Source organism: Pyrus communis, chromosome 17 (genome assembly GCF_963583255.1).
Source record: "Pyrus communis chromosome 17, drPyrComm1.1, whole genome shotgun sequence".
NCBI classification, from domain to species: domain Eukaryota; kingdom Viridiplantae; phylum Streptophyta; class Magnoliopsida; order Rosales; family Rosaceae; genus Pyrus; species Pyrus communis.
The window spans coordinates 18,616,378-18,737,730 of NC_084819.1; the positions used below are offsets into that span (position 1 = coordinate 18,616,378).

The 121,353-nt window shown below is 37.5% G+C and overlaps 21 protein-coding genes, 4 non-coding genes and 1 pseudogene across 30 annotated transcripts; 9 read left to right on the top strand and 17 right to left on the bottom strand.

Moving 5' to 3' along the window:
• Positions 1-3,350: 3,350 nt before the first annotated feature.
• On the top strand, positions 3,351-8,890 carry LOC137723294 (kinesin-like protein KIN-14I). Its single transcript, XM_068462448.1, has 19 exons — positions 3,351-3,675; positions 3,825-3,991; positions 4,085-4,228; positions 4,348-4,569; positions 4,645-4,716; positions 4,866-4,934; positions 5,069-5,158; positions 5,299-5,418; positions 5,508-5,589; positions 5,719-5,814; positions 5,904-6,080; positions 6,162-6,268; positions 6,364-6,542; positions 6,639-6,800; positions 6,925-7,178; positions 7,265-7,428; positions 7,499-7,696; positions 7,792-8,330; positions 8,453-8,890. The coding sequence occupies exons 1-19, from the start codon at positions 3,558-3,560 to the stop codon at positions 8,577-8,579; spliced, it is 3,087 nt and encodes a 1,028-aa protein (XP_068318549.1). The 5' UTR covers positions 3,351-3,557; the 3' UTR covers positions 8,580-8,890.
• A 2,110-nt stretch (positions 8,891-11,000) lies between these two features.
• Positions 11,001-14,442, top strand: LOC137722775 (probable protein phosphatase 2C 5). The gene is made up of 8 exons (XM_068461862.1): positions 11,001-11,196; positions 11,988-12,241; positions 12,521-12,692; positions 12,785-13,002; positions 13,124-13,231; positions 13,320-13,445; positions 13,538-13,767; positions 13,867-14,442. The coding sequence occupies exons 2-8, from the start codon at positions 12,032-12,034 to the stop codon at positions 14,084-14,086; spliced, it is 1,284 nt and encodes a 427-aa protein (XP_068317963.1). The 5' UTR covers positions 11,001-11,196; positions 11,988-12,031; the 3' UTR covers positions 14,087-14,442.
• A 1,857-nt stretch (positions 14,443-16,299) lies between these two features.
• On the bottom strand, positions 16,300-16,989 carry LOC137722152 (wall-associated receptor kinase-like 20). Its single transcript, XM_068461126.1, has one exon. The coding sequence runs from the start codon at positions 16,987-16,989 to the stop codon at positions 16,339-16,341; it is 651 nt and encodes a 216-aa protein (XP_068317227.1). The 3' UTR covers positions 16,300-16,338.
• A 7,381-nt stretch (positions 16,990-24,370) lies between these two features.
• LOC137722345 (single-stranded DNA-binding protein, mitochondrial-like) lies at positions 24,371-26,982 on the bottom strand. Its single transcript, XM_068461325.1, has 6 exons — positions 26,783-26,982; positions 26,218-26,411; positions 25,707-25,915; positions 25,533-25,633; positions 24,957-25,016; positions 24,371-24,718 (listed from the first exon to the last, which is right to left on the bottom strand). Exons 1-6 carry the CDS (start codon positions 26,853-26,855, stop codon positions 24,702-24,704), a joined length of 654 nt encoding a protein of 217 aa, XP_068317426.1. The 5' UTR covers positions 26,856-26,982; the 3' UTR covers positions 24,371-24,701.
• A 389-nt stretch (positions 26,983-27,371) lies between these two features.
• On the bottom strand, positions 27,372-33,759 carry LOC137722344 (eukaryotic translation initiation factor 3 subunit A-like). Of its 2 annotated transcripts, none has more exons than XM_068461323.1 (14): positions 33,607-33,759; positions 33,082-33,171; positions 32,285-32,766; positions 31,448-31,663; positions 30,955-31,323; positions 30,848-30,877; positions 30,143-30,370; positions 29,893-30,054; positions 29,585-29,806; positions 29,297-29,497; positions 29,017-29,223; positions 28,671-28,751; positions 28,249-28,450; positions 27,372-28,069 (listed from the first exon to the last, which is right to left on the bottom strand). In XM_068461323.1, the coding sequence occupies exons 2-14, from the start codon at positions 33,125-33,127 to the stop codon at positions 27,648-27,650; spliced, it is 2,868 nt and encodes a 955-aa protein (XP_068317424.1). In that variant the 5' UTR covers positions 33,128-33,171; positions 33,607-33,759; the 3' UTR covers positions 27,372-27,647. The 2 variants fall into 2 exon arrangements, with proteins under 2 accessions (XP_068317424.1, XP_068317425.1); XM_068461324.1 differs by lacking the exon at positions 33,607-33,759 and adding an exon at positions 33,514-33,538.
• Positions 33,760-35,680: 1,921 nt separating this feature from the next.
• On the bottom strand, positions 35,681-39,005 carry LOC137721786 (pre-mRNA-splicing factor 38-like). Its single transcript, XM_068460803.1, has 5 exons — positions 38,507-39,005; positions 37,720-37,841; positions 37,495-37,585; positions 37,142-37,339; positions 35,681-36,271 (listed from the first exon to the last, which is right to left on the bottom strand). Exons 1-5 carry the CDS (start codon positions 38,794-38,796, stop codon positions 35,842-35,844), a joined length of 1,131 nt encoding a protein of 376 aa, XP_068316904.1. The 5' UTR covers positions 38,797-39,005; the 3' UTR covers positions 35,681-35,841.
• A 188-nt stretch (positions 39,006-39,193) lies between these two features.
• Positions 39,194-48,141, bottom strand: LOC137721785 (topless-related protein 3-like). Of its 2 annotated transcripts, none has more exons than XM_068460802.1 (25): positions 47,792-48,141; positions 46,504-46,683; positions 46,284-46,397; positions 45,713-45,871; positions 44,963-45,143; positions 44,727-44,856; positions 44,256-44,335; positions 44,013-44,148; positions 43,770-43,879; positions 43,521-43,590; positions 43,349-43,422; positions 43,165-43,260; positions 42,997-43,089; positions 42,587-42,714; positions 42,201-42,435; positions 41,941-42,111; positions 41,764-41,850; positions 41,522-41,674; positions 41,327-41,437; positions 41,060-41,239; positions 40,845-40,973; positions 40,644-40,739; positions 40,235-40,417; positions 39,978-40,153; positions 39,194-39,880 (listed from the first exon to the last, which is right to left on the bottom strand). In XM_068460802.1, the coding sequence occupies exons 1-25, from the start codon at positions 47,869-47,871 to the stop codon at positions 39,661-39,663; spliced, it is 3,372 nt and encodes a 1,123-aa protein (XP_068316903.1). In that variant the 5' UTR covers positions 47,872-48,141; the 3' UTR covers positions 39,194-39,660. The 2 variants fall into 2 exon arrangements, with proteins under 2 accessions (XP_068316903.1, XP_068316902.1); XM_068460801.1 differs by having other exon boundaries at positions 44,256-44,371.
• Positions 48,142-49,778: 1,637 nt separating this feature from the next.
• LOC137722362 (probable protein phosphatase 2C 34) lies at positions 49,779-53,551 on the bottom strand. Of its 2 annotated transcripts, none has more exons than XM_068461348.1 (6): positions 53,171-53,551; positions 51,393-51,612; positions 50,913-51,221; positions 50,642-50,759; positions 50,327-50,550; positions 49,779-50,146 (listed from the first exon to the last, which is right to left on the bottom strand). In XM_068461348.1, the coding sequence occupies exons 2-6, from the start codon at positions 51,531-51,533 to the stop codon at positions 49,919-49,921; spliced, it is 1,020 nt and encodes a 339-aa protein (XP_068317449.1). In that variant the 5' UTR covers positions 51,534-51,612; positions 53,171-53,551; the 3' UTR covers positions 49,779-49,918. The 2 variants fall into 2 exon arrangements, with proteins under 2 accessions (XP_068317449.1, XP_068317448.1); XM_068461347.1 differs by having other exon boundaries at positions 51,393-51,700.
• Positions 53,552-59,462: 5,911 nt separating this feature from the next.
• On the bottom strand, positions 59,463-61,554 carry LOC137723681 (CST complex subunit TEN1-like). The gene is made up of 4 exons (XM_068462877.1): positions 61,453-61,554; positions 60,816-60,960; positions 60,099-60,252; positions 59,463-59,976 (listed from the first exon to the last, which is right to left on the bottom strand). Exons 2-4 carry the CDS (start codon positions 60,917-60,919, stop codon positions 59,857-59,859), a joined length of 378 nt encoding a protein of 125 aa, XP_068318978.1. The 5' UTR covers positions 60,920-60,960; positions 61,453-61,554; the 3' UTR covers positions 59,463-59,856.
• A 1,637-nt stretch (positions 61,555-63,191) lies between these two features.
• On the top strand, positions 63,192-67,439 carry LOC137722153 (ABC transporter G family member 11-like; annotated as a pseudogene).
• Positions 67,440-68,142: 703 nt separating this feature from the next.
• On the bottom strand, positions 68,143-74,456 carry LOC137723014 (phospholipase D zeta 1-like). Its single transcript, XM_068462167.1, has 20 exons — positions 74,100-74,456; positions 73,488-73,589; positions 73,242-73,357; positions 72,995-73,136; positions 72,743-72,913; positions 72,440-72,613; positions 72,104-72,346; positions 71,906-72,022; positions 71,670-71,809; positions 71,419-71,568; positions 71,187-71,343; positions 70,637-71,101; positions 70,424-70,534; positions 70,128-70,274; positions 69,826-70,023; positions 69,643-69,744; positions 69,099-69,230; positions 68,931-68,996; positions 68,766-68,827; positions 68,143-68,532 (listed from the first exon to the last, which is right to left on the bottom strand). Exons 1-20 carry the CDS (start codon positions 74,289-74,291, stop codon positions 68,280-68,282), a joined length of 3,240 nt encoding a protein of 1,079 aa, XP_068318268.1. The 5' UTR covers positions 74,292-74,456; the 3' UTR covers positions 68,143-68,279.
• Positions 74,457-77,304: 2,848 nt separating this feature from the next.
• LOC137723594 (uncharacterized) lies at positions 77,305-80,749 on the bottom strand. Its single transcript, XM_068462792.1, has 8 exons — positions 80,175-80,749; positions 79,517-79,583; positions 79,394-79,433; positions 79,167-79,299; positions 78,954-79,025; positions 78,769-78,849; positions 78,367-78,428; positions 77,305-78,278 (listed from the first exon to the last, which is right to left on the bottom strand). The coding sequence occupies exons 1-8, from the start codon at positions 80,469-80,471 to the stop codon at positions 78,212-78,214; spliced, it is 819 nt and encodes a 272-aa protein (XP_068318893.1). The 5' UTR covers positions 80,472-80,749; the 3' UTR covers positions 77,305-78,211.
• On the top strand, positions 77,399-77,917 carry LOC137722154 (uncharacterized). The gene has a single exon (XM_068461127.1). The coding sequence runs from the start codon at positions 77,399-77,401 to the stop codon at positions 77,915-77,917; it is 519 nt and encodes a 172-aa protein (XP_068317228.1).
• A 707-nt stretch (positions 80,750-81,456) lies between the features above and the next one.
• On the top strand, positions 81,457-83,653 carry LOC137723765 (F-box protein PP2-B15-like). Its single transcript, XM_068462955.1, has 3 exons — positions 81,457-81,771; positions 82,369-82,487; positions 82,986-83,653. Exons 1-3 carry the CDS (start codon positions 81,517-81,519, stop codon positions 83,458-83,460), a joined length of 849 nt encoding a protein of 282 aa, XP_068319056.1. The 5' UTR covers positions 81,457-81,516; the 3' UTR covers positions 83,461-83,653.
• A 356-nt stretch (positions 83,654-84,009) lies between these two features.
• On the bottom strand, positions 84,010-84,105 carry LOC137724029 (small nucleolar RNA snoR69Y). Its single transcript, XR_011067151.1, has one exon. It is a non-coding gene; the product is annotated as a small nucleolar RNA snoR69Y (small nucleolar RNA).
• Positions 84,106-84,370: 265 nt separating this feature from the next.
• On the bottom strand, positions 84,371-84,461 carry LOC137724026 (small nucleolar RNA snoR69Y). Its single transcript, XR_011067149.1, has one exon. It is a non-coding gene; the product is annotated as a small nucleolar RNA snoR69Y (small nucleolar RNA).
• Positions 84,462-87,121: 2,660 nt separating this feature from the next.
• On the top strand, positions 87,122-91,374 carry LOC137722667 (glycine-rich domain-containing protein 1). The gene is made up of 8 exons (XM_068461720.1): positions 87,122-87,390; positions 87,476-87,593; positions 88,087-88,488; positions 88,928-89,200; positions 89,469-89,986; positions 90,119-90,243; positions 90,382-90,539; positions 90,606-91,374. Exons 1-8 carry the CDS (start codon positions 87,206-87,208, stop codon positions 91,152-91,154), a joined length of 2,328 nt encoding a protein of 775 aa, XP_068317821.1. The 5' UTR covers positions 87,122-87,205; the 3' UTR covers positions 91,155-91,374.
• Positions 91,375-91,448: 74 nt separating this feature from the next.
• Positions 91,449-93,649, top strand: LOC137722668 (putative pectinesterase/pectinesterase inhibitor 22). The gene is made up of 2 exons (XM_068461722.1): positions 91,449-92,682; positions 92,785-93,649. Exons 1-2 carry the CDS (start codon positions 91,746-91,748, stop codon positions 93,453-93,455), a joined length of 1,608 nt encoding a protein of 535 aa, XP_068317823.1. The 5' UTR covers positions 91,449-91,745; the 3' UTR covers positions 93,456-93,649.
• A 2,914-nt stretch (positions 93,650-96,563) lies between these two features.
• On the top strand, positions 96,564-98,704 carry LOC137722155 (putative pectinesterase/pectinesterase inhibitor 28). The gene is made up of 3 exons (XM_068461128.1): positions 96,564-97,335; positions 97,516-97,821; positions 97,956-98,704. The coding sequence occupies exons 1-3, from the start codon at positions 96,564-96,566 to the stop codon at positions 98,702-98,704; spliced, it is 1,827 nt and encodes a 608-aa protein (XP_068317229.1).
• Positions 98,705-99,188: 484 nt separating this feature from the next.
• On the bottom strand, positions 99,189-101,224 carry LOC137723352 (large ribosomal subunit protein eL18y-like). Its single transcript, XM_068462523.1, has 5 exons — positions 101,095-101,224; positions 100,916-101,005; positions 99,976-100,104; positions 99,672-99,854; positions 99,189-99,530 (listed from the first exon to the last, which is right to left on the bottom strand). Exons 1-5 carry the CDS (start codon positions 101,095-101,097, stop codon positions 99,372-99,374), a joined length of 564 nt encoding a protein of 187 aa, XP_068318624.1. The 5' UTR covers positions 101,098-101,224; the 3' UTR covers positions 99,189-99,371.
• LOC137724031 (small nucleolar RNA snoR53Y) lies at positions 100,271-100,346 on the bottom strand. The gene has a single exon (XR_011067153.1). It is a non-coding gene; the product is annotated as a small nucleolar RNA snoR53Y (small nucleolar RNA).
• Positions 100,615-100,707, bottom strand: LOC137724028 (small nucleolar RNA snoR69Y). Its single transcript, XR_011067150.1, has one exon. It is a non-coding gene; the product is annotated as a small nucleolar RNA snoR69Y (small nucleolar RNA).
• A 688-nt stretch (positions 101,225-101,912) lies between the features above and the next one.
• LOC137723351 (serine/threonine-protein phosphatase PP1) lies at positions 101,913-104,456 on the bottom strand. Of its 2 annotated transcripts, none has more exons than XM_068462522.1 (4): positions 104,121-104,456; positions 102,832-103,391; positions 102,352-102,546; positions 101,913-102,220 (listed from the first exon to the last, which is right to left on the bottom strand). In XM_068462522.1, exons 1-4 carry the CDS (start codon positions 104,314-104,316, stop codon positions 102,212-102,214), a joined length of 960 nt encoding a protein of 319 aa, XP_068318623.1. In that variant the 5' UTR covers positions 104,317-104,456; the 3' UTR covers positions 101,913-102,211. The 2 variants fall into 2 exon arrangements, with proteins under 2 accessions (XP_068318623.1, XP_068318622.1); XM_068462521.1 differs by having other exon boundaries at positions 101,913-102,259.
• Positions 104,457-105,414: 958 nt separating this feature from the next.
• LOC137722958 (uncharacterized) lies at positions 105,415-108,446 on the top strand. Its single transcript, XM_068462093.1, has 8 exons — positions 105,415-105,627; positions 106,053-106,134; positions 106,216-106,283; positions 106,386-106,483; positions 107,319-107,455; positions 107,602-107,669; positions 107,992-108,055; positions 108,145-108,446. The coding sequence occupies exons 1-8, from the start codon at positions 105,617-105,619 to the stop codon at positions 108,160-108,162; spliced, it is 546 nt and encodes a 181-aa protein (XP_068318194.1). The 5' UTR covers positions 105,415-105,616; the 3' UTR covers positions 108,163-108,446.
• Positions 108,447-109,304: 858 nt separating this feature from the next.
• LOC137723047 (folate-binding protein 1-like) lies at positions 109,305-111,721 on the bottom strand. The gene is made up of 4 exons (XM_068462198.1): positions 111,483-111,721; positions 110,261-110,619; positions 109,637-109,965; positions 109,305-109,521 (listed from the first exon to the last, which is right to left on the bottom strand). The coding sequence occupies exons 1-4, from the start codon at positions 111,541-111,543 to the stop codon at positions 109,407-109,409; spliced, it is 864 nt and encodes a 287-aa protein (XP_068318299.1). The 5' UTR covers positions 111,544-111,721; the 3' UTR covers positions 109,305-109,406.
• Positions 111,722-118,890: 7,169 nt separating this feature from the next.
• Positions 118,891-120,467, bottom strand: LOC137722818 (dormancy-associated protein homolog 3-like). 2 transcript variants are annotated; one of them, XM_068461914.1, is made up of 3 exons: positions 120,263-120,467; positions 119,810-120,004; positions 118,891-119,380 (listed from the first exon to the last, which is right to left on the bottom strand). In XM_068461914.1, exons 1-3 carry the CDS (start codon positions 120,375-120,377, stop codon positions 119,271-119,273), a joined length of 420 nt encoding a protein of 139 aa, XP_068318015.1. In that variant the 5' UTR covers positions 120,378-120,467; the 3' UTR covers positions 118,891-119,270. The 2 variants fall into 2 exon arrangements, with proteins under 2 accessions (XP_068318015.1, XP_068318014.1); XM_068461913.1 differs by having other exon boundaries at positions 118,891-119,387; positions 120,263-120,466.
• Positions 120,468-121,353: the final 886 nt, after the last annotated feature.

Below are 121,353 nucleotides of genomic sequence, written 5' to 3' on the forward strand. Positions count from 1 at the left end.
GGGTAGGTCTTTAACCGGGCCTGTGGGGCCCACTTGTGTGATTGTTGGGCTTGGGCCGGCAGCCGGATGTCTTTAACTAAATATTACAAAGCCGGCGTGGTGCTTTTGGGTCCTACCCGTGTGGACCTCTTAACTTTTGGGCCCCACAACGGCTTTTGTCAAATCTCCGACCAACGAACATTTAAAATTGGTGCCGAACCTGTCTAGGCTCGTAATCCGAACCGGGTAAGTTTGAATAATTCAACCGTTGGAGGGAACGGAGCCCCAATTGACACCATACCTTTTTTTTTTTTTTTTTTTTTTTAACAAATAATATGATATTTACAAATATACTCACTAATATAAATATAAAGCCCGTTTGGAAATGTTTTTAATATAACTGAAAGCTTTTTAAAAGTACTTACAAACGAGCTTGTATATCATCTTTGCAATTTATATGAACCAAACTTAAAACCTTCTTGAACAAGGTAAAAACTGAATACCGTTTGAACAACTGAAAATGTGTTTTCTTCTTTTCTTTATTTACCATGATGCTCATAATAATTATTTTGTAATTCATTTTTGGGGCCATTCCATTCAAATGGAGTTTGGATCATGAATTATAAGTTGCTTCCAATAGACCCTAAAGAAAAAGACTTTGAATATCATGTGCATATTCACCTTATCCCCACCCCACCACAATGACAAAACCTAGAAGGATCTAGGGTTATGCAACTTTACCAAAAAAACATTAAAAAATAAGTGAACCCAAAAGAAAGAAATATTATTAGCAAAGTTTAAAGTTGTTAGTTTATAAGCTTGTAATAGAAAAGAATTTTTTTTTATTGTGACTACAAATGGCCTAAATCATGAAGTGGTGCACATATCATGTGCTATTCAAATGAGTCATCTATAATCTTTTAGTGACAAGTGGAATGAGGGGCAAAGAGGATAGGGTGGTGCATGCAACTGGTGTTTTTTATCTTTCAATTTCATTTTCATTAGTTTAAAAAAAGAAAGAAAAGGGAACTAGCTGGTGGCTTTGTCATGACAGTCCACTTTTTTAGAGGCTGAGAAGACTCACTAAGATATTTTAGCCTTTCCTTGGCAACCATCGTGTGATTCACGAGCGCTAAGAATCAAACCCAAGGCATGCTGTGTAAAATACAGACTTAGAATTCGTCCTCAACCACTGAAATTTATATTTAAAATTTTTGTTTTTCATAATTGCGAATTTGTTTATATGGTGTTTAATTAAATTAAAGTGCTTTATGAAGAGTTTGATTAATTGCATGAGAACTAGCAGCTGAATAATATTAAGTTTAATTCAAGTAATAATATCTAAAAAGGCCAAGTTCTCAAATTTAGGTCAAGTACAATGGCCCTAATGATCATATCCTAAATTTTAAGATTTATCTATTTATTTATTTTGAATATGGTCACATGTTTAGGCTTTACACATAAGCAAAGTGAAAGCATAGACTAGGTCATTTCTATCAATTAACCAAATGTCAAGTAGATGACTAAGTCATTTGAGAAGATGTAGACTTTTCTAAGAAATGTGTGGAAGATTATATTTACTTTTTGAACATAAAAGGTTTTGACTACATTTTGACTCTTATCAAATGTTATGTTTCTTAATTTTCGTTGTGTTTATGTGGTGTAATAAATTCACTTACGTTATAATATGTATATTTTATTTGTTAGTATTATATATTGTGTATATATATTTTAATAATGTCATACAATGTATAATAACACATGAATTTGTAATAGCAAGACGATATTAAAAAATTTCTCATTAATCTACCTTACACAAAGCCACACGAGTATTTATCAAATATAACCAAAAATTAACTCTTAATTTTAAAAATGTCAATTTTGATAAAAACTTTCAAATATATCCAAAATTTCACTTGAATAGACACAAATACCCTCAAATTTAACAATTAAATAAATTAAAGGCTTTTTAGCTATTGTCGCCTCAAGATCCGGTCCAACTTCACCTTCACTTCTACACTCCACAACCACAACCCTATCCCTTTCGACCCCCTCATCACTGACATTGAGCTCTGCCGCGATTACCGCAAGTGGGAGCAACATAATTTCAATCATGCATTCAACACATTTTTTCTTACTAATATCATTTTTAGTTTTAAATATAAAAATAGTTTTTAAAGTTAATCCACATGTCATTATATGATTGTATTTGTGAGACCCACGTGGCGCCACATCATCACACTAACAGAGCAATTGACAGATTTTTCACGAAAAAACTAAAATGACCACGATGGACAAATTCAAATACATTCTAAAATGATTCACGAAAGACAAATTTAAGAACACTACTATTGATTATCATTAATTGTTAAGGACCATATTAAAGAGTTATGTCAATGTCACAAATCATTTTGGCTAAAAAACCTTTAATTTATTTGATTGTTAAATTTGAGAGTATTTGTGTCTATTTAGATGGAATTTTAGATATATTTGAAAGATTTTATAAAAAATGACATTTTTGAAATTAAAAGTTAATTTTTAGCTATATTTGATAAATACCCAAACCACACCTCCTTTTAACCAAAAAAAAAAATGAGAAACAAAGGCAAAAGTCAAGTTTCTTAGAGATATTTGATCCAACACCAATCCAATTAACCAAAGAGGAAGGCAAGGGTCAAACTAGGTTTCATGTTACCACAAAATTGAAGAAATACCACATTAACCCACTTCCAAGAAAGAAAAAAAACTCCTTCTCATGAGAATGACCTATATGGTATGGATACATTATCATGGTAGGGTCTCATGTCAATAAAATAAAGGCATGTGTAAGTTTTTGTTCACATATATATCCTTACTTCATTGATACGAAACGTCACATTGATGATGTACTCGTATCGTGTAAATTGTTCTCTTCTTTTGACAACCAAAAATGAAATAACAAAGTAACAAAGAAAATGTTAATATTAGAGACAAAAATGTTTGACTCAAGACCAATCCAATTCACCAAAGAGATTCTCTCCTCTTTTTATTATATTTCACACAATTTTTTTTTAATTGGTTAAATTTAAAAGATTTTGTGATCCGTTAAATACAAACAGTTAAAGGCTTAAAGCCAAGTTCCCCGCGAGAGGCTCGGAACCAGGTTCGGTGTAGCTTTTGTCCTTCAATATTAGACAAACCCAGAAACAGAGAAAGAGAAGGAAAACAGTGCTAAAGCCTAAAACGAGAGAGAGAGAGAGAGAGAGAGAGAGAGAGAGAGAGAGAATCAAGTCATCCGAACCCAAAAATCTTCTCTCTCTTTACTTTCCAAAACCTATTTTATATTTTTTGTATCTTCACATCCAAGTCTTCCCCTATTTCTAATTTGAATCTATACCTCATAGATTTCCATATTTTTTTTATAAACTTCACATTTTTTTTCAAACAAAAAGATTCAAACTTTTCGGTATTCCCATTGCAATTTCGGCTTCTGAATTGTGATTCGGGTAGTTTTAGCATGTTGGATTAATGGGTAGGAGTTGAATTTTAACGGTCAGATTTTTGGTGTTTTCCTGGGGTTTTTTTTTTTTTGGCGGTAAATGGCGACGGAGCAAGTGTTGCCGTTCTCCATAACTTCTGTGGTTGAATGCGTTCTTCAGGAGCATGGCAGTCGTCTGAGCGATATCGACTTGGCTTCCAGGAAGGCCGAGGAAGCATGTAATCATCTTTTCTTCATCTGTTTAATCTTTAATCTTGGATTAATTTTTGTTTTATTTATCTGTTTCATTGGTTCTTCCAAATTTATGACAATTCCATAGCAGAAGCAAATCTTCTGATCCTATGAATGTTGCCTTGTTGTTGAGCAGCCTTGAGAAGGTATGAAGCAGCGAGGTGGCTACGAAAGACGGTTGGCGTTGTGGGGGGTAAAGATTTGCCGGCTGAGCCTTCTGAAGAAGATTTCCGGCTTGGATTGCGGAGTGGAATAATCCTTTGCAATGTTCTTAACAAGGTTCAACCCGGAGCAGTGCCAAAGGTAATTGCTCAACTTGGTTTTCGCTTTGCATTTGTTCAAGCCCTTTTGTTTATTGACTGGTTTTGATAACGTTAACTGGAGATTTGTTTTTAGGTAGTTGAAGGCCCTTGTGACTCCGTTATTATTCCCGATGGGGCAGCTCTATCAGCGTATCAGTACTTCGAAAATGTTAGAAACTTCCGTGTGGCTGTGGAGGAAATGGGTCTTCCAACCTTTGAAGCTTCCGATTTGGAACAGGTTTGTGCTCAGAAAACAATTATCGTGTTGATGAATCCATATGATTTAGGCTGAAGTGCATGATTTCTGTGGTTATTTTGTCATTCGGGTGTGACATATTCCACATTCTGAGTTTACAGGGAGGGAAATCTGCGAGGATTGTGAACTGCGTTCTAGCATTGAAATCATATTATGAGTGGAAACAAGGAGGTGGAATTGGATCATGGAAATATGGTGGAGCTTTGAAACCACCTGCCTGCGGGAAATACTTCTTGCTGAAAAATTCAGAACCCTTTTCAAGGACCTTATCATGGGGCGAAAAGCCACACGAAAGTTTGTCCTGTGAAGATCTCTATGAAGCAGTAGGTGTTTCTCAATTTTTCATTGTACACTCGTAATATTGCAGGAAATTAATTGTTCTTCTTTCTGATCTGCAGAGTTCCTCTCATTCTTTACATGCGCTAGTATGTGAAGTGCTTTCGGACAAGAGGCAAGAAGACATACCAATCGTAAGGGTTCTTCTACCTTTTATGTTGATTATCTTAATAAATCACACTAATGCAGATGGCAGTCTCCACTCGTTTCACCCGAGCACGCTCCTGTTTATATATGCATATATGTCTAACTTAGAGAAACAATTTCTTGTTGCATTTGACAGATTGTGGAAAATTTGCTGAGTAAAGTCATGGAGGAGTTTGAGCATCGGTTAGCTAGCCAAGGCGAACTGGTAAGCAGCAGCATTTCTTCAGCATTGGCTTACCGTTTCATATGTGCATTGCTTTTTTCCCAAAGAAAGCTCATTGCCTCCTTTCGAGAAAAAATGTTATACGTGGGATGATAGAATTCTTTATAACATGACAGATGAAAACAACTTCCAAAGATATGATGTTGTCCGGCCCTGATAGACCTCTTTCTGACTGTGCCTCTGAATGTGCTTCTGGTGATATGAAGGTACAAGTTTTAGATTCACCGTAGAATTGGCAAATTTGTGTCATTATGATTTCGTTTTGTGCAAGTGTCTCGGTTTTGTTTGTATGTTTTATCAGTAGCACAATTGGGTGACATTTTGCTTCCATTGATGGATGATTAAGATTGAAGAGAACGCTGCCTCTGAAAACAAAGAGGAGGAAATATACAACCATGACGAGGGATCAAAAAGTCAGTCTCGAAAGCAGATAACATTGGTTGACCGACAACAGAAAGATATTCAGGTAAACTGCGGTTGTATCATATTAGCAGCTACAAAATTTTGTTTGCCCTAAGGTACTGGAAACTTATGTTAATAGTCTGTATTCTGTAGGAACTGAAACATACTCTATACGATACAAAAGCAGGAATGAAGCTTCTACAAATGAGGTACCGGCAGGAGTTCAACAACCTAGGTATGACTTGTGACGAAAAATGATTTGAAATGCTTTTAACAAGGCTCGCTTAGCTCACATTTTTTCGAATACTTTAAAGTTGTTTCAAGTTCTCAACGGAGGACCATGAGTAGTTTCCCATGCATGTAGGCAAGCACCTCCATGGTTTGGCTTCTGCAGCAACAGGATACCAGAAGGTTCTTGAAGAAAATCGCAAGTTATACAATCAAGTGCAGGATTTGAAAGGTACTATTTCCGGTCTTCTTTAAATTGTCTCGAGTTCTATAAGTTGTGTTTTGTATGAGATTAATTGGTCCATCTATTATTTTGGTTAGGTAATATAAGGGTATACTGTCGAGTGCGGCCCTTCTTGCCCGGGCAATCAAACCGGGCCAGTAGCTATGATCACATAGATGACAGAAGTCTTAAGATTATCACCCCTTCCAAATATGGCAAAGAGGGAAGGAAATCTTTCACTTTCAACAAAGTTTTTGGTCCTTTTTCAACCCAAGGTTAGCTACTTTCGATATGGATTCATTTCTAATCTTTCATATGTGTCAGCATTTTTCACTGCTACTTTTCTTTCTCTGCAGAGGAGGTATTTTCAGACACGCAGCCTCTGATTCGGTCTGTTCTCGATGGTTACAATGTCTGTATATTTGCTTATGGCCAAACCGGATCAGGGAAAACTTTTACAATGGTAAAATATGTGCATAGATGTTTCATCATATAATCTTTACTCTTTGACCAAACCACTCCTGACGAGTTATAAATTCATATTTTTCACCGATGTAGACTGGACCGAAGGATATTACAGAGGAAAGTCGAGGTGTAAATTACAGAGCACTCAGTGATTTGTTTTATCTCTCAGAACAGAGAAAGGACACCATTTGTTATGAAATTTCTGTTCAGATGCTTGAAATTTACAATGAGCAAGTCAAGGATCTCCTGGCGGTGGAGGGTTCTAGCAAACGATATCCTTCTTGAGTGCTGACAATAATAACTTCTCCTTACTATTGCTTTCTGTAGAATGCATATCATATTCATGTGTTTCCTTAACTCCAACATACATTAGAAATTCGCAACAGTTCTCAGAACGGAATTAATGTACCTGAGGCGAACCTTGTTCCTGTTTCATCGACATTTGATGTTATATATTTGATGAACCTTGGGCATAAGAATCGTTCAGTGAGTGCAACAGCCATGAATGACCGGAGTAGTAGATCGCACAGGTAAGATTAATGATGTCCTTTTAGACAGACGTTGAGTTGATCCCTTCTCGTTTCACATTACAAGTAAAACTCTGAAGTGATCATGAATCCGTCTAAACTAACTCCTATCACATTTCATAAACAGTTGCTTGACAGTTCATGTTCACGGAAGAGACCTGACATCGGGAAGCATTCTCCGGGGTTGTATGCATCTAGTTGACTTGGCAGGAAGTGAGAGAGTTGACAAATCTGAGGTGACGGGAGACAGATTAAAGGAGGCACAACATATTAACAAATCTCTCTCAGCTTTAGGAGACGTCATTGCCTCTCTTGCTCAAAAGAACGCACACGTTCCTTACAGAAACAGTAAACTCACACAGCTGCTCCAAGACTCACTCGGTAAGATTGTTTAATAAACTTGCAGACATTTTTCTCATTTTTGTTGGTCTCCGTTGTAATCATTTGATGCATCCTTATTCCATCAGGAGGGCAAGCGAAGACGCTCATGTTTGTTCATATCAGCCCTGAGCCTGACGCTCTCGGAGAGACACTTAGTACACTCAAGTTTGCAGAAAGGGTTTCTACAGTTGAACTTGGTGCCGCCCGAGTTAACAAAGACAATGCAGATGTAAAAGAGCTCAAAGAACAGGTAGTTAATTTATATCCAGTTATAACGTACAATAAAACCTCTTGTTTACCAGTTTTTCTGTCCATACAAGATTGCTACACTTAAGGCAGCCTTAGCAAGGAAGGAAAGCGAGGGAGCGCGAGCGCAACTTAAATATTCACAATCCATGAGTCCAGAAAGATCCAGAATCAAGTCTGCTGGGTCTTCCCCTTTGCATTCTAATTGGAAAAGCACCGGAGATTTGTCTGGGGCTTCCATGCAAGCAGCAGATGATTTTGGAAACACAGAGGTATTGGTTAAGTATTAAATTGATAAGCCGAAAATTTTGTTTTGTCCATGTTATTTGATGAATCTAACAATTGAGGTTCATCTTGATTGCAATAGGTTCGCAAATTTTCTGCATTGAAGCCAAAAAGGCGAAGTTTAGATCTTCAAGATATGATGACACAAGGGCGTTCGCCTCCCTGGCCACCCACTAATAATGAAGGACTAAATGTAAAGGAGGAAGCCGATAAGGATTCAGTACTCTCTGGAGATTGGGTTGATAAGGTCATGGTGAACAAACATGAAGGTGCAAATAGAGAAGAGAATCTATTAGGAAGTTGGGATATGGACAACAGACAGTTGCCGGAGATGTTTGGTCCAAGTAGCCTCCCTGACCCTCCGAAGTTATACATGGAACCACATTTTGGAAAGTTAACGGCGAGCAAAGAGGACAGCCCAGACAATGAAGCACAAAGGAGTCGGAATGAGATGGCCAACACCGATGACTCTGATGATCAACTTGATGCTGCAACTAGTGATTGTTCAGAGCCAGACATGCTTTGGCAACAAAACCTTCTGAAACCTACCTGCATTCCAAATGGATTGGGATCAAAAGCGAAGAAAACTAATTCAAGGCCAATAAGGAGCCCGGAAACTAGGTAAACTCCGATTGTTATAAGTTTACGTTGTTTTCTTTAAGCTGCATTATGAGCATATTGTTTCCTATGCAAAATCTCTTATATACCTATGTTCTAATAAGATGTTTCCGCCTTGTCACCAGGAGCATGATTCCATCATTGATTCCTTCGCCATCACGGAAACCACCCAATGGGGTGAGCCAACCTCTGCACAGGACCGCAAGTGGAAGGATCGGTGAAGGGAAGCGAAGACCTGGGAGTGCAAAGTAATATCGACGATGAGGTTGCTTTTTAATGGTGTGTTGAGGGAAGTTTGCTTTATGATTCCTCTTCTTTTCTTTTTTTGGGGTCATTTTTTGTGTGTTCATATATACCTAGAGAGAGAGAGAGAGAGAGAGAGAGAGAGAGAGAGAGAGAGGTTTTCTAAAAGTGGCAATATTTCCGGTTGCCTGAGTTTCTCCGGTGGTGCTCATAAAATGTATGTTGTCGATCGCACCCCGTTCCGTCTTTTTTTATGAGTGTTGATATTACAATCAAACAACGATGATATATATTTTTTATCTTTGATGTGTCCTTCAAAAGAAAAATGAGAGACAGTGTGGATTACTGTTTCAGATGTAGAGAAATCAAACGCAACATTCTGATGAACTACTATCCCCTCGGGACTGAAGTGAGTCTATATTTTTCTTTTCGATACAAACGATATTAGGAGCATATCTTGGATGCACGGTAACCGTTTTTAACAACTTGAGCTACAAGTCCTTCACGCATGATTGAAGTCATACTAGTTTGAAAAACCCTATGTAGTTCATGCAAGAGTATCCACATTATCAATTAACACAAACAAATCAATGTCGTAATGCAGTTCCTATTTGATTAATTAATTACTAAGTACAAATTTGGTCAAGCTTCCCGACTGGAGAAAGACTGGGAAACTATATCTTCCTCGTTAAGTTCTTGCCTCACTTAATCGAAAGTACGTGAGCATGCATGAAATGAACAACAGCTTGACAATGGTCGAGATACACATCGTCATCGGAAGGTACTTGAACTTTCCGGTACAAATGTTGAAGAAAATCACCGCTGATTCCTCCTAGCTGAAAAGTTCCTTTACGTGTTTTGTGAAGCAGCAACTCAAACCAATTGGCAATGGAAGGGAGGGGGAGTAGGGATTGTTGACACATTCCAGACAGGTGGCATAGTCATAAGATAAAATGATATGTAAAAAATACGAATAAATTAAAGATTGAAAGTAAAATAATAGTGGAATAAAGTAGACTGTGCAGTGAAAGTAATGAACCTTAAATAAATGTATGTACTCGGCAGCAAAGAGAAAGTGAAGCGAGCACAGGGGAAGAGAGTGATAATATTAACGGTTAAATCTTGCATATAGAAATTCGACGGTCGAAAATTGAGATAAATGTTGGGTGTGTGGATAGTATTATTATTAACTGAAACTTATATTATTGAGTGATATGTACCATTGTGGTAGACCCAATTAATTAATCTAAACTACAATTGAGATTTGCATCAAATGTAAATTTTTTTTTTGTCAAACGGTAAATTTTGTTAGATTATATCTAAGATACAAGATTCAAACTCACACCATCATGTAAGGCCATCTCCAACCAACCTGACCAAAGAGTCATAGGCCAAAATATAGCCCATTTTGACATGAAAATCGTCTCTAACCGAGGGCTAGGTCAAATGGCTTGTGGGTCCCATTGGGCCATACTTCATCCACCAGGCCAGCGGGCTGGCCAAAAGGAGCCAGCTAGCCAGCCCGTTTGCACCAGCCCAAACCCATGCTAGCAGACATCAGGTTACTGTTGGATTTGAATTTTTTTTTTTAAGACAAAATTTAAAGATAAGATAAGAAATACTTAAGCTATTTCTACACCATTTATCACCTCATTTTTACCATCCCATACTACTTTACCTTATTTTATTTCAAATTTTCACATCCTTTTTATTATATAGCGATAAGAAATCCGAAGGCTTATTCATTTAGCAACAAATGACACTCAAAATATGTCTGAAAAGTTGAAAACCTTACTTTTATATGATAGTTTAATTTAATTAAACTACCATCTTAATTCAATTAAAATAATAAATTATTGAGGGAGCTAAAATATAGCCCCCTTCGGTTAAAGATGAGTTTTTTGTCAAACGGACTATGTTTTTGGCCCATGGACCTTTGACTCACTCGGTTGGAGATGGTATAAAATATGATCTTACACTATTCATTAAAAACAATTTCTTGCAGGACTATATGGCTAAACATGGAGAAATTTTTCATTATAACCGGAATACGGGTGATACACCATGTGTTTTTATATAAGTGGTGAAATTTTTTCTTTTTTAAGTTATTAATTTTTAACACACATATCTTACAATTTATATAATAATACATGATGTATTATACTGTATATTGATCACATTAAAAAATCTCTCGTAAACATAATACTCTTTCGGCTAGAGATAGCCTACCGGCTCATCTGGCAGATACGAACAGTGAGGCTCCCCAGTCCCCTCCACCAGCCGATGAAAAGTGCGGGTAACCACATCCAGCTGTCAACCAAACGCCACTCCATCATCAAAGGTCACTTTCGTCATTTCCCCCACGAATTCGCAATTCTCCGCCGGAAATTTCGGACATAAACGTCATTTCAATAGAATCTTGCCCACCCTCTCTCTCTCTCTCTCTAAAGCTGTCTTCCAATCAAATCACAGAAAAAGTGCGAAGCTCTCTCTCTCTCCTGGGGTTTATTTCCGAGCAACCAGTGCGAGCTCAGTTCCAATGAAGGATTTTTAGATGGACTTCAATGTCAGATCCTCCGTGCTCGATCCGTCTCTGGATACCAGTGTTTTTGCTCTGCATTCAAAGGTACCCCAATATTTCCCTCTGATTTTTCCTTTTTTTTTTTTTTTTACTATTTCTGAATTTCCTCAATTTTTGAATATTTTTATAGTTCATTTAGTTCGTGGGTTAGCTCAATTTTACTTCCTGGGGATTCTGTAGACTTGCGTGTGAGTTAATTGTAATGGGTTCTGCAAGATTGCTTTAGATTTCGGGCTCTGAAGGAACTATCTTTGCATAGTTTGTGAAGTTTTTTATTTGAATTTGAATTTTGCTATTTAGGGAAGTTGAAAATTTTGATTGGTAGGTGGGGTTTTTTTTGTCAATTGCTTGTACTCTATATAATTTTCTCATGTTGATGGTGTAAAATGGCTTCTGATTGATTGTTTTGAGAAACTGGTACTAAATTTCAAAAATTATACTGGCAAGAACAACCTTTTCTTTTTGCCCTTTCGGTACGAATTCTGTTAGTTTTTCTTTTCCCTTTCAAAATTGTATGTAGTATGTTTCGCTTGTAGCTTACCGTTGTTTTGAACTATGTGCATAGAAGCACCAGGTCAGTTTCCGGTGACGGTTTTAGATTCAGTAGGCCTAGACCGATGGGCAAGATTCTAATTTATGCTTAACATTATTTTGTTTGCTTCATATTTGACTTAAAATTTAGTGTCATATGCTCCATTATCTAATTATAATTTTTAACTTTAATGTGTAAATCATTCAAGTCAGTTGGTGGACGTATGAGGTGATTTTAGTACATTTAGATGTACACGTTTGCAATGAAGTCCTGACAAGATTAGTTTAATCGTTTGGATGAATAGGGTTTTGGCAATTGGGTCCTGGAAATGTCACAACGGACACTAAAATGAGCCAGATTGAAGTATCGGCGATGAAATCTCCTCTCATCCCACTTGCGACTCTGATTGGTCAGGAGCTTAGGGGTGAAGAAGTTGAGAAACCTTATTTGAAGTATGGCCAGGCTGGTTTGGCGAAGAAAGGAGAAGATTACTTTCTTATAAAAACTGACTGCCAAAGAATTCATTCGGATCCGTCAACAACATTTTCTGTCTTTGCGGTACTTTCCTCCCTTTATTTTCTTTCTTTGTACCTATATAAAGAAAAGGAAAAGAATTTGAGAGTCATTAAAAGTGTAAAGATTACCTTGAGTGAATTTGATAGTTGCATTTGTGTCCGGTTAAGTGTAACTTTGTTTTTTCTCAGGTTTGAAACGGTGTGATAAAAGAGCAATCACTGTTTAGTAACTTTTCTTCTTTTCATACATTTGTCAGCACCGATAGAGCATCACTTCATTCCCTCACTCTTTCTGATACAAATTTGAAATTATTGTCTGCAGATTTTTGATGGGCATAACGGTATATCAGCTGCTATTTTTACAAAGGAGAATTTATTGGCTAATGTTTTGAGTGCCATTCCGCAAGGAATCAGTAGGCATGAATGGCTGCTTGCCCTTCCTCGGGCGCTGGTTGCAGGATTTGTCAAAACTGATATAGAATTTCAGCAGAAAGGTATACATCAAGCCGTTTGAATTTCCAATAATTATTTATTTCATTTGCTTGATTTTGCTTATCTTAGCATTCTGATTTAATATCAACCTCAGGGGAAACTTCTGGTACAACGGTGACTTTTGTTGTGATCGATGGTTGGACTGTGACTGCTGCATCTGTTGGGGATTCTCGATGCATATTGGACACCCAGGGAGGTGTTGTTTCACTCTTGACTGTTGATCACAGGCTGGAAGAAAATGAAGAAGAGAGGGAGCGAGTTACTGCCAGTGGGGGTGAAGTAGGAAGGCTAAATGTTTTTGGGGGCAATGAGGTATATCCTGGTTTATTCTGTTCTTCATCCTTCGACCTTGTAAACGGAAAGGCATTTCAATTTTCAATGGAACAACATTTGTTTGATGGTCGTAAATTTCTTATGTTTACGTGGTTCATAGGTTGGTCCCCTCCGCTGCTGGCCTGGTGGATTGTGCCTTTCTAGGTCAATTGGTGACACAGATGTGGGAGAATACATTGTCCCAATACCACATGTCAAGCAAGTGAAGGTAAATTCATCTTGTGCTATAACCAATGGTTCTATTTACTATTCTCTTACAATTTAATTCTCAACTTATTTTTTCCCTGGTTATGTAGCTTTCAAATGCTGGGGGAAGACTTATAATAGCTTCTGATGGCATCTGGGATGCTTTGTCTTCCGATATGGCGGCAAAGTCATGTCGAGGATTGCCTGCAGAGCTTGCTGCAAAGATGGTCGTTAAGGTGATGTGCCTATAATGCAAACATTACCTTAAGCCCAAGAGAACAAGTCTGATTTTACTGATCTAGTCCCGCTTTTCTTTGTTCTGTTTCAGGAGGCTCTGAGGTCAAGGGGACTGAAAGATGATACAACCTGCGTAGTTGTTGACATAATCCCTTCAGGTCATCCTGTCTTACCTCCAACACCGATGAAGAAACCAAACATGCTTGCTTCACTTATCTTTGGGAAGAAAAGTCAGAATTCTGTGAACAAAACAAATAAGCTTTCTGCTATCGGAGTTGTAGAAGAGTTGTTTGAAGAAGGTTCAGCAATGCTTGATGAAAGGTCAGTTCAGCATGGTTTATTATCTAATTGCTAATCATAAGATTGTATTTCTAGTTTGAGTAGAACCCTAATTTCTTTCCTTTCTCAATGGAAATACAGGTTGGGGAAGGATTCTCCTGTGGATGCAAATTCTGGGATTTTCCGATGCGCAGTCTGCCAAGTGGATCAGCCCCCAGTAGAAGGTTTATCGGTAAACTCTGGGTCTTTCTTCTCCCCAGCATCAAAGCCATGGGAAGGCCCCTTCCTCTGCGCAAAGTGTCAGACCAAGAAAGACGCCATGGAAGGGAAAAGACTAACCAGACCTACTGTGGTCTTGTAGTAATTTACCCGATTACGTATCCTAAATTGCATCTTTCTTATCTGGCAGTGTGAGCATATACTTGGTTTTCCTTTTTCAGGTGGTGACTATTTATAGATGTGTGTAAGAAATGAAGTTGAGATATGCAGAGTAAAGTAGGTGTTTTGCAGTTTGAGTTTGTGTCGATTCTGGTTTGTGCTCTCGGCTGTTTGACTGACTCACAGAGGGTTCAAGTGTTCTCATCGCTAACAGCGTTAATTTGTAAGTAAATCGAAGATTTGTGTAATCGTTGTGTTAGAACGAATCTAACTGTGTGTTGTTCTCCATACTCATTGTGTTAGCACAAATGAATATATAATCGATAGGCAAATTTTTTTTAGCAATTGTCTGCAAATGCTGCTTAGATTTTGCCTTGCCACTTTACTATGATTCTTTTTTGTAACGGGGTTGACAGAGTATTACATAATTCATTCTTTATTTATTTCTTATAAGATTAGAGCCGTCTTTAATTACCTGATTGTGTATTGCTCCAAATGTGCTTAATTGGAGAACAACTTGCATGAAACGAAATCATCATGTCTGTAGTGTCCCGGTTCATTTAAATCCCTCTCGTTTAATTGGTGTTTTGAAATACAAGAGTAAGATTTATAAGCACCACCTTATTCGTACTGGACATTGTTGCGATGTTAAAATTGACGAAACTCTGTTTAGGGACTCACTTGAATTTTTGTTATCGATTTTTTTTTGGGACTTAAAATTTAGATTAAAAACACTTATTGGACTCGATAAATGGTAACCCTGCTTCGAAATGGCTTGTAACAACTTCCTTACTGTGCAAGCTAAAGGTCTTGCAAAAACTCTACACATTAAGCTCCTTTACAATGTTATTGCGAAATGCTAAAAACAAAAAATTTAAATCCAATTTTTGTAGAATTTTCTCCACACCATAAGCTTCTTAAAATACTTTCAGGATGTTTTTAAGATGTTTTAACGTACAAAACTCCGTTCTGACGGAGAGTTCCTTCTCCCCTTGTGAGAGCTTGTTTTCAACTGCTTTCTCCCTCTTCCGTCGCCGGCCCTGGCTGTGTCCAGGGTCGGTGGCTGTCTCCTGTTTCTCTTTTTCTTCTTTTATTTTCTGCATGATCGTTGGCCTGCGTTGTCCCCGTTGTTTCGGCCCAATCTACCTGCACTCCTAGCTCTAATCCCCTCTTCTTCCAATCTCAGTTTCCCCTTCACATCCTTATTTCTCTTCCTTCACCATCCTATCCATCAAACCTTGCTTTGTCCTTCCTCTATCTCACTCAATTTGGGCTTTGCAGACCATTTTTCCTCACGCGACTTGTCACAACCTCTCGGAAGGTGCGTACAGCTCCGGCTTCGGTGGAAACACCACCACCTTCCATGTGCATGCCTTTATTGGCATCGTTACTGGTGGGATCTCCTTCCTTTGGTTTCCTTTAAAATGTTGCTCTAACCACAATATATGGCTTAGATCTATTTGGTGCTTGATGGAGGCAGGTTGGAGCTCTCTTTTCCACCACTTATGGGACATCGGTTGGCTGGATCTCTGGTATTTGCTGGGGATGGAGGTGCACGATGATGAATTCTGATCGATGCCGATCGTGGAGCAGGCTGCTTTGGCTTAATTAGTTAGTAGTCATATACTATATTTTACTCTAGGGTTAAGAGTCTACGACTCTTTTTTTCTTATTATACAGTGACATAATGAAACGGCACTATGAAATAGTGCTTAAATCATTCTTCAAATATTCCAGCCAGTTCTCCTTAGAATATTCCAGCTAGTCCTCCTTCAAATATGTCGGCTAATCCTCTTTCAAATATTCCGAGTAGTCCTACTTTGAATATTCCTGATATTCTTTCTTCAAGTATACCGGGTAGTTCCTAACAGAATGAGGTCACTGAGTTTACATAGAGAAAGATGTATTTATTTTTTATTGATAATGAGCATATTATGCGACGTTTTTATGATATGAAACCTCGCTGGCAACAATTGTAATTTGTTTGTATTGATAAATTATGAAAGATACTATATAAAAGGATTTGATTGTTGCCATTTTTTTGAACCTTACACTCTTAAGTTCGCCTCTCCCCTCGATAGTTCTTGGCTTCGCCACTACTCTTACATTTCCCTTACCAAAGCAACACATGACAAATTTAAACATGAAACCTTGCATGAAAGCAACTACGAACAAGAGAAACGTCTTTCTAGAAAACAACATCATTTGGGAGTAAATTAGAACATCACGATGGACTCAGTTAGGAGGCATCCACTGCAGCTCAATGCCATAGTTCCATTTATCAGCAGGATCTTGGGGTTGAATATCGACCACAGAAGTATAAGCAGTGCACCCTCCAACCCTAACCCTAATCATGTACGACGTCATGTGCGAGTCTTTCAAGTAATGGCAGCACAGCCTGCTTTTGCATGCATTATTCCTCCCCTCCAACATTTTACCCTCAAAAACCCTACAGAGACTGTTTGAGGAACAGTTGAGAGGCGATCGGAGAAGATTGTCCGAGCAGTTGAGCAGTATGACGGTGTTCCGGGTAGACACGTTGAAGGGCAAGTTTTCGTCAAGTCTCAGACCTTCTGAAGAGAAATCAGTAGTGCGACACATGTCGTCATCCTGTACGAGATCAGGTGGTTTTATGATGAGCTTCTGAGCAGCTAGGTCAATGCTTAGGACCTTGTAGCTGAAGCCTTCAGCTGACTGGAACTCAAGAACTCCATTGTTGTTGCAGTAGAGTTTATACCTTGAGTCCCCGCACGTGTCGTCTGTGCTAAAAGGGTATGGAACTTCCATGTTGCCACATTTAGGGCAAGCACCAAGAGTTGAAACATGGAATGTTTTGATGGTGATCACGAGGCTCACGACCATGAACACAAAAGATTTCAAAGCCATTGTAGAAGTGAGAGGATGCAAGAAATGCTGAGAACTGAATGTCTATTTATAGGGTTTAGCATCACAGGGACCAATTATTTGAGAAATTCCAAGGTACTCTCTCAAAAGTAGGACTCTCTGTAAACTCTCTGTTATCTCGTACTTTTGACACAATATTTATAATGTTGGCACGGAAATTAACCTTAAACTGTGAAATGGTAGAGAGTTCACTGGACTTGGCGCTTCTATAATTAGTTTATCAATATGGGATCTTAAAATATCCGCACCTATTTATGTGATTAGCACTAGTAGAATCTCGGCATATGTGAGTTACGCTAGTTGGCAAAAGTCATTTTTTCTGTTTCTTTGTATCCTAAATTCCTAATTCGACTTCCTTTTTCCTTTCTTTTTGTAAACAACGATATTAGTAGTGTGAAGAATTGCCTAATGCTAAACAACACAACAGGTCAATCATTATTAGGTATTGAACACGCCATTTATGGCAATCAAACTAAAACCGAAACCTCCCAATTAAAAGTCACGAGCAATACCACATAGGTAGTGCCATTGGCTTCCTTTCCTTAAATTCTAGTTAAACGTCACTTTGCCAAAAATAAAAAATACATTGTATCATCAATTATATGGGTGTGAAAGTAACGTCCTCATTGAAACTGAATAATGGTTAAGGTGGTGTGCCAACAGCTGTCAGTGTATTAGGAATTTGATGAAGAGATTAAGAAATGGGTTTGAATAATCAAATCCTAATTACCAAAAGCATTGATACTTTATAAGGCTTGGCACCCATGAAGGGTGAAGCTAATTAGCTGATTTCAACCATTGGTTTGTCATATATGATATTGGATCTAGAATTTTCCTCCACCATGCCCCTGCTTTCCCATTCTTTAAAATTTATAAACCAGAGGAAATAGCAAGTGGCAACTAATTTGGAAAGGAAACAAGAGAGAAAGCAAAGGTTAAGATCAATTAGGTTAATCGATCTTCAAAGATCAACTAAAACGTCCCCATTTTAAAATAGATTTCGAGTCTGAATTCACATTCTCGTCCCATTTGTGAGAGTACTTTCACATCTCTCTCTAGATATCTTTAGAGAGAGAGAGAGAGAGAGAGAGAGAGAGAGAGATCCCTTGCCCGACTGTGCATTATATGTGCTCTACAGGCCGCACTCCATCTTTTGTTCAAATTCGAATCCATCTTTCTACGATTTAAATTAATTTAATGTGGACTATCGTTTTGTCAATACGTTTGAAGGACGTTTGGGTTAAGATGATAGGCAGACTAATATTTAGATCATACTAGTGCTTAATACCCGCGGGTTTGAAGTTAAGATAAGATGTCAAAAATGAAAAAAATTCGGTTACAAAATAGGAACAAGGATAACAACAATGAATTTGGAAAAGCGTTAACTGGAAATGGTTAAATTTAGATAATATGACAAATTATAGTTATCCATTATATTGTAGCAGTTCTATGTATTTCTGGACCAGGAGGATTACATTCAGTTACAAAAAATAGAAATCTTGGTATAAAGATACAAAAAACATTATAATAACTAAATTTCTTCTAATAACCCCATCTAATATACTATGTTCCAGCTTTTGCATACAAAAAATGAGGAGATGCTGTTGTATGGGGATGCAAAAAATATTGTTGAGTTTTGGGCAAAAAAAGATATGTACAGGTTTTTACACGTGTTAAACATGATTTAATATAGATAAACAAAACACGGTAAACATTCTTGATCAGAGTAGTGAAAGGTGTCTTCAGCCCTTGTTGTCATTGATAAAGCAACCTGAACAACGAGGAATAGGGCATAACATATTTAGATAGGATTTAGTATCACATTTAAATGGTAATGGAAGAAAAGATAAAACAACTTGAAAGCATACTAACCAAATCATTATTTCTAGTGCTGATGTGTGGCTTTGCCTGAGTAGGAGGTGATTTTTTTTTTAATAACTTGATCGGAACCTCATCACATTCTCTTGGATCAACTTCTGAAATTTCTTCAGATTCACTGAGTTGAATGATTATGCAACATTAATATAGTTTTTCATAGAAAGAAGAAAATATGGTTCCTAGTTATAATTCATAGTATTGAAAATGTTTAATATGTAAATTTTAAGAAAGTTGAAGTGACCACATGGAAATTTTTTACAACATGATGTAAAAATATAAACATAATATTTGAGAATAGTATGAAATTAGATATCAAACCCTTGTTCGCCAGGAATGAAAAACGCTATTCTCACAGATTCTCTTTTTCGTTTATAAGATTGATCACTTGGTTCAGGTGTTGAGAACGATTCAAAAACAAAAGAAAATGACTGGCAAGAGCGGGAGAAGCAAACAAAGACAACGAAGAAAGCAAACAACTGCCAAAAGCGGGAGAAGCAAAGAAAAACAACAAAGAAAAATTGAAAAGAATATGGAAGAAAGAAGAACAAAAGTAGAGATACTACCTTGTGGTGATGACTGACACGTGGGCTGGTATCAATTTTTATTGTTTGTTATGCCACAAATCATGTGGCCCGGTTTTAATCACATTTTTTAAATATTTTTTTGTCTTCCCATCAGATAAACATGGGTTTAAAAAGTTAAGAAGGTATAAAAATTTTATTGTTTGTTATCACAGAAAAATTTAAAAAAATGTACAATGATAAATTATACATATACTAAAATTCAGTTCAGTAGCACAATAAAGAACAAAGAAAAAGGCACTTATTATAAATCACCTGCTTTGCTTATGTTTGAGCAGCTCTGGGAATCGATGGTTTTCATATCCTGCAAATTCAGACTCTTAACTTCGTGAGCTTTATATACGGCTGTAATTTATCGATAGGAGTTGGAGTTATATTTTTCATTTACCCTAGTCAAACAAAGCATAAATTTTTTAATTTCTCTTTCGTTCTTTATTTATTATTTCCTATTTTCTCTACTATAATTTAAACATCAAATTCATCCAAAAACAGAATTTTTTAATAATTATTTCCTATTTTCTGTGCTCTAAATTAAACACCAAATTTACCCAAGAACAGAAAATAAGCAAAAGTAAGTGGAAGAAAAAAAGAAAAAGAAAAGAAGAACAACATACCTGAAGTAGAACCAGCATGAAAATGACAGCATAACACTTGGGAAAAACGAAAAAAAGACGAAGCACCGTTTGCTAAAACGCGAAAGAAAGAAGCATAAAAAGCAAAGGAAAAATTAAGGAAAGAAAGAGATAAAAATGAAAGATAAAGAGAGAAGCCCTCTTAGCAGAAAATCCCCCGATGATCAACACGTGGAAGACAAAAAGCAGAGCAAAACCAAAAAATAAAATAACGAAAGGCAAGGTGGAAGACATCGGGGCTTCTCACAATTTTTAATATTTGGTTTCCATACAGTCAAAATTTTTTATAATTTTTTATTGTGTTATGTGCCACAAACCTGGATTAACTCATTTTTTAAAATATTTGTTGTCAGTTTTTTTATTATTATTTTATCTTTCTTTGTGCCTACACTCTGCATTCAAATGTTTTTATAATATTTTATTGTGTTCCGTGCCACCTATTGCAGGTGACTCGGCATGAAAGAAAAAAGCCGAGCAAAATCAAAAAATAAAATAATCAAAAGGCAAAGCAATGGGGACAGGTGGGTTTCTCACAATTTTTAATAATTATTTTGTCCACGCATTCAATGTTTTTATAATTTTTTATTGTGTTGTGCGCCACAAACCATGTGGTCTGATTTAAGTCATATTTTTTAAATAATTTTTTGTCAATTTTTTAATTAATTATTTTATCTTTCTTTGTACCACAATTCGACGATCATAGACACGCAATTTGGGAGGACAAAGGATGATGAACATGTGGCAATCATGGGCAATACATGTATTTTATTGTGTGAAGCAGGCAGCAAAATGGTAATGGACCGAAAAAATCAGGGGCATTTCCGCCCTTTTACTATTGTTGAACAGTGCTAAAACTCAACTAAGTTTTATTATATATAATTTGCAGAATATATGATTTTTTCACCAATAAAAAATAAGTATGTGTTGATTAATAACCTAATCATCAACCAGATCATATAGTTTACAAATTATTGTTTGAATTAATAATCTCTTTAGCATTAGAGAAATTTTGCAGTTGCCTGATACACTGGTTGTACACCACATGCCATTATATAATTGGAAGGAAGTTTTATTTTCAAGTGTCTCTCCACTTGTATAATGACACGTGATGTATCATCTCGTGTTACAAACACTTTGGCAAATCACCAATCAATCAAAGTCACACCAGTCCTAGTCCTACTTTCCAATTTCCAAGGAAGTTTTTTGGTTTTTTTTTTTTCGAGAAATGCTAATAAGACTTTCTCAAATATGAAACTATTTGTCACCTTATATTTGTAGCACAATTTTTATGCTAACATTATAAATTATTATGCCAATATAGTAAAGTGGCAGAGAGTTGAGAATCACTTAAGAAAGTCCTTTAGGCCATCTCTAACCGAAGAGTCCAGAGGGCCAGAGTGTCAAAAATAGCCCGAAAACCGTCTCCAACCGAGGGTTAGGCCAAAGGGCTTGTGGAATCTGAGAGGGCCCCACATAATCTGAAAAGGCTGGAGGGTTGGCCAAAAAACTGATTAATCCTGTCGGTTATAACCGACAAGAATTCTTAAAAAGAATTTTGAATCCAATGGCTAGTTGGTGCCAATTACCTTTGGATTCAATTTTTTTTTTTTTTTTGTTTTTTTGTTTTTTTAGGGAGAATTGTCAAACAAATGACGGTGTTTGGACTCGTGTGTCCAAAAAATACTTAGAGTTCTATGAAGCTACCACTCTAGTGAATATTCGAAACCACGAGAGTTGTTCTTCAAGATGGAAGAAACATCTTCAATTAAGTTTGAACAAATGGCATCAAGCATTGTTAGCAGCTGCAAGTAGGCATGAAAGGGGCGCTAATTATTACGACGAAGTAAGTGTTTTCACAATTTATTTAAAATATTTAATTATATTACATTTAATTTCATAAATTAATTTCCTTTAATGTTTTTCTAGGTACGCCAAGCGGAGGAATTGTATATGAATAGTAGCTCGAAACCCTTTTAGTTTCACAGTTGTTGGGAAATTTGTAAAGGGTGGGTGTTATTTGAAGATCCACCACAGAGAGCTTCTACGCCGGTGTTCGGAACTGCATCCTCAACTGCAGATATGGATGAAGATGGATCTCCAACCATTCAACAAACAAGGGTAGAAAATCCGTCTTTGGGTGAAGGTTCCATACCTAGGACTATGGAACGAAACAAGGTGCGAAGGTTGAAGGAAAAGAGCAAGACAAATGATGATTACGCCGCTCAACATGAAGTGGTGGCCTCATTGCAATTATTGGCGGAGCAAAATGCCCTTGAGGCGGAAGAAATGAAGTGTAGGCATGAAGAACGGGCTAAACAAATACAATACAAGAAGAGATGGATAGTAAGAATATGGAAAGGAATACTTTGAATTACACTTCAATGAGCAAAGTCTATTTTGATAGGGAAAAAAAAAAAGAAATTATGAGCCAACAACAATTGTTTACCTCTGACTATACTTCTACGCTGGCGGATGATGGAGATGATGTTGATTATGGATATTAAATTTAAGTTGTTGTAGTTTTTAAATTTAAATTAATGTTGTTTTCGAATTTAATTTGTAGTTTTTAAATTTAATTTGTCGTTTTTAATTTTAGTTGTAGTTTTTAAATATAAGTTGTAGTTTTTAAATTTAAGTTGTTGTAATTTTTAAATTTAAATAATAAATTATGTTTTGCCCTATGGCCCTTGGTTGGAGACGGTTTTTTGTGACATGGCTAAAACGAGCTCTCTGGCCCTTTGGCATCGATTGGAGGCGGAGGCAAATATGGCCCTATACTATTCATTAAAATATTAATATCCTGGAGGGCTAGATGGCTAAAACAAGCCCTCTGGCCAGCCCTCAGTTGGAGATGACCTTACAATTTCTCTTCTTATTCCTTTTGAGGGGCACTGAGGCACCCATTTCCTAAAATTTTGGCCCTCTACCCAGCCCTCGGTTGGAGATGATCTTACAATTTCTCTTCTTTTTCCTTTTAAGGGGTAGTGGGGCACCCATTTCCTAAAGTGGCCTCCAAAAAGCAACATACACTTTGGGATCAAGCAAAAGACAAACTTACAAACACATTGGAAAATCACCAATCAATCAAAAACACGTTTTGGTTTCTTTTTTGAGAAGTGCTAATGAAACTTTCTCAAATGTGAAACTCTCTATCATCTTATATTTTTAGCATAATTTTCATACTAACATTATAAATTATTGTGTTAAGATAGTGAAGTGACAGAGAGTCTAAAAATACACTTAAGAGAGTATCCTCAGCATTTCTCCTTTTATTTTTGGGAGTTTTAACGAAAAAATCCGCGGTACTGTTCACTTTAACAAAAAATCATATTTTTACACTAAAAAATCAAATCTGATACTATTCACTTTACCCTTTATTTTGTCGTTAAAACTCAAAGTTTTCAATCTTTTTTTATTAATTTTCCTCTTCTTTTTTTTTTTTTCCTTTGATGGGCAGTGGGTCACCCATTTCCTAAAGTGGCCTCCATAAAGCAACATACACTTTGGGATCAAGCAAAAGGACAAAGTTCCAATTGTACAATTTAAGAACTGTAAATTTAAAACATTAGGCCACGACTCCTTAGTACTCATATTTTTGAGTTAAATAAATAAATTAAAATTAAAATCAATATAGATAAACAAATTATGTGCAAAAGAAGAAAAGTAGTGCAATCATGTGTAAATACTAGATTGTTGACATGTGTAAAATCTACTGAAAATTGTATCTTATATTGTAAGGAATCAAACTAATAATAACTCGTTTTTTGAAAGAATAAGTGGTTTATACATGGACCCGATAAACCATCCACAAACAACTTTTGTTAATTAAATTTCTAATCTTTAAACTTGAAATTTTGAGTTTAATTCTTTCAGGTTCACTTGTATAAAACATATAATTTAAAGGTGTGTATAACTAGGTTATGACGAGAACAAGGATAGGCAAAGTATATGGAAACAAATGGTTTTTTTGTTTTCATTTTTTGAATCCATATAGTTAGACGGTAGGCCTGTTTAAAAGTGCTTTTAAATAACAAGCATGTCCATTTCATCAAAAATACTTCTCACAATATTTAGCTGACAAAGTTAAAAAGTCTTTTTGAGTTGCAAAGAACCCTTGAAGTGCGTTCTGAAAGAAACACATGCTCAAGAAGCACATAACAGGAAAAACTGAGTAGAAGTGCTTTTTTATTAAGAACACAGTTGTGCTTCTAATAGGCGCTTTTATGTAGAAGTGCTTTCTAGAGAAGCATTTCGAACCAGGCCCTAAAATAGTTCAAGGAACAATACATAACTTCATTAATGGGATTTAAGAACATTAAAAGTCTTTACAAGATCTCAATCGTTAAGAACGCTCCGTTCTGCGAACGAGAGGAAAGGATAAATGGCTTCACTCACTGGAGTAAGAAAGCAATGAAGAGCAGACTAATAAACTGAGTGATATATCAACACATCAGAAGAACGAAACCCCATCAATTTTTCTTTCCCGGGTTACAACCAGACTAGACACGCAAATATAACATGTGTTTCCTACAAAAGTGGCTTGAGCTAGGTTTCGTTTCCAAGTTGGAGTTTTCCCTAGTGTGCCAATCAATTTTTCCGTTAGCTAAAGCAAATCTTCTCCTGCAAGTAATCGATGAGCACGTTGATCAAAAATCAATGTCAAAAGATGGAATGGTGTAACTCAAATACCTACGGTGGTTGGTCTGAAAAACTTCAGCGGAAGCACATAAGTAACAATGATTACACGTAATTTAAGTATCCAACCAGAGTCTCAACTCGGGATAGCACAGGAGTACATTACTGTTTACTAGTTGGGCATGACATCGGTTTAGACGTTAAAATAAGTAAAGGAACTTACGCAGATCATCCAAGGATATACTGCTGATGCTTTCTCCGGTCTTTATAAGACGAAGCTTCCCTGTAAGATGTATATCACACTATTAAGAAATTTCACACTGCCAATATGGAAGGAGAACAAATGAATAATATAGCATCTACGGAATCAGCCTATATATCAGGCTACATGAATATGTTTTCGATTTCTACACTTGTTTATGAAAGATTGGAGGGATGGGGTAGACCTTTCAACTATCTATGGAATCAGCCTAAATATCGATGTTGATCCTTACGATCTTATTTGCCATATCAGCATTTTCTATTGATGCAGAACACGACCAAAAAATATGAATCCTCATGGCCATGTTTATTCATCTGTTAATGAAAGCTTAAACTCAATGAATTTCGGGCATCAACAATATCCCATCTAAGATTACTATATCCCTTCAAGTTATCGTCGCAACAAATGTTTGAATACATAGCAAAAGTATACATATGAAACGCAATTCAATCCAAAAGAACTGCAGAGCAAAGAAAACCGAACTAAAAAAATAACATTTAGTAAAATAAATGGAAAAGAAAATGTTGGTTTTTATACCATCGTGACGAATACATATCTCTGGAATATGTTTCACTTCACCATTGATGCTGTCATTGTAAACTCTAGTTTCAATGTCACCCTCGACATAAATTGATGCACTGCAGAAAACCTCCAATCATTAGAGACACAACATATAAGGACATTCATTCATATTAAAAAATGGACACATACTTCTTAACCAATTGTTTAACCGCATAAGCCCCAAGTGCATCATTATGCACAGCAATTCGATGCCATTGAGCAGGTCTTGGCAAGTCCTTTGCTCCCATTACCCTTTGGTCGAACATGCCTCCCGTCCCAACCGTGAAGATGGTTACAGTTCGACCATTCCTCAAGATCTTTTGCACAGGGGCTTGCCCAACTTTTCCACAGATAATTGCCTATATAAATTCAGCAGAGCCTAGCATAAACATATGAAGAACATATTCCTAAACTTTTTGATTGCTCATATAAAAACTAAAGCAAAACTACTATCTGAATCTTTATGCTGTTTCTGTTTCTTAGCATCCCCAATGACATATAATTTTTTTCCGTGAGACGTTAAAGATCTTTTACAAGTTATAACATAATGCACTCAAATTTGTAAACTTCTAAGTAAATCTATATGCAAACGACAGCTCGTTAACATGCACATGAGTAACAATTACGTTTTTGTTTTCTACTGAAACGACATATGAAATACCTTGTGCACACCACGAAATCCCCATCCCCTCCTGGGATCAACACCTTGGGGTTGCAAATTCACATCTTTCTTCGCACCAATAAAGTCATCAAAATCATCTTCTGCCACATTGTTCTTTGTGTCATCGTTGCCAATGTCAGAATCAGACGGGGTGCTCGAGAACCACAACTTTGAGCTTCTTTGCACACCCACTGCTGTAATAATGGTCAAAAACCAACATAAACACCAATTAATCCACCTAAAACAGTCATTCTTCACTATTCGAGAAAATTGTTCTTCGAAAAACATGTAATCATGCCGAATTTTATGCAACATGTTATTGAAAATGCTTTTCTGGACTAAACCCATCTCTGGAAACATAAGATAGAAAACAATACAGCAAATGAACCAACAAGATCATCAAATTTTGCAGAAACTTGCATTGGGGAAAATTATCTTCCATTTAGAAGGGGTTTGAACCCAACCCATTAACAAAAATAAAAACTTTAAGCAAATACCAAATAAGAAATCAGTAATGAGCAACAAAATAATAATATTTTGGGAGAGAGAGAGAGAGAGAGAGAACCAAGTGAGGATGTAGGCGAGGAAGGAACGGAGACCCTCAAAAACTTGACGAATCTGGCAGCGACTGAACTCATTTTCTCTGCTGAAAAACTCAGTCAGTGCAGGGAAATCGAATTGGGAAGGAGTGTGGACTGCGGCGGGTTCAAGGAGGGTTTAGGTGTCAGGAGGCGAGACCGAGCGGGGTAGACGCGAGCTAAACGAGCCTCCTTAATAATAAATAAAAATAAAAATAAATGTTCTTAATCCCAAATTTACTCCAATTTTATTTTTATCGTAAGTATAATTTAATGGCCCGAAAAATTAATAATTTCATCTAACATATAGAGATTTGATTAGTCTTTACAAACTATTAAATCTTTGCAGGAAATTCATACAACAAAGTGAAACATAGCATTGTCGCGGGACTTAATTTACACACAATTGTATCTTTTTTGGGTTTTGTAGCTAGAGTGGCTTAAGAGCACACCGTTTCTGTAAGTTGATAACTTGACATTCACAACATCGAAAAGTTGTTGAAAAGTTGGCGACGAAGAACAATGGGAAACCACCATCGAGAGAAGCAAGCTTTGTGAGAATCTAAATACGCATGGTGAGAACAAAATCAACTTCCAAGTCTGAATTTTCAAGATAACAACGAGCATTCGACCGAGAAGAGAGCATTCAAATTCGACGGAGAAGAGGCTCGTAAGTTGGCAACGAAACAGGCAAAAAGAGAATTTAACTTAACGCAAAGGTTATATCCACTCTAGTTTATCTAGTACTTCAATTTAAATGACCACTTCTTAGTCCAAACCCGGAGCACTCCCAGCTTAAACAAAATCAAAATGCCCCGGGATCAAGAAATGAGAGACCAAAACTCCGCATAATCAGCGGGTTGGACCCCTGGATGAAGACCACTTTGCGCCACTGCTACCAAGGGTGGGTCTGCGCTCATCGCTGCCGCTGCGCCAACTACCACTTGAAGGTGGTAGGCGGTCATCTGGCCTGCTTCCCCTTCGGTCAGGCTCTGGAGGAGCCTGCCCGGGTGCCTCAGCTCCCCTTTGTCGAAGGTGTCTGGGTACATATTTCCCAGGAGCAGGTGCAGCAGCAGCAGCAGCAGCAGGAGGAGCAATAGCGGGCTCCGCACGTGGCTCAACAGGCCTAGGAACCTCAGCTGGTTTCCCAAAAAGTGCTTCTTTCCTTAGCCTTTCTTTTTCTTCCAGTTCCCTCTCTCTTTGCCTCTGTTTTTCAGCTATGTCATCCAGTTTGGCCTTGCGCTCCGCCTCCTCCTTTCTTTTCCTCTCAGCTTCTGCATGGTTCAAAGCAGCAATGATGGATGCACATCAGAAGACAATACTAACAAGACATAACAACCGCAAGAGCCATCATAGAAAGTAAAGTTACTCAACAATGTTTCCCTAAATTGCCGAGAAACAGCCAGAGGAATCAGAAACAGTAAAGCAGTAAATAGTCAGGGAGGACAACTACCTTCACGTTTGCGCGCTTCCTCTTCTTCACGAAGCTTCCTCAGTCTCTCCTCTTCAGACCGCACGAAGAATATCTTCTTTCTCTTGGCATCCCTCTCTTGCTTCCTGGCCCAAATCAGTTGGCTAATCTGTTCCTCTCTCTCTGCCCTCCTCCTCTCGTATTCTTCATGCCTACGATGCAACACCCTTTCCTGGAAGATAGTCTGCCAAAAAGAAAAAATACTCACAATAATTTTGTTTATAGTAAAAGAAATTTTTGTGCATGCATACATTATCTCTCTCCCCGGGATTAGAGCATGCACATTTTTTAGGGCAGTATATATAATCTAGACATATCCATCTATGTTAAAAATGAAGATCAGAAGTGTAACTCCTTTTCTGAGCAATCCTCCATAGTTAAGCCACATAAAACTGCAAACTCACCTTATTGTCCATCATCCGTGACAGCCTATTCTTCTCCTTCAGATCTCCTTCATGGCGCTGTTGGCTCAGCTCAACTTCCAGCTGTTAAAGCAAAATATTGAATTACGGTTAGCATACAAGGCAGAAAGACAAAATAAAAACGAATTTTAAGAAAAAGAAATGATAATGCAGTCATTCAAATGGCCAAAATCAGCAGAAAACAAAAGGAAGAAACCGCAGGCCATGGCCAACATTGAGGAAAGTTGCAGTTTAAAGTGAAAACTGAACTTTAAGACAAGAGTACTATATAATGGATAGATTTAGTTGGTAAGCTAAATACAAACAAACACGCAACCATAATACATACCGTTTGTTCGCGCTCATGAAGCAACTGCTCTTCAACTAAACGTTGTTGATATGCAGCTTCAATTAGAGGAGCAGACTCTTCTCTTTTTGCTCTTTCCAAGTAGTCCATTGTTTTCCCAAGTTTTAGTAACTTCTTCTCCATTTCTTGCCTCTCCCTGAGCTGTTCGCTCAGGGCCAACTCCATTAAAGTTGCCTTGGTCACCTTTTCCTGTACACAAATAATATAGATAAAGATCGGGTCTTCCATCTAAACCATAATTCATGAGAAAACTTTCACTTACTCCATCCAAAATGTGTTTCTTTCCTTTCTTTTTACTGCGTACTTCGTGAAGGAGCTTCTGTGCTTCATCAATTTCTTTCTCCTCTATTTCCTTTAGGATCCTTTGATTCTTCCTTTGTTCTGCTTCTTCAGCAAGCCTCTTCTGTTCTGCTGCTTCAGTTATTTTCTGTAGTTTGAGCCTCTTAGACTCTTCCTCACGTTCCTGGGACATTGAAAGCTTAGTCTATGATTTGTCCATTCCCGTACTATTACTAATTGCAACTCAAGGTAGATGTAAACAGAGACTTACCATTTCCAGAAGCTGACGTTCTTGGTCTTCCTTCCTTTTCTCGATGATTGATTTCCTAGCAAGAAGCCTTTTGTGTTCCTTATCAACAGTATCAGCTAAAGAAGGCAGAATTTCAGCTAGTTTTGACACTCCCTTAACTGGAAGGTACATCATAGACCTAGCCTTATTTAGAGACTTGGCAAGATTAGTCAGGTGGTCTCTAAGCCCATCAGATTCCAGACCCTGAAAAAGTTAGCGAGAAAACAGTCAGTCAGTGACTTGTACAGCTTGGAAAAATGATGAAAATACTGTCTGCAAGCTCAACTTACCAAGTTACCAAACAACATAACACCCTTCATATGGTCAACTTTCATAGCTATGAAGTTATGTTTAACAGCATCCACATAAATCTTCTCAACAGCAGAAAAGTCGTAAAATGGGATCATCTGAGATAGACATTCAATCTTCATTATCTGATACACTTGGGAGACCTGAAAATTGTAGACGGAAGAATCAACAACTATGTTAAAATTTAAATGAACTCAGAGATACTACTACAAATCATTGAAGATAACACACCTGCTGGAGCAACCTCAGAGTACCAAGCTTTTCAAGGGCAGGAACATATTGAGACAGTTGCACTTCTGGAACAGAAGATGCTGAAGACAGCTTACCCCCAAGTTTTGAGATTTTGGTCAACAATGGTTGCATCTTTATAGCAAGATCTAGGGGTAGGAATTCATGCTCCACGAGATGGTAAAGATCTTTAACTTCCTGGGTTGCACAGCTCAACACACCCTTTGAGACCTGGAATGAAACCGAAATCAGATCATATTACTTGCAACTTAACAAAAGACAAAATATTCTATGATGGACAAAACATACACATTTCGAAAACATTTGAAACATGAAAAAAAAATTATTTCCTTTATGGTCTGCAAATAAATATTCCCAAATATCACTTTATGAGCAAATCTCAACAGCTATTAAAATTTGAAAAGAAAAAAAAAACACTACTGAGTACTGTGTACCAATAAGTAATACCACATAAGGAAATGATATCACAGCGAGGCATATATGACAAAATAAAAGCCAACTTTCATCCACGGTACCAAAAAGATAAAATCTCAACATGATACATAATTGTCATGGTCTGAAAATCATGCAACATTACGAAGAAGCATTGGCTTTATTACTAAGAAAAGTTTTTGCCAACGTTCCTCAGAAGAAGAAGGAACTCAAGCTCAATTGACCATGTAAATAACGATAACACGGCAAACTTACCAATTCTGAGAGAAGAGCTGATCTTGACAGCTGCACACAAAACAGATGGTCAGAAAGGAGAACTGAAAAAATGGAATCATAAGAAAAACACTGGAAAATGACAATACCACATCTCCTCTGTCAACTCTTGGTTCAAGATTAAACCCGATGAGATTAGCCATTCTCAAATTGCGTTCTTTCTCATTTTCAAGTTCCAAATGCGATGCAGCACGTGTTTGATCATAGGGTGGAACTGATAGTGCAGCCAAAACTACAGATGATGCTATCAGTTGCAAATCCTTCTGGCTAAGGTTCTTGTTAAAGTTCTTTTGCAGTGTAAAAAGCTTGAACCATGCATAAGCATGATTAAGATGGCTAGCTGAAATCCAAAAGATCTCTGTCAATTTGGCATAATAAACCACCATCAAGGACGCTTTAGGTGTTTTCTTGACCATGCACATCAAGCCATGAATATCTTCAACGGAACGAAACGCTTCCTGCAGACACATTCATGAAAAACCTATTGTGAGAAATAAACAGGACTTACAAGCAGATAGAAAAAAATTTCAATTTGTTCACAGAATCCACGCATAATAAAAACTTTAAAAACAATTTAGACACCTGCCACAGTTCAAGCTCGGTGGCCATCTTCAACTGCTCAAATCTCGTGTCCAAATACAGCTGCAAACTCTCAGGTGCAGACAGGTCAGGTCGGTCCCTTTGATCTCTATATTTGTTCAGATTCGCAAGATGGTTCCTGATGATTTCACATAACCTACGAAACTCTGTCGTTCTCTTATATTGTTTGCAGAACTGGAATGCTCGATGTGCCGTCATCTAAAGATTAAAGATTGCAATAAGACTCCATATTTTCTTTCATGTACAAGAAATATTAAGTATTACAATACTATTTAACACAAACAACAAAAGTAGATCATGATAAAAAAAAAATAAAAATACATAGCACCATTATGTGGAAAGATTGAAAAGAAATACCACTCATCTTTCTGTAACAAAACATAGCTAGAACAAAATCCAGGTATAATGCAAAACTATAAAGTGTATCCTTCCAACTCCACTGGTAATTGACATTAGTATTTTGAAAGAACTATGAAGTGTTAAACAAGTTTAAGTAAACATCAGCAGGATTTTACTACTGATTGATTGAATTCCCTTAGTTTCGTCCTTCGAAGCAAGAACAAGGTTTCTACAAAAATTTAGCTAAATCTCAACCAATTAACCTTGGAGAACACCCAATAATCCAGAAATTAATATTTGATTACTGAGTTGATTTCAGTACTAGAACCTTTGAGAAATTCAATATGCCACAACCGCATTTTCAGTAACCGAGTGGTTTTAACAGCTAGAATCCGTGCAACTTATGGGTGATATATTTTAAGGAGCAGAACAACCAAAATAATGGTATCAAAAGTTTGTTCTGGACAAGAAACAAATTACCGCGTAAAGAGCTTCCAACTTTGAGTTATTTCGCAAGATCTCCAGTACTGTCCTGTAAGTTTCCCACAGAAACTTGAACCAGGGAGTAACAACTTCACGATCAGACCTATCTTTTCCTTTCTCACCACTGACATAGCTCAGCATCAGATCTTCTGGCCTTTTATCAGCTTCAAGGTCGTCGACATCAAGTGCTTCTTCAAGGGCTTCGGCCTGAGTACGCGCCTGCTCGGCTTTCTCAGTAGATAGATGCATGAAATGCTTGATAACTTCTTCCAGAGAACTAACATTAACTTGCTGGCATATAATACGGTATTGGATGAGACCATCTTTGGCGAATCTACCCTTGCGCAATTCAACACAAAGCTCTACATATTTGAACATGATCTTTTCAAGTGGTTTTTGCCAAGCTCTGTATCTCTTTGAAGTGATAAGATCATGAAGCGACTGTAATGCATCTTGCTTCTGCCCAACATTGATCAACTCTGCATCCACACATTATAATTGTCAACTAAGATATACAGGGCATTGCTGAAGCCAGATAATTGATCCACAAAAAATTGATATCCCAATCACTATCATAAACCAACATACAGTAGCAAACCACTCGTGTGTTCTAAAGAAGCTCTGTCATTGACATCATGATTTAACCAAATTTATTCATTTACTAATTTACCATAATATAGTGAAACAGTAACATGCTGACAATAAATGGTTAGGACAATTCAGTAACAAAAATTATAAAACTAACGAATCAAACATTCATATTAGCTAATAGGCCATAATCAGCCATATCTCACCTTCCGCTCGCTTCAATGCATTCTCCGGTTTTGCAAAATTCGCCATGTTGAATTCAAAACTCCAGCCGCCTCACACAATGCAACAGTGACCTGAACCACAAAATTCCATCTTGTCAATATTGAACTTTACCCACAAATCATCGAAATCAAATCAGTCTGCGTAGAACACCAATCAATCACACAATTCAAAAACATATGCAGATACTGTGTTATTTTAGGGCACACTTCAACGTTTCATCCCAAAAAAAAAAAATGCAAAAATTGGCAAATCAGAATCGTTTCGGGGAATAAATTTTCTGACTTTTCCTGAATCCAAGATCCGAGAAATACATGGCGTCCGAGATTTCACGAAATCACATAAAAAAATCAAATCTTTCTGAGGGATTCATCGTGAAATTTATATATCGCGAAAAAAAGGGAGAATCTTCGTACAGATTCGGTTGCTACCAGCTGCAATTACGAACAGAAGAAGGTTTCCGATTGGAAACGAAGTTGGAGATAGAGAGATAGAGAGAGAGAGAGTACCTGAAGTGGCCGCAATTGTATGCACAGAGAGAGGAGCGAGAGAGGGGGAGAGGAGAGAGAGAGAAGGGGAGAGAGATAGTGTTAGGGTTTTAGGTTTGTCGCTGTCCAATTCGAGATTGGTTGTAGTCAGATTGGGCCATCTGTGGATATGGTGGGTTAAGTGAATGCTGGGTGGCTCATTATTATATTGAGCTGGGCTTTCGTATAGACATACACGCAATTCCTCTTGGAGTTTGGATTTTTATAGGAGCAACTTCCTTATTTAGAAGGGCTTTTATAACAAGGAAAACTAAATTATTCGCTTGACCTGTTTTATGTATTCCGTTTGACAACCTTTAAGTTAAGGCTTTATTTCTAATTACGTTGGAATTTGATTGTGAGTCCATTTTGTCATTTGAAATTCAAAAGTAGTCATTTTATTTTTGGAAACTCAAATTTTCACTCCATATTAGATGTCACGCTCCTATATCTTTCTAATCCTCCATCTCTCCCCATCTCCTTCTTCCCATAAACGAAATTCAAATCCCTCATCTACCATGGCCCGTTTGACACCTCTACTACGTCCACGAATTGTTCTAAAAGAATTTTAAAAAATCAAACTCAGGGATTGTTTATGTTATTTTTTCAATTAAAAATATAAGAAATAACGAAATTAATGGAACTAATGATAAGGTAGCTGAAGATTGAGGGAGAAGGAATAACAAAAACAAGTCAAAGTGGAAATGAGTATTGAGTTTGAAAGAGTAAAGTGGTGACTTTTAAGTTTTAAAAGGCAAAGTGGAATCGAAATCAAGTTCCAGGTAACGTAGCTAAAAAACTTATTCTGAAGCTGTATATTTTTTTAATCCACATCAGCATATTGACGGTTTTTTGACGCAAATAACATAAAACGCGGCAATGCAGAGCGAATTTTAAGTTTCAATAAGTAAAATGATGACTCTTGAATCTCAATAAATAAAGTGAAATCAAAATCGAGTTTCGAATAGCACGTTGAAATTAATCCCATTACTGGTGCAAGGAGCTAAACCGCGCCCGCTCACGTGTATGAAAGAAATCAAAAAAAGAAAATCACAACGTCTCCGCCCACGTCTCCCAACTGCTCTCCACTTTTCAAATAAACTTTCATTCGATTCAACTCAACCTATTTTCTCGGACGCCACGAAAAATGCTGCATAAAAATGGATATTTTGGCAATTAGCACAGACAAAGCATTCATTCGCCATTTTGATTTGCAGATGGAGAAAAACATGAACGAAATCACAAAAAACAGTAATTTCAGAGGTCTTGATATTTCTATGGACCGGAATAAAATTCCACAAAACCCCCCGTTATCGTACTTTATTACCATCTCCATCCCTCAGCCGAAAATAAGGATCAAGGTCCCCAAGTTGCTACTCAAAACCATGCAGAAACGGTTTCGCTATGGATCCAACGTTAACGACGCCGACGGAGGCAATGAGCACAGGCAGCATTGCGCAAAAACGAAGAAGGAAGTGAGGAAGAAGCCCGGAAAGGTTCTGACAACGAAGATCCGTTCGGTGTTTGTCAATGCGTTCGGCAGCATGAGGATCAAGTCACCAGATGGCGGAAGCTTAACGAAAAGCAAAACCAAGAGAAACAGAGTGGTTGGGGAACATGGAAGTTCTGGCAACTTGAATCGGGCTCCATCGAAACTAATGGTAACCGGTGGCCGGAAGTCAAGTACGGGAAGGTCCCTAGGGAGGATGTTAAGCAGGGAGTTTGATGAGGGAGATGATTCAAGGCAAGAAGAAAGAGAAGGGGAGGAGTTGTGCAAGAAGAGGATTCTCATGGGAGGCAAGTGCAAGCCACTGAGTTTATCTGGGACTCTTCAGTACGCCGAAAATGGCATTTTGGTAACTGAGTTCATCCCATGATTTCTGTTGGTGAATATTTTGATTTCAAATCCCTTGTATTTATGTTAAATGGAAGAATTTAGCATTATTTTCATAAGTTTTTCGACGGGCAAGAGACGTACATGCAACCGGGACAGGGAGACAGAATTCCACCTTGACGTCCGGTTGCATATCTACTGTAAACAGTAAGGCTCATAAAAGACACAAGCAAAGTATTTACAATCGTTAAATCATCTCTCTATACGAACTTGGGTGCCAATTAATGGATATACAGCAGATACTGAAAGGACTGGCAGTAGAAAGTCTAGATGTAATACGACAGTGCAGACACATTAACATGAACTAGTCGCCAAGATTATCGCTACTTCAGGGGTTTCAACCCAAGAGATGCTCGGAGTCTGTTTGCTTCAGCAATCTCTGGATCCGGATGGTCTGTGCCATCATCCTTCTTCTCCTTCTTCTTTTCTTTCTTCTTCTTCAGCTCCTCCCGATCAGGTCTTCTGGGACTAATGCTGCGGGCGTGTCTCTTGTGATCTCTATCCCCACCATCACGATCTCTACTGTGACTTCTGCTCCTTGAACGGCTCCTCCTCCTGCCACGATCCCTTTCTCGCCTGTCCCGATCCCTTTCCCGATCCCTATCCCTATCACGACCATAATCCTTTTCATCTCTTAGCCGATAATGGTCCCTATCCCTATCCCTGTCCCTGTCCCTATCTCTATCACGCCCACGTCCACGTTCCCTGTCATAGTCTCTATCTCTATCATGGTCTCTGTCATAATCTCGGTCCCTGTTTAAGGTAAGGAAAGAAACAGAAATGACAGTGTCAGCTTATAAATGACAGTTCCAATCCTTTAAGAAGGGAAAGGGTATGCAGCAGAATTCAACATCTACAAATGAAAGGACATCACTAAAGCATAGGTGACACAAATCACAACCGTGGCCTTCAATTAACTACGTCGTGGAATTAAATCCGAAAGAGCTTATGATTCTTTCATCGGGATCGATCACAGCCAATACATAGTAAATTATACTCTAACGCCAGACAAAAAAAGAAAAGCAAGCAAATGTATGATCCATCATACTTCTCACTGCACACTGTCAGTGCAGAGAAATCATGGATATCACTGTAGGAAGCCATTATATAACACCTATGGCCTAAAATGCTATGGTAGAAACCTCAATGACATATGAATGTACTAGTCTGATTTTGTATACACAGGCAACAGCTTCCACTACAAAAGTAATACAATCACAAGGTAAAACTTCAAACTCTAATGAATTTCTCACAATAAGAACAAGAATGATTCACCCAAAGAGAGACGAAACCGCAGAAAAGCAAGTCAGTTGAAGTTCACCCAGACTCTCATTTACGAAACAAGAATAAAATCAGTTTTAACTTGCTTATTTTCTTTTCTAAGAATTTTCTTACGCCTGTCATTCTGTTACTTTTTGTACTCTGTTTACAACAAAACTTTACTTACCCTAAAAATAAAAATAAATTCAGTTCATTCCAAAATCCTAAAATAATCTCCATTCACCACAAAGAATAAGAAGCTAAACAATATGACATTCTCAAAGCTACCAACCAATATGATATGCTCAAAGCTGTCAGCCAATCTAGCATCCACATAAACCACAAAAAGGAAAAAAAACAAACCTGTATCTGTGACTGTCTCGTCTTCTATCCCTTTCCCTTTCCCTGGCAGGGCTTCGGCCATGATAATAATCCCTATCATGGACATCTTCATCCATTCCATCAACTTGATCATTCTCCTCTTTCTCTTCCTCCTCCTCAAAGTCCTCCTCCAAAGCACTTTTCCTGAGTTCCAATGAACCAGTTGCTTCAAGAGTCCATCTGTACGTATATAGAAAAGAATCACATATACAAATCCAAAGTTCAAAATAAAGATTGGGGGGGCATGTAACTGTCTATAGCTAAAACAAAATAAAGGAACCAAAACAGACCACTATGATAAAATCAACTTTGAAAAAATTATTCCAAAAACAAACCTTTTTTTAATTCGTGGCATTGCAATGTCACATGAGTAATCCTTTGTGAGAAGTTCATCAATAACCTCATCCACATGCGTCAACGTAAAATCTGGAACAATTAGAGCAAGAGATTAGTCATACTTGTGTTAGCATGCTCATAAATATTCAATAGTAAGTATGGTAGCATAGACTAGTCATAAAAAGTAATCAAGGAAAATTTCAGATAAGGATCATATATCTTACTCCCATCGGGCAGTTTCCTCCTCAACTTCCGATAGTCATTATACAAAGGCTCTAGGTACTGATAGACATCAGTATCAGTTCCCGTAAGCCGCAAATAAAATGCACCGAGTATCCGGACGTATCTGAAACCCAAGTGAAAAAACGTTAGATCACATTTGAAAGAAGAACTCGAAAAACGCCCACATTGAAAATAAATAAATATTCAGAATTAAGACTCATAAAGGCTACTTCAAACCAAAAACAATCTCCACCATACTACACAAACTTGCACTACTATCTAAATCATTTCTGTTCAAACCTTCCTAAACCAAAATTCGCAAAGAAAAAACACCAATTTGTACTACTGTATGACATATTAACAAGAAGACCCGATTACTTGCCGCCTTCTTCCTTTACCTTCACCTAACACAGCAGAGAATATTAAATCACTCCTGCATTTTTACATAAAGAAACTAGGGTTATTCATTTCATACTCCAATGTACCCAAACCACCACAAATACCTGATTTCAACTCATGTTCTCTAATATTATACTAATCATACAAAAACCAGAAGAAAAAAAAAAATCAACCGTTGATATCCACATCCGAAAGAGATCAATGTTGAAAACACAATTTTAGGATTAGGGTTTCTCAGAAAAAGACCACAAATCCCAAATTCTCAGCCCCGTTTAACTCTATTACACTCCCAGCTACCAGAACATGCACATTGCCAATCATATACGCACATCCATAACAAATTAAAATAATTTATAACACGCAATTAATTAATGAGACAGTGAAACGCACTTGTAATCGTCATTTTTTATGAACTCGATAACGATCTCCTTCTCCGGCTGGATCTGAAGCATCTTCATGACGAGGCACATGAAAGGCGTGGGCTTCCGGTTACCGCCGAAGGTGCCGCCGATGTGGTCGAGCTCCATGGCTTTGTCGACTAGGGTTTCGGCCGTCAACCCGAAGCACTGCTCCTTCCAGTACGTGTTCTGGTATATCTTCGTCCGTACGATCTTCTCCACCAGGTTCTGCGGGTTCGTCCCCCTTATGCTCTTCGCCGACGGGTCCGTACGGTTCGCCATAGCTGGAAGACGGAGAAATTTAAGTGGACGAGACTGAGGATGCTTGGGGCAGAGAAGGACAGATAAACCCTAACCCTAAAATTAATGTGTGAGCGAGAAATATGGTTGCCGTTGGGGAGTCGTACGGTGCCTTTGGATATTAACAGGAATTGTCCCCGCCAGGTTTAAAAACGAAGTGTCGTACCTTTCCAAAAAAGAAAAAGAATTGTGAAAAGCGTGTACTTAAAAGCACCGCCACCAAAGATTTTTTAATGTGATAAAAACACGGCCGATATTTAAAATGTCATAATACTAATGATTGATTACATACTTAAAAAAATATTCAACCGTTTATATTATCACATTACATATTCAAAATTTTGTTTCTTACGAGTGTCCATGTCCGAAAATCAGAATATAAATGAACTCGAATTTTGGATTACACCGATCCGATCAAAATCTGATTTGTTTACTGTCTAATCAGAACCAAATGTAGGGCTTCTTTTGGAAAACAATCAAACACATAAACCCTTTACACGGGTACAAATACCAACAAAACCTTATCCCACCAAATGAGATCGGCTATATGAATCCTAGAACGTCATTACATCCCGTTTTACATCAGGTCTTCTGTTTGCTCAAAATACCTTGTCTTTTCTTAAAGTCTCGTGAAGTCCCTTTGAAGTAACATAACATCATCTTAATTACCAAAATAAGCAAACATGACATAAAAATTGTCACTTTCGAGCTGATTACTCGACTACAACTAAATGCTACACAAAATGTCCACAATACCTTTGATAAGGGACAAAAGAGCAACTTAACCTAAGTTCTGTAATCTGTACCCGTAAATTACAGCCAAAGACATGTGCCAAGAACTCGAAGCTACTCTCGTCTTTGCTTTTGATCAAGCGCGTGGTTGCTGGTGGTAGACGACGATGTTCTTCCATTAGGTATTCCGTTGTCAACAGGTGGAGACGAACCCCACTTCCCTTCTGATTCGTTGGGTTCAATAACTTTAACAGAACCATCGCCCAACCCAACAGCGAACTGGGTTGGTTCTTGTGGATGTACTGCAACGACCAGCGGGTACATGGCTTGGCTTCTACAGTGCAGTACGCCACACGATTAATTAATAATGACTGAATCAAGAACTAATAATAACAATCTTGAATGTTCGTGGTGAGTTTTTGACAGCTTACCCGTTCAAGACCACTTGTGGTAAGTATGCTGATGGAGCAATACGGCATCTGAGTCTTAGGCTATCGGCATCAAACACCCCAATGTTACCGTCACAAAAGGCGGCATATATTAGTTGGCTGTTGCAGGAGTATGCTGCATGAGATATTGGTGCAGGAAGTGGATCTTGTGGAAGCCACTGAAATGGAAGAACAAAGTCAGAGTAAGCTAATCTGTGATCAGCCCTTGTTTATGTCAAACATTCAAGAGAATTTACTACCTGTCGGATGCGATCCATCTTTGAGGCATCATATATTGCTAGTTGTGTCTCGTGAACCACCAGCAAGTGAATTTGATCGGAATGGAACTGCACTCGAGTCTCACCAACAGTTGCCTTTGCAGAAACCATATGAATTGCAACCGATTTCCGCTTCTCCCATGTATCAATGCTCCACACACACAGCTGCAGGATGCAGTTAAAAGTATACTTTAAATTTGGAAAGGGCAAAACCATCAAGCATGGGGTCAACATATGCACAAATATCATGCACTAGAATACTGTACTTTTTACACACGTACGCTTCACTATTTTTCATTTCAAATATGACATTTGTAACAGTTTGCATAACAAAAATTCTCCGTGGTTAAACGAGATAAACAAGATAAAAAAGAGCCCAAATTTCACTTACTTGAGCATCAGCACCGGACGAAATGAGTATATTAAGATTGGTTGAGAAAGCTAAACCAGTTATCCGCTTTTGGTGACTCTTCAATTTTGATTTCACCTAAAATCAACAGAAATCATGTAGGTCTTTAGCAATGCAACATAAGAATTAAAATCTTTGTGGTGAGAAAGAAAATAAGACTATGTAGAAAACAGAAGCAATTACCTCATCAACTCGAACATTGTAAATGTGGATGGTAGAATCTTCCATTCCGATGGCAAGGATGTTATTATCTTGAGGATGGAATGCTAGGAAAGTGGAAGCAGGAGGAGGCGCCATGAATGTTGTCATTACCTACAAAGCAAACAAAATCACGGGGAACCATAAAAAAAGAATCCCAATTTTTAAAAAATTAGCTAGACATGCATGTAAAAATTTACCTTGAATGTCATCATGTTGAATAACGAGACCTTTCCACCACAAGCTGACATTACATACGAGTCATTCTTTGAGAGCGCTATGCATGGAATTGCTTCTTCAAGGTTGACGCCTGCGACGTCGTTAGCCATAAGAAGACCACTGTTTGGTTGCCAATGCAGCGGAGCAACACTGGCAGTGGCCTTTAAACACACAAACTTAGAAGATTGCATTTACAAGAAAAGGAAAAAAAAAAAAGATGATTGAAACTTTTCTAGGTTAGGTGTTACCTTTCCACTTGGATTTTGTTCATTACGGACCCACTTCCACAGCTTCTGCACACCATGTGACCCAAGTGCCAAAATGCCAGCACCCGAGTTTGTATATAGGAGTCGAACGACCTAAATTGAAATGCATTGGTTTAAGAATCTCATGGCAGATAAACATTTCAATACAATATCAAGAGCGTGAAGTACATAACAAACCTTGCTAGAAGTATCAGTTGTGTCAGGCATGGTAACTAGCCGGCACTGTATAGGATCCTGAATTTCAGTCAACAGCCAGGGTTTAGGTTTATCCACTGCATCCTCTACGCTTCTCAGTTTGTCGAAACTTCTACTGAGGTGATCAACTCCAAGCTTGAAAGAGAGCCAAAGAAATCAAATCAACGCAACGCCACTTTAGGAAAAAGAAAAAGAAGATATTTACAAAAGATCGACTGACATACAATAATTGGAGTAGACCTAGCAGGAGAGCTCCTTTCCACTTTACAATTGACCGCATTTGCATTTGTAACAGAAGCCGAGCCGGATGCCTGAGACAAATAAAAAGGTTCTCAAAGATGTAAATGAAGAAAAAATTGGTAACAAATTCACAAAAAGCAGATTAAAGACATTATTGAAACCTTGATAGCAGTGGATTCAATGGGAGGCCTTAATCCCTCAAACGATGTGGTGGACTCGATAGCTTTCAAAGTTTTAACTCCAGCAGCATTTACAAGTATTTTGAATCCGTTGTCTGCAGTTGTGACAGCAAGAAGATTTCCTTCCTTGTTGAATCTCAAGCGAGGGAGGCTCTGAAGCATATAATATGATAACATCATGCTCTAGTTCGACAGCCAGGGGAGTTTTCACAATAAACGAGAAGTTATAACAATATACTCACCGGAAGTCCACCCTCAGCATCTATGGTAGTCATAACATTGTTATTGTCCATATCCCAAAACTTTATCTGGCTATCTTCACCGACAGCCAAAAAATGATTTTGTGTTGTGTCGAACTGCACAACACCTGCTGATTTCTTCCTGAGTCCAGAATATGTTCTCTTTATTGCTCCTTCACTTTCATTCCATTCAACTAGATACGAGTCTCCCTCTTTACTTGTTCCACAAGAGAACAATCTGAAGGATAATTGGAAATGATGGAACTCGCATAAGTTTTGATAAGACATTTCAACTATGATGTAAAAACTCTTACATTCAAATAACATGGAGTAAATTGTTTTACTAAATATTCAGTTTGTAAAGGTCCATCTTTAAAAATTTTACATACCGACTTCCATCTGCACTGTAAAGCATTGTGGTACACGACTGGCTAGGAGCATCATAGTCAACTCTTGAACCCAAGTTGTCGTACAGCCAGGCCTTTATTTTCCCATCAGTAGCAGTTGAAAATATGAACTGAAAATTCAACGAACACCAATTACTGCACATGGTAATGAACAGAAGACAACGAGGTTGCAGGGTAGTTGACCACACGTTCAAAAGAAGTTTCAAACAAATCGCCTCAACCAATAAATCTAAGTAATTAGTTGTTTCAGATAAGCAAAAGGCCAAATAAAACTTCAGTAAATCAGAACAATCATTTGAATTTAAGCGAACTTGCTCGAAAGATTTGCTTCCCAAAAAACTAGCAAGAAATTGATTAAGCGCACAAAAGCATTCCATGTTTCGCAAACATACCTGAATGTTCTCCTTGTAATGAGGACAGATCGAATAGACAGGAGCCTCATGACCTTCAAAGTTATATAGCTTTCGTCCGGTTAAATCCCATACCTGTTTCACTTCATTTAGATAAAGTGGAAACTTTGCATACAAAAACAAATATCATGATGAGAACTCTAATTCTACCTTTATTATCTTATCATCTCCACAGGTCACAACACACAGTTGTTTATTTGGATGAGCAAATGCTAAGTCGTTCACAGCACCGTTATGGGCATCAACCTGCGAAAAATAAGGGATGCAATTTGAACAGCTGTCACAAGTTTAGCCTTCTTGATCAATTTTAAAAATTATCGTCATATGACCTCACCTCCAAATGTTGGCGTAGATCATTAGGTCCAGTATAAACGTACAAGTGAATCAAATGTTTGGTAAATGCAACCCCTACAGCAGATAAAAGAAAAAAAAAAAAAGAAAAAAAAAACAATAAGATACACAAACAAAAATTCAAGAAATATTTGCAAACTTCGAATTGTACATACCCACAAAACTCCCATCTTGACTCCACGTCACACGGCTGACAGATCCTGGTGTGTCCTTGCCAACAGTGGCCTGCATAAAAACTAAATTGTTACTATAGCCGCATTTCAAATCCCCAAACACTATACAAACGTATAGGCAAAACCCAAAACTGCTTCCGTAAAATTGCTTTATTTAACACCAGACCATATAAACTTCATAGCAAGCAAAATTTTAACATGAAAAAAAAATGAACAGAACATAAACATGACCTGAAATTGCAGTGAACATTTTGTTATATCCCATATCTTGAACGGCTTTGAAACCAACCTCTCCCGCGACATAAGTTCCCAAAGAGTAATGTCGCCATTATTAGAACCAACTGCCAGACATGCAGTACAGAAGACTTAGAAGAGAATGCGGACAGCCCAGAGGCGAGGCAACATATTAAATAGGAGCTTATTTATAATACTACTCAAAGTTTAAAAGCCAAACAAGATGAGAAAAAGTCAAACCTAGCAACAACGTATGGAGAGCCGGGTGAAAATCCATGCTTGTGACAGTCGAACCTTGATGCAAGTTAAAAGCCACTGTTCTGGGTAGATCATCCAGTGACCAAGAAGTTTGTTGTCTAGACGTTGGATATGCAACCTATATGTAAGTCAGTGACAAGATTACTGCACACAGAAGGGAAAAAAAAAAAAAGGAACACCAGATATTCCAAAATTAGATATGAAACAGAATATTGCCTAGATTACCTCCTCAATAGATTGAACAGGTCGTAGTCGTTTCATAAGTTCATGATCAGCACTCTGATGATCAACCATACTTGGAGCAGCTGGAGGTGTTCTTGGACGTTTCAAGATTGCAATGCCTTAAATTCAAAAATAGAATGTTCCGACATAGATATGCTAGGAAATAAGTAAATTTGCAGAATGGAAACGATACTCAAAAAGATGAATTCCTTTGATCATGAAATCAATTGAATATTACTATAACCCGTACTGTAACATTAGACCTAGAATTGCTAAGAGTTTCCAATTTGGCTAGCCACGTAAAACTTGAAAGTTGTCGAAAGTTCATTCCACAATATGTGCACCACAGAACTCGAATAACATTGCAGGGAACATCAACATCACACATATATCCTTTTTCCTTATAGTTCTTTTCTTTCCCAACTGGAAACAAAAGAGATATTATATTAAAAAAAATCCAAGTGAAGTACTTACCTTGGTTCTGTGGAATGGGCATGGATGATGCATTAACAACGGCTGCTTGCACAGATGAAGAGACTGAGGAATTGACCATCCAACCTGCTAAAGCATTAGAATTCACAGCGGCTGCACCGACCGAAAAGGGCTATACAAAGAAGACAGTTATTAGTCCGCACTTTTATATCCCTAAATTATAATCAAGGTGGCAAAGAAAAAAAATATCAATGCTTATAAAATGTAAAATATCATACAGCATGAGGTCCGAGTGAAGGATAAGCAGTGGGTTTTGCAACTGCGGCAACTGGAGGAGTAACAGGTGTAGGAGTAGAAGTATGAGGGCCATTTGGAGCTGTACATGTATGATCAGTAAATAAAGTTTTGATGTCCGGATTTACTCTTGGATTTTTGCATAACTGGTGCTGCCAGTTCAAACTACATGAAAGTATCAGATATCAGACAAATATCAGCTTAGCACAATAACCCGAACAATAATGACAACTTTACAATACGAAAGTTTTAAAAGAACTTCATTAGCCCTCCAAACCCTTACCAGGGTCCCAGACTGCTATACAACCCAAAAGAAGCACAAAAGGCCTCTACTAGCGTATGATTTTCTTTCCCTTTGGAAAGAAGAAAGAAATCATGAAAAAACACAAATGTTATTGATTGCCGGTTGGGCACAATTTCAAAATAAAACCAGCTTCAGTCATTCAATCGTCGTTCATAAAGGTGACACAAGTGCTAGAAGCAACCTGTGCTTGAACGAAATGAATCAATTAGAATATAATCGATAAATAAGACTTTATTTGAAACGTTCAAACCAAAGAAAAAAACACTGAAAAGCTGAAGCACAAGCAAAGGAAGTCAAAGCTTAGCTAATTTACGGAGATAGGGGAGGGGCAGAAATCTCTATTTCAAAATGTATAAAAATGTTTAAAACACCTATGAGATGAAAGACAAGGGGGAATCCAGGTTTTTTCATCCAAGAATATCACTCTGACCTTTGATTGATTAGAGTCCGCAGTCTTGATGCCTTCAGAGCGGGAAACACAAGCTTATCACGAAAGAGGGGATTTGCTTCTATAAGTTTCTTAAGCTCTATCAACATAATGCTGCGAGCCGTTTTGGTGTCCCCATACTTGGAAAGCTGTTCATTTTCCCTGGTAGTTATTTCCAAAGAAAGAGGTTAGTTACATACATGTACCGTAAATTAGGAGTTCTAGAGTATCATAGAAAAACAAGCAATCCATATAGCCGTACATTTTCTCTTTCCTTTTTTTTTCTGCTAAATTTACGACATATGGCTGAGGAATTTGAACTTAGATCATTATAGAACAGGTCCAACAACCAATTGGCTACACTCTGGCCACCCTAATTCTAGATCTCAATTGTCAAGAATACGCATTGCATCTCCTTTAAAGTAAAATTTCAACTACAAGATGGCCCACTCAGTTGATGACAATACATCAAAGACGTAAAAGAACTCACTCCTCGATAAATTCTTGTCTTATATGCTAATTTGGCTTTGTCGTAATAAAAACCGACATTAAACAAATATATGCAAGAAACTACCTGAAATTTCCAAGAGTTAGAAGCTGTGTGATTTCTTTGAAAAGTTCTTCATTAAATGTGGAGAACACTCTCAAATCATTAACTAAGATTTCAACAGCCTTCGGCTTTTCTTGCCTACACAAACAGAAAAACAAAACATAAGATTACTCTTCCCCTTCCGGAAAATGATATTTCCAAAAAGCAAAGAAATACTAACAACAATAGTAGACTTAAGGATTACCGATCAAGTGCTTCCAGATATTTCTGCTTCCTTATTTCGAAAAATATCTTCATAGAGTATCTGTTGTCATCAACTTTTGTAAATCCTGATAAGTACTTCTCCACTTCGTCCCATTCTCCAGCCTGAATTTTCTCTTCAAAGTACTTCATGTTGAAAAAGAATCCTGATTCTTTCTCAAGCCTACAACGTAAAGGTGTCAGCTTTTATTTTTTTATGAAATTTACAAACAACAAAATAGAACAATTTGGGGAGCAAAAAAGAAAATAAATGTTGAAACGATATCTTTAGCTAAAAATCAATTACACACATGGAAATCATTTGAAATTTTTGTCAAACAAGTGACTTCTGAATCTTGCCTTAGTTTTCTCCTATCCTATTGTTTGTTTACGTTAGATCTCGTTATCATTATTTACCAAACTAAATCCCAATTAAAACAAGACGCTTGCTTGACCAAGCTTAATAAACCAACTTAGATGAATTTCTCTATCATTATTGTTTGTTGTATATTCCTATCTTCATCTTCCATCTCTTCTTTATTTTCTCAATTTCTCTCACACTACAACCTCATTTATTAGTCAATGAATTCAGATTTCAAATAGAGACAGAGGCCACGTTATTGACTCTAATTTTCACTAATCAACTAAGCTTAAATGCTACTATTTTGCTCAAACTAAGCAAAATGTACCTCTCTCTCTCCCCCGGGAAATGCTAAGGAGACTCTCAATGTCCTGTCTGCCACCTCATGTTTTTGGCACAATGTTTTATAGTGTTGGCACGGAAATTATCATTAAACTGAGAGGTGGCAGAGAGTCCGTGTAGAGTCTCCTTAGCATTTCTCCTCTCCCCCTCCCCCCACCCAACCCAATTTTCCGCGCAAGTCGCCACCAAAACAACGCAATTTAAAACCGACCACAAGGGACTTTACACATGTATATCCTTCCATCTCTCAAAATTCACACCAATAACGCGTGTAAAAACCTCAATTAAGCCAAAAACCGGCATTAATTGTCCATTTTTCACAACAAAACCGGCATAATCAAGGCCAAGCCAGCAAACACGACTCACTTTCGTAAAAAAATTCAAGATTAAAAACAACAAAATCGAATACGAAAAGACATAAACTCCATCAATCAAAACCACACAATCAGCACGTAAATCCAAAACCAAAACCGGCCTCAAAAGTAACGGGTTTCCGTACATGCATGTATTAAACCGTACACACACGTGCACACGTGTACAAATATTATATATGCAAGTACAAGAGGATTTGGGAAAGCTTTCAGCTCACCTGTGTACGGACTCCTTGAACTTCTCCTCTTCCAGAAATTGGAGTATCAGAAACACCAATTCTCTGCTCAAAGACGACATTTTTCGATCCTCAAACCCTCAGCCCCCAGAAATCCCTCTCTTCTTCCCGAACAAAAACCAGACCTCTCAACTTTCACTACACAAACAGACACAGATTAACGTCAAAATTAACACGCTCGAGCTCCGAATCCGAGCTCAGAGAAACCTCCAAATCCCAGAAACCATCGATATTTCTGAGGATGTTGTACCTCGCGCTTCGAGGACTTCTAGGGTTTTGAAGACCGCACAGATAGAGAGAGAGATGGGGGGAGAAAGAGAACGCGATGGATTTATAGAAGTCTCGCTGCGTTCGATGCAGGAGTCTTTCCCTTTCTACTGACCTATCACTGATAAGCATAACTACTTATCGATAAGCAGTCGCACTTATTTACGTACGTTTTTGAACTTATCGTGCGTGTGGGAAGGAGATGTCGCGGATTCGAAATCAAAATACAAAACCAAGTTGAATGTTCGGTACTCACGTCCATTCGAGCACCGTGCCTTTACTTTTCGTACTTTCGCCTTCGAGGGTGGGGGCATTAATTAGGGGAGTTTAATGAATGGAAGCGACTGTCTTTCTGTCACCGATATATCGGGAGATAATCGTGAGACGATATGAGCGAGGCTTTTGGATAAGAAGGCTGATTCTCTGTTCTCTTACTTTCTGCCATCTTCTGTTTTATGTAATCACAGTTAAGTCATATCAATATTTTTTATTATTTTTTATAGAGATAATAAAACAAAAATGAATAGTAATATAAAATGTTGACATGATTTAACTGTGATCACATAAACAGAAAAGCACAAAAGGCACAAGAAGTAAGAGAGCAAAGAATCCACCTCCTTTGGATAAGGTTTGTTTGTTGGGACTCAGCAGGCATGAATGGACGAGGTTGCTTACCTCGCGCGAGTTTTTATCGAACTCGTGGCTCGCCTCGATATCTTACAATTGCTGTCGTAAATTGTTATTGTCTGTGGTCCTGTCGGCGCGACTCGTCGCATCTAATTTCTTTGGGCCAGGCAACCCGAACCAGGCCTAATCAACAAATGGGTTGGGCTTATGTTGCTAGCCCAATAGCACGATAGCGTAGTTTCGTCCTTTGTAGGGGTTGTAGTTTTCAAGTCTTGTCCTTGAAGCTTTTAGAAAATTCGTCGAAATAGTTGTCTCGAGGCCTTTGTGGGAGCAGAGACTACCTACTAAACAGCAAACAATGCGACATTTGATAGTCGTTTTTTATAACGAAAAACTAATAAAAATTGTTTGAAAATTTTGAGTTTTAATCAAAATGACAAAAATATGTTATGAGTGAATAATATCAAGAGTGTCTTTTTGGAGGAAAAATATCATTTTTCATTAAAATAAACAGTACGGAAATATTTCGTTAAAACTCTTTTTTTTATAAATAACATCTTTTTGCGATAAAAAAATTATGGATGGGGTTGCAGCGCAATAAAAAGTGATTATGAAAAATACCTGTCAAAACAGTTGTCTCAAGTTAACATCTTTGGGACACTGCCCACTCGCTAGCAAACGATACGGCCTTTGATCGTCGTTTTTCTAAAAATAACAACGTTTATTCGCCATAAAAAAAGTGATTATGTATAATATTTGTACCGACGTAATGACGAACCTTACAATACGAAATCAACAAGAGATGCAAAGTTGATTAAGTTGGTAAGGATCATTCTCTTCGCTAAATCAAGATTTACGTTTGAGTCTGATTAACTCCCTCTTGGTGGTCGATAAACCAAAAAAATGTCTAAGGTCCCCTATGTAAGTTCTTAAAGAAACTTATGGTATGCCTTGATCCTGAAATAAGTAGTCTACCCTGGTCTTGAGATGTGTAGCCTCCCCTTCCCCTAAACTTTTTGTTTAAAGAACAAGTGTTTCATATGCTTGTATCTTACAAAATTTAGGAATTTAGGACTAAGTTGATGGAAACACCGATGACTGTTGGATTGAAACTTGAACCAAGATCTTTTGGTTGCGGAATTTCCTAAATAAAAGACCAATAAAAATTCAAAGGTACAAGATGAACAAGGAGAAGGAGCAAAGATTCTGCGTTTTTTATTTTGGGGTGGCAACACTAATAGGGTGCACTTGCTGGGATTCAGAGAGAGGGGAAGTAGAGTGAAAGAAGAGGCAAATGGCAGAAATGTCGTCCATCGCTATTCCCCTCCTCTTCCGCTTCCATGCTTGCGCAGCGCACTCCACCAGACGCCTTGCAGCCTTCGCCCTGTCTGCCGTGGAACCTACAATCTGCACGGCTTCTTGATTCGAAACAACATCCCAAACCTACAAGCAAAAATATCAAAAATGTCTTTAGAGTCCGCGAGAAATGGCTCTCTAGAAAATACTTATGTTCATAAGCGCTTTTCCTAGAAACACGTCAAAACTTCATTAAACGTTCAAGTGCTTCATGCAGAAAGTGCTTTTACGACATCAAATTACTTTTGAAAACAATGCAGTACATACCCCATCAGTTGCCAACACAACAAACTGATCTTTCCTTGTTATATTTCTATGTGACACTTCAGGCACAGAAATGAGACCAAAGTCCTTCAAACAGTAATCTCCAAAGGCTCTGGACATGGCTAGACCGGGTGTTTCCCCGTCCGGCTGCCATACCCTTTGCACTCCAGGCTCATCATCTAAACAAAAAACCTGCCCATTGCTTTGAATTATTCGCTCCGCCTCCTCTGCAAACAAAACCATTAAAAACATGTAAATATGTGTAACCATATGTTATCTTCTTCAGTTTTATGTGTTGGGAGAGGCATAGAGACTGACGAGGTAAACTAGGCTTGAAATCGACAGTAAGCTGAACCGGCATTAAGCTTCCATCGTCTAAAGTTGTAGCCAAAACAGCACGAGAGTCGCCAACATTGGCTATGAAAATAAGCTCACCCTAAACAAACAAAATTCGGAGATACTTTCGTGTCAATGCCGATGAAAACTGCATAAGGTCATTAGTTTATACTTGATTTTTTTGGTAAACATCCAGCTACAATTGCAAGCCTAACAACAATTTAAACTAGTTCAAGTGAAAATGAATCAATACCTGTCTGACAATACTCAGGGCAGTTGTTCCACTGTAAAAGGAATCGATCCTACGATGCTGTTCGAGCTCGTGATCAATGGCAGCACAAGTTTTGATATAGGAATCCTTCCATATGTTAAACCGGTGATGCTTTTTATCCGACTCCAAGTCGGAATCCGGGCCAATAGAAGTTTGACCTAGTGTCTCTTGCCAACTGCACAACAAAGAGGGTGGCATTGTTTCTCTTATCTGTTTCGCCACGAAATGTCCCCATGGACCGTGCCCGTCAAAAATCCCACAAAATATCATGTCTTCTTGGCACCCAAATTCCTAAAACCAAAACAAATGTCAATATTTCGGAGACGGACTGTGGAACTACTTGCTTATATATCGTATTCTATTTTATCAAGTTTTCGTCACGCGATGCGTATAAGTTTGTTTTGTATTTAATTTCCAATGAGTACTAATTTAAGGTAACAAAAATGCACAACATTTGCTTACCTCCCACACAATGCAGCAATCCTGGTTGACTCCTTTCTCGCCTCTCTTCGAAAAAACAGAAGCAAAGTTATTTGAACCATCGACATTGACAATCCCCGAAGAGCGTAGGATCATGTCATTCTTCTTCGCCTCCTTCGCCATCGCTTCTGCAGCTCCTCTTGCACCTGAATCCCCACCATTGTTCTTCCCTTTCTTGATCAATAGGGATCGCGCCAATCCGCTGAACATGGAGGATAAGTGCCCCATTAGCTATGTCTTTACTTAGCTATTCCAATTCCGGATTTTCCAGGTTGTAGATTCAACAAAATCTGAACAATATTGAACATTTATAAACAATTAAACATCATTTTAGGCAAGAAAATGCTTGACCTATTTGTTTTTTTTGAACTTTTTTAACATTCTTCTTAGAAAAATACAGAAGATTTAAGCAAGTTGAATTGAACAACTTGACCTGAGTGAGAGTACTGTCACTGACAAAAAGGCATTCTCTGACTCAGGCAATTCTTTCATTAAAAGAGCAAAAGTTCATAACATACGTGTATGGTAATTACAAGAAGGGAGACTTTGAATGAGGTCTTAGATATGAATATTTTTTTACTGAAATTTTGTTGGTTTTCAATTTTTTATCAAAGTTCTTAAAATGAATGTGACAATTTATTTCTATGTATGTTACTATATTTTTTACATTAAAATTTGAAATTTATAGTTTATATTAATGAGATTTTAAATAAAAATCATAATTTGTGGGATTAAAAATATTAAAATATAAATATACTATTGTGTGTGTGTAAACATGGGTACATTCATCAAAATTAACCAAAAAATTATTGTACCAAAACATGGGTACATTCTTCAAAATCACAACCAAAAAAAAAAAAAAAAAAAAAAAAAAGAGAAGCTTAAAAGTAAATTTCCTCAATTAAACTCGATATAGATACATTATCAAAGAAAAAAGAATGTACCAATATAAGTTTTAAAATGGATTAGAAAAAAAATTGAATAGATTTTATTTAAAGAAAAAGGGTACATTATACATATAACAAATTAGTATATTTAAGAATGAGTACATTTTAAGATTAAAATTTTGAAAAAAATTACATGAATGGGTACATATAAGATTAAAAAATTGAAAACAGTTTTTAAAAAAACTAATGGGTGCAAACTTATTCTAATTTATTTATTTATTTTGGAAATGTTTTGAATTGAAAATTAGTTAGGAGTTTAATAAAGGTGTGAGCATTAAAATTCTAAATCAATTATTAATTTTTATTTTAAAAAATTACATAACTGACATGTAAATTCATTATTACAACATTAATGTTAAGTACTTAGATCAAAATTTGAAATCTAATAAAGTTTCAGTCAGTGAAAATTAGTTAGGAGTTTAACTAGGGACGGATACTAATTTTTCCTTAGATCTATACTAAATGGGGAAATAAACAAGTAAATTATTCTCCTTTCCTTCACTTTCTTCGCTTCCATAAACTAAATGCTCTGCCGTTTGAACCCCCTAACCCTTGCCTACAAAAGTTACTGCAACCTAAAGAAACCCAGATGAGACTTGATTAAGAGAGGATTAAAATAAAAAAGTTGGGTTTTGAACTTTCACAGTTACCAAACAAAACCCAGAAAGGAACATTCATAAAGGAAGCAAAAAACAATTCAATTTGAGCTTCTAAGCTACCCCAAAAACAAAACTTTTCATTTTCTCAGCAACCAAACAAAAGGCTCCAGTAAGGGAAGAAAAAAACAACCGAAGTAGACAAAGAGATCAAAACCTTGATATCAACTCCAGCAAAATTTGACCAGAAAATTTCAGAAGCTAGAAAGCTGGAAACTTGACGAAGTTGCTGGAAAGCTGGTAATCCGACCGGATCCCGGCGTAATCCCTACGAACCCAGCTGAAAACTTGAGGAACTGAAATTGGAGACCGATGAGAATCCATAACACCCAGTCTCTCTCTCTTCCTCTTAGTTTTGTCTTCGTGTTTTTGTTTGGCAATGGTGGAAGTGAAGTGATATATATTTATCTGAGGAGGAGGAGAAGATAACAAAGCTTGCTGTGCATACAAACAACACACTATTTCTCAACGCAAACTCTACGAGACTACGTCATGAAACCAAAAGGGTTTTTGCTTTTTCAACTTACAAAGCTATTTTATTTTATTTTTCCTTCCACTTATATAGGCAACTTATGTTTAAGTTTCAGAGAGGACCGGCTTCCCTGCGCTCTCAGTTTCATACACTCTCATCCCCTCTTATCTCATCCCCTCTTATTTTATACGATGACGGTTAAGTTACGTTAACGTTTGATATTGATTTTTTTTATAAAAATAATAAAATAAAAAATAATAATGATATAAAATGTTGACAAATAAAAAATGATGAGAGTGTATGAGAAATGAAGGGGCAGAGAAGCCAGGTCATTCATAGAGACGGTCACAGTGCATCCATTTGATATAAGATACGATTTGTTTCGTGAGATGGTCGATGAGGTATTTTTTTATTTTTTCAACAACTTGTGTTGCAAATACAGAGAAATTATATGCTGTGTAAAAAATGCTTGAATGATCTTCATAGATATTTGGCCTTCTGTATATTACGTTGTACACATGTGATGTGCATGTAGACGGTCAACAATTTGTGGCTAAAATAGTGCTGAATTTTCTAGATATTTGTGGAAGGCCTAACAGTTCAATATTTTTTAGCAGCCAAAACAAAACCAAGAAGAACGAGAAAGATGTTTTATTTTCCAGTTAGGAAATTAGTACACCGAGTTAGGTTCTGTGTGTTGACTCATTTGCTTACCGTTTCTGAGTTGCTTCCCTCTTTCTGCGGATGAAAATATTTTGGGTGTGACGGTTATACTAGAATATGGTAGTATTAATTTACATTATGTGCCATAATTTGATGGTTGACTTAGTTAATACACCCCATGCGCCTTGGAGAGTGTATGCTTACTTGCACTCAAGTTTGAATTATTTTTTCGCATCATTCATATTAGATTAAAGTATCGTTCGAATAAAAATAATGTGACTAATAAATAAATGCACATGTTATATTTTAAGTCAATTTGTAATGTCACGTAGAACTATGGCGGGTCACAAAAAAATCACCTTATATATTGATACAATTTGAAAATTGTTATTAACCCTTTAAAAATTTAATTGTGCACTGTAAATTTTTAATATTTAGAAAGAAAAATAATCTCATAAGAAGATGTCAAATTAGATTTTCAGAATGTAAATAGTAATTCCCTTGTCTTTTTATATACAAATGATATTCAGAATAAAAATTTGAAACAAAACCTCATATGCAAATAATTACGAGCTCCTTGCATGTTAATTAAATATAATATAAAAACGACAATTATGTCTCATTCATAAACTATTATATGCTTGCTTTATATATAATATTATGTCTGGTACATGAAATAATTGAGAAGAAATGATAAGGGGACTATCTCAAAAGTAAAACGTTATATGAACTCTTTATTACCTCATGTTTATAGCACAATATTTTATAATGTTGATCTAAAAAAACGACATTAAATTGTGAGGTAACAGAAATTCAACTTTATGAAGAATTACTCTTTTGAGATAATCCCCCAACATTCCTCCTAATTAATAATTGTTTGTTGTATAAATAAAAATTAGATTTAAAATAAATTAATGGACTGTCCCAAACATGCCTGCCATTAAATAACCACACAAAAATTAAAACCAACGGTCGATGCTAATTTTATAGCATGTAATTTGTTGATCATCCCTATCAATCAAGAGTGGTCTACCGTATATATGACTGTCTCTTTGCCAGTTGCAGCCATGGACGAGTGCAATGTATTAAAATAAAAGTTTAGTAAACCATCATAATCATTTGGTTATTTATTAATTCTACAAAAATTAACATAGTTAGGTGTGCATCGAAAATAATAATTGTATTAGCTCAAGATATAAGAAATTAACTAATTAAGCTGATGAACACGTAATGTCCATTTTTAAGTTTATGTTTTGTAAGTTTAAAAGTGTTCAGTAAAATTATTCCACCGTGAGATCGTCAACTAAATTTTTTTAATTCCTTGAAAATCATTGACAATCACATAAATTAGAATTCTTAAATAATTCAGAGGCTGAATGTTACCTAAAATAAAGGAACTGATTGTTAAGTTTGCTATGATCATTTAGGGAGAATTGTATTGAGATTTATATGGCCGAGTTTTTTTTTTTTTTTTTTCCATGTGGTATACTTTTGTAGATTTCGTAGGTTTTTATTGATTATTAGAAACTTTATGAAATTGACAAACTTTTTAATGTAGATGTATACAATTTTTTTTATAGAGTTAATGATAGAATTTGTAGAATTCAAAAGGAATTTAACAGACTTTTGAAATAACTATATATATATATATATTTTTTTTTTTTTGTTATTGAGAAAACAATTAGGAGTAAAAAAGGCTACCCTTATGTAATGTGGTGTTGTGGTGATAAAGAACTGGGGGTTTAGGTGGTGATGGGCAAGACGGGTGTAAAGGTTGCGATCATGATGTTGGTAGTGTTAGTACGTAGTGGTCATGGGTGGGGTGGCGGCAATAGGAGGTTATGGTCACAATGACCGTTACAAGTTGGTGGTAATATAGGTAATGGTGGGAGTGGTGGTGGCGGGCAAGGTAATACGGTGGTACTATAGGTGGCGATTATGTTGGTCACGTCGATCGCAACATGAAAATTCATATACTCTCTTTTTTTCTTATATACATTCTGTTAACTTATGTTTTTTAATTTTTTTTAATTTATTAAATTTAACGATCAAAAATTAAAATGTGTGAAATTAAAAAGAAATATATAAATAATTTTTACAACAGAACCTCTATTTAAATTTATTCTCGAGCACCACCCTATTTTTTAAGTTAGGTAAAAACAAGCACAAACTTCCACAGAAAACAAACAGACTTACTAAAATGCGAAAGCAAAGCACTCAATCATAGGGCTTACCAAAAGGAAGAAAAAGTTGCACAAAAGTAAAGTAATAGCTCCACGTACTCATCCAAATCCACAAAATCTATGAGATGAAATCTATCAATGTCCCATAAAGTTAGAGAGTAAGAGACCCGTTTCAATGTAACAAGAACAACTGTCCTGTTGGGCCTCGAAGAAAGTTGAAGAAACGCCATTTCAGAGGGTCCTACTGACTTCCTCCCATAATATTATGCTCATTTGAACATGCATGTTAGTTTCTATCTGTCAATCATCTTCGCTTTCCTCTCAAATGGGGTATTAGGTTTGGAGGATGATTCTCTATCCTCGTAATCTTTTTATATTTCTATGTCCTCTTATTTGAACGATTACGGTTAAACAACGTCAACATCTTATATTAATTTTTTATAAAAATAATAAAATAAAAAGTAATATGTGAGAAGAAATGATGAAAGAGGATGAGAATAGAAGGGTAGCGAATCCTCCTGTATTAGGTTTTCCATAACATTGTCGGTCCATGGAGATTTATATGGTCGTGGATTAATCTCTATATTAAATAGTTGGCAAGGAAATTATTGGTGAACATATGGTGACAGCAACTTTTTACCGTATGAAGTTGGGTAAGTGGTTCAGATCTGCAATCTGTCACACCAGAGGACTGTAGGGAGACTCTTACCGGCACATCTCGACTCTTACAGGCACTAGATCTAGATGTGCATTTCATGTTTACTATTTCTCCCTTGCGTATGCGAGGAAATTCTTCAATGTTGTTATGGAGTGTTATATTTCATTACGTTATTACTTGACGTGATGAGATTCTTAAATGTAGTCATAGGATATTCTTCTAGTGATGTTTCTTTCATCACGTGACTTTCATCTCATATGACTACTGAGATAGTTCATATTATTAATGATGCAGCAGCAATAGTTTATTAATTGGCAGCCCATGCGTATTGGAAGTCTAAAGCTTAATTAAGTTTGAAATATTGTCACATAGGAAGTTGTCAAGTTATTTTCGGAGTTGTAAAGGTTTTATATAAACTTGAGGTTTATTAATTTGTAAACTCTTATAAATAATGTACTAGAAAGCTTTAAATAGCAAAAACTTGTTTAATTAAAAAAATTATATATTTGCTTGGAACAATTGAAGTGAGTGAGTGTTTCTTACTTTTAAAATCAACCGTTTAATTTAATTATATTGAGTGACTCCACGATTACGAGCGTCGGGCGAAATCCATTGCTGATAATTAAATGTTTTTCGGATGATAATCCCTCATCTTCGAGACTCGGTTCTCCAAGTGAGTTCCTCATCTTTGACCTTACGAGATCATGTATTAATTCTTGGTCCTTGCATGATATTGTTTAGTGCGCAGAATACTATATGCATGATGAGAAATAACATATATGCACCCCCAATTGTAGAATCAAATCACACGTAAGATGACTACTAGGGTCTAGGGGATGGGATGTTCTCAAGACTTTGTGGCATAATCCAACCTGTTCATGATGTTGTAGTGATTTGATCCTGCATATTTTTCAACTAATAATCGTATGTCTATGACACTTGAATGAGGATATTTTCTTAAGTCGACGCGGAAGCCAAATATCATTAAATCAACTAATCAGCAACTTCTAATTCTTCATTTTAAACAGTACTTTTTATTAAATAAAAATTCAAGAAGGTTTTGAAGCTTATCTAACTCTAAACGAAATCCGAACTTGAGCATATTCTTACCAAAATAATGAATTGAATTATAGAAATGCTAAATAAACTCTCTAAGAAATAAGAGTCTTATATAATCTTCGTCATCTCGCAGTTTAATATTAATTTCTGTGTCGATATTACAAAATATTATACTAAAAATATGAAATAACAAAGAATTTACAAAGAGCTTTACTTTTAAAAGAATCACCTTAGCATTTCTCGTTGAATTATTGGTTGAGGAAAAAAGAAGACAAACTCAAGAAGGTTTTGAAGCTTATCTAACTCTAAACGAAATCCGAACTTGAGCATATTCTTACCAAAATAATGAATTGAATTATAGAAATGCTAAATAAACTCTCTAAGAAATAAGAGTCTTATATAATCTTTGTCATCTCGCAGTTTAATATTAATTTCTGTGTCGATATTATAAAATATTATACTAAAAATATGAAATAACAAAGAATTAACAAAGAATTTACAAAGAGCTTTACTTTTAAAAGAATCACATTAGCATTTTTCGTTGAATTATTGGTTGAGGAAAAAAGAATTCGTTGAATTATTGGTTGAGGAAAAAAGAAGACAAACGAGTACTTATACCGGCAGGCATGCATGAGACACGAGTCTAACTCTGCTGCTTTTTCACACGTGATACCTTTGAACAAACTTATCCTGTGCTCCGCACCGCCATCACACATGAGGTCGGTGCAAAGGAGCAACGATTACGTAGGGTCCGGTACAGCGTGAATTCCGACAAGATGCCACGTAAGAGCCAACAATCGGGTGTGGGGCGGTGCACTGGATGGCAACATGCGATGGCAAAGTTTCCGGCGAAAACGTTAAAGTAGGTGAAGGACTTGGGCCATGCTAGGACCTACGAACAAAGTTCATTAGAATTTATGGGTCCAATTAACAATTTTTTGTTTTCCTTGAATTATGAAGTGATCATTGTCCCTATGCTTTTGCCCTTTTACCGTTCAGGATTTCAATTTTCACTGTTGAATTGGTTGGGTGTGGGAGGGTAATTTGGTCTTTCAATTAAATTTGCAAATAAAAAATAAAGAAATGATTTCCGCACCTTTATCTTTTCTGGAAACCACGGTTTATTTATGACATTTAGATTGGATGATCAAAAGACATAAGAGGTGCAGAAGAAGAAAAACGTGCACGACAATCATTTCCCTTAAAAAGAAGGAAAATGTGTATGAGACTTTATCAAAAGTGGGAATTTCCACGAACACTATGTCACCTCATATTTTTTGCACAATATTTTATAATGTCAACACTAAAATTAACGTTAAACTATAAGGTGTTACTGGAGTAGGATTCTCTCATTCCCTATCCCCATCCCCTTCCTCTCACACTTTACTTTTTGTCTTTTTGTCCCTATAAAAAATCAATATAAAATATTGACGTAACTTAATCGCAATTGTTCAAGTAGAAAAGGAGCGATGGGGAGAGAGATTAAGAAGGGAGAGAATCATCTTCCGGCAAAGAGTTCATATAGAGTTCCACTTTGAGAGAATCTCCTTAGCTCTCTCGAAAAAAAATGTTTACAAAGACGAGAGAAACTTACCCATACATAGGGTGCAAATGTGGAGTTGCTAAATACACTTTGTCAAGTATTTTAACTTTACAAAATGATAATGTATTATCAGCTTGAAATACTGCAACAATGACATATCAAGCGTAGGTAAGGTCTTTTCAACAAATGCGTAGGTAGGGAGTGCGACACGAAGGGGACCAGGATAAATTTCAACCACATGAGCCTTTCCAAAAGAATAATTGCATTAAGTTGCTGGCTTCTTCAAATGGTTGGCCTGAAATTGTCTTATCAGTTGCAGAGACTGATGATATAGATTGAGGTCAATGCCGTCGACATTCCTTCCCACACGTGCCTGCAACACTGCCTGAGAAAAAAGAGTACGAACACTTGACCTTTCTTGCTTTCACATTCATGCGTGCGTGACCCGTGAAAAACACCGGCACCAAAAAAATCATCAAGTGAATGTAAATGTAATTTACCACTTACCTCATTATCCGGTTGAATAAGCAGCTCGCCGATGAACTGGTAGATGGATCCAACTCGAAAGCTGAGCTCCCGGAGGTGCTGCGTGTTGATTTTTAACCTCTCACTTCCATGGGCGATTGTGGCAATGGCCGTCTCTACAGAGTAATCGTGTAACCTACGAACGAAACAAGGAATACTAATTCATAAGCTGTTTAATGAATTTGAATCTGTTTGATCTATTACCAACTGTTTTGGGTTGTATAAGTGACATTTTTCTAATTATTAAGCTCAGTCAGAGTCTAAAGTGTTTCTTAATGTCTACTTCGGGCACAACCAGAGATGCCAAATTTGCCCGAAGAAGATCATCTCGGACAGTTCTGCATCCACTCCAACACACTACCATCTTGATGATGATCTAAGTGAGTCAAAAGTAAACCACAATCGCTCCAACCAATATTGTCACAACACCGAAAATGCTGAAACTATCATATCTACATCGCCCTTACAATATACTCCAGCTATGATGCCACAGCCGTCCCCAAGGAGAAACTGCCCTGCAACGGGGTGCATATCCCAATTTTCCTTTAGCTTGTGTGACATGGTACGTGATGAGAGATAAGGAAACACGGCAATAAAGACCCTGGGATAGGAAAGTTTCCCTCGTCCTGAAGACCAACCGAGCCAGCCTTAGCTATAAACTACTTGTACCCTAAACATGTGGAAGGGAAGAAGTCTTACCTTCCGGTTACTCGTAACGATGCTCCTTGCTTGAAATATGGGGAAGATGGATGCAAATCTTGCAATGTAACCAACGCCCCCGATGTTATCTCAGATGATGCCATCGACTAAACTCTCTAGCTTCAGAAAAGCATCCAAATCTCTCCTGCAATTTTGAGTAGTGAATAAAATCAATTACCAAAAATTACTAATGCAAGCATTTGAACAATAAGTTGGAACTTTTAGCAATTTTAACAACCTATCGAAAGAAGTAAAATTTGGAAAATTAAGAAAAACAATGGGGTTAAAGGAGCAGAAGGCATATATTTGCACTTCAAAGTTCAAAGTTCAAACCCACCACCCAATTCAAAATATACCCAATGTCTCAAATAGGCTCTAATGTGTTTTTAGAGGAAAAATCATGAGGGCAAGAACAATTTAGCAGAAACCCCATCCCCCAGATTCACTATTCAAACTAAATGCAGATAAAAGATGACATCTTTCTCCTTCAATCCATTCACCCAATTCAAATCAGCATAAAACCCAGTTACAAAATGATACATATCAACAAATCAACCATACCCAGATACCCATATTAAAAAAAATAAAAAATAAAAAGATTCAAACTTTAAGAAAATAGCAAAAGGGGGAGGCTTACCTCGCTCGCTTTCTGTGTGAGGAGGAGAAGAAGGAATAGAGGGAAAGAGATGATCGTTCGAATACTGGTAGTCTGGAAGTATCAGCAAAGATTCAAACTTTAGCAGCAGCAGGCCTCCAGCCTACCTCATCTATTTTATCTGGGCTTTTACGAAATCGAATCAGTCGGTTTCATTGGTCCTTTCTCAAGGAAAGTTATGCTTTCATTTGGGCTGGAATAACATCATGCCCAAGTGGACCAAATTCAATTTTTTTTTTCCCAAAAGAATATAATCTCCGTATGAATATTTTTCACCCTCTCCACACGCTATTATCTCTTATGCACGAAAGTTGATTTTGTGAAATTTGTTATATTTATCGTGAAAATAATTTTGCTGATGATTTGACTCTTTAGATTTGTCATGCAGTTTGAGTCCAGTCTTTTTTTAGCAAGCTATTTCTTCATACAATTCGAATGAAGTGAGGATGAGTGACCACATAACCATGGTGACATAGGATTTGATGATAACACCACCTTTTATGTATATTTTGCCAAAATGGTACTTCATATCCTTAAAGCCAAATACTTGAGAATTGGTACGAAGAAAAGATATAAAATTTGCTACATTCCAAATGAACAGGTGTTGTTTAGTTAGAAAGTAAAAAATTGAAAAAGAAAAGTGTCTCGCATATAACTGTTGAAGAATAATTAATCTCGCCTAATTGTCTTTATAAAATAAAAAATTTAAATTAAAAAAAAAAAGTAGTTTGGAGAGGGGGTGGTGTCTAAATGCGCATGACTATTGGGGGAGGGGGAGCTTAACTTTCTCTTTATCTTCCCCTTGAGGTGGTTGACAGCTGAGGAATAAAGAAGAAGTTAAAGCATTTTGTGACTTGTGATGTAAACCAATCAATATCAAGGCACTAACCAATGCACGCCCATGCCCTAGTATGATATCACCACTTACTATTAATTCTTGAGTGACACTTCATCTCTTTTTCAATGCTATGCTCACGATAACGACATATTTTTTTAGTATAATCACCACACTACTAAAATGAAGATAAAATTTTCAATAAGACTGCTTGATTGTGCTAGTTCTCATACTGAATTGGACTAGCTACCTTGGTGTGGGGGTATGACCCTAACATTTTTATTCATATGACTTTATACGAGATTTTCTCTTACGACGACTCATCCACTTATGTTTGAAATATAGAATATGTATCCATTGTACTCTAGGTGTATGTGTTCGTCCAGACGTACTTCTATACAAGAGTAAACAATACCAAATACAATACGTGACCATCACATGAATTTACATTAATTGTCGTTAGATAAATTTACATCTTGAAATTTAATAGAAATAAAATAAATCACCCTCATACAATGACAATATTGTGGAGTGCCAAATGTTAATATTGAATAAAGTTATTCATATTATGTTTTTGTACCACATTTTCACATCACTTTAAGTAACATTTGATATGGACAGCCACATCATTTAAAAATCAAATTATTAAATTTAGTTTATTATGTAATAAACTAATAATTAAGAAAAAATAGTTAATTAAATGATGATTGTGGTATACGAAAAGTTTTCTCTTTCATTTTCTTATATTTTTCTCTTTCATTTTCTTATATTTTGCAAATTTTTCAAATGATTATGGTATAAAAACATGATATGAATAACATTCTTCAGGAACTAAAGTCAGGACAGACCCCTAATATTAATTAGTTTTTTGTATTAAATGCCCCTACCAAAAAGCCACCACCCATTAATTGCAGAACAAAAAGTATAGCTGTATAGATCATCCTCTTCTCCCCGCAACCATCTCTCAGAATTCGCAGATTCAAACTCTCCGTCAGAAATGGAAAACAACGCCAACATAAATTTAACTCCTTTTTAAGCAGTTTCTGATACCAAAAGATTCCAACTTTGAACACGCTCGTTCTGCATGGGAATTTCAAATTTCCATTCTTTGTAACCAACCTTCGGTCAAATTGACAGAGTCTTCGTTTCCACACTCACGTCTGTGGTTCCTCGTCGTCCTACATAAACACGAGTAGAAAGCTCTTCTGGGTCGTGTGCAATATCGGGGAGCTAGCGAGAAATTAAGTAACATGCCATACGAAACTGAAAAAACGAAGAGTTCAGCAGCGGCGGCGGCGGCAGGGCATGCTATGATCGAGATAGAAGTGGGAAAGCCGTCAGGAAACGGGGTTGTGGCCGGAGGGCTGAGCCCTCTGAGTGAGACTCTGTGGAGGGGGAGAAGACAAGTTTGGAGATTGTGGGAGATGTGTCTGCAAGGCTGACGTGGAAGGATCTGACGGTGACGGTGACTCTGAACAACGGCGAGACGCAGAAGGTGTTGGAGGTTTTGACTGGTTACGCTGAGCCTGGAACTTTCACGGCTCTCATGGGGCCTTCTGGTTCTGGGAAGTCTACTTTGCTTGATGCTCTGTCGAGTCGGTTGGCCGCCAATGCTTTTCTTTCTAGTACTATTCTGCTCAATGGCCGCAAACGGAAGCTCTCTTTTGGCACTGCTGTGAGTAGTAATCTCTTTCTCTCTTAATTTGAATGTTTTTTGTCTACTGAGTTGCTTTACGTTTGTTTGGGACTGTTTACGTAGGAAGCACTTCTGCTCATAAGCGCATTTGCTAAAAGTTCTCTTTTTAAAAAGTTAAAAACACCTTGAAATTAGTAGGTTATGTTTGATCAAGCTAGCTAGGAAGGCGTCTAGATGTGATGTATTCATGATGTTGTTTTTGTGGATGTTGGTGCAAATTTAAACAGGCCTATGTGACCCAAGATGACAATTTGATTGGAACTTTAACGGTGTGAGAGACGATTTCTTATTCGGCAAGACTAAGGCTGCCGGATAAGATGGCTTGGTTGGAAAAGCGGGCACTGGTTGAGAGTACAATCATAGAGATGGGACTGCAGGATTGCGCCGACACAGTTATTGGAAATTGGCATTTGCGTGGGATCAGTGGGGAGAGAAGAGAAGGGTCAGCATTGCTCTTGAAATCTTGAAGAGGCCTAGATTGCTGTTCCTAGATGAGCCAACAAGCGGACTTGATAGGTATATTTGTATGCCTTCATTTAACTGGTTTGAAGTGCTTTCAAATTATTGTGTTGTAGGGTTAAATCTTAATGATCAATTGGTTTTTTGTGGCAGTGCTTCGGCGTTTTTCGTGACTCAGACATTACGCGCCCTGGCACGAGACGGAAGGACTGTCATAGCCTCAATTCACCAGCCTAGTAGTGAAGTCTTTGAACTGTTTGATCAACTGTACTTGCTTTCTAGCGGCAAAACAGTCTATTTTGGTCAGGCGGCGGACGCATATGAGGCAAGAACCCTCAGTCTTTGCGTTATGAACATCTATTTGTTGATTTAATGTAAGTGTAACAGAGCTCTTACGAACGCATTGGTTGGTTTTTTCAGTTCTTTGCACAAGCCGGCTTTCCGTGCCCTGCTTTGAGGAACCCATCTGATCATTTTCTTAGATGCATAAACTCCGACTTCGACAAAGTAAAGGCCACACTGAAAGGGTCCATGAAACTCAGGGTACGCATAGTACTTTCTCTTTTCTACTTCTATGTTATGTAAGTTTAAATGTTCACAATTCGTAGCAATAGTTTCGGTCTTCTGATAAAATTCGAAATGTTTTGTTTGTTGTTATCAGTTCGAGGCAAGTGATGACCCGTTGGAGAAGATTACCACTGCTGAAGCTATAAGAGTTCTTATTGATTCCTATCGTTCTTCTCAATACTCGTACACAGCTAGAGAAAAAGTTGAGGAGATATCGAAAGTTGTAAGTGTTCATATAAACCGAGATTTTTAACCAGTTGATCATTAATCTGATTACTCTGACTGACGTTTCTTTTGCCATTTGCTGCAGAAAGGAACTGTGCTAGATTCTGGAGGAAGTCAGGCTAGTTTCTTTATGCAGGCCTTCCAATTGTCCAAGCGTTCGTTTATCAATATGTCGAGGGACTTTGGATACTATTGGCTCAGGCTCGTCATTTACATTGTCGTCACAGTTTGTATCGGAGCCATCTATTTGAATGTGGGAACAGGTTACAGTTCGATTCTGGTATGTATTATTTGCAAGGCGGAACCATCTATTTGGAGTCCCAAGTTCATTCATGCACTAATACTTTCCCCTCTTTCATTCTGTTGCAGGCACGGGGTTCATGTGCATCTTTCGTCTTTGGTTTTGTCACGTTCATGTCAATTGGCGGGTTTCCTTCTTTCGTAGAGGATATGAAGGTTTGTTCCCTACACCCTTCTACCGGTTCACCCCATGCGAAAAGACCCTAAATATTTACTTGGACAGCAATAGTCTAATTTTTCACCACCTAATTTCTCCAGGTTTTCCAAAGAGAGAGGCTGAACGGCCACTACGGCGTTACTGCATTTGTCATCAGCAACACGCTCTCTGCAATGCCATTCCTGATACTAATTACCTTTCTCGCTGGAACTGTTTGTCACTTCATGGTCCGGCTCCACCCGGGCTTTGAGCATTGTCTCTTCTTTGTGTTGTGCCTTTATGCAAGTGTCACTGTCGTTGAGAGCTTGATGATGGCGACAGCCAGCATCGTCCCCAACTTCCTCATGGGCATTATCATAGGGGCTGGAATTCAGGTTTGTAATAATTTCGAAGCGTACGACTTAGAAGCTTGTGGAAATCGGCACTTAGTAACACTTTTCCTCTTCTTGAACCATGTTTGATGAACTGTGTGGTTTTCTTCACATGTCAGGGTATCTTCATGTTAGTCTCCGGGTACTTCAGGCTCCCGAATGACATCCCAAAACCCATCTGGCGTTACCCTATGTCATACATCAGCTTCCACTTCTGGGCTTTACAGGTAAAAAATACAAAATTTGTTTGATTTTTGAGTCGACGGGCCAAGGGTGCCACTAACTTGATAATTACCACCTGCTCAATTGGTCAGATGTGGAGTTCTGTCACAAAAAGTCTTGGTATTAGTTGATAATTACCACCTGCTCAATCGATCAGATGTGGAGTTCTGTCACAGAAGTGGGATAGCCGACCTCTGAGTCAAATCCAACAAGAAAAAGCATAGGCAATGTGAAGGAGGCAACAAAATTTTTACTCGACAACATGACATCCGGAAAGCTTAACGGCAAGTCGACATCAAACACGAAGCTGTCAACGTCTCTGTAACTGAAACCATCGAACGGTGTTTGCTCGTCTTAACGGAGGACCGAAGTGGGCGACGACAGAGCCTCACTGGGCTGCGACTCTACCCTTGCCCACTTCAGTCCTCCCCAGTGTTTACGACAGAGCTGCCATCCTTCTCACGGGTCCTGACGTCGTCACCAACTTTTCTAACGTTGTTATAACGGAGGAGAAATTTGTTGCCGATGTGGTGGTCCCAGCTGCAGAGGAGGGATGCAGTTGTGTATTTCCGCCATCCAGCGAGGCTCTATCGTCACCCACTTTGGTCTTCCGTTACGACAAGCAAACACGTTTGATGGTTTCAGTTACAGAGCCGTTGACGCCTTCGTGTTTGATATTGACTTACCGTGGATATTATGTTGCCGAGTAACAACTTTGCGCGCGATGAGCTCGGCAAGTTTGACGTCGAAGATTTCTTAGCTGACGTCATATGTTGAATCCAACAGTATAACTGTATACTCCGAGTGTGCACGTGGATGTTAGAGGATTGTTTTGTAATTAGCTAGAGGGAATTGTGCTTCAAAAAACTGATGTCTATGAACATGTTTCACCTTCAGGGACAATACCAGAATGACCTGAGCGGCTTATTGTTCGACAACCGGACACCGGATCTTCCTAAGATCCCCGGCGAGTACATCCTGGAAAATGTGTTCCAGATTAACACAGCCAGATCGAAATGGATAGACCTGAGTGTGATCTTGAGCATGATTGTCGTGTACCGGATCATCTTCTTCATCATGATCAAGTTCAGCGAGGATGTGATGCCGTGGATTCGAGGTTACATGGACCTTCTTTGAGGAACTATGCAAGAAGGTAGACTGAAACCTCTGAATGCAATTCCACAAAATTAAAATACACTTGAGGGACTTTAAATTTAGAGATTGTACTGTATGTTCTGATGCTTGATTTCTAAATATTATGAGTTTTTAAGGATGAATGTAGGTTTCATCCTGGTGATCATTTACTTACCTTGACGGGCACGATCTTGCGTAAGTAAAAGATGTAAAAATACATTTAGGGTTGGTTTGGAAGTGATTTTGAAATGTCTAGAAGTGCTTTTAATGATGTCTTTAAAAAAAATTAAAAGTGATAAAGTATAAAATTATTTCGACTTCTGTTAAAATTTCCAATGTGCTTCAATGCGCTTATGAGAAAGCTCATGAACAGTGTCTTTTCATAAACATTTTAGAGGAGAAACTTCAAAAGGGTTACTGCAATAGGGCACCTCCCTCAAAAGGGTGGGATTAGTGGGGTCAGATGAGATCATCAAGCTTTGTTACGTGAGAACTGACAAATAGTACACGTGATCCGGCTGTCCTACACAAGTTTTTCTTGCAATCTAATTTCACTCATCCGATAATCGAAGTATAGTTTTTGTTCATCTAGTATTCTGATTAGGGTTAGTGGCATGAATTGGGTCATTATTCGTCTACGAAGCATGGACACGATGGTATCCCCTTGTATCCCTATGTCGTATCATGTCATATTCTCTTGTGGGCATACATCAACTCTTCTTGTTAATTTGACGTATCCCCGTAATATCACAATCGATTTTTATGAGGAACTATGTACAATTTCAAGTCAACAGATTGTTCCTGCTATTTACACATCAATTTCAGATCAATGGAAAATCATACCTAATGAAATACTTGAGGGGATGTATAAAATTCACTTTCATTGAAAACTGGCCTCAAATCTTCTTGCTGCATAAACTCTAAAGGGAAGGAAACAAGATGCCCCCTTACATGCTTCAGTCTTTCCATCGGATCTGTTTCTTTCGCCTCTCCCTCCTTGCCGGACTCCAACAGCTTCTCGGGGGCTATTCCCAAATCGATCGTTGTGTGGCCATGTTTGTCTTTCCATTGAGCCTTGCATTGTCTGAGAGCAGCTCTGCATTTTAATGGCAAAAGTAGAGATTTTAGAGTGCATAGAGCAAATAAGTAAAAGGACGACCCCAAGCCAACAAAGCTCCCCGCTTTGCAAGGGCCGGGGAAGGAACGTCTATTGTACGCAGTCTTGCAGTCAATATTGCACTGCTATTGTTAACAAAGAATCGAGATATCGACACTATTGATGGCATAATGCCGGTTCCATAGACAGGCTAAACCTGATCATTACTGTACCTTGAGTGAATAGAATCATTTGGGATGCAAGAAAAGACATCGTCGTAAATAATTGAATTTTCCTGGAAAACAGAAACATGAGAAAGTTACTGAAACTGAAAAACAATCGATCAAACCAAAAATAAACACTAAACATATCTTTTATTAGAGAATTGCAAGTTTTACCTTCGCAGTTTCTAACCACAGATTCTTGTATGTTGTGTCTAATACAGGATCACTGATTTGATTTATCTGAAAGATTTGAGATTCACCAAACAATGTTAATATTAACAGAGGAAAGTATACGTCAGTAATGAACTATAAATTAGTGAATGTTTCATCGATGTTTCCAACCTCCCCTGCCTGGAGACCAAGGTGCTCGGACCACAGCGAGCACCTAAGACTATATGCAAATTTTCCGGCCTTCCATGGTTGTCCATTCATAGATGATTCAAGAAACTCCTTGTCCTCAATTACTACACCAATCTGCAATGAATATCACATTGTTCATAGGTCATGTGTTTGAAGGATCTCTTTCTATGCAAATTTAAAAAAAACTAGACGATTATCCAAGTACAACTACGGAAAACAGAGAATCTGACTGCTATAGAAAACTATTGCTTCGTACTAGAGCTGTTGCGGAAGTATGAACAACTCATTTGAGCAAAAAATTCTTAGGGAAGCGGGAGTATTACACAAGTAAAGAAACACTATGTTTTCTTCACAAATATGTCTAGATGTCAGATAAAAATCAACTTCTATGCTCAATGGTCTGCACTGCAGCACACAATAGCGTTTCTGTTACTAGTGAACTTTAGTTGAGGTGAAATAAAAGAATGAATGAAATGCAATGAACGTGCCGCAACACTTATTTGCTTGACAAAAAAGAGAAATTTACCTCAGAGTCTCTTGATCCGAGCAGACTTCTGTCATTAATATTAGATGATCCAATCAAGGAAATACGATCATCTATTATCATCACTTTGCTGTGTACATAAACCTGATAAATTCATACAAAGAATGAAATCCAGCAATCAATTGACAAACGAAAGCACATATCATATGTACCGCAGAAAATTACCTGACTTGTTGCCACAGGGCCACCTTTGAAAAGTCTTCCATATGTCCTCAGACCATAGAAAGAAATGTAATCGTGTGTCTTAGGACCAAGCTTAACTTTAAGCTTATGCAGTATTGAGTGTTTTTCCCAGCTAATGGTACGGTACTGCCAATGCATTATGGCTCTAACGGTAGCTGCACCACCATCGTCCACACCACCCTATTACATGTACCATGAATTAAAACCAAGAGAAAACATTGTTACTGAAAATTCACAGCAAATAAATGGGCAATCAAATTAAGAAAATAAACCAAGAATTGTACCTGAAAGCCGGGTAATAGTGGTATGACAACAATAACCCTAAAACACTTTTGTTCTTTGTATGCTAGCACAATACGCCTGTACAACGTTTCCAGGACACGATTCTGTATAATCTCATCCCCCGAAAGACCTGATATGAAAAATTGATTCTGGAAACAAACATCAACCAACATAGCAAAATAATCAGCACATGAACTGAAAATCAAGACTTTAAACAGCATCTATTCATATTTAAATTACAAGTATTTGTTTGATTCAGATTAAAGAATGATTCATAAAGTGAGGACAGTGGTGCAACCTCAATATAAACAAAATGTTCTGCGTTCTCAATGAGAGAACAATAAGCGCTGTGTATGCTATCTTCAGTTTGGCTAGATCCAGCAGACCACTGGCTCACACTTCTCACAACCTACACATCACATATTCATTAGATAGAACTATATGCCTAGGCCTAGCCAAATCGTGAAGTCTTAAAAAACAAAATTCCAGGTATCCAAGAGGCCTCTCTAACCTGACAATGGCATGCAGTACGAGGACCTATTTGTCCGTAATCATCAGCAGCAACAGTATGATCACCTCCCTCTGAACTTTCTGACAATTCATCTGAAGTTGTCGAGCCAGATTGTGTCATGTTGTTTAAATTTGCTTCACTTTTGAGATCCTTAGAATGAAGGTCATCTGTGAAACCTTTCATCTGTGTATCAGGGTCTAGATCATCAGCATTCAAGTTCACGGCGCTTAACTTTTGGTTTTCAATAGGAGCATCCAAACCATCTTCTTGAGGCAAAAGCAATGGAATATTTTGCACCGGTGATAGCGAGGAAAAAGAGTTCTCTCTGCAGATTCCATTCTGGTTTTCTTCTTTGTTTTTCTTCTCAATGTCTATCTCGCTACTTCTTCCCAAGTAGTGGGGGAGAACCATGTGGTGCTGAGGCATAAGTAGCGGAATTGTTTGTTCATTTGGAGCTTTGTTTCTCTAGAAAAGGTTCGTCAAGTTAGCAAATTTACTTAATTAAAAAGAGAGAATGTCTCCGCAAGACCAGAACTAGCAGAAACTCAACCTTAGCATGATTCCAACGCTGAACAAAGTGCCGAGCAATGTCACGACAGGGCGGTCCCCAAAGAGCACAATGGACATCATGCCATGGCATACGCGGATACTTTTCACGGTCCAATTCATCTTGCATTGCGTCCTCCCAAGAATTTGGTTCGGATTCTCTACCCCCCATCGCAAAAAGGAAAATGAGTATGAGTTGTATATGATGATTTTTTTAGGAAGAAACCGAGAAATACCTTGGGTTATAATAATCCTTTCCCGGCCATATATGAGGAGGGCAGTCACCCACTTTGTGTTCAACCGTGTCATAGCGGCCAAAGCACAAGTCTAATCCTCCCATGAAGCAAATCTGGTAATCAACAATGACAAGTTTTTCATGATGTGACCTGTACGTTTACGTAAATAATTTATGGAGAACCATCATCAAGCCAAACAAAAAACAAGTTAATTAAAAAAATGTGGATAATTTTAATTCAATCTTGCATACCATAAATAAATGCCTGTGGGGAAACGATCAGGATAGCGCATTACTCTCACATTCTCATGAATGTTAGAAAGCAATCTCTTGCTGTAAGAACTGTTGATTTTTAAAGCAATAGAAACCTCCTTGTAGAGAAGAATGAAAATCTGCATATAAATCAACATTCGAACAAAAAACATGTCAAATCAACCCACCAAAACAGAATAAATGCCAACAATGAGAGAGAATAGTTGTGTTTGCACCTGAACTCCTTGCTTAGCCTTTTCTTCTAGTAATGCATCAAGCCGAGAAGATGAATTGCTATGAAACGGACGTCTAAGATACAATTCTGGGCAAAGCCACCAGCCAGTAATGAAAATCTGGAGGCAAGCATTTTACGGTTGAGACCTCTCACCACTAGAAATACACTTTAATTGGCGTAAACAAGGCAAGAAACAAACCTCGGATTTTGCACCTTCAATAGAAGTAGCAATAGCTTCAAATGCTGCTTCGCCATCTACAAACCATTGAGCTTGACTCCCGTCATCGGCCAAACCCCTTGGAGGAGCAAAGGAACCAAACTGATGAGGATGACACCAACCTTCATGAGGCCTTGAAACAGCATCATTTATTGCAGTAACCCATCCTTTAACTTTAGCATTGCTAGTGGTTCTTAACCTTAAGCTTTGATTTCCGCAAGCAACCTTTTGACATTTACAAATCATGTGTCGGTCATCAGAACTAAGCCAAAGATGCTCAAAGCACATATAAGTCATACATAAAATACAAGAACTCACCCTAAATGTATAGCGCAAAGGGTTACGTTCCTTTATTTGATTAGCCAAATATATTTGAGACTGCCCAATTTCATTGGAATCTGGCAGTACATTGAAAACAATAATGTCTAAAAGTTCGGTGTCAAAGGGATCCTCCAGTAAGGCCAGGAACCCAGGTTTTAAAACAGCCCACACCTGCAGTTAGATGAAAAACATCACGATAATCAAAATACGATTCTCTCGAAATAAATAGACATATTGTAGGAAGCATAGTTTGATTTTTCTGTAACAAACAACTAAAGGAAAAAAGTTCATTCAAAAAACCTTTTGCCAGTTGTTGCTGCAACAATCAAGACAAAAGTATGCACATGATTTCACATCAGAGTTAGCCCCGGTAATTTTTGGTAGATGCTTCACCATAACATAACCTTCTTTCAACTTTGGTCCATACTCCTGTAAAAAGGAGAGCTTTGACACCTCCAAAAATTTGCAGACCTACAATCCGAAATCACATCTTATAACAAGTGTGAAGAATGAGTACCACCAAATTACAGCAGCAATAGAAAAGGAGCACACCTCTCGAGAATTGACTAGATCCATGTTCCCCAAAAAATGGTTCAAATAGCCCTGCATTGCCACCTTTCCTCTGTCGGAAATGGACTGCTGGCCTCCTAATGCTGGACGGAGGATGGGAAGAGCAGCACGAGATGGAACATCTCTGCATCATAACCAAATTTAGGGAACCATAAGTACTATTAGCATAAAGGCTTAATTTGTGCCCAAGAATGAAAGAGAAAAGGGGATACGAAAGTCAGAAAATCACCTGTTTCTAACACTTTCGTCATGATGTAAAGGGACCGCCCCATCATCTGGTTCGTCATCATCTTGCACTACTGCTGTCTGATCAACTATTCCAATACTATGAAGCCATTCTTTAACCTTTCGTGTAAAGTTCCCATGAAAAGTACATTTTTGTGTTAGGCCAAATTCAAATGAGAAAAATCCAGTATACATAAATCTTATGAAAAATGAAAGAATGGCAGAGACATATCAAATAAAATTGGCAAACCTGTTCTTGTTTCTCATGAAACTCCTCAATTATCGCGCGTTTCTTCAAAGCAAAATGTAAATAGAGAACTTGTGATGCTTTCTTCAGCAACCGCCACTTGAACTGTTACAGCAGAATACAAAACAAATCGTTTAGTATGGAATAACAATACTTCCAAACCATCTGACAATCGAATAGTTTTGCGAATCGTTAGATGAGACAATCGTGAACAATGCACCCAAAAATTACTATAACATAGCATTGGTATTAGTTACGTGGAAATATTGGAAAATCAGACAAAGATATGGAATGGGGTGCCATATCGGGGAAACTCTTAATTAAATATCGACAAACTGACATATGACATTCCCCAAAGTTTTATTTTAAATTTCCATATTTTTGAGCAAATTTCCTTTATTTCCATAGATGGCAACCGATATCAATATCAATATCCATATATCCATGCATATTTAAACAAATTTGCATATCACCAATATTCAACTTCAATTGATTTACCAAAATAATAATAACAAATTACAAAATTTTAGTTTCTAAAAACTTAAGCTTTTGAAGAACGACCTTCCCAAACAGTTCATACAGATACAAATTACACAGAGAAAGAGAGAGCTTTGCCTGCTTGTACTGAAACTCAATGGTGTAAGACAAAAGCATGGGGCTAATATCTCCGGTTTCGGGCCGCGAAACCGACACGATGGTGGCAACCGGAAGCTCTTCGAAAATCGGGGTGAAGGAGAAAGACCCCACATTCATATTCACTGCATCGGACTGCACAAAACCGGTGGCAAGGAGCTTCTCCGACGACATCCGACAGTTCTTGCTTTCGGAGTCCCAATAAGCATATCCTTAAAAAACCAGACCAAAGATTGAGACTTTTGGGTTTTTTAAGAAAAACCCAAATGAAATAAACTAAGAAACAAGAGCTTGCTTGTGAAATGCAGCGGTTTTTACAGTTTGCAGAACTCCCGGGAAATTGAGGAAGGTGGGCTTTCGGGTTTTGGTGAACCCACGGGTTTTTCATGGTATTTGGTAAGTGAAACGACACGTGTCGTATTCAGGTTTTGAATCCGTCTGTTAATCCACGTGGCAGTAGATAAAGTCGGTAGTATGCAGTTTGAGTGAGCCCTATGGTCACAAAAAAGAGTTGGAATTAGAAGAACAATTAGCAAAACTAATTAGAGTTATTTAGTTGGTATACGCTATATATGGATCTGGCATTTGTCTTTCATGATGCGGCAATGGCTGCTTGCCAAATGTCCAAAATACCCTTTTAATTTTTTTTTGCTTTCATTGTAACTCTTTGAATTAAGAAGCCAAAATTCAGATTGTACTCTCTTCCATAGTTGATCGATCTGAATTCAATTAATATTTTTTTTTATCAAGAATTATTTTTAAGAGCGGGTACGGTTCAGATTGGATTGGTCAAGTTTAATTAATAATACGGTTACAAGCCAGAGATCAATAGTTTCAAAATTGTACTAAACTTCAAATTTAACATTTTGATCTAGTGATGTCAGCGATATATTAGACATGGATCTTAATTCTACCAAATTTCGGTTTAGGCCAATTTAAAAAGCTCAAAACTACAACCAAACCAACCTATTACCTTATGTTTTGGTCAGTGCGGCCAAATAGATGCGTGCCCCTAATTGTTTCCTATGAGATTCGAACTCAGAATATAATTTAAACATTAGTTAAAATGAACTCTCTCTATATAGAAGCCAATTTTCATGAAAATAACTTGAGGGCATTTTGGTAAATGCACATAGGATGTCGTTTGCGTTCATGTACTCACAGTGGCAGTTGCATACGGCATATCCCATTGGAGGATCAGAAGAGAAAGAATACTCAAATTTATGCGCTTGCCTCTGCGAATATGCCGAAAAGGGGTTAGTGGGTATCTTCCAAAACACTCACTCGTTAAGCATATGTAATTATGTTTGAGAAGGATTAATTATACTACATAATTAAGCATAAGTAAGCGTAATTACTAAAATAAGGCATGCACATTGTTGTTGGAGATTCCATTATGCCAACCACTAAAGCAACAAATTAGTACTTATTTAAGTTTTTTTAGCTAAAATAATTCATGAGAGTGACAAAATTCTTCATTTTGGTTCCTGAGATTTAAAATCGATAGAAGTGGTCTTTGAGATTGTCCACCATTAATCATTTTGGTCATTTCATAAAAAATTTCCATTTTAAATAAGAGTATTTTTATCAAATCAACCCCTCCACTTGACCTAGTGGTTTTTTTTTTGTTAATTTAATTGAGATTTTTCACAAAATGACCAAAATTATTGACTGTGGGCATTCTCTACCACTTCAATCAATTTTAAATCTTAGAAACTAAAGTGAGGTTATGACAATTGCAGAGAATTTTTTTGTTTAAACAATTTTTATTTCAAAATAGAGACAACTACTAACATGCCACAATTATCCACTTTTTCTGGACCTGGAGAGTTTATGGGGAATTTCACTATACCCATATCCACAATCAAGCAGACTCATCAACTCTAAGCATTGAACCCAAAATCTTTCACATTTTTTTTGTTTATTTAAGAGTCGCAATCTGCTCCTTTACCACCAAATCACTTGTTGTGATTTTGCTGAGACTATTTTAACAAAATAAAAAATAAAAATAAAAATAAAAAATAAAACCCCTTAATGTTAATTAATGTTTCCGACCACAACTTGTCGTGCACGGCTAGATTGTGCAGTTTATGTGACAAGTAACGAAAATAAAATTGCAATTTTTGGTTCAATAATTGCGTGGCACTGATGGTTGCATAATTTGACACCTGTTTAAATTTTATTTATTTTTGGTCGATGACGCACACCGGACAATAACCAAACTCAACAAGCAAGACGAAAACAGTCATAAACGTGATAATGAGGACTCTTGTGTTTCGTTAGAGGTAGCAAGTCTGATTTTATTGAGAAATATTTTAGTGGTTAAGAACATAGTTCGGTATACTAAATGCTATTAATAAGTGGTTGAAATTTTTTTTCAAGTATTCAATCACTTGTATTATGACACTTGATGTATTGAGCTGTGTTACCGCCATACTAAAAAAATCAAGAGATATAGTCGACCCTTGTGAAAACTCCTTAGAGCATCTCCAAAGGAGATGCCAAAATGTACACATCAGTTATAACAGTAAAAAAAGACCACACTAATATTCTCCAACCGAGGTGCCAAATCCTATGTGGCGATAACATAGATTGGCAGCAAAAGAGGTTGCTGTCAAATTTGACAGTAGCTTCAAATGTTTGTTTATTAATTATTAAATGCATTTGATTAATTTTTAATTATTTTAATTAGTTATTATAATTAATGTTGAGTTGACCGATGCAATTATCATACTTTTTTCTTCTTTTCGATCAAGGAAGGTGAATAAATTACTGATTAAACTTTAAATGTCCTTTATTAAATTTTAATTAGTTGAATAATTTATTTTATAAAATAATAATTTGATATGACATATCGGTTGGAGAACAAAACTTTAAAAAATGTCAAAGTGCTATATAAGCTGTCAAAATTTAAATTCTCTTTGTGTAGAGGCTCAAAAAAAAAAAAATCCAGTTGAAATATCAAATGATATATTTAAGTCCATATATCCTAAGCCCATTAGGAAGTAAGAATTCCTAAGCCCATTAGAAAGCAGGAAGGATTTCCTAAGCCCATTAAAAAGTAAGAATTCCCAAGCCCAGTAGGAAATAAGAATTCCAAAGACCAGTAGGAAGAAATCCGACGTCTTTAAATACCAAACCGGCAGCATCCCACCAACATATCTCATCAGTTTTACGCTTCTCACGAGCAAAGCTTGTACGAGAAACAGCACAGACACTCCAACTCAGTTGATCAGTTTTCTTTCCTTGTGTGAGGATCCATCTCCTCCGTCGACACCACGATGAAGAACCTCCGGCTCTCAGTTTTCAGACACGGCTTCAACTCTTCTGAAAGCAGAAAAACAGCGGAGAATGCCCTTGCTACTGCTACTGCTAGAATACGAATGCTGAAGCAAGAGAAAGCGTTGGAGGCGGAAACTAGTACTGACATTGCTCGTGACTGGGATGAACGTTTGATAAGGCTCAAAACTACAGAACAGCTTTTAGATTTGTATGTTTTGTTCGGGAGCTTCTGCAAATCGGTTCTGGACAACCTGTCGATCATGGAAGAACAAAAGAAGTGTCCGGCTGAAGTGAAAGAAGCCATCACTAGCTTGATATTTGCAGCTCCGACGTGCTCTAAAGATATTCCGGAACTGATGACACTCCAGAAGATTTTCGAGAAGAAATATGGGGAAAAATTTGTATCTGAGGAAACTAACCTGCAAAGTCCCGATTGCGCTGTGAATCTGGCGATGGTTATGAAGCTCAGATACTACTACAAGGAAGCGTCGCAAACTCAGGGAAAATGTTTAGATTGATCAGCTGTCATGAACCATGTAAAATGTGTTTCCTTTTTGTTCATGTAAAACTCTTTCAAGTTCGTCGCTCTAAGTAGTATGTAATATCCGATTGAATCGTTACTTTACTTATAGGTTCCTTAGACTTGTCTGTTCTTATGCTGAAAATCATCCCTTTTTGAAGTAAAATCATCGAAACAATTACACAAAGAACAAGTAATTTCTTCTAGGAAAAGCACACATCCATATTAAGATTGTCGCTGCACACGATAAACCAACTTGCGTGGAAGATTGACAGAGCTTCAGCCAAATGCTTCAACTGGTCGTCCAATTTCGACAAAGACAGTGAACTTTGGCAAGAGAAGCCATGTAATCGTCGGACCTAATATGAAATCAAATTTCTGTTTTTTAACGGATACTTTAACTGTTTTTATTAAGAAATGAGTTTTGATTGAAGAACTAAATCTAACCTTTGTCCATAAGGAGACTGGCATGCAGCAACAATATGGAGTTTGGCCCCGTCGGCTTTCTTCTGCACGGGTTAAGATAGCTAGTTAGCAATCACTGATAATTTCTCAGCACCATTGTAGCGTAACATAAGAGATAGTATAGCTAAAAACAATTAATCAATGTATAGGTAACGAAAACGAAGATAACTTGGACGGTTAGTATTTTCTGCAAGTGTTTTGTTTCTATGGCTCAAGAATTTAAAAGGGATGTAAAGTTAACAACACATGATTTCTGACTACAGGATCAATGGAGAACCGTTTCCTGCCGTCTCTAGTTATTGCAGGAACACTCATATTCGGTTGACATACAACATGTGACACCAAAAGGATATCAAAAGAAAATGATCATAGTTTGAAGCAAACCTCAGATTCGTAATAAAGTCCGGCGTATAAAGAAGCGTAGAAAAAATCACTCTCACGGCCATTCAAAAACGCAGCAGCAAGCTAGGCATCAACATCAATCAGTTAATTTAGAGGAAAGTCATGAACCACACAACAAGCTCAGATAAGAAATGGTTTGATCAAAGAAGAAAGGTTTCACTCAACACCTTTTCCGGATCACCACCATCTTTAAACATGTTATAGGATTCTCGCATGACAGGTCTTGGATCTCGGCCAACCTGCATTCGATCTAATATATAGTTAGAAGAATTTATTCAACTTTCCGCTCAGTACAACGGAGTAAATAGCACTTCAAATAACGTCTGCCAGTCTATAGTGTGAAGCTTAAAGCCTAATTTAACTTTGTAGCATTGACTTGCCTCAAGAAATCGTTCCCTTGCTTCGTTAACTCCATACAACTGAGCTTCACAGAGAAAGCACCAAATGGACTCCTCTGTATCATTTGGATTCTGCGCAACATCTAACCGAAACTGCTCTGCCCCATCTTCAAACCTGTGTGGAATATATACCCGGTTTAATCCTTGACATGAATCTCAACCAATCAGTTGGTAACAAAACAAAAGCATATGGAAACAAGAAGTAGTACCTATCAAGATAGTAAAGTGAAAGCCCCCTTTGCCAAAGATCTGATCAGAACAACAGGAAACATTTACTGAAACAATTAAATATCCCCAAAACCGTGATTAGTAACTATAATCAATAGACTTACATGCCTTTTGGCGAGGATCCAACTCAATTGCCTTGTCAAATTCTGCTAGTGAACCTGAAACATCACCCTTAACAAATAACAAAGTTGAAAACTTTAATTACCAAACTATGAGAACAGGTTTCAAAAGAAAGTTAGGGTCAATTCGGAATGTTTTTGGAAGGGTAAAGTGTTTTCTGACAATCAGAAAGCCTTTCTGACTACACGTTTGAAAGAAAAACTTCAAACCTCTTCCGGGGTGATTGTCTAGTAAACACTTCCAAGTGATTTTCTACAATGCAATTCCAAGTGCTTTCCATGAAGCTATTCCAAGTTCTATCCATGAATCACTTCTATTTGATATTTTATAGCTTGTTCGGGAAATGCTTTTAAATGACTGAAAGAACTTTTAGAGAAAATAATTTTTAGTGCAAAAAGCACTTGAGTTTATAAAGCACTTCTCTAAAAGAGTTTTCAGTCATTTAAAAACACTTCTCAAACGAACCCTTTACTCATTTTTCCATAAAGCACTTGGACACTTCCAAGTGCTGATCAACAAATCACTTGAATTTTCAAAAACATGATTATAATAAAGCACTTGAAACATAAATTCTTTTGAGCAAAAGTGCTACTTACAGGTGTGGAAATCACTTGCCAAAATGTAACAAGGAGTAGAAATTACCTGCCTAAAAAGCACCATCCCGCGTCGAATCGCCGCAACGGCTTCACGGGGATTGTTGCCCCCACTAGTCAAGGCATCCCAGATGCCGGAAACCTTAGGAAGGAAGAGTCTTCTGGTGCTGAAGATTTGCGAGTTAGTAGCAGTGCGACTTCTGAATGTCAATGGCGGCGGCTGGACTCCGTGGCTGTGAACTGTTGAAGTAACAGTGCCAAAGAAGAGTGAGGAATTGTGGGTTTTGGATGAAATGGAAGGGGAAGCCATGGAAATAGGGGGTTTGAGGTTGTGGGTAATCGCCATGGAAGAAGAAAGATGCGACCTTTGATGTGTTCTCGTGAGGAATTTGAAGGTGGAAGTGGAAAATCTGGTGGTTCTTGCAGTTGTTCTGGACTTGCGGTTGGAAGGGAGAGATAAGGCGCCAAAAGCCAACCGAGCGTGATTGCTAGATGACTGTCAACGGTAAAATTTTTACTTTTTACTTTAACCGAGTGGTAACTTATTGTTTTGTATAATAACAAAAAAATTTGTATTGAGGCAACTTTTTGTTTGCATCTTCATATTCGTAAATTAAAATTAAAATACCGTCTTATTATGAGAGGCTTGTAATTCAAGTAATTAATGGTATTTATCATTGCACATAAGAATCTAAGTTCGATTTAGTCCTTCTATTACATCGATTGTATGTAGAAAAATATGTCAGATTGTCAAGAGAAAATAAAGAGCTCAAACGGTCATCTTAAAGACTAAAATTAGAATATCATCTTATTATGAGATGCTTGTAATTTAAACAATTAATAGTATTTACAACTGCACACAAAAATTTAGGTTTAATTTTATCCTTCTATTATATTGCTTGTATGAAGAAAAATGTATCATCTCAAGAAAAAAAAAAACCTACCTAAAACGTTTTACATTTCTATTGCCTTTTATAAAGAAAAGCTCAATAAGACAAAGGAGCACAGCAGAAATTTAGTAGAAACATGTTATTTGAAATCAATTGGAGAATGACTTATACGAGATGTATTAACTGCTAATGTGATACCTTAATATAATAATACAGTATCATGCACAGATTTCTCATCACAGAATATTATATTATTGAATCAAAACGTTATGTGAAGCAAATACATCCCCGCAACTTGAACATTACCTTTTATTATTCTCCTAATTTTCAGTTTCATAATGTTGTCATGATGTTGACTAGAACCAAATAGATGTTGCCTGCATGTTGTCATAATGTTGACCGGACATTCGAAAGAAAGTGTTGTCACATTAACGATATCACCGTCGATTAGGAGTATAAATTACGTGCCTCCCTCCAGGCAATGTCACACCAATTTCAGAGATGAACTTCGATCACTTGCCTGAAGACTGCTGCGCGCACATTTTATCGTTCACGTCTCCGGGCGACGCATGTCGTTCCTCGTTAGTTTCATCGTCTTTTCAGGCCACGGCGGATGCCGATAGTGTGTGGCGGAAATTCTTGCCATCAGACCACAAACAGATTCTATCCAGATTTGTGAGTCCCATAGCTTATTCATCTAGCAAAGATTTGTTTATGAAGTTATGCAGTCCAAACCTAATCGACGGTGGTGATAAGGTAAATTTATCGATCTGTCTTTTGGAATTTTACTTGTCTTAAAACGTAAGCATCATTGTTAAAAATTGTTAAATATAAACGTAATGTTCTTTTGTCATACAGACCAGCAATATTAGATGCTTAAACTGTTATGTGGCAATGTAACACATTCTCAAAGAAAAATTAACCTAAGAGCAAGTCCACCCGTTGTCAAACGGCAAGGGCAAGGGCTTGAAAGATGTCCTTCAATCCAAAAAAAATAAAAACCTTTAGCGGGCCAAATTGAAGAGGGCAAGTGATGGGCCATGCGAAGCATGCTCAAAAGCCTGAGCAAGTTATGCTCGACCTTGTGCCAAAATGTTGTTTTTGCATTGACAGGCGGGGAAACAAATATGAATTTTGCTGAGTCGTCAAAATTCATATTTGTTCTACCGCCGGTGGATGCACTAGCGGCTTTAAAAACAAAACTTATCTAGATTGAGAATGTCGCTGTGACAATTTATTATCTACAGTATACGTCGCTCTAGGCTTAAGGGGTGTTCTATAACTTATTTATGTACTAATGATTTGATTTTGATTGAAGTCACGTAATTACTTTCTGATTGGTGAACAACACAGATGTTCTTCATAGAGAAATCAACAGGTAAAAAGTGCTACATGTTAAGTGCAAGGGACCTTTCAATTACATGGGGCAGTCATCCACTGTACTGGACCTGGAGACCTTGTCTTGAATCAAGGTTTGCACTCTTTAATTAACCCTAATCTACTTTCAAGAAAGTACAATTTTGAGACCCTCGGTCTAAATTGCACTGTCTTATATGATTAACTTAAATTAAAATAAGTTATGGGTCCTTTCGTTTATATACCTTTATGCTTTGACGAAAATCTCATTTCATTCCGTGAAATTGTAACTGTTTAACTTTACCTTTTGTTTTTAGTTTGTGTCTTAAGTCATCCCGTTACGTCAAGTTGATCAGAAAAATTGTTAATTAACTTGGCTATTGCGGAACCAGAGTAAAAAACTTGGCATTTTCTTTGTTTTAGCTTCAGTTCTACAAGAGTCAAGTTAACGATTTTCTTGACCACCTTAATAGAATGAGATAACTTTTAAAAATATAATGAAAAGCACACGAGACAAAGTCATACAGTTACAAGTTCGGAGTACAAAAGTGAGATTTTCATCGTTGTGCATATAAACACTTACATGAGCCTGAATTCTAAAGGAGCAAATTCAGATTTGCAGAGGTGGCTGAGCTTAGAACAATTTGGTGGCTGGAAATATGTGGCACAACAAATACTCAAATGCTATCACCAAAAACTGCCTATGGGGCCTATCTTATTATAAAGATAGGCAATCGTGCTTACGGGTTAGACACTTTGCCTTCTGAGGTTTCACTTGAAGTTGGTAATTCAAAATCACAAAGTACGATTTACTTGAGCAAACGCAATGATAGTGGGAAGCAAGCCTCATCAGAATACGAACATTTTCCGAAAGCGGTAAGAGCTTCAAGGTGGAGGGTTCTAGACGAAGATCGCGGTGGCGGCCGCAGCGGCGAGCGCGGGGATGGATGGATGGAGGTTGAAATAGGAAGCTTTTACAATGGTGAGTGTGATGAGAAGGATGTAAGGATGAGCCTAAGAGAAGTGAAGGGTGTGCATCTTAAAGGTGGACTTATTGTTGAGGGAATTGAGCTTAGGCCTAAACAATAATGTCACGTGTCATCATGTGAGATGAAATTGCTTAATTTAAGAGTTTATTCTTTTTGTAAGCAATGTTCTTAAGTTCATTTTACTCTAATTTACGAGAGAGACATTGAATTCTTGCATAAAAGAACGGAAAATAAATAAGTCAAACACAACATCGACTTACATTTGCGCTATATAATTGGTAATACGTTTTAAGTTGTATACCCTAACTTGAAAGACTTTGGTTGTCACCGTAATAAAATGATACATTTGGCTTCAATATGTCATTTTTGTAGTGATGGAATATGATTCTTCTACTTTTTGTGAGTGGTTGAATTTGAGAATTAAAGTAGCATATCTCATATTTTTTAATGTTCATGTTCCAGTAATACGGTCTGATACACAATTGATTGATTTTAATCATCAACAAAAATAAGAAGAAATTAACAACCAAATACATGATATTTTATCAAAGATTTTATGATAAATAAATGAAAAACCGAAACAAAAGAACTTACAAAAATCAAGGATTTTGATTTCTAAAAATAAATAAAAAAATTAAGAAATGTTGTATTTTGGGCTCAGATAATATGTGAATCTAGATTATTCCCGGACCACAAAAGGTCTCATAATGAGCTGGGATACACACTGTTCGTCATTGCAATAATATAATAATTAAATAACTGGAAAATAAAAAAGCCAAATTACCACAAATTTTAATGATTTTAAAAACCAAGTTAATTCAAAATAAACCCTTGAAGTACTTCGAGTAAAAAATTATTTTCCACTTTTCAAATATTTTCTTTAAAATCGATTTCAGTCATTTCTATGCCTTTTTCTCAAGCGAATCCTCGATCAACACAAATAAAAACTAAACAAAAAAAATCCAAAAAATCAAAGAAATTAAAAATAAAAACTAAAATAAAGATTGATTTTCTGGGCTCAGATATATATGGATAACATTCTACTCCCTGACCACAAAAGGTCTCATAGAGCTGGGATTATCATGGATCATCATTGCAAAAAACAAATATAATTAAATCGATGAATAAATATGAAGAAATAAAACCACGGACCAGAAAATCTTTGAAATTGAAGAAGAAAATGGATGGAAGAAAACTGGTAGGTTCTGACGGAAGAGGATGAGACGGCCACAGACGAACTGGAGAGGAGAGACTAGAGAGTAGGGTTTATAGAAGATAGCAAATCATGTTTTCACTAACTTCCGGTTGTGCCCCTGGAGATTGCTTGAATTACAAATTTGTTTTGGATTTGTACAACTGGGCTCATAATTTGAAGCCCAAATTTCTCTTCCTCTTTTTAGTGTATACAACTATACATGCACCATACACCTATGAAAAGTTGTAAAAAACGCTGAGAGCTAGTCGGACAATGGGTTGGGATCTAATACTTAGACGGATTAGGCATATTTAATTAAATATATTATATTTTGTGAAAATAAATGTCTGTTTATACTTAAAATATATATGATTTCATCATAAATTACAAAAATAATGACATATATATTATGAGCTATTGGAACATAATGAAAACATGGGGAGCATAATGAAAGCATATGTGTTCCCTTAAGTATTTAACAAGTCTCTTACAATATATTGAAAAAATAAAATACAAAATGAAAATTATCTACTTTTTGTCTAAGTGAGTTGCAACCTAGGCGGGTCTGAGCGAGCTAGGCGGGTGCCTGGGCGGTCTAGGTACCTTTTCTAATTTTCAAACGCCTAGGCATTAATCAGGACGGTGGCCAACCGGCGGTAGGCGGAGATTTTTAGAACATTGCACTTACATCGTGGTCTCTAGGTCTCATATGTACTACATATAACTAGTGTTTAAAATATCGGTTTTGGTAGAAATATTAATATGCAAATTTGTGAAATATCAATAGATATATATAATATTGATATCGGTTGATTTCGAGTTTCGATGGAAATTTAAAATGAAAGTATAGATTGTGAAACATTAGTTTGGATGAAATATAAGAGTATAAGAGTTTCTCATATACGTGGTGAGGTCTAAACTTAACCTTCCATTTCCATGTCTTGCTCTGATTTTTTAGATATTTCTATAAAAATATCGACCGTAGGTCCGTATCGAAGAAATTTTACACACTGATTGACCCTTGTTCTTCTCTACAGTTTGATTTGTGACAAAAAACTGAAACTTGTTGATGTGTATGTGTGTATGTAATAATGTGACACATACAAATAGAAAATAGTTAGGAAGATAAAACAGCAAATAACTCCAAATAAAGTGACACGTACATTTGTGTTCCAACCCTCCGACTACACAAAACAGCAAGAAGACCATCAACAACTTGTCGGCTTAGTTCAAACAAAACAAGTGTGCTTAGGTTTAACTCCAAATAACGAAAACAAACTAATAAAAAATAACCTCTTAGACTAAATGAATGCATATGCGTGACAAACTAATTACATGAGCGGATATCTTTGGAATGTTTGTAATTTTTTTTGTCAGAGATAATTTTAGACTAAAATAATTACAACAAAGAATATATATCAGTCTAAGATATTATTTTGAAAAGCATAAAGTGTTCTTTCAATCTTATCACAAAATTTGAAAGAAAACTAATAAAAATAATTTAAAAATTTTAAATTTTAAAACAAAGTAAATGATAAAGCAAATAGTATCAAGATTTATTTTTTAGTATAAAAATATGATTTTTCGTTAAAATAAACAATACTATAAACTTTTCGTTAAAATTTTTAAAATTTAATCGTATTAAAAAAAGTTAAAAAAAAGTAGTTTTTTAATCAAATGTAATGATTAAAGCCAACGAATCATCCAAACCCTTATTCTACCTCTTGATCCACACACAGAAAGACAACCATCGAGCTACGCCACCTGTCACAGCCCCTCCCACTTCCACTTTCTTTTAGTTTTTGGTTTTGTTTGTTGGATGGAACAACGACCTTTCCACTTAGAATCCGGATCCACGCCGGATCCTCTTTACGAGGATTTCACGGATATGTGAATTGTATCTGTTTATTATATATCATAAGGTTAGAAATTATTTTAAATATTTTTATTTAAAATTAAATACAAATAGTACTTAACAAAAATACAACGATAATGTATAATGAACAAACACAATTCACAGATCCTCACCAAAATGATCCGGAGAGGATCCTGTTGGTTCCAGAATTCGGATCCTCTTTGTGAGGATTTCGAAGATCTGTAAATTATGTCCGTTCATTGTATATCGTGCGGTCATAAATTATTTTGAATATTTTTATTTAAAATTAAACACAAACAGTACGTGACAAAAATTGATTGCTCGATATACGATAAATAGACATGATTTTTAGATCCCAGGATCCTTACCAAAAGATCAAGGGATGATCCTTTTGGTTTCACTCCAGCAAGGATCCTCTTTGTAAGGATTTTGAGTATTCTCTAATTACATCCGTTCATCATATATCGTGCGGTCAAAAATCATTGTAATTTTTTATTTAAAATTGAATATAAACAGGACTTGACAATAACTGACCACACGATATACGATGAACGAATATGATTAGAGGATTCCCAAAATCTTTAGAAAAAAGAGGATCCAGCGTGAATCCTCTCTCTGTTCCACTTAACCATCCACTATTTTGCTCCTGTCATGTTTCTTTAAATATTCTCTCTGTTCCTGTTCCTTCTCGGACATAATTAATTCAAAAAACCAAAACTCCAGCCTCTTGGCTCTCTGATTCGCTCGCAGCTCGCTCTCCCTACCACCTACGACATGTCGTTGAGTACTGGCGGCTCCATGTCCGCGGCGAGCAGCCTCAGCGAGATATCGGATATGGAGACGCTGAAACTCGGATTGGATCTTGTATCGGCCGCCAGGCGAAATATCGGGTTCCTGAGAACGGTGGCCGAGTCTCAGTGGCTTCATCAAAAGGCAACGGCTGTTGAAGCCGTTAGAAGGTCAACTCTTGGGTCCGGGGTTTCGGTGAAGTAGTTGTGTGATCGGACGGTGGATGTTAAAGATTGTTGGGTTGGTGTTTTGCAGGTACAATGACCTCTGGATGCCGTTGGTTTCTGATCTGACGGCGGAGTCAGCGGCGGTTCCTGTGATTCATCCTCCTATAGACATTGAGTGGGTTTGGTTCTGCCACACTCTGAATCCGGTAAGCAAGCTCTGCGTTTAAAGTTTTGTTTGACTGCTGGGAAAGTTAGGATTTATTGGGCTGCTTGTGTAGAAAGCACTTTGCTCACAAGCACTTTTGTTAGAAGCTTGTCCAAATTTATATCAAGAAATCAAAGTGCTTCCTTTAAAAACAAATGATTTTCCCAGAAGGCTTTAATACGAACAAGGAATGTTTTAAGTTCTCTGTCAAACGGAGTTAGAAGAGCTTTTATCTAGTAAGTGCTTTTGTCAGAAGCTAGGTGCTTTTGTCAGAAACATGTCGAAATTATATGAAAATTGTAAGTGCTTCCCAGAAAAAGGAGCTTTCTCAAAAAGCGCTTATATGAAGGAGAAATTTTTTTCTTTTGTTCAAAAGCGCAAAGATATGCAGGATAAATTTTCAAGTTTTCTACAATCGAAGTCAAAAGCTGGTTTAGTCGTTCTAGAAGCAGGCGAAACAGACCCTTGATAATACTGTTGGGTTTTCCTGGCAGGTTTCTTACAGGCAATACTGTGAACAAAAATTCTCAAACTTGATAGGAAAAGCAACCATTTTCAACGAAGAGAACAAAGAGTATGCACTGATGAAGTGCAGAGAAATATGGATTAGAAGGTACCCAAATGAGCCGTTTGAGAACGAAGCTGATTCGGATTCAAATTCAGAAGTGAGGGTTTTGGAGGTAGCCGATGAAGAAGCAGAGCTTTTGGAGCAAGTGAAAAAGAATAGGTTTTTGTATTCCAAGTTTTTGGAGCCATACAGGTCTGAAATCGTGTATTTGATAGCAGCTAGGCAGAGGTACAAGAGGTTTTTGTTCATGGTGCAGAGGTCCTCCATTGATTTGGATTCTCCTTTGGTCCCTGCCTCTGATATTATGCTCATGTGGCTCACCCATCAGGTGCTTCATCTTTTTCAATTTTGTTTAATATCTCTCTTTATCCTACTAGTAAGTAGTCAGGTAAATTTTTTCCATCGGCATCCCGTTGCAGGAAAGTTCTTCTCGTGTGTGTGTGAAACGAGTTACATGTGACATTTTCAACGGTGCGGTTAGACACAAGTTTATAAGTAGTAAAAACAGTCTGACAACTATAATTTTTATTGAAATAACACTGTGAAAGCTCAATTGAATCCGTTTGTTATGTTAAAGTTAGGATTGAAAATCAACGCGGTGTTTTGTTGAAGTATTGGATTTGAAAGTGTTTTTCTCTAATGTGTAATGTTATCAAAGGTTTCTGAAAAACCCGAGGACTGGGCTAGTTCTGATTAGGGCCGTGGTAAAAAAAAGGTTGAATTTTTTTTGAATTGCTGCTTGTTTTGTTTATTTTTGTATGAACCAGAGTTATCCAACAGTGTATGCTGAGGATTTGAAAGGAATGGAGGGTGATTTGGGGAAGGTGGTGACCATGTGGGCTGTCGTGAAGGAAAAAGAGGTGGAAGAGACCAGGAAGCTTTGGGAGAGGACGTTTGATCAACCATATGAGAAAGCTGGTGGAGAAATAGCTTTAAAATTGGACGGGGGTGTCTCATTCAAGCCGCTTGTTTACTGGGAGGCATCTGATACAGATGTCAATACCAAATACAAGCCCATGCATCCCAGGTTCTTACTTGAGGTCAGTTTAACACTCTCTCTTCCGCCCGTTGCTCTCTTAAACCTAAGGAAAGAAATTATCACAACTAACATGAAAATAAAGAGAGTATTACTCGAAACAGCAAAATACCAAGAGTTGTATTTTTTCTGCTAATCTGCTAATGGTATTATGTGATAATGATAACTTGTTTCACCAGGGCTTAAAGTTGCGTGCTTTTTTTAAGACAAGCTATTTGATCCTGGTTAAATATTGCGTATTATACTGATGGTGCCTTGGTGCCTCAATGTAGGTCTGTGTGCTTGTCAGGCTTACGGATAAAACAAAGGTAATGCAAGAGGATACAAAGCGCAATATCCTTCGTCTTCGGATGGTGAGGTGCCACAGGGAGTTAAAGCTTGAAAAACCCATTTCTGACTTTCCGTATGCAACCTGGCAAAAAGCTTGGCACCTCTATTGTGAGTTTGGAACCAAAGGAGTCGTACTTGAGCTTCGCCGGCGAGATGGCTCCTGTTTTAAAGGGACTAGCGTGCAAGAGACTGTTACATTCCATTGGAATGACTTACTTAGAGCACCGTCTCTAACTTTGGATAAAGAATATCAACAAGTGGATATCGTTGCTTCAATAACTCCACCTGTTCAAGCACCATACCTTTTGAAATGTGTGCCAGACCGTGTCACAGATGACTCGGGGGCAATGATATCGGATGTGATTCTGAGAATGAACCAGTATCGTCCCCAAGAAGGCCGGTGGTTGTCTCGCACTGTTCTTGATCATGCAGGGAGAGAGTGTTTTGTGATCCGAATAAGGTTAAGTTCTAACTACTTATCCTTTTCCTTATGGATGGGAAGGACCAATTTTAATCTTTTGACAGTTGTGACTTTTATAGAGACATTGTACCTCTTACTTATCGAATGAAATTGGAAATGCAATAATTGTAGGATGGGAGAAGGATTTTGGAGAAGAGGAGGAGAAAAACCGTCAGCTGTGAAATGGGAGGATAGGATTATAGAGATTCGAGAAGGTTCTTGGTCTTATGTTGCTGGTTCCATTGGTAGAGCCCCTGGTATGTTTTATATAGCAATCTACATGCACTTTGTTGACTGTTTACACAGAAATCTTAGACAACTTTTTGTTAAGAATGGTGCGTTCATTGCTTTTCTTGGGATCAAATTGTAAACATTTTGACGCTGTTCTAGTACAGCGAAACTGGTAGGAACAGCAATACCCAAAGAACCGCTGGAACAATGGACAGCTGCATGGAATTTTTCAACAGGTGATGAATTGATGATACAGTGGGACTTGTCATCACCGATATCAGGTCTCAGTTTTGGTATACAGAATCAAGATGCAGAATCAACGGTACGGTGGAATCAATAGTAGATAAATTCTCATAGTTTGCTTTAAAAATTAAATCATAAATTGCAGGTTAAGCTGTTGAAAGGACGGAAAAAACAGTATCGAGTATGGAAAAAAAGGCCAGTGACCGAAGATGAAGATCATCAATATGAGGAAGAAGGTGAAGACGAAGAAGGTGGAGACGAAGAAGAGGGGTTTTTAACGCTAGTACGGTACACAGAAGATAATCCAAATGGAAGAGCAACAGCTCTCTTAAATTGGAAGCTATTGGTAGCCGAATTGCTGCCTGAAGAAGATGCAGTATTGGTGCTTCTTCTATGCATTTCGATACTAAGAAGTGTATCGGAGATGAGAAAAGAAGATCTCGGATGTTTGCTGATTAGAAGAAGACTAAAGGAAGTAAAACTTGGGACTCGAGATTGGGCTTCAGTAGTACTTCACCCTTCCTCAAGTTCTTCCATTTCTTCACCTTACCTTCAACCTTGGTACTGGAATGCAAAGGTAATTATGGCATCAGAGGGTGCAGATCATTTTACTAGGCAACCGGCTATTAGTTATTCGCCGGAGGAAGGCGGCGATAAGTTGTACAAACGAGGGATACTAGCTGAGAGACGGTGAGCCTTTTCATATACAAACTTTGGGATGATTTGTACATACACAATCGTGCATGATGCTTCACACGGTTGCATATTATTTTCGGAAACATGTGCTCCTTCCATATGACTCAAAAGTGAGGAGAAAATCTTTAATGTACCTAAGATGCCATGTTGATGGTAAAGTTAAACTACATAGCGTGTATGATTTGGTATAAATATCGTCAGGTGACATTCCAAATGCATGGAAGTTCTTCTCCAAAGCAAGACTGATTGGGAAGACAAGGGTACATCTCTCTAATATTTTAAGCGGTGTGAAAAGGATAACTTGTATGACAAGGCAACCTAACGTGTCAATCCAAAATAGCATGGAATATTAGGGCCACGCCCTACAGAAGAAAGCATGACGTAGAGCCTTAGACTTCGTTTAAAAAGCCAAAAAAAAAAAAGGAAAAAGAAAAAAAAAGAGGTTAAATATTCCTAACTCCAAGGACGAAACTTTCCTCTACAAACAAGCATTCCTACATTCGTCTCCTTTCCCACACGTATAAGTAAATATCTTCTTTTTACCATGATCCTAACAAAAATCACTTCCTTCCCTCCAACATAGCCAAACATGGCCTTGGCCAATTTTCTGCTTCTTCTACTTTCACTTTCATGTTGTTCTTATGGGGTTACTTCCTCCCATTCCATTCAATCCATGGTTACACAAACTTGCACTGATATCGACGACCGGAATTCGTGCCTTGCGAATGTGCAAGCCGAGCTCCAAAAAACGGGGCCTCAAATTCAAGATTCGGTGTCGATCATAACTGCTGCTCTTAGGCACACGCTCAATGAAACAAAAAATGCAATCCAAATGATAACAAAGTTCAACTCTTTGTCCATAAGTTACAGGGAGAGTGTAGCAATTGAGGACTGCAAGGAGCTCCTGGACTACTCCATCTCCGAGTTGGCTTGGTCTCTGGGCGAAATGATCAAAATCCGCGGTGGCGACACAAATGTTCACTACGAAGGAGACTTAAAATCTTGGCTTAGTGCTGCCCTGAGTAACCAAGATACCTGCCTTGAGGGTTTTGAAGGAACCGACCGACGCCTCGAAAGTTTCGTTAGGGGAAGTTTGAAGCAAGTGACGCAGCTCATTGGTAATGTTCTTGCCTTGTACACTCAACTATACAGCTTGCCCTCTCCTCCTGGGGATCATGGTCCCCCGATGAATAAAAGTTCGTCAGGGGATGATTTCCCGGCGTGGATGAGTGAGGATGATAAAGCGCTGGTTAAATCGAATCCAAAATCTGGTGCGAAGCATGCTGTTGTAGCAGCAGATGGGAGTGGACAGTACCGTACGATCACAGAAGCTGTTAACGAAGCTCCAAACTACAGCCCTAGCAGGTACGTTATATATGTGAAGAAGGGAATATATAAGGAAAACATCGATCTGAAGAAGAAGAAAACCAACATTATGTTCGTTGGGGATGGGATCGGACAAACTATCATCACCGGTAACCGGAATTTCATGCAAGGATGGACGACGTTTAGAACTGCAACAGTCGGTAAGTTGATGGTTTTTCACGTTCAGTGCATGCATTTTTCACACATTTTGCTAATAGTCCACGTAAATTCACACTTTCTCATGAATACCATGTTTGATACAGCGGTATCCGGGAAGGGATTCATAGCAAGAGAGATGACAATTCGCAACACCGCCGGCCCTCAGAACCACCAAGGCGTGGCGCTAAGAGTCGACTCCGACCAGTCGGCCTTCTTCCGGTGCAGCATTGAGGGTAACCAAGACACCCTCTATGCTCACTCCCTCCGGCAGTTCTACCGGGAATGCAGCATCTACGGCACCATAGACTTCATATTTGGCAACGGAGCTGCAGTCCTCCAAAACTGCAAAATCTACACAAGGGTCCCACTCTCGCTACAAAAGGTCACCATCACCGCCCAAGGTAGGAAAAACCCGCATCAGAACACCGGGTTTACGATCCAGGACAGTTTTGTTCTGGCCACCCAGCCAACTTATTTGGGCAGGCCGTGGAAGGAATATTCCAGGACTGTTTACATGAACACTTACATGAGCGGGCTGGTCCAGCCCAGAGGGTGGCTCGAGTGGTATGGGGATTTTGCTTTGAGCACCTTGTGGTATGGTGAGTATAGAAATTATGGGCCGGGTGCGGGTCTAGCGGGTCGGGTCAAATGGCCTGGTTACCATATACTCAAGGATGCCGCCGCCGCGAGCTTCTTCACCGTTGGGAGGTTTATTGACGGGACGGCGTGGTTGCCGTCGACAGGTGTCAAGTTTACAGCGGGTTTGAGTAATTAAATTAAAATATTAGTATTGATTATTATTTGGACCCTTATAATATTTGGCTCTTTTGTATCATCTCTATTGCGTACGTGATCTATAAATTACAATGCAGTGAATGTAGCCTAAAGATTAGCATTTACTAGTAAAATTGTCCGCGCTCTGCTGCAAGGAGTACGAGAAGTATGATCTTATACCATCTTATTTGTTTTGCAATTCCGATTTCTTTTTAGCATTATGTGCAAAAAAATGTAAACTTCGAGCACCAAATTATAAGATGTGGAAAAAAAATGCAAGCACATAAATTAAATTTCAAGTTAATTTTAAATTTTCATTACATTTAAATTGTAATTAAATAAAATAAATACACAGTAATCATATCACAATAAAAAAAAATCTCAAAAAAAAACCAACGCGCATTTCTAAATCTCCTGTCTTCAAATTCCAATCCAATTTCCACACGAAAAGGGATCCTTTCCATATCCCTTTCTCCTAATCCACCAAATCAGGAAATCCATGCTATTGAAATTTAATCAAACGGCTACAAACAAGGGGCCACTTTAAAAATTACAATAACTTCAGCCGTTGGATCAAATTTCAATGGCACAAATTCTCTGATTTGGTGGATTAGAAGGAAAGGATCCGGAAATGATTCATTTCCTTTCAACACAACTATTGGGAGCTTTGCAATTGTACACTCCAAGACAATATGTCCTGATTATATAATTTCTTTGCCAAATGCAGATCACGGTGTATAAACAAAAAAGAAAACATAAGAAACGGGCACGCCTCTTCAATCCTATCTTCGAATGTAGTCTTACGCGTAGATAAATTCATATAAACATGGAATATTGTGAAGTGTGTTAATAGGAGTGTCATGAGGTGCTATTAATTGCGTAGAAATCATATAAATATTGGGAACTTTGTTATGAGGAGTGTCATGATTTGCTATTAACTGCTACAATGTAAATGACAGATATGGTTGATATTTCATCGACCTAAGACAAAACCTTAATAAATTGCTCATCAAATTTACAGTATAAGTAAATGTGTAACATCACGTGACAATTCAACGAGTTTCTCCCAATATATCATCTCTACTAATCAAAATGGTGATATACTACTGAAAGGAATTGCTGCTTCAACTGCTCCTTTACTTTTAAGAAGCTTTAATGGTCGTCGATGTTTCTCTGCTTAGCCATTTTTTGGGACACATCTGAAAACAAAACCCCATAATCATAAAACAGCACCAAAAAAAAAAAAAAAAAAAAAAAAAGAAGCAAAACCCAAATTCCAATCAAGAAAAATAAAAATTTATGTATGTAAATTTAAGTTTTACCTGCAGATTTGCAACAACAAAAGCAAACTGAATCCAACGATCTGGATAAATTTAGGTTAATTGAAATTGATCTGGATGAGCAAATTTTTGTTTCGATTCGTCGTGGAGCAAATTTGGTGAAAAAAAATGGTGAGAAAATTTGGATGAGCAGTATTTGGTATCGATTCGAAGTCGAGCAAGAAGGAAACGGTGCAGATGAGAGGAATAAAGCGGTGCTGGTGCTGCAGAGAAATCTTCCTAACACGCCACGCGTGCAAAACAATTTTTTTTAGAAAAATTAATGAAAAATGTTTGGAAACTTTGAGTTTTAACGATAAGGACAAAATAAATGATAAAATGAATAATACCATGATCGACTTTTTAGTTTAAAAATATAGTTTTTCGTTAAAGTAAACAGTACAAAGAACATTTCGTTAAAGTTTTTTGTTTTTTAATGCAGAGAGCCAACACGTATGCCTATAGGCAATTTGGGGATTTCACTGTAGAGGGACAAAAAAGGAGATCACAGAAACATTAAAAATGAGGGCAAAAGAGTAAAAATGCTGTTTCTTATTTCGCAACTACATAAGAATGAGAATAACGTATTTTAAGCAAATAAACTTAATGATTAAAACTGTTCAACTTCTTAATCATTGTTTGTAGATCACTCTTGAAAAAAAAACCCTTCGAATTAAATCGTTGAATCATCCAAAAATATCAAATAAATGAGCATTTAATAATCAGTGTGTTACTTGGTATCTACACCGTTGATTTGTTCTATATATTTCAATTACTAATGATCTACAATTCAAATATTTTTTTTGTAGGGGTGCTCTCCCAAAGAAGATAAAGAAATCAAACGGTTTCGGTTATGAAATTTGTAAGGTAAGTATACATATTTGCATAGGGAGAATGAGCTCATCCCTTTAAGGGGGAACAAAATTATTATCCAAAAGAAAAAGGGGAGTGTGATTTTCTATTTTTGTATAAAAGTAGGTGTCTTGTCTATTTATGAGTATTTTACGTCTGCACTAAAACTGTTTTAAGTTCGATTTTCCCTATTGCTTGTATCAAAATAAACACTCATAATTTCAAATATGATTTTGCTTGCAATTACTCATTACATGTAATTCGTCAAGTATTTTCCTTTTATAGACGAACACTTTTATTTTTTGAGAATTTCAATGTTTCATTGATTCACGACTACATGAAAAAATATAAAAATGTAATTTCTTCACTTTTTTTTTTGTCAAAATGTTATTTCTTCACCAAGGACATGTTAATCTTGACGCGACATATCACTTTTGTAAGAAATTCTATGCGTACTAGAAGAAACGCTATCACATAAATTTTCTATTTCATTGTCTAAATATAGAAGATACTTGCACGCAGCTGTGTGAATATTTTGGGCCTAAGTTTTAGCCCAACTATTTGAAAGATGTTAATTATTTTCCTTCCAATTTTATAAATTAAATTATTCTTCATTACAAGCATCCATATAACCACTTGTTTTAAACATTTAATTAGTAATTAGTAATTCCTAATCCTGTCAAAGTTAAGGTAGCCTTTGCCAGTAGGTAGAATTGTTCTTGTTTTTGTGAAAAGTAACGACATCTAGCTTGGCATGGAACCTTCCTTGCCCGCCAAGTCACATCTTCTGCTAAACTGTTATAACCTAATAAGGACCACCATTCAAATCTCCCTTCCTTCTTCTTCACCCTTACAAATTCACATTTCCCCTAATGCATTTCCCAAAAACAACAAATAGAGAAGAAAAATAATATTTTTTGCTTCGAAATTGTTCGAAAATGGCGTACGGAGACGATGCAGATCGGAGATCGAGAAAGCGAATCGTCATTATCAGCGTCTCGGCGTTTTTATTGGTGGCAATGGTGGTGGCGGTGACGGTTGGTTTCGCCGTGGAAAAGAGTTTCTACAACAGTCCATATAGTGGCAACAAAGGCAGCTCCCATGACATGTTAGCTTCAATGAAAGCAATCAAAGCCATTTGCCAACCAACCGATTACAAGCGAGAATGTCTCGACAGCCTCAGCTACGCCTCCGGAAACACCACCACGGATCCAGTACAGCTCATTAGATACGGCTTCAAGGTTGCAATGAAGTACATTTCCGATGCTGCCAAAAAATCCGACTTCCTGCGAAAGCTCGAGAAGGATCCCCGAACCTCCAGTGCCCTCGACACATGCGAAGAGCTCATGGAATTGGCGCTTGGTGAGCTCAGGCAATCGCTTGTGCGATTGGGGTTCATCGATGATCTTACGAAGTTTAATGAAATGTTGATGGATTTGAAGGTTTGGTTGAGCGCTACAATCACTTACCAAGAAAGCTGCTTGGATGCTTTTGAGAATACAACTAGTTCTACTGATGCAGCGGAGGAGATGAAGAATGTGTTGAAAACCTCCATGCATTTGAGCAGCAATGCCCTTGCCATGGTTTCTCAAGTCTTTTCAGCCTTCACTGACTTGAACAACCCTGACCCTAGCCACCGCCGCCTCCTCCAATTTGATGCCTTCCCTGTTATTGGCCACAGTGAATTCGAAGACCCCAAGTGGTATGGAGGTGAAGGCAGGAAACTCCGCCGCCTCCTCCAATTTGACGCCTTCCCTGTTATTGGTCATGGGGAATTCGAAGATCCCAAGCGGTATGGAGGTGAAGGCAGGAAACTCCGCCGGCTCCTCCAATTTGATGCCTTCCCAGTTATTGGTCATGGGGAATTCGAAGATCCAAAATGGTATGGAGGTGAAGGCAGGAAACTTCTCACAACCAGTACCACTTCTGCTCCGAAAATTAATAAGCCCGACATCATTGTGGCAAAGGATGGAAGTGGAAGCTACAAGACCATCACTGAGGCACTAAAACATGTCCCCAAGTATGGCAATGAGACCTTTATCATCTACATCAAGGAAGGTATATATAATGAGCATATCCTGGTTTCTAGGAGCATGACAAATGTGATGATGATCGGCGATGGTCCGAATAAGACCAGAATAACCGGAAACAAGAACTTTGTAGATGGCACGACCACCTACCGTACTGCCACTGTTGGTAAGCATGCTTCTCGTAAATTGCCTTAAATATACTCTTAAACACACTTATGTCTGTAGATAAATGTTTATGTTGTCAGACTATGAATTTGCGTAATAAGACATACGATTAATTTGGTTATTGGATGCATGCAGCTATTCAGGGAGACCATTTCATGGCAATGGACATAGGGTTTGAGAACTCTGCTGGTCCGGAGAAACATCAGGCTGTTGCATTGAGAGTAAGCGCTGACAAGGCAATCTTTTACAGGTGCTCAATGGACGGGTACCAAGACACCCTCTACACTCATGCTCAACGCCAATTCTACCGCGACTGCACCATCTCTGGTACCATAGATTTTGTGTTCGGAGATGCCACTGCAATCTTCCAAAACTGCACTTTCTTGATCCGCAAGCCATTGCCAAACCAGTCTTGCATTGTGACAGCTCAAGGCAGGAAAGAACGGCGCCAGCCATCTGCAATCATCATTCAAAACAGCACAATCACCGCCGATCCTGATTACTTCCCTGTCAAGGATGAGAACAAGGCATATCTTGGCCGTCCATGGAAGGAATATTCGAGGACAATCATCATGGACTCATACATTGATGACGTGATTCAACCGGAAGGTTGGTTGCCATGGGAGGGTGAGTGGGGGCTCAACACATGCTTCTATGCAGAGTTAGGCAACACAGGCCCTGCTGCTAACAAGGCAAGGCGCGTGGCATGGCGCGGGATGAAGAAGATTACTGAAAACCATGCTGCAGATTTCACACCCGGTAGGTTCTTCAGGGGTGATAAGTGGATTAGGCTCTCCGGTGTGCCTTATATCCCCGGCCTGACCGCTAGGAACCAACCGAAAACTGCAACTGTAAGTACTCCATCTGTCTTGAAAGGCGTCTGATTTATATAACTTGATAATGTTTGAGTTGTTTTTGTTGGTCTGAAATTTGTATACAAATGTATAATTATGTAAAGCTCGATTGAATTAATTCTTCAAATATCTTAAACCACATGCCATAAAAAGTGTTTTACGCTTCCTTAATTGCTTACCATCAACGCCAAATGGGATTTACGAATCGAAAACACAGTAAATATGGCAGCCCCAGGCATGATGCCGGAAGAGATGGTGGTGTAAATCTTAGCAAGGCTGCATCCGAAATCTCTAATGCGATTCAAGTGCGTTCGAAAGTCACGGTATGCACTAATCAATGACCCCCAAGTTTGTGAGCAAACACCTCCATTCGTACAACGATGTCTCCTCCTCCACACATCCTTTTCAAACGGACCATGGCCAAGGAGACCGAAACTACCAAGGAGGAAGTTGCATTTTCGTTCCTCGATCTTCCAGTATGGCGAAAGAAGAATTTATGATAGGTGCAAATCGCGATTAGAAATATAATGCATTCCTCAAATGTACTAAACACTGTTCTCTTTTGGTGAACTGAACACCATGTTGAAATAATAGAGACAATTGGAGCTTAACGGTGAAATAAAGTAAATACGATACCAAACACCTAAAGCCAAAGCAAAATTGGATTCCAGAAACAGTGTTTTCAATCCTAACCGGCTTAAACTCTAAAGCCCTTGCTGTTCCTCTTTCCTCTAGCCTTCTCAAACTTCCTTCCCTTGGACCGCACGTAAGGTTTAGTGTGGCTGTGTGGTACACCAGGAGCTGGACCGAAGTGCTTCACTGCTTCACGAGAATTCTTAGGACCTCTGAGGAGAACCTGCATTGGCAGCCAAAACAAGGTTACTTAATATCTTGAGAAAAAGATTTTAAATTTAACAGTGAAACTAGTAAGAGGTACGGATCAATTTATAGCAGATGTTAAATTAAAACTACTTGGTGGTGTACTTAGAACTCATACCACGTTCTGACCCAATGGTGCTCTCAAAGCAAGCTGATCAAATGTCAAGCACTCTCCTCCTGCCTTCTCAATCCTGGCCCTTGCAGTCTCAGTGAACCTCAGTGCTGTAACCTTCATTTGTGGAACTTCATAAACCCTAATGTCATCGGTGACGGTCCCCACAACAACAGCAATCTTGTTGTCCTATATATAAGACCCAAGACTTTTTAGAGCAGAAAAGAATGATATAAATACAAATATCTCGATAGTTTGTATAGAATTTACTTAGAAGTGAAAAGGTGATGACGATTGAGAAAAAACTAACCTTTCCTTGCATATACTTAATCAACCTCGATAGAGAAAGTGGTGCCTTGTTGACTTTGCTCATGAACAAACGTTTAAGAATGACTGCATTGAACTTGCTTCCAGTCCTCCGGACAAGAAAACGGTACAGCTGACCAGGGAAAAACCAAGAACCCAATCAGACTACACACTCATACGATTATAAAATATGGGAAACTAAAACGACCATAGATTTACAGAGAAATGAGGGAGATTTCATGAGCCTCGCTAAACAAAATCTGACTAACTCACATGATCAATTTTGAAAAATCGAAGCTAGTTCCCTCAGAATATTTAGCAGTAAATAATCATGAAAAATCAGGATTAGCATGGTTCATAAACATCACAGGGAACAATTCCTCCACAGTTCAGCAATGTCAAATAGGAAGATACCCAAACTTGGGATCCAAAATAAAACAAAACCGCTTTCTAGATATTTCGTACCAGAAAACAATCGACGAAAAATACTAAATATATTGGCATGATAGTACTAATCCCGAAAATCCAAAATCTTTACACCAAACAATGGTCAATTCCATTGGAATGTAATTCAAAATCTTTACAGAAACAAAAGTAGAATACTTTTCGATACGATACATCCAGATTTAACAGACCAAAATTACAAAAGGCTCAGATAGATATGGAATTAGTTTTATTCCCTGACCACAAAAGGTCTCGTAATGAGCTGGGATTCGCATATATCATCATTGCACAAACAACAACATCCCCAAATTATCAAACCCAGAAATTAAAATTGGATTTAAAGAAACTGGAATCAACAAAATACGAACTTTCATTTGCTACAAGCCTACGACCATTCTTCAAGTACAATACAAAATGGCAATCAAATCATAATCCGTATACCAAATCCGTATAAATTCAAATACGTACAAGTATTCAAAGATATAAAAAAGTGTATATACCTTGACGAGAAGCTTGAGATAGATATCATCGGACTTGGGCGCTGTGCGCTTCGTCTTCTTGCTCTTACCTCCTGCCACGAGATCGATCCCCTGTTTCGCACCACACCACACCCAATGTTGTTTAAATATTAATACAGATGCTAATAAAAATGGAGAGAGAGAGAGAGAGGGAATGATACCATTGTTGCTGCTGGTGTTGAAGCTCGGTTGCTCGGGACGCCGCTTAGTGAAGCTAGGGTTTTGACAAGCTTTATAAAGTTTACAGTTGATACTGATGTCGGGCGGGTCTGTTGGGGAGTGGTCCAATTGGAGCCCTAGCAGTTTTACATGCTTCTGTTTTCGGCCCAATCGAACAGCCCATTATCGAGCTTGGCCCAATGAGATTTGTAAATATGTATGACTTGAGCAATGATGGACTTGTTTGGAGCTACTTTTAAGATGGCTGAAAACGATTTTGTGAAATTATTTTTGTAGCCAATCTTGTTAAAATACAAGTGAATCCTGAAAAACAAGTGATTCTTACAAGAAGCACATAACCGGTGCTTACCAAAAGCATTGAAGTGATTTTTGAATTCAAAAATATTTTTTATAAAAACGCTTTCAGTCATTTTAAAAGCATTTTCCAAACGAGCCAATCTTTGCCGGAAGTTCCCCATCGGCAGCTATCCATCTTTTAGCTTGGAATGAATCACTCTTTTGTGGCGTCTGTGTATTTGGAAGTTGGGGTGAAATTATTCATCCCAAGACGTGTGAAGCGTGGGTGATGGATACTGGCATTGATGACCCAAAAACTAATCGACTCGGATCATATGGGATGACATGGTAAATTAGACGCTAAAGAGTGATTAATTAACTTGTTAGTACTTGGGATGGATCACGATCAAAATCTTTATCAAAGGAAAGATCGACAAATGGAAAAACAAGAAATTAAGAGGGTGTGTGAGAAGTAAAAAAAGACGTGTGGATAGCACCATCCTTGATTTAAAGAAGTGATGACTAATCAGGAAACCAGCGAAACTTCTGAAATGCTGTGACGATAATTTACAAATGCTCAACAAAAAACAAACCAGAATGAGCAGATATTGACCAAAAAGTAGAGTCTAAACCGAAAACCTCTTCCCTGCACAAGCAAGAACAACATATGCAGTTACGATTTACAAATTTCATAAAAACACAAGAAAATCTTCAATGTGATCAACGCTTGGAACTCTCGGATTAAGATGGCGCTTCTCCCTTGTCAAGCTCATCTATTAAACAGAATCCAAACTCTAGCACCTGTCGAGCTTCTTGTATTTTCTAATTGAGCTGTGAGAAATCTCCAAATAATCAGTTCTTTTTAGGAGGCTGCCCAAAGACGCACAACATAAGGACATCGTGATTAAATAATATCATCACACAATTGCTATCGAAACAAATATAAATGGCGATACACATACCTTTTTAAAATTTAACTTTGAACCGCTCGGGGATGCTTTATGATCAACTGGTTTCAGTATCTCAAAGGAACACACCAGAGCTTCATCAACACTCAATAGAGCACCGGCATTATCAAACTCCCCGCCATAGTTGGGAGCTGAAAATATTGTGACTAATCTTCGTTTTGCGAAAAACTCATAGCCATCCTCCACCACCTACAGTGTAACTTAAATAATCATTCATCTGGACAACTTGGATTAAATGTCACGAAAAAATTCAGCAAAAAGTCATAATGGTTTGCATAAAGGATGCCTAGAGGTACCATCAACCATAAAAACCGAGGTAAATTGTAATGCCTACAATATTTCTACAAGTCCAAAATATTGTGGACATAATTTATAAGACTACTAGGGGAATGGGAAAAGAAAAGGCGGGGAACACATATATGGTTAGGTTGTTTGTAATTAGGATTCAATTTGTTCAAGTAAGTATAGGATTACCTGATGACCCCGGCAAATGAGATCAAGCTCATTCTTATCTAAAAAATCACTAACTCTATCAGCTCCAAAAGTACAGGAAACACCTCGATCACTCTCCGCCCAACCCTCAACCCTAGCATCAGGATCAGACCAAAGCAGATCGCATAACAGACCATTATCTGGAATGTCAGTTGGCCGTGAAATTTCTTTTATTTGGTCCAAGTTTTCCAACTCTGGCGAGAGACCCCCGTGCATACAAAGTATCTTCCCATCAATAAGTGCAGCCACAGGCAAACAATTAAAGCACTCGGTAAATATTTTCCAAAGCCTTACATTAAACCTCCTTTTACACTCGTCATAGAACCCATATATTCGATTAATCTTTGCATCTTCATGGTTTCCCCTCAAAAGGAAAATTTTGTCAGGGTATCTTATTTTGTAGGCCAGAAGCAAACAGATTGTCTCCAAACTTTGCTTGCCTCGATCCACATAGTCTCCTAGAAACAGGTAATTTGCAGAAGGAGGATAACCACCATATTCGAACACCCTTAGTAGGTCTTGGTATTGTCCATGTATATCACCTGTAAGACGCCTGCAATATTAGGAAGACCGTGGACATAAAGAAATATAAGGAGATAATTGTACCATTTATGCCTTCAAGTATCATTTCTGCCCTCTATTTCATGCAAGAAACACTAGAGCATCATCAATACAGTGTACCATGATGTACAATTAGAGGACCAAGAAACGTTCTGAATACAAATTCGACGATACCAAGTACTCAAAATGCAGCAAAGGAACATCCAAGTCAAGAAATTCTAAGGTGAATTTTCAAGGTGAATGTGTACGTTGGCTGATTAAGGAAAAACACAATCCAAAAGTACATGATTGTGATATCCTTATAACCAGGCAAAAAACCGGTCATTACGAAAAACAAAAATCATTTCTTTGTCTTTGTCTTTTCTTTACATTACTGACCAAAAAACGAACATTATTGGGCAGAAATTGAGACTAATGAACCAATGGCGTCCCAAATTGATAACTCAAACATATTCCAAATTCATCTAACGAAATGAACGTAGTGTTCCCCCGACCCGCTTGCGGTCCGCCTTGTTGGCTTGGGGTCACCCTTTATTTCGCACCTCAATTTAATCGAATTATCAGTTCTGCCACCATTCTGATTCAGTACCAAATTTCTTACATAATCATCCACAAGCAAACACCAGAAAATAAACGGGGTACAGTAAATTAGACAATTCAACACCATCATGATCATGAAAGATACTGTAAGAGAGGATGAGAGAGCTGACCGCAAATTCGAACCGGAGCTCGGACCTCGAGAAGATTAGGCTGAGAGAGGAAGATTTGGCGGGCGTTGACGCAAAGTTGACGGATCTCCGCCTCCGAAAGCTGCACTTGCTTCCCTCCTTTGCCTTCCAAAAGCCTCCTGATTATATCATCCAACACACCCTTATCCATCATCCCCTCCATTGTCATCATCATCATCTGCTCTGCTCGAAAGAACCCAGATTGAAAGTTCTAAAATTTCTGAAGAACCAGAGAGATTGGAGAAATGGGTTGCTTTAAAAATCCAGAGATTCGAATCAAGATCCCAACTTTTTGGATTGAAGGAGAAGAAAGGTCAAGTGGGTCAACAGAGAAAAGCTGAGAAATTTATCAAAACCTGAAAGAAAAAAAAAAAACAAAAAAAAAATGGTGCAACTTGAGTTTTGGAATTAGAAGGAGAAGCAACAGAAGGAAGGGAATGATTGATTGGGATTAGAAAATTGGGATTTGCCTTGAATGTTTCTTATCTCTAATTCTTTTTCTATTTTTTTTTATTAATTTCCTCCTAAATTTTTCTCGCACCGCCATGTAGGTTTCAATTTTGTTGAAACCTTCAAATATGGACGGACAGGTGGGGGTGGTGAGAGGAAGATAGACCGGCGCATGATAGCAACGTTGTACACGTGGGTTCATGTTAGGAATCCGGATAACAACGTGGGTTCATGTTAGGAATCCGGATATGATCCGGATTTCTTTTATAAGAATTCTAAAATTCCATAAATTGTATCAATTTATCATATATCATTTTCATATTTGAGCCATCAGAGGAATAAATCGTGTTCGTTCCTCAGTCAGTACTTATTCATGAGATGACGTGACCTCTCATGAGATTCGAATTTAATATTATGTATGCCATTTACATGAGATTTGAATTTGCATCCAAAACTACTGACACAGAAATTTGTAATATTATTTAAAGGTTTGCGTTTTGCATGTAAAATTTATCGTGGATGAAAAATTTGGTGTTAAGAATCACGTGCTCCAAAGATTAAAAAGTGATTTTCGCACTTTTTTTTAACTAGTCACCCACCCTCTTATTTATGGTCATCAAATTGAATAAATCAAACAAAATCAATATGAGAATTAGTGAGAAGCTAAAAACGATGTGTGAAAAGCAAAACTTCGTTTGTCAAAATTACCTAGTTGGGCCTTAATAATGGATCAGTCTCAGTTCACAGAAAAGTCACCTTGCCGAAGATCACACATAGCCCTACCCAAAACCCAAATTCTACCTCCAGGCGAGCCCAATGCCAAAGGGCCCAAAGATGGGTTACCAGCTACACCGGCGCGGGGACACAGGGCGCAGCCGAGCTAACTGATTCCGCACCAGTCAGTGCTTCAAAACAAAACTTTAGAACCAGAATTCAAGGTCCATTGTTCGATCTTAAAATCAATCGTCGAAGGGTTTTATTTGCTTGCTGCTGAAGATCTTAGATTTTCTCTATCCTCCATTTCCAGAATGTTCAAGAAGTAAGCTTTATGTTCTGTATTTCTAAATATATGCTATGTGCGTTTTAATTTGTTGATCATTGAGGCATATAATTTCTGGGTTTGCTTTGATTCGATGGAAATACAAACAGTTTGTTTTAATTTGGATTTTCGATTATGTGATTATATGGGTTATGAATCCTAGAACGCCAATGCCCTCGGTTTTGCGATTTATGCCTTGAATTTTATTGTTGCTTGTGTAATTGGAATGGTGCCATTGATTCTCTGTGTGTAAGCAATCGTTCTTTTAGCTTTTTCGGAAGAGGAGGTTCGTGGAGGATGGTTAGGGTTCCCAGTAGTTTGTTTTCGAGTGGAAGTGGTTTGGATTAGCAAATTCTTCTTGTTGCAATCGAGATACATAAGGGGAATATTTTGTTGTATAATTGCATGTATGTGTTACGTTGTAGGTTTTCCACCGAAGAGGTGTCTGCACAAAACCAAGTTAAGGCATCCGTCCAGCGCAAAATTCGGCAAAGTATTGCAGATGAGGTAAGATGTTCATAGGGATTTAACTGATGCTTTAAGATATACTTTACATTCGTTTTATCGAAAATTTAACTTCAACTGCAGTACCCTGGGCTCGAACAAGTGTTGGAAGATTTGATTCCTAAGAAGTCTCCTCTAATTGTGGCTAAATGGTTTGTTACTCTGTTGGATTTACTTCTTGACTCAGCTGTTCGTTTGGTGCTGTCTTATCCCGTATATCTAACATTGTTTCCCACTTTCTCCACTTTTTTCAGTCAGAACCATCTCAATTTGGTTGTGGTAAACAACGTGCCACTATTTTTCAACATTCGTGATGGACCATATATGCCTACCCTAAGACTCCTTCATCAGTGTAACAATTTCTTTCCCACAAATTTGTTTTCTCATTATTCTATTTTCTTGAAGAATCATTTGTCGGTTACTTTGTTTGTTGATCGTCATGTCTCTCTGCTGATAAGTTGTAGTAAGGTGAAAATGCAATTCTGGTGTTTTGGAAGTAAATAATTTGGAATGAACGTCTAATAATGAGAATGATAAACTTTAACTGTTACTTATACCAAAAGAGTTGCTTGTATTTTTAAATCTTAGGATTCAATGAATTTAATGAGAGTGATTAGAAGTTTTCTCAATCACAGGCCGTACAATCAGTAAATAAGAATGCAATGATTTGTTGAGATCACAGTGGAAAACCAACTATTTTGTGGGTTTCTTGCTTTTCTTGGCATCCTGCATGGGGTTCCAAATGTGATATGAGCCCTACTGTAGTGGAAAGCCTAGGAAGATTCTGTCAATATTTTCAGCCAAGGATTTTGGGTGCGGGCAGGTGGAGCCATTGTACATCTACTCTAGAAAGTGAGAATTGTTACCTTCGGGTGAGACCTACCAGGTGAATTGATTCTCATGGTCGAAAGTTCCGATTCAACAATGTTCCGGTACCTTATTAAAGAGGAGAGAAATATTTCAGACTATGCCACAAGTCTATGCATATGAATTTTGGGATTTTTCTTTTTTGAAGGACAGCGAAGAGGGCTTTGTGCTTTTGTTTTTTAAGTCTGGTCTATGTTTTTCTATCATGCAATCTTCCTTTTTCATCTTTTTGTTAAATTAAAATCTATGTTATTTGTAAAGTTTTCCTTCCAAAAATATGTAGTTGAGAAAATTCAGGGTTTCCTTGTTGGGTTTTACAGATCCAGATGTTATGAAAAAGTTGCAAGTAGATAGGGGTGCCATAAGGTTTGTTCTCTCTGGTGCAAACATAATGTGTCCAGGTCTAACTTCTCCCGGTGGTGCTTTGGACAACGAAGTGGGAGCAGAAACTCCTGTGGTACGAGTTTGTCTTTTTTTTATTTCTTTGGATTAATGTAAATGTCATACTCACGCTAGAACAAATATGATGTTGAGTCGATTTAAATAATTTCCGTATAATGAGATGGAAATGTTGAAGTTCAGTTTGATTTGTATGTATCCCAGGCGATAATGGCGGAAGGGAAGCAACATGCTCTCGCTATTGGCTTCACAAAGATGTCGGCAAAAGAAATGTAAGTTATTATCTCACTTGAAGGACGTTATAGTTGCTTCTCCTATACTATTGCCTGAGAAACCCTTAGAATATCGAGAACAAGATATGTAACATATAGAACCTAACTTGTCTTCACCGACCTCAGAATATGACATTAAATGATAAAAGCTTAAAAATTCAGAATAAATCATAAACCTCTGATTGTTAGCTTTTTAAAGTTTCTTCCCTTGTTCTTCGTAAATTTGGGCGGTAGGGCCAAGTTCACTCTACAGTGAACTAATAATTGTATCAAATCCAGCTTAGTAATCCATTGCTGATTGCCTTATCTGCATGGCTTACAGAAGAGATATCAACAAGGGAATTGGAGTTGACAACATGCATTATCTTAATGACGGTCTTTGGAAGGTATGTTGTTAAATTTTACTTCGTATCTATAGCCATTGCCGGTGTTTTAATTATCGTTTCCTCGATAAATGTTTCACCTTGCTTTGCAGATGGAACATCTAGATTGAGGATATTGAAGACTAACCGTGGTATCATCAAGAAGACATGAAGAAATTTATGTTACGGTTTCATCGATGTGGTGTTGAATCTTCTGTCGCGTTCGGCTGTTAGATCGGAGCTTAAAGAGTTATTTGTGTACCCTATTCGAAATTACTTAGTTTTGTATTTGTATGTGGAACCTTTATCGAATATTTCACCCCTTAATCAAATTGATTGTAAGATGGTCATATCCATTATGTCATACCATTCAGAGGTACTTCTCTTGTGTTTATGTAAGGTGGTGAATTCTCAATTCCCAAGCAGATGTTCTAGAGATTTCTCCGGTGATGGAATATACTCTTTTGCAAAGGAAAACTAATCAAAAGAGTTTGAAAACTTTGAGTTTTAACGATAAGGACAAAATAAAGGGTAAAGTGAATAATACCATGATTGACTTTTTAGTGCAAAAATGTGGTTTTTCGTCAAAATGAACAGTATCGAGAGCTTTCTGTTAAAGTTCTCCTTTTGCAAAGATAAATTAACAAAATTATGATATCCTCTTAGGGATGAGTCAATTTAATATTATTAAGAAATTTTAAAATGACAGTATTTTATTTTTTTTAAATTTGTGAATTTTATTGTTTGGCTAACCTAAAAAAACAAAGGAATTCAAATATGAGATTAATGTGTGTATAGAGTTATCTAAGTGAGCACTCTAAAATGGTGAAATATTCAAAATACCATAAATTGCCCTTTAACAATTTCATGAATTACAATTGAACCAAAAAAAGCTAAAGTATTTAACCATATTTTTATTTTGAATGCATTTAATATTTAAAATTATAGAAAAAAAAAAAAAAAAAAACAAAACCTCCCACATTAGGGGGTGGTTTCACGTCTTTAATTCATTTCTTTTAAAAAAAATAAAAATGTAAATTAATTATTTAAATAAAAAATATATAAAAAAGCCAATTGCCACATGCATACGCGTGTGGCAAGAGGCTAGTTAATATATAAATGAGAGATTGTAGTTGGGAAATGTGCTAGTGACAGTGATGGTGATGGAGGTGATGATAGTGGATGGTGGTGGCAACGACAATGGTGGTGATGGTAGGAGGCGGTGGTGGTGGTGATGGTAGGCGGCGGTGGTGACAATAGTATGCAGTTATAATAAAGAGCAAAAGGCACAAACTTTTTATAACAATATATTGATACATCAACTGTAAAATAGTCATAACTAAACGTTTTCCCGTGCAAGAGAGAAATTCATCTTTTACTTGTTTTTCCTACTTCCTGGACTATTAGGTGATTTCTGGCTTTTCTTGGCTTCAAATTTCCTGATTCGTAGAGCGGCTACATTGTGGCGCTGGTTATGTCTTTTCCGTTTGCTGCATACACACATGAACAAAGAAAATATCAACAGCGGAGCAAAAACGATCCGCCCTAGCTACGCTAGCAGAATTTCATTATGGAAATTGACATCGCAACAGAAGAAGGGCATACCTTACAAACAATAGGCCTGCTGTAAGCACCAATCCTCCAATGGCCCAAGAAACTCTTTCGCTAAATGGCATTTCCCTCCACCGCTGCTGGAATTCCTCTAGCAGCCTCAAGCTCTCAGCTTTCTGGGGCACCTCAGATGGTGAAGCCTTCCATGAATCAGCAATCAAATCAAGACTGGCTTTACCGCCATAGCAAAATGGTTCTTCCTTGCTCGTCGATAGGTCATCTTTAACGTCAAATCCTGCAGCATGGCAGAACTCTGTGCCATTACGAATCCATTCAGAGGCCCTGCCGCAAACATAATCATTTACTCCACATGGTGCTAGAACCTGGCAGAAAATATTTAATCATCAAAGTCGTTCTCTAATACATCTGGAAGGAGATAAGTTTGATGTCTTTAGCAAGCAGTGTCAGTTCAACTACTATTTGCATCGTTAACAAAACATTGCACACGAAAGAAACATTAATACTATCAATGATGAAGATACTTCAAAGAAGACCGTCTAGGCGGACAAACCAAGCAGCATGTCACACCCCCTCCAACCCAACACTTCATATTCCCCCTTCACTTTAATAAACTGGCAAGGAAAATCTTGGACTGGAAATTAAAAGCCACCCACACACCTGTGTTATTGCATCCGTAGAGTAGTAAGCCTCAGCACAAGCCTCAAAAACCCTGTCACAGAAAGAGGCACAAATAACCGGAGGTCCTGACTGCACACCAATGCGGGGATCACAGATGGAACATTCCAGCAATTCCCATAAATGCAAGCACTCTGGGCCAGCTTCCCCTGATGAAGCCAACTTCCTAACAGATACAAGTGCAGGATGTGTCTGGGCTACATCACAGCAAGTTTTTTCGCGGAACACCCTGCAGAGAGTCAGATCTTTGGATCCCTTGGTCACACGTTTTGGAGGCTTTCCCTCAGAAGAGAATGGCGGGAAACGACCACCTTGGGAAATGCATACACTGTCAGGCTTACCTGCAGGAAAACGAATTCAGATAATGTTTCGTAATAAGTTCTACACAACTATTAAAGAAAAACAAAAACTCGATAAAGTGACATATTAGAAGTAAATATCTTCTGATAAGAGAGCAAATTCAGAAAGCAAATGCCATTCTGCTGATTAAGGAGAACATAAAACAGGGAAACAACAAGCAGATTGCATCCAATTTCCACACCACCATTACATATGAAAAACGAGCTATGACCATACACTCGTAAGATGTGATAACGCAGTCGAGGCACACCAAAGATCAACTTATGCCAGCTTTAATAAAAAGCATGCCCCTCCATGGCTTGTCAACTACAAACATAATAAACATAGAGCTCCACCTCCAAACTGATTCTAGCCCATCTCAGCTTCCCTCGAGCCGAGTCTGTTGCATCCGCCACACCGGAACTACTGCTCATATAAAACCTATGTTTTGACACTCTGGGGACAGGGAGTCTAACCTAGTGTGAGAAAATGAAAACCCCAATGTTGCAATTCATGTAACAGCAGCAATACAGTGTTTCTGCATATGGTAAACTAAACTGCACCGATTAAGTGCAAAAAGAACGAGGCTTTCTGAATCCTAACTAGATTTTGACCAATACCCAATATCTATAATCCAGAAAAAAAAACAAATACAAATTCATGATGTCGTTATTTTCATAAAAAGATGATAATATGATAATTTTCGATGGCTGAAAAGCTGGGATAATATGAAATCGACCCCAAAACTGTTCGTCGAATAATTTCAACACAGAGCTCCCGAAAATCAAACAATTAGGATCTGAAAACAAACAAGAAACTTGAAATACACACACACATATATATATATATATATTTATGTAATTACCAGATAAAGAGGGGACGAGTGTATTGAGAAGGAGCAGCAGGATCAGAGACGCGCAACCCATTTTTTTGTCAATCGGTGGTTTCTTCCATTGAGCTCCTGGAAGACTCGGAATCAGAGCATTGACGGAAGTGTGAGGCAAGAGAAAAATTGACTCGCTGAGAACGGTGGCTCGGTGGGTACCCGATGACCCGGTTACTAAAGATCCGTGTTGATTGACCCAACTTGCTAACTCAGTTGAAGGGCAGACTTGGGCTCAGATTGCTAGTACCAGCAAAGTTGAACAAGATCGAGGCCCACATACGCGCCCCTTTCGATTCTATACTAGTTTTTAGGACCTGTTTGGTATCCTATTAACAAAATTTCATCATTTCTCAAAATATTTATTAAAAACAACTGCTAGTGGAGGAAGGCCTCCAAAGAATAAGAGACATAAGGCTAAAGAGAGAGCCAAAAAGGGATCCTTTGTGTATAATCCTGCATAATCTCGAATGTTATCAGTTCCGATACGTAGACCAAATAATACAAATCATACAATGCAAGCAAAAGTTCCCAGATTCATGGAGATATAGAACAACATATAAGTTACTTTCAATCAACAAAATGAGAAATGGGGGAGAAAGAAAAGAAAGAGAGAATGAGGTCTTTATTGAATAGGCCTTGCACCAGAAATATGACTAATGAAGATCCAGAATAATGGGTATGGGCTTTCGAAAAGATGAAGATGCAAAGGGTAAAGAGAAAAAGTCTTTTGAATAACCAACCTGACATAAGGATTCTAGCTCGCCCACTTAGAGCATATGGAGATTCTCGGACGGGGAAAATCGGCACTCAAAATCCATTAAACAACACCAAACTCTATCTTTGGATCTTTTTGATGTTTTTAGAGAATAGACTATTTTTTTTAGTTAGTTGTGAGTCCAATTTCTAAAAATAGTCATACCAAACAAGTTTTTAAAAACCAAAACTTAAAAAGTGTTTTTGAGTTAAAAAAAAAGTTGGATTCAGTAGAGTATCAAACAGACTCTTAATTTTTAAAAAAACTAATGAGAAGATCTTTAAATTTGAATCTCAACAAAAGCATTTAAACAACTTTATTTAATAGTTAGAACAAAAAAACTAATTTCTTAAAAACATATCTCTCTCTCCCTCGTACTCTTTTTTCCAACTTCCTTATCTTCTTCTTACACAAAGGCAACAAAGAAAATTCATGAAAGAGGAGAGGGGTGGGGACGATGTGTGAGCGAGAGATGATGGGACGGGTGAAAGAGAGAGAGTTGACCAGCGCATGGTATTCACTTGTAATATGCACGCTTTAGTTGCCAAGGGCATATCTAATACTTTATATTTTTTTTGTTAGAGAAGTATTATAAGCACTTCTAAAATCTCATTATACATTCTTTATAAGTGTATTTTTCTTTCTAATTATAGAAAATTTGAAGTACAGATTTTTGAAATGCCAATAACAAACTCTTTTTGTTATTCTTATTAAAAAGTTGAGTGTGTATAATTTGTGTCCTTTCTATTAAATAAAAGTTGTTGAGTGCTTTTGGTTAAGAAAAAAAATTTGTTGAAGCCTTTTTAATTAAAGTGCCCTCATTTTTTTAGCTAATTACAAAATACACCCACGAAGAAGGTTGCGATCACTTTCATGTTGAATCTTTTGTTTGATATATTTGGACAAATAAATGACTTATATAAGTTTCTGTTAACTGTTTTCGTAGATTCCACTTTTTAAAAGTGTAATCAAATCACACCTAAATTTCAATCAGACATTAAAAAATTGCAACTTAAATTGTTAAAAGTTAATGTTTCGTTTGCATTTACCAACCATACTTTGGTTTTCAGGTAACCTTCAACAAAAAATTGATGACAAATTTTCTAGCAAAAGAGCTTTTACGACATTTGTTTCAACACAACATAATTGACAGCAACTATGAAACTAACAGATGTTAAAAGCTAACCTTATTCATTTTTCTTTAATCTCATTCTTCGTTTGTCTTCATAGACTGTCCCTCGTTATCTCATTCATTTTTCTTTAATCTCTCTTCTTTTCAATTTTTATTCGTATGTTATGTATCGTTTAGTGCTCTGAAAAATATGGTTAAATCTTGCATATAATGAATCTTTTAACGGCTATATCTTGTATAAAACTTGTATTTTAATGGTATACATGATTTTAACCGAACTTTTTTTTAGCATATTTAACCAAATTTTTTTTTATTTTTCTTGCTGTTCTAATATTGGATAATAAAATATTTAGTATTGACACTCCACAAGTGTAGTGTCAACTTCCCAACAGGATCCTCTCCGGATCCTTTTGGTGAAGATCTTAGAGATCCGGGAATCGTGTCCGTTCATCGTACATTGTGTGGTCAGTTTTTGTCAGGTACTGTTTGTATTTAATTTTAAATAAAAATATTTAAAATGATTTATGACCACACGATGTACGATCAACGGACATGATTCACAGATTCTCAGGATCCTCACAAAGAGGATCAGGCGAGGATCCGGATTCGTCAACTTCAACTCTCATATTTTTCTCTCCTCCAGTTCAACTCCGATGGTCCAATGACCATTTGAATGCCAAGAAAGATGTATATATGTACGCGACTTAGTATTACGGTCTAGTGTTATTCTTCTTTACTTGTAGGTAAGAAGTTTTAGGTTCAATTCTCGCCAAAGACAAAATTGAACCACATTATTATGACTGGCTTATGGTGAGATTTAGCCGACTAATATCGTTTATTAAAAATAAAAATAAAAAAAGATGCAAGTACAAAATCTTTTTGTGCTCATCAAGTGTATGATGAAATGCTTTTCAAAAATGACATGACATTGATGTCCACAACACTCAACATGAAATCTTAACATCATTCGGCAAATTGCTTTGACATTTGTTGAATGAATGCATATACCACCCAACGCTCGACAAATTTCCTCATTTATTTTTATTTTTGCGTGCACAATTTCCGTCTAAAACGACTAATATTGACACAAGCAGCAAATTATAGATATAATATAATTTTCTTATTCAAACACCAAAGCAAGAACTTGCAAGGGAAAATTAAGCACTCACTTTATAGATAACAGCAGAGATCAGATGCAACTCCAACTCCAAATCCATTGGCATTCTCACATCTTACAAACAACTACTACTATATTTATATAGTCGCGCACTCACTAGATTGCAACCTAGAACAAACAACACCCAAACCCTAGCATACAAAATGCATACTTATATCAATACATTATTAGCACGTGGAAACCCTAACTAAACAATTTCTTTTTCCTTCCGGCCATGCATGGCTGATCCGTCCACAGAAAACACGTCTATGCATGGCGGGTCCCATGAGCCGGAAAGGAATCATCTCTGAATCTTTTTCTCCTAATCCACCAAATCAGAGGATCCGTGTCGTTGAAAATTGATCCAACGACTGAAGTTATTATCACTTTTAAAATGAACCCATGTTTGTAACCGTTTAATCAAATTTCAACGGTACGGATCCCTTGATTTAATGGATTAGGAAGAAGGGATCTAGAAAGAATCCCTTTGCCCATAAGCCCATCCCATTTTCACACACGGAGCCCCACCCTCCTCCTTTCTCTCCTCTTTCCACTTTGCGAATCCCACCTATCTCTCTCTCATCTTTCCTTTTCACTCGTCCCTACCTATCCCTCAAATCTCGATGTTTCTCCCCCTTCTTTATCTTCTTCTTACACAAAGGCAATGATAAATGGAGTATGATTATCTCCCCTCTTTTTTTCCTTCTTTTTTCTTTCTTTCTATTTGAACGGTCACGGTTGAACCACGTTAACATATTATATTAATTTTATATAGAAAGACAAAGACAAAATAAATAATGTGAAAGAAGAGGAAGGAAGGAGATAGAAAGAGGAGAATGAATCCTAATCCTTAAGAAAATTCATGAAACATGAGAGGGGTGGGGACGGAATGGGATTCTCTCTGGATCCATTCTTCCTAATCCACCAAATCAAGGAATCCGTGCCGTTCAAATTTGATCCAACGACTGAAGTTATTATAACTTTTAAAGTGGACCTCTATTTGTAGCCATTGAATCAAATTTCAACAGCACGAATTCCTTGATTTGATGGATTAGAAGGAAAGAATCCGAAGAGGATCCCTTTCCGATGGGGACGATGTGTGATCGGGAGATGATGGGACGGGTGAAAGAGAGAAGGTTGACTAGCTTGTGACCTCACATGTGGTATGCGCGCTTTAGCTGCCATGGCTTATTAAATAATTTATATTTTTTGTTCTTATTGTTGATAAAAGTTGAGTGTGTATAATTTGTGTCCTTTCTATTGAACTAGCTTTCATGCACGCGCTCACGCGCCAGCATAAAATATTTTTTAAATCACAACGTGCTATGCGCGATTTAAACGTTTTAAATACATATATGCGTAAATTGACAAAAGAAAAGTCAAATATTTGAAGTAAATGAATAATCTTAGATCATACTAGAAGAAACCTCTTATAAACCAATCAAAGCAGTTGAATTTACATGATAAAACCGGTCTCTATTTAATTTTCATTAAGAAAAGAGAAAATAATATTTAATAAACAACTGATTGAATCATATTATTGCTAGCCCATTGTGAGGCTAAGCCCACCCCTCTCCCTTAATGTAGATAATATCGTTTGTTCAATAAAAAAAAATCATCGGACAACTAATTTAATCACGTTATTATGCAGGTACGAAAAACCTTTTTTATAACCAGTATTACACGCCTATGTTTTGAACGTGTTTTAAAATAGAGAAAATAATATTTAATGAACAACTGATTGAATCATATTATTGCAAGCCTATGGTGAGGTACTAATTATTTAAAAAAAAATGCACAAAAAAATTAATTATTAAAAAAATCACTGTTAAAATGACAAAAATACCCATACCCCATTTGATGCATTATTTTGAACTGTTTTTAAAGTTTTTTGTTTGAGGGACATTTCTGTCCATATCTTTTGATGAAATTTGTGACCCCAAAAGGAACTTTATATATGTATTAAATAAAAGTTGTTGAGTGCTTTGATTAAGAAAAAAATTGTTGAAGCCTTTTTAATTAAAGTGCCCTCATTTTTTTAGCTAATTACAAAATACACCCACGAAGAAGGTTGGGATCACTTTCACTTTTATGATGAATCATTTATTTGATTTATTTGGAAGAATAAATGATTTCCTCTTCGAGACTCATATAAGCCTCTGTTAACTATTTAGGTAGTAGGTGTAGATTCCACTTTCTAAAAAGTTATCAAATCACACCCAAATTTCAGTCAGACATACAAATTTGACAACTTAAATTGTTAAAATTAATGTGTCTTTTGCAATTATCAACTCTATTTTGGTTTTCAAGTAAAACAAAAATTTGATGACAAATTTCTAGCAAAAGAACTTTTACTACATTTGTTTCAACAAACATAATTGATAGCGGAAAGGATCCTCTTCGGATCACTTTCTCCTAATTCATCAAATTAGGAGATTTTTGCTGTTAAAAATTGATTCAACGGCTAAAGTTATTATAATTTTTAACGTGGACTCCTGTTTGTAGCCGTTGAATCAAATTTCAATGGCACGGATCCTTTAATTTGATGGATTAGGAGGAAGGGATCCCTTTCCATTGACAACAACTATGAACCTAACAGATGTTAAAAGCTAGCCTCACTCCACAAGCATTCCTCGTTTGTCTTCATGATTGAATGTCCCTGTTTATCTCATTCATTTTTCTTTAGGGTAATACTAAAGAGACTAAATTTAAAAACTAAATTTGCAAATTAAATGATGTGTCACTAATAGAAATGAGTACGTTTATCAACGCTTAAGTAATAAACCAATCATCAACTTTCATGTTCTAATGCCATTCCAACTCGGGTGAATTTGATGAAGCGTAAGGTCTTGCCGGAGGTGACTTGTATGTTCTATGATAAAGACCGGGAAACGGTGGAGCATGCTTTGCTGCAATGGTCGAGGACGAGTGCAATTTGGTTATCTAGTGCACTTGGTTTGCACACTGGCACGGACTTGCGTGAAGGGTTCATCATTGGCTAGCTAGGATGGTATCTTCTCTGTTAAATGATAGCTTTGAGCTGCTGCTGCTTACGGTGTGGAGCATATGAACGGATAGAAATTCCTTCTTATAGCGGGGTGGTGATATGCTCCGTTCACCCAGTCGAGGGGGGGAGTTCGTGGCTGCAAAAGTGCAGCAATTTGAGGGTATCACCTCACCACTGCTGCCTAAGAGTTTGGCTGTTCGTGGAGCAGCTGAATTTGCGCAGAAATGAGGGGCTCTGCAGGTGGAAATGGAAGGGGATGCCTTCATGGTGGTGGCGAGTAACCAGAAGGACACTAGCGCCAATTTCAGTCAGTTTGGTCATATCATTGATGGCACCTGGCGTTTATTGTTGAATGTTTCTCAGGAGAAGATCAGTTTCTACAAACGTGAGGCTAATAAAGTGGCTCACCACCTAGCAAGGTTTAGCCTCACTTCCATTCTCGACGCGACTTGGTTCGAAGATCCACCAGATATCATTTTATATGTTCTTGTAGAAGATAAAATTTAAGTTATGATTATGTTGGTGTGGGACGTTCTTTTTTCCTTAGAGCGGGTTGAAATTCCTAACAATATTTTTATCAAGACCCATGTTATGCACCTTTCTTTCAGCTTTATACGTTTTCAATTGTTATCTATGAATATCGTACTTCAATTTCAAAACAAAAAAAAAAAAAAAAAAAAAAATTGTGTGTGGAGTGTAGTGTCAACTTCAACTCTTATATTTTTCGCTCCTCCACTTCAACTCCGATGGTCCAATTACCAAATCTACATAGGAAAATGCCAAGAAAGATGAATGTACACGACTTAGTACTACAATCTAGTGTTATTCTTCTTTACTTGTAAGTGAGATGTTAGGTTCGATTCTCGCTAAAGGCGAATTTGAACCACATTATTATGGGTGGCCTATGGTGAAATTTAACTCACTCCCCCACCCCCTTAATGTAGATAATATCGTTTGTTCATAAAATAAAAAAAAGATATATGTACGAAATCTTTTTGTACTCATCAAGTGTGTGGTGAAATGCTCTTAAAAAATGATAGGACACTCATGTCCACAACACTCGACATGAAATCTTAACATCATTCGGCAAATTGCTTTGACATTTGTCGATATGAAAGCACATTCCACCAAGCGCTCGACAAATTTCGTCATTGATTTTTTTATTTTTTTATTTTTTATTTTTTTGCACGTAGCATACAGGTTCCATCTAAAACGAGTAAAAGTAATGCTAGAAATACTAAATCCAATCATCAACTTTTACATTGTTTAGTTTAATTTAATCTATAAATTCAGTCTTCCTAGCATTACTGAACGAGTAATATTGACACAAGCAGCAGATTATAGATGTAATATAGTTTTCTTATTCAAACACCATAGCAGGAACTTGCAAGGGAAAATTAAGCACTCACTTTACAGATAACAGCAGAGATCAGATTTTACCAACTCCAACTCCAACTCCAAATCCATCGGCACTCTCACATCTTACAAACAACTACTACTATATATATATAGTCGCGCACTCACTAGATTGCAACCCAGAACAAACAACACCCAAACCCTAGCATGCAAAATGCTTACTTATATCAATACATTATTAGCACGTGGAAACCCTAATTAAACAGTTTCTTTGTCCTTTCGGCCATGCATGGCTGATCCGTCCACAGAAAACACGTTCATTTCATCTCATGGAAGATTTCGATTGGACAAGAACGCAGCTTTCATATGTCACACGTCGTAAGGAGAACGGGCGCTCCTTCCTCCAACGACCTGGCTCGCCTTCTCGTATGCATCCGACCCTGACTTCCTTCGAAACCGCCCGAATGGCTCCCTGCCACCTAAAACCACCGTCAACACAACACTATCAACATTTGCTTACGGACACTGCTCGACTCCTTACAATGCATTTATAAATCACTAACAATCAGACACAAATCACTATAATCTAACACGTACGCAAAAAAATATACTCATAACAAAGAATAGCTCTATATGCACATTGTTCATATTCGTTATTGTTACTAAATGACAAAAAAAAATCTGGTTTAAGAATGTAAGATTTGATGATATTTCAACAAGGGCAAAAACGTCAATTAACAAAGACATCCATACCAAATTCTAGAACATAGATATTGAGTTAAATTACTACTACACCCTTGTCTCCCAAACACATCAGTGATGAGTGGAGGCTCCACCATTTGTGGAAACCTGGTCCCACATGCAATGAGGCAGAGGCATATCTGACATTTCAAATGCTTACCAGAAAACGGGGACACCGGCGGCGTAGACCCAGCTGGCGAAATTGGAGAAGTAACCCCAGCTGGCGAAACCGGAGCTGATCCGCCGTTACCGCTCCCATAACCTGGGGGCTTCACTATCATAATACTCCGCGTAACTTTAGCCTCTTCCGGCGAATTCCCATCGAACGATCTTACGTTTCCGCCATCTGACGATCCTAATTCAACCAAAACAAACAATTAAACTTCCAACAAGATTTCCACCCCTAATTAATATCAGCCGCATGATCTCAACATTTTCATGTTTTAGTTTCATTTTCAACCGTTTGATCTACTTGCAAATGATCAGAGATTTTCGATTAAAAACTTTTATTCCTGGAGAATTTAATGTAAAATTGGTAAAGGCTTAGCAGTTAGTTGCGTTCATCACGTGTGCTAACACGCGCCGCCAGAAAAATACTAAAACGACGACGCACCAGTGGCTGAGCTGGACCGGAAACTGAAGGTTTTGTGCTTGCGAAGTTTCCCAAGACCGCTGTCGGGCTGAGGCCCGGCGAGGGTGTCGTCCCAAAGCTGATCAAGTAGGCCCATGTTTCTGAATGAACGGCGTAAGTTAGCAGATCAGGCGTACTTTAACGACTTTGTTAGTGCGATTGGACTGGAGACCAGAGAGGGAGTGAAATAAGGAGACCGGGTAGTTATTTATCGGCGGCGTGGGCGTTAAAGGTCGAACAAGTATTCAGATCGAGAGAGATCTGGAACGTTCGTCGGATCCAGAGGGAATGCTCATGTGGCGTGTAGATTGAGAAGCGTGTAGTTGGGGATAAGACCGATGTGACATACGCGGACCCCGGGCTAATGGGAGATTTTAAGGGCGGCTATCTCGCATGAGTAAGTGAGAGTGAAGATACTAGATTGCCCTCAACTTTATCCAGATTTATTTTTAAAAAGTTTTAACGAAATACTTCTGATATTGTTCACTTTTAATGAAAAATGACATTTTTACCTTTCATGGTACTATTTACTTGCATCTTTATTTATCATTTTTTATTAAAACTAAAGTTTTTGAGAACTTTTCGTTCGTTTTTCTTTTTATATATTAATGAGAAATATTAAGGATAGTCTCTCAAAACTTGACTCAGTATGAACTTAGTTAGTATCATCTCACAGTTTAATGTCAACTCTCGTAACTATTTTATCGGAGTATGTTTTGTGTGCATGGTTCATCAAAATAAGTTTGACTTCATTTGTGTTCTCCATTAGAGATGATCTAACAAGAGCATTCACCTTAACATTTGAAGTCTTGCTCATGTTTCGTTAGAGTACATCCAACTTGGACGGTAAGATGATGATATCAGATAAACCAATCACGAGATGTCACGTAAGTAAGTTAAAACATATGCTAACTTGTGATAAGTTTGAAATATTGCTACCGAGCCAGTTTGCGCACTCCATCCAAGTGGACTTGGTTTGTTTGCTGAGTGCGCTCACTAGCTTCTAGGCCTACCACTTGGATTTGGATCTGGTTTCGCAACATGGCCCGGGCATATGCGCACTCCATCAAATT

Bases quoted from the DNA above. Each gene is read 5' to 3' on its own strand.
- LOC137723352 (XM_068462523.1), bottom strand. The intron at 100,105-100,915 runs GTATATACACTT...TTCCCTGGTCAG, and splicing joins ATCTCAAGCTTCTCGTCAAG to CTGTACCGTTTTCTTGTCCG. The intron at 99,531-99,671 runs GTATGAGTTCTA...CTGCCAATGCAG, and splicing joins CACCATTGGGTCAGAACGTG to GTTCTCCTCAGAGGTCCTAA.
- LOC137723765 (XM_068462955.1), top strand. From the start codon at position 81,517: ATGAACTTCGATCACTTGCCTGAAGACTGCTGCGCGCACATTTTATCG. The intron at 81,772-82,368 runs GTAAATTTATCG...TGAACAACACAG, and splicing joins TAATCGACGGTGGTGATAAG to ATGTTCTTCATAGAGAAATC. The intron at 82,488-82,985 runs GTTTGCACTCTT...GAGCAAATTCAG, and splicing joins AGACCTTGTCTTGAATCAAG to ATTTGCAGAGGTGGCTGAGC.
- LOC137723047 (XM_068462198.1), bottom strand. From the start codon at position 111,543: ATGGGTTGCGCGTCTCTGATCCTGCTGCTCCTTCTCAATACACTCGTC. The intron at 110,620-111,482 runs GTAATTACATAA...GTTTTCCTGCAG, and splicing joins ACTCGTCCCCTCTTTATCTG to GTAAGCCTGACAGTGTATGC. The intron at 109,966-110,260 runs GTGTGTGGGTGG...ATTTTCTGCCAG, and splicing joins CTACGGATGCAATAACACAG to GTTCTAGCACCATGTGGAGT.
- LOC137722667 (XM_068461720.1), top strand. From the start codon at position 87,206: ATGTCGTTGAGTACTGGCGGCTCCATGTCCGCGGCGAGCAGCCTCAGC. The intron at 87,391-87,475 runs GTCAACTCTTGG...GGTGTTTTGCAG, and splicing joins GCTGTTGAAGCCGTTAGAAG to GTACAATGACCTCTGGATGC. The intron at 87,594-88,086 runs GTAAGCAAGCTC...TTTTCCTGGCAG, and splicing joins TCTGCCACACTCTGAATCCG to GTTTCTTACAGGCAATACTG.
- LOC137723681 (XM_068462877.1), bottom strand. From the start codon at position 60,919: ATGGCATCATCTGAGATAACATCGGGGGCGTTGGTTACATTGCAAGAT. The intron at 60,253-60,815 runs GTAAGACTTCTT...TTTCGTTCGTAG, and splicing joins TCGTTACGAGTAACCGGAAG to GTTACACGATTACTCTGTAG. The intron at 59,977-60,098 runs GTAAGTGGTAAA...CTTTTTTCTCAG, and splicing joins TTATTCAACCGGATAATGAG to GCAGTGTTGCAGGCACGTGT.
- LOC137722152 (XM_068461126.1), bottom strand. From the start codon at position 16,989: ATGGCTTTGAAATCTTTTGTGTTCATGGTCGTGAGCCTCGTGATCACC.
- LOC137723594 (XM_068462792.1), bottom strand. From the start codon at position 80,471: ATGGCGATTACCCACAACCTCAAACCCCCTATTTCCATGGCTTCCCCT. The intron at 79,434-79,516 runs GTAAGTCTATTG...TGTTCTGATCAG, and splicing joins GGATCCTCGCCAAAAGGCAT to ATCTTTGGCAAAGGGGGCTT. The intron at 79,300-79,393 runs GTACTACTTCTT...TATTCCACACAG, and splicing joins TCACTTTACTATCTTGATAG to GTTTGAAGATGGGGCAGAGC.
- LOC137723351 (XM_068462521.1), bottom strand. From the start codon at position 104,316: ATGATGATGATGACAATGGAGGGGATGATGGATAAGGGTGTGTTGGAT. The intron at 103,392-104,120 runs GTCAGCTCTCTC...GGCGTCTTACAG, and splicing joins AGCTCCGGTTCGAATTTGCG to GTGATATACATGGACAATAC. The intron at 102,547-102,831 runs GTAATCCTATAC...GTTACACTGTAG, and splicing joins TCATTTGCCGGGGTCATCAG to GTGGTGGAGGATGGCTATGA.
- LOC137722775 (XM_068461862.1), top strand. From the start codon at position 12,032: ATGAGCCAGATTGAAGTATCGGCGATGAAATCTCCTCTCATCCCACTT. The intron at 13,003-13,123 runs GTATATCCTGGT...CGTGGTTCATAG, and splicing joins ATGTTTTTGGGGGCAATGAG to GTTGGTCCCCTCCGCTGCTG. The intron at 13,446-13,537 runs GTGATGTGCCTA...GTTCTGTTTCAG, and splicing joins CTGCAAAGATGGTCGTTAAG to GAGGCTCTGAGGTCAAGGGG.
- LOC137723014 (XM_068462167.1), bottom strand. From the start codon at position 74,291: ATGTCGTCGGAGAAGCTCCTTGCCACCGGTTTTGTGCAGTCCGATGCA. The intron at 73,358-73,487 runs GTTTGCCAATTT...TTTACACGAAAG, and splicing joins TTCATGAGAAACAAGAACAG to GTTAAAGAATGGCTTCATAG. The intron at 71,569-71,669 runs GTATGCAAGATT...GTAAACGTACAG, and splicing joins CCCACAGGCATTTATTTATG to GTCACATCATGAAAAACTTG.
- LOC137722154 (XM_068461127.1), top strand. From the start codon at position 77,399: ATGAAGAACCTCCGGCTCTCAGTTTTCAGACACGGCTTCAACTCTTCT.
- LOC137721786 (XM_068460803.1), bottom strand. From the start codon at position 38,796: ATGGCGAACCGTACGGACCCGTCGGCGAAGAGCATAAGGGGGACGAAC. The intron at 37,586-37,719 runs GTAAGATATATG...TAATTGTTCCAG, and splicing joins GAGGAAACTGCCCGATGGGA to ATTTTACGTTGACGCATGTG. The intron at 36,272-37,141 runs GTTTGTTTTTTT...TACCTTAAACAG, and splicing joins CGAGACAGTCACAGATACAG to GGACCGAGATTATGACAGAG.
- LOC137722344 (XM_068461323.1), bottom strand. From the start codon at position 33,127: ATGGCGAATTTTGCAAAACCGGAGAATGCATTGAAGCGAGCGGAAG. The intron at 29,498-29,584 runs GTAAGTCTCTGT...TCAATGTCCCAG, and splicing joins AACGTCAGCTTCTGGAAATG to GAACGTGAGGAAGAGTCTAA. The intron at 29,224-29,296 runs GTAAGTGAAAGT...ATTTGTGTACAG, and splicing joins AGAAACACATTTTGGATGGA to GAAAAGGTGACCAAGGCAAC.
- LOC137722362 (XM_068461347.1), bottom strand. From the start codon at position 51,638: ATGGGGCACTTATCCTCCATGTTCAGCGGATTGGCGCGATCCCTATTG. The intron at 51,222-51,392 runs GTAAGCAAATGT...TTTTGGTTTTAG, and splicing joins ATTGCTGCATTGTGTGGGAG to GAATTTGGGTGCCAAGAAGA. The intron at 50,551-50,641 runs GTCAGTCTCTAT...TTTTGTTTGCAG, and splicing joins TTTCAAGCCTAGTTTACCTC to AGGAGGCGGAGCGAATAATT.
- LOC137722155 (XM_068461128.1), top strand. From the start codon at position 96,564: ATGGCGTACGGAGACGATGCAGATCGGAGATCGAGAAAGCGAATCGTC. The intron at 97,336-97,515 runs GTGAAGGCAGGA...AATGGTATGGAG, and splicing joins AGACCCCAAGTGGTATGGAG to GTGAAGGCAGGAAACTTCTC. The intron at 97,822-97,955 runs GTAAGCATGCTT...GGATGCATGCAG, and splicing joins CTACCGTACTGCCACTGTTG to CTATTCAGGGAGACCATTTC.
- LOC137723294 (XM_068462448.1), top strand. From the start codon at position 3,558: ATGGCGACGGAGCAAGTGTTGCCGTTCTCCATAACTTCTGTGGTTGAA. The intron at 4,570-4,644 runs GTAGGTGTTTCT...TCTGATCTGCAG, and splicing joins GTGAAGATCTCTATGAAGCA to AGTTCCTCTCATTCTTTACA. The intron at 7,179-7,264 runs GTAAGATTGTTT...TTATTCCATCAG, and splicing joins GCTGCTCCAAGACTCACTCG to GAGGGCAAGCGAAGACGCTC.
- LOC137721785 (XM_068460801.1), bottom strand. From the start codon at position 47,871: ATGTCGTCTTTGAGCAGAGAATTGGTGTTTCTGATACTCCAATTTCTG. The intron at 43,261-43,348 runs GTGAGGTCATAT...TATTTTTCGCAG, and splicing joins ATCTACGCCAACATTTGGAG to GTTGATGCCCATAACGGTGC. The intron at 39,881-39,977 runs GTAAGCTGTCAA...ACTGCACTGTAG, and splicing joins CCACAAGTGGTCTTGAACGG to AAGCCAAGCCATGTACCCGC.
- LOC137722345 (XM_068461325.1), bottom strand. From the start codon at position 26,855: ATGAGTTCAGTCGCTGCCAGATTCGTCAAGTTTTTGAGGGTCTCCGTT. The intron at 26,412-26,782 runs GTTCTCTCTCTC...CCATTATTACAG, and splicing joins CTCGCCTACATCCTCACTTG to CAGTGGGTGTGCAAAGAAGC. The intron at 25,634-25,706 runs GTATGTGTCCAT...GGTTTTCTGCAG, and splicing joins GTTAAACAATTGGTTAAGAA to TGCATCAATTTATGTCGAGG.
- LOC137722958 (XM_068462093.1), top strand. The intron at 106,135-106,215 runs GTAAGATGTTCA...CTTCAACTGCAG, and splicing joins GGCAAAGTATTGCAGATGAG to TACCCTGGGCTCGAACAAGT. The intron at 107,456-107,601 runs GTACGAGTTTGT...TATGTATCCCAG, and splicing joins TGGGAGCAGAAACTCCTGTG to GCGATAATGGCGGAAGGGAA.
- LOC137722668 (XM_068461722.1), top strand. From the start codon at position 91,746: ATGGCCTTGGCCAATTTTCTGCTTCTTCTACTTTCACTTTCATGTTGT. The intron at 92,683-92,784 runs GTAAGTTGATGG...TGTTTGATACAG, and splicing joins GTTTAGAACTGCAACAGTCG to CGGTATCCGGGAAGGGATTC.
- LOC137722818 (XM_068461914.1), bottom strand. From the start codon at position 120,377: ATGGGCCTACTTGATCAGCTTTGGGACGACACCCTCGCCGGGCCTCAG. The intron at 120,005-120,262 runs GTGCGTCGTCGT...TGGTTGAATTAG, and splicing joins CCGGTCCAGCTCAGCCACTG to GATCGTCAGATGGCGGAAAC. The intron at 119,381-119,809 runs GTAAGCATTTGA...TTTAGGTGGCAG, and splicing joins GCCGGTGTCCCCGTTTTCTG to GGAGCCATTCGGGCGGTTTC.